This window comes from Daphnia magna, linkage group LG1 (genome assembly GCF_020631705.1).
Source record: "Daphnia magna isolate NIES linkage group LG1, ASM2063170v1.1, whole genome shotgun sequence".
NCBI lineage: Eukaryota > Metazoa > Arthropoda > Branchiopoda > Diplostraca > Daphniidae > Daphnia > Daphnia magna.
Genome location: NC_059182.1, coordinates 7,980,684 through 8,124,862, shown reverse-complemented (window position 1 = coordinate 8,124,862; position 144,179 = coordinate 7,980,684). Strand labels below are relative to the sequence as shown.

The 144,179-nt window shown below is 40.0% G+C and overlaps 6 protein-coding genes, 1 long non-coding RNA gene and 27 pseudogenes across 7 annotated transcripts in view; 3 read left to right on the top strand and 31 right to left on the bottom strand.

Annotated features, from left to right (window-relative positions):
• Positions 1 to 14,455: 14,455 nt before the first annotated feature.
• Positions 14,456 to 16,903, bottom strand: LOC123470790. The gene is made up of 7 exons (XR_006644628.1): positions 16,765 to 16,903; positions 16,615 to 16,704; positions 16,185 to 16,530; positions 15,718 to 16,121; positions 15,544 to 15,654; positions 15,139 to 15,448; positions 14,456 to 15,080 (listed from the first exon to the last, which is right to left on the bottom strand). It is a non-coding gene; the product is annotated as an uncharacterized LOC123470790 (long non-coding RNA).
• A 330-nt stretch (positions 16,904 to 17,233) lies between these two features.
• Positions 17,234 to 20,528, top strand: LOC116918132. The gene is made up of 5 exons (XM_032923750.2): positions 17,234 to 17,648; positions 17,719 to 17,851; positions 17,971 to 18,280; positions 18,346 to 18,535; positions 18,632 to 20,528. Exons 1-5 carry the CDS (start codon positions 17,334 to 17,336, stop codon positions 20,426 to 20,428), a joined length of 2,745 nt encoding a protein of 914 aa, XP_032779641.2. The 5' UTR covers positions 17,234 to 17,333; the 3' UTR covers positions 20,429 to 20,528.
• A 30,043-nt stretch (positions 20,529 to 50,571) lies between these two features.
• On the top strand, positions 50,572 to 51,893 carry LOC116921959 (protein ANTAGONIST OF LIKE HETEROCHROMATIN PROTEIN 1). Its single transcript, XM_045174260.1, has 3 exons — positions 50,572 to 50,870; positions 50,933 to 51,148; positions 51,213 to 51,893. Exons 2-3 carry the CDS (start codon positions 51,127 to 51,129, stop codon positions 51,686 to 51,688), a joined length of 498 nt encoding a protein of 165 aa, XP_045030195.1. The 5' UTR covers positions 50,572 to 50,870; positions 50,933 to 51,126; the 3' UTR covers positions 51,689 to 51,893.
• On the bottom strand, positions 51,755 to 53,756 carry LOC123469458. Its single transcript, XM_045168488.1, has 5 exons — positions 53,453 to 53,756; positions 53,204 to 53,376; positions 53,019 to 53,144; positions 52,581 to 52,959; positions 51,755 to 51,785 (listed from the first exon to the last, which is right to left on the bottom strand). The coding sequence occupies exons 1-5, from the start codon at positions 53,527 to 53,529 to the stop codon at positions 51,755 to 51,757; spliced, it is 786 nt and encodes a 261-aa protein (XP_045024423.1). The 5' UTR covers positions 53,530 to 53,756.
• A 24,837-nt stretch (positions 53,757 to 78,593) lies between these two features.
• On the bottom strand, positions 78,594 to 78,712 carry LOC123469505 (annotated as a pseudogene).
• A 359-nt stretch (positions 78,713 to 79,071) lies between these two features.
• Positions 79,072 to 79,190, bottom strand: LOC123469503 (annotated as a pseudogene).
• Positions 79,191 to 79,549: 359 nt separating this feature from the next.
• Positions 79,550 to 79,668, bottom strand: LOC123469502 (annotated as a pseudogene).
• Positions 79,669 to 80,027: 359 nt separating this feature from the next.
• On the bottom strand, positions 80,028 to 80,146 carry LOC123469529 (annotated as a pseudogene).
• Positions 80,147 to 80,505: 359 nt separating this feature from the next.
• On the bottom strand, positions 80,506 to 80,624 carry LOC123469526 (annotated as a pseudogene).
• A 359-nt stretch (positions 80,625 to 80,983) lies between these two features.
• Positions 80,984 to 81,102, bottom strand: LOC123469523 (annotated as a pseudogene).
• Positions 81,103 to 81,461: 359 nt separating this feature from the next.
• Positions 81,462 to 81,580, bottom strand: LOC123469512 (annotated as a pseudogene).
• A 359-nt stretch (positions 81,581 to 81,939) lies between these two features.
• On the bottom strand, positions 81,940 to 82,058 carry LOC123469501 (annotated as a pseudogene).
• Positions 82,059 to 82,418: 360 nt separating this feature from the next.
• On the bottom strand, positions 82,419 to 82,537 carry LOC123469504 (annotated as a pseudogene).
• A 1,325-nt stretch (positions 82,538 to 83,862) lies between these two features.
• Positions 83,863 to 83,981, bottom strand: LOC123469519 (annotated as a pseudogene).
• Positions 83,982 to 84,342: 361 nt separating this feature from the next.
• LOC123469513 lies at positions 84,343 to 84,461 on the bottom strand (annotated as a pseudogene).
• Positions 84,462 to 84,821: 360 nt separating this feature from the next.
• On the bottom strand, positions 84,822 to 84,940 carry LOC123469506 (annotated as a pseudogene).
• A 361-nt stretch (positions 84,941 to 85,301) lies between these two features.
• On the bottom strand, positions 85,302 to 85,420 carry LOC123469514 (annotated as a pseudogene).
• An 839-nt stretch (positions 85,421 to 86,259) lies between these two features.
• On the bottom strand, positions 86,260 to 86,379 carry LOC123469508 (annotated as a pseudogene).
• A 360-nt stretch (positions 86,380 to 86,739) lies between these two features.
• On the bottom strand, positions 86,740 to 86,860 carry LOC123469515 (annotated as a pseudogene).
• Positions 86,861 to 87,220: 360 nt separating this feature from the next.
• On the bottom strand, positions 87,221 to 87,339 carry LOC123469525 (annotated as a pseudogene).
• Positions 87,340 to 88,180: 841 nt separating this feature from the next.
• On the bottom strand, positions 88,181 to 88,299 carry LOC123469524 (annotated as a pseudogene).
• A 362-nt stretch (positions 88,300 to 88,661) lies between these two features.
• LOC123469522 lies at positions 88,662 to 88,780 on the bottom strand (annotated as a pseudogene).
• Positions 88,781 to 89,140: 360 nt separating this feature from the next.
• Positions 89,141 to 89,259, bottom strand: LOC123469521 (annotated as a pseudogene).
• A 360-nt stretch (positions 89,260 to 89,619) lies between these two features.
• Positions 89,620 to 89,738, bottom strand: LOC123469518 (annotated as a pseudogene).
• Positions 89,739 to 90,098: 360 nt separating this feature from the next.
• LOC123469517 lies at positions 90,099 to 90,217 on the bottom strand (annotated as a pseudogene).
• Positions 90,218 to 90,577: 360 nt separating this feature from the next.
• On the bottom strand, positions 90,578 to 90,696 carry LOC123469516 (annotated as a pseudogene).
• Positions 90,697 to 91,535: 839 nt separating this feature from the next.
• LOC123469507 lies at positions 91,536 to 91,654 on the bottom strand (annotated as a pseudogene).
• A 360-nt stretch (positions 91,655 to 92,014) lies between these two features.
• Positions 92,015 to 92,133, bottom strand: LOC123469509 (annotated as a pseudogene).
• Positions 92,134 to 92,492: 359 nt separating this feature from the next.
• On the bottom strand, positions 92,493 to 92,611 carry LOC123469520 (annotated as a pseudogene).
• An 837-nt stretch (positions 92,612 to 93,448) lies between these two features.
• LOC123469511 lies at positions 93,449 to 93,567 on the bottom strand (annotated as a pseudogene).
• An 837-nt stretch (positions 93,568 to 94,404) lies between these two features.
• LOC123469510 lies at positions 94,405 to 94,523 on the bottom strand (annotated as a pseudogene).
• Positions 94,524 to 101,611: 7,088 nt separating this feature from the next.
• Positions 101,612 to 102,092, bottom strand: LOC116929497 (striated muscle preferentially expressed protein kinase-like). The gene is given in 2 exon segments (XM_045168382.1): positions 101,612 to 102,043; positions 102,045 to 102,092. Coding segments are annotated over 2 exon segments (480 nt in total).
• A 25,136-nt stretch (positions 102,093 to 127,228) lies between these two features.
• On the bottom strand, positions 127,229 to 132,190 carry LOC123469455. The gene is made up of 6 exons (XM_045168465.1): positions 132,120 to 132,190; positions 131,627 to 131,795; positions 130,802 to 131,475; positions 129,207 to 129,278; positions 129,014 to 129,124; positions 127,229 to 127,397 (listed from the first exon to the last, which is right to left on the bottom strand). Exons 1-6 carry the CDS (start codon positions 132,188 to 132,190, stop codon positions 127,310 to 127,312), a joined length of 1,185 nt encoding a protein of 394 aa, XP_045024400.1. The 3' UTR covers positions 127,229 to 127,309.
• An 11,775-nt stretch (positions 132,191 to 143,965) lies between these two features.
• The window catches only part of LOC116926584, a 1,857-nt gene continuing 1,643 nt past the window's right edge, over positions 143,966 to 144,179 (top strand). Inside the window, exon 1 of the mRNA XM_032933542.2 lies at positions 143,966 to 144,179. This exon is cut by the window's right edge and continues 49 nt beyond it. Within this exon, the coding sequence (XP_032789433.2) occupies positions 143,988 to 144,179 (192 nt within the window). The 5' untranslated portion in view covers positions 143,966 to 143,987.

The window sequence follows — 144,179 nt, the reverse complement described above, 5'->3', positions numbered from 1 at the left end:
TAAATCTAAACAATGGTTTTACTCGAACAAAAAGGGGATAACCATAACCAAAAGTTGGAGAAGCGTCTGAAGAACTCTAGGGAAACCAGGGAACTCCTCTAACGGAGCCCAGCTCCGGGAGCTCACCCGATGGAGACTCATCTAACGCAGATTCGGGGCAGCATTTTATACTGTCGCACGAATTACTCCCCTTCCGGACTGCGTTTCCGTGTATCTTTCTTAGAGCGGACTTCTCCCGATAATTTCTTCACCACGATCACAGCATTGTCCAAGGAGCGGATGACTTATCTCTGCGAAGAGATAACCAATCTCCCTTTTCCCCAGCGACAATATCCATCCATGTGCCAATCCTGTTCAAATTTCGTGCCTTCCCATCTAATCATGAATTTTGCAACTAGATTACATTTTTATTACATATTATAGATATGTATAAGTTGTATATTTTGTTATGGGACGACATGCAATGATAAATACCTAACCTTTCTACAATGAAGTAGGAAAAACTCTTTGGTAAGCATTTTGACCATTTATGAAACATTCTATTGGTATGTTTATCTTTAACAGAAATCTTACCTGGGTTTGGCAAAAGAGCATGCGGTGGCAAATTTGTTTGTTCAATGATTATATATACGCAGGTAAAGTATTATCCGAAAACATAGAAATGATGCTCTGCATATAGTCCGTTTTTCTTTTATTGAAAACCATTTTCCATAGGTTCAAACGAGAAGGAAACACAACAGAGAACAGATTACTTAAATCCAATCAAAAACGGTTAATTAGTTTGCTCACAACTTACACCACTAACTTACTCCCCAAAACGAGTGACCCAAGGGAATGATCCTCAACAAAAACGTTCTTATGGTCATTTCCAATAGTCAAGCCTCAAGGGCATTCATCATTTCGTTTTTCAAAATGCGCTGTTGCAATATGCAAGAAATTTTTTTCCAACAATGTTTCGTTGAAACAATATGTTGGATATACAGTCATGCGTGGAAGTTTCTTTAGCAGGCAAATGGGTCTATATCCTTCTATTTCTTTTTGATGGAGGGGATAGTTTGGTGCCTACCGTACCCCTTTATGCTATTCCTATTTCTCTTTCTTTGCAACCCACGAAAAAGGTGCAACATTAAAAGTAGGAAAATTGACTGAAACGTAGAGGAAGAGAAGAATGGAAAGAAAACGAGGGTATGGTAGGCACCATAGTATCCCTTCCTTCAAAACAAAATGAAAGGATATAGACCCATTTGCCTGCTAAAGAAACTTGCACGCATGACTGTATATTTGCTTATTCGGATGGCAATCCTGTCGATTTCACCGTCCTTCCATTGCGGATATCTGTATCCACATATACAGTACCCACACAAAGTTTGGAAACACGACGAGTTTTTCCGCGCTTATAACACGGCGGCTTACGGGCCGAAGTGTCTGCCTTTTTACGCGATAACTCACGTTTGAGTTATCGCAAAGCAAATCCAAAAAAATCCTCTTGTTGAGGAAAGAGTTTCCTTTCACCATGAATTTTTTGAAATTTTTGTGAATAGAAGTTTAGCCCCAAAGTCATAGGTATAAAGTTTGGAAACATCGGCGCGCTCGCCATATGTTTCCATGCTAAAGTGTATGTTACTGAAAAAATTATTAAAAATTTCAATATACGAATTTTTACTTGAAACTTTTACAAACGGTAGACGACATAGTCGTCTACATTTTGACAAAGTTTCAATTTTTTTTTATGAAAGGCTAATTTTGCCGATTTTTAAAATAAACAATGCCGATCAATCTTTCGTGGCGAGGGGACGAAATCCTAGCCCGGGGGAAGAATGGAAGGGAAAAGCAAAAGGGGAAGAAAGGGGGAACAGAAGTTCCGACGTACGTTTTATTTAAAAAATCGGCAAAAATCAGCCTTTCATCAAAAAAAATTATAACCTTGTCAAAATGTAGACGACTATGTCGTCTACCGTTTGTAAAAGTTTCAAGTAAAAATTTATATATTGGAATTTTTAATAATTTTTTCAGTAACATACACTTTAGCATGGAAACATATGGCGAGCGCGCCGATGTTTCCAAACTTTATACCTATGACTTTAAGGCTAAATTTCTATTCACAAAAATTTCAAAAAAATCATGGTGAAAGAAAATTATTTCCTCAACAAGAGAATTTTTTTGGATTTGCTTTGCGATAACTCAAACGTGAGTTATCGCGTAAAAAGGAAGAACACTTCGGCCCGTAAGCCGCCGTTTTAAAAGCGCGGAAACACTCGTCGTGTTTCCAAACTTTGTGTGGGTAGTGTATATTACGTAAATTATGTAAATTATACTACGCAACTGGTAAGCCATCACTGATTTTTTTATTATTAATCAAATAAGACCGGATTTGCTGATTTTTCTATTTATTTTAAACTATCGTATCGTATTTATTTAAAATTTACAACCAAACCGAACCAATACACGTAAACGGAAGGCTCCGTACACGATTTACCCAATTTCCGCCGTCGTCTGCTAGTGATAAACCGTGTACAAGCGGGGCTAAGCCCCTCCCACTAGGGGGCGAAGTTTGGCAAACACACGGTATAATACACGATGTACCCAGTACACGTACATGACGGTGCGTACACGATCTACACTGGCCCACAAAATCCTACATAGCCATTTCCATGGGGAAACCTAAATTTTAAAAACTAAAAAGATCCAAATTCTGTATTAAGTTCACGAATACTACTAAGTATAATCCTTTAACATTTTACTAATACTGATCAGATGATGATACAAAATTTGCAGCCAAATAGTGTTTTTCACGAGTATCAAATGGTAACTCCTATTGTCATCATAAAATAGCGAGAATGTCATTCTGGCTTTTCGACAAACATATACAACTAAATGTATACACATACAACTAAATTGATACAGAAGATCAACATATACTTACTGATTTCAGATTATATTTACTAATTTCAGAAAAAATCGCCAACTAAGATTCTAACTGAACTGCTCCATGCTAGCTGCTAAAGTTGAAATCGAAGTTGCCCCTTTTTATGTAGACGACCATGATCGAAACAATGGAGCTCACACGGCCTGTGAAAAACCTGTCCGTTGCTGGGCAACGCACAAAGCCTCGCCTTGAAAAATAACTTCGCGGCCTGGTTTTTCCCTATCTTTATGACCGACGCGCCATGTCTCTGAAAAATAATCTCCAGAAACGTCGAGTCGCTCTTAGATTGCTCCGCATTTCTTTATTGTTGAACCGATAATTGACAGGACCCCTTTGTTAATCTCCGCGTTATCTCCTCTACAACATGACGTCAAGTTTTGCGACGCAGCATCTAAAATAAGAAAACGTATAAAGGATACGTACGAGACCCTAAAATCGACTCGAGTTGGCCGACTAAACTGCTCCACACTCCTTCGTCGTTCAGCCGATAAAAACGGGAACCCGACCAGGAGCTGCTGCGTTATTTCCTCTACAAAAGGAAATCAATTTCAGCGGCACGGCATCGAATATAAAAAAACGAACGAAAGATTAGTGCTGACACCCCTGAAATCACCGCGCCATCAGCGCCATCTCTGGGATAAAGTCTCAGAAAAACTCAAAAAAAAGTGTCGGTCGGTCGACCGGTCGTTGTAGAAGGGTAGGGGTTCCTGATAAGGGGGTTGGCAATATGCGAGTTTTGATAGAATCCCTATCGGGAAATTTTTAACATACTACTTTTTTCATTTTAACAACTCAACTGACATATTGCTGTCAAACTAGCACACTTTTCATTTCAAACATTTGATTTCCTTTTGTTTTATCTTTATTCATGTGTTTATGTAACTATAGAGCAAGTGACTGACGCGTACCCCCATTGTTTTACGAACGCACCTTTGTGTTTTAAGATTAGCTTTTGTGGCTGGAAGCCATGTTTGTTTCGCAATAAACATGGCCGCCAGCCGCAATTTTTCTCTTAAAATAGTAAGGTGTATTCGTAAAACAGTAGGGGGTACGCGTCAGTCACTTGCTCTATAACAAGTGTTAAAATTTTTGGGGGTATTTTTGAACGAGGCTTTAATTGCGAGCGCCAGATGGTGTCGTCGTTACCCTTGTTTTTCTAGGGAATGCCTACCCGCCATAGGAGGTATTTGAGTTTACAGGCCTTAAGCATTAAGTAGGCCTTGGTATAAAGTAGATCCTCATCCTTGACAGGTCAACGGTCAAGCAGGTTCAAATTGACTTGTGATAGACTGATAGTTGTGAACAAGATGGTTTATGAAGACGCTATATCTTCTGTTTGCGTGGCGTCAGGCATACATTGTTATAGCAGACTGCAGTCACACTCCCAGTATTCAATCTAGGCATCCTCAGAATTCTCTATCTTACTTTTAACTTAAACTTTCATAATAAAACTAGAGCGGTTATTTTAACTTGTTTTGTTTGAACTAACAAGCAAGAATGTCAAAATGGGCATTAAATAATTCAGTGGGGCAAAAAAGAGCAATTTCGGCATTGTCCAATTTGTCTAATACTAGTTCTACTAGTATGATCAGTATAGAATTGAAAGATAGTGATCAAGAATGTGATGAATTACAATCAAAAAGAGGAAAAAGCATCCCGGAATGTAAATTGATATGATATTCATCTACTTAGACTTAATTGACTATGAAACTAAACATTAGGTATACCAAAAGCAACACCTACGAGGCAGTCAAAAGAAGAATCTAATTGCCCATCTTCGTCAAGATTAGGGAAAATAAATCATGAGGTTTGGATGCATTTTTCTGAGATTGGAGGCAAGCAAAACAAATGCAATTACTGTCAAAGTACCTTTGTTGTTAATGGCACTGTTACGATGTCCAAACACATTTATACTAAAAATCCCAACAAGATAGATAACACTAATCAAAGTACGTTGGACATTAAGGACACAGTTGTTAGGCCATTCAAGGTAAGACTTAGCTCGTGTTGTTTAATGCAATAATGAAAACTCATTTGATTTATTTTCAGTTTAATGGAAGTATTGCCCATAAGGCATATGTGGAGTTCATTGTGACCAACAGTCACGCATTTACGTTAGAGGAGGAACCTGTATTTCGAAAATTTTTGTAAAGTTTCTGTAAAATTCATCAAGTTGCAGTGACCTGACTGATGACCGAAGCAAAGGCACAGAAAGCACAAAGAAACGCGCCATGAGTATAACATAAAAAATGAATGAGGATTATCTGGTCAATGTAGTTTTTGCCGCACATCGCCAGCAAACGAACGGCCTTCAAATGGACGAAAAAAGGGAATACGAGGCTGAAGAAACCGAACCAATTGCCGGTGATCCGTCCAAAGTTTATGATTATTAGTCCGTCAAATGTAGTCGTTGGCCACAACTCTGCGCCATTGCTAGAGAATTGCTTTCCATTCCTGCTACCAGTGCTTCTAGCAAGAGGGCTTTCAACGCGGGCAAAGATGTTTTCGGCATCGCCAGAATGAGTCTCAATCCAGAGACAGTTGAAGCGCTTGTTTGTCTAAGATCGTGGTATAGAGCTGGGTTGGTGGGGGAACTAAATTTCGAGGAATATTTTGGTATCTAGCTCCCAAATAACAATTATTAAAACTGTGTTTTGTAGTTGGTAAGCAAATGTTAATCCCGTTACACTTGGTAAGGCTTTCGCCGTATATCTCGTTCAAGAACTACAATTTAAAACCAAAAAAAAAAAAATAAAAGGAAAAATAAAAATCTGGGGCAATCGGGGTAAAAGCCCGATGAGAACCGGGTTTAGAACCGGGTAGCAGACCCGGTTTCACTTTTCGATTACAAACGTAAAACCTGGGTAGGAAGTGGGCACGAACTTTAAAGAACCGTTACCCAACGGATCTCATTTTTTTCCAACCTATTGTCAGTTAGCGACGCTAACCACTGCTGCCGCGGCAACACGTACTAACTAGGTAGTACGTGTATCACGATATTTAGCCTATTTCTCCCTATGCTTATACACTGTGTACGGAATACCACCTTCGTTTTTTTTTCGCGCTCAGAATTGTTTCCTTCCGTCGTCTGCCATATTCAGAATTTTGATGGTATTAATTTCAATTTTTTTTTGTGGATTAAATTGTTTTAATGGAAGAAGAAAGAAGAAAAATCTACAATGCTAGAAGAAGGGGAAAATATCGTAAAAGTGGAAAACGTAAAAGATGCGTTTTCACAGCGACAATTTCCGACGATTCTAATGAAATTTTAAAAAAAGGATTGAAAAAAAATGCCACTGAGAAAAATGAAAAATTATATTAAGGACAAAGGAAGCTTGAATGGTAATATAATTTTTTTATTTGAATTAAACAAGCTTTACTGTACTGTTGCTTGTCACTAGTTACATGGCAAGTGAAGTCCTACTGGAAAATACGGTGACAGGCAATCAAAGCAATTTTTACACTTCAAAAGGAGCAGATCCAATACCAAACAAACATTACATTTATTTAGTTAAATTAGTTTTTTAGTAACTGCCTTCTCCACTGAAGTTTCGAATACTTTCATTCAAGACCTGGTGGCTTAATACAAGAATTCCACGAAGCAGAAATCCTTGGATCTATGGTAGAAGAAAACAGCAGACCAGAGGGGGTTAGTTGCCTATCTGAATGGAGACAAGGAAGGGCATTTGAAAAAACACAACAAAAAACAACAACAAAAGGCACTATAGCTCGCACAAGTACAGAATGTCCTGATTTCGATTGCTGCACTATTTGCTGTAGCTCTGTAAGCAAATATGCTTTTTGTTGTAGCACATGCAAAAGGAAATTGTGTGTTTCATGTGACAAAAAATTTCATTTATCATGTCCTTTCATCAACGCACATTTTACAAAAAGGATACAGTTTCATCTAGTAAGCCGTTGCCTACCAACTTTGTTGACTGTGACACCCGTGAAATTACTGTTTAAAATAATGATTCACATTTTTAAGTTATAAATAATCTTTTCGTTACAAGTTTATTGAATTTTCAGGAATACCAGTGCCATTTCAGGTCCCTTCCTCCTGCCCGTTATGTTGTAAATCCGGGACGTTACTTCTGAATGCGAGTGTCAAAGACAAGTATGAATTTTCAGATATTTGTTTTTTTGCGCCTAGGCATTTCGTCTGCTTCTCCCATCAACAGGTATACACGACAGCACCTTCAATTGTTTGTTGTTTTACGCCGTGTATTCTCGTTTTAAAATCAGATTTGTAATGGAATAGCAAAGAATTCACGGCTTTTGCAAAATAATACAGTATGTGTTATTTAATCTTCTCTCTTACGTTTATTATCGAGCAATAACACATCGGATTACCACAAAATGCTTGCATTTACATTTTGCAATTCATAAATCCCTGTGAGTTTTGCCGAGAGATGCATCTCCCAAGATTGTTTATATTCAAAGAATCGATAATTTGTTGATCTAATGCCCACAACAAGGAATACGGGTCGTATATTTATTTTACCAATACGAGTTATAAGACTGTTCTATTCTAGCTACTAGTTCTCGTTTTCACAAATCACGTGACTCTCGTCGTCAGGTAGCCGTAGGGCAGATTGTGTTGAAACGAGGGGTTTTGTTGAAAAATGTCAACCTTTTCAACATCAAATAAATGAAAAAAACATCTTCAAAAATAATGAAAATAGCACAAGTTGTTCTCCATAAAACTCTCTATTGCAATTTGAAAATATTATTAGGATATCGTAAGGGATTAAATACGAACGACGTAGGGAAAAAATGGGAAACTTAAGGCCTTTGGCACTGATTCACTTAAAATACTTAATATTCAAAATAAAAAAAAAATACTTAGCCTTAACGTATATATATTTTTTTTACACAGAAAAATTTCTCGTAAATTTTTGAACTAAGATAATAAAATAAAAAATAAATAAATACTTATAAACAAGATTTTTTTTTCATTCCGCTTTCTTTTTTACGGCGAATCGCGTCAGGTTGTATATGGTTGCGACTCGACTTTTTTGGTAAATCAAAAATGGTTAAAACCTTTTGCTATCACAATTTCTTAATCGATTTTTTTTCAAAAATGAATCTTTTTTTCAAATTGTTGCACTCTTTTTATTGGAATTTAAATATAAATTTCAGCGCGTTGACGCTCATTGACAAAAACTAAATTTAACGGCTGTTTTTACTTCAGCTTTCAGTCACATTATATTGAATTAAGGTAAAATCTTTTGACACCAAACATACTGACATCATAAAAATTCCGAATAACAATTTTAACTGGTAGCGTTTTAATAAAATAAATAATAATTGCATTTCCGCATTCAGCTTGGGAATAAATTTATTTAGAACCGAAACAGCGCTTTGACTTTGTACAAGGAAATTGTTTACAAAAAATGAAACGCGCCTGTACACCCAGTTCTTTTATAATCTTTAATCCACCTCACTGAAGTTATCTTCCGACTGATATTCAGAAGGAACATCATTATACATTCCGTAATCAGGTAATTCAAAAAGACTTTTTGCTTCAGTCTTCAATTTCTTCATGCGGACGAGCTCTTGGTGAAGTATAAATGCTGTTGCAAGTAGAACAAACAATTATTGATGCTGCTAGGTCAAAACGCCCTAAAAAGATTAAGAAAAGATTTAAAAAATTGCAAAGTTCTTGGCACACAAAAAATAATTACCCTGCAAAGTGACGACATACTTGTCTTTGACACTCGCATTCAGAAGTAACGCCCCGGACTGGGGTGGATCTTTTAATTCGCTTTTCCTGAATCTTGTTTATATCTTTCAGATGCCGAGATCGGGTAAACCGATCTGATCTACCCGAAAAATGATCTTTCTGTTGAGATCAGTTCGGGTTCCAGAAACAGATCGGTTCCGGTGCGGTTCTTCAGTGCTATCGGTTAGATCTGCCGCCATTATTTAAAGATGGCTGCTTAAAAGAAGTCGGGTAAAATGTCCCGGTAAACGGGTAAAGAGTCCAGGTAAGCGGGTAAAAAACTGGTGTAACCGGTTTTTTGAACCGGGTTTGGGAACTTTTCTAAGAACCGGATCGTAGAACCGGGTCCAGGAACTGGTTCTAGGATCTGGGTCCTTTTTTTCATTGGAACCGGTTTGGATCTGTTTAACCATGGGGAAAAAAATGGACGATCTGAGATCTGTCAAATCGGCACAAAAAATCCAAATTTCCTACCCGATCGCCATAAAAGCTATCCGATCGCTGTGGGGCCGAGCCCTACCTGTGGCCTTTTCCGGGTTTCTTGGTTTCGCCAGAGTCATGGAACCATGGTTGGTTCACGCTGAGAGGAATCCCTATACCGCGTTCGTTGGTCTGTATGTCTAAAATTTCGACGGTTTTGGGGCGGGGCACAGTGGTGGAAACTCGAATCAGAGTCATCTATCTAGAGAAACTGAGTTATTCAGTGTTTCTTTTCGAACTTCAATTTTTCAGGTGTAGTCTGCTCCGTTCGTTTCCCTTATCGCTGTTGTGATTGGCTGTTGAAGTTTTCAAACACTTTTCCTGATTGGTGCATTCATCACCCATCCGCTGGAGGCTCTGACTGCTATTTCCTAAATTAGACACAACGACCATGGTGTACAAGGGAGGTGTAGCAACTCTTCAGTTAAAAAGGGTATCTCAGCTGAAGCCTCTTTGTGGTACAGTATCCTGCACAAAAAGGTGAACACCGATTTATTTTGAAAAAGCCATCTGTGTATAAAATATTAATAGTTTACCTTTTTAAGGAGAGGTAGGGTGGTTTTGGCGCAAAATCATCATAAGGGGGATTGGGTAATGTCAGTCCAGACACTTTTTTTTGCCCTAGGTATTAAATGTCTTGAAAAAGTGTAGACTGTATCATTGGTAGACTCCCCTACTCCCCGGCTAAGTAGAACAATTTCTGCAATACAAAATAGAGTCTTTCCGTTACTCGTTATTGTCATTATCGGGTCGGGTAGTCCGGTAGCATATGGAAACACAAAACTATTTTCATCAGTATGCTAGCTGTCTAATAGTATATTGTTGGTGGGTTAATGGATACGGTTCCGTCGGCAACGCGGAAGATCCGCGTTCAAGACTTTGATCAGATAACTATGTATAAAATTATTCCGGTCATGAAAGTAGTGTAATTTTTTACGAAATAAATAATCATTAATCAAATATAAACACTTTCTCCAAAATTTCTAATATAATATATGTCACCAAAGAAATATTTAATTATATTCATTAGCTAGTTCTGCTCTGAAAACCATTGACGCAAACAAGATTTGAAGCTCAGGCAAGTTAACCTACTCACACAAAGAAGCATCAGTTGGTAAGTGGCCTCTCAGTTCTAACATATCTGAGCTAGTGGCATGGAGCAGTACAGGAGCACGAAGAGCATAGAGTCTGTACTTGTATCTCAATTATAATCAATTATGAGTTATATAATGGGATTCAGTTAAAGTAGAAAGTTCTAATTTAACGTACCTTCTTGGCTAATCAAATAGTGATCTTCTCTTTGAGATTCAGGTACTTAACTAGGGTTTATGTCTTGGAACAAAAAAACCTTTTCACAGAATCAAGTGACAACAATAACATGTTGGAATTTAGATATTGGGCTAGTGCATCTATTAGACAATTTGTAAGTAATTTGGTGAAGTCTCATATTAAGGGTTTACCAATGAGTCCGACAGATCGTTCAACCAAATACATTTCCTAGTCCATCACCTCAATAGCACGTTAGCTACATTATGTAGTGTGATTCTTTTAAGAACAGTGAATAATTGTCTGAATGTTGAACCCAAATTGGAACTAATGGTTTTCAACGGTCTTGCTCACTAGCTCCAGAAGTGGCGTTGACTATTGTAAGTTATAAATATTTTAACTAACTTTTTAATTGTCGTTTCTTGGAAAGTATATTTCAGTAGCACAAAAATAGTTGGGGAACAACTTTTTAGGAACTGAATTGTGAAAGGTGTCTCTCTATTTTCCATAGAACAACAAGTTTTTATACGGGGTTCGTGAAGGTCGAACTACAAGAAAATTAAGTTGAAACGTTTGAAGGGTAAATCTCTGTAAGAGATCTAAGGAAGAAATTACATAGAAAAGAGGGGCGTATAAAAAATTAATGTTACGTAAGAATAAAGGGTAGGGAAAAATAAGGAAAATAATAAAGAATAAATTGTTTTGGTTCTTTACACTATAGATAACCTGGCAAACTAGGCCACGCTTACTGGTACCACAAATAGGCTTCACAAGAGATAGACCGTTAAAAAGAGAGTTGCTACACCTCCCCTTTTACACCATGCAACACCAGACGATTTTCCACATGTCGTGAACTAACCAGGTTTCCATGACTCTGAGGCATTTTCCGGGTTCCTTGCTGTCTCTGGGAATTCCCAGAGAGAAAGCCAGATTGCGCGGATAATTCTAAAGAAAATCGCGTTCCTGAGTCCTAGCAGAAGAAAAATATTTTCCGTTTTTGCCATTAGTTGCTACTAAGGATCGGCCCCGACCCTAATCGGGGCGCATTTTGCGAATCGGGTTTCGAAATTCGGGGCTCCGGGCTAGGCGTTCGGGGCTCGAGGTGAAAATTTTTGAACCCCGATCACAATCAGGGTTGTATTGGGGTTCCTAATCGGGGATGCAACCCCGATTGTAATCAATCGATTGACGTAAAAACATAATCGATCGAGTCGAAATCGATTATTATGATGAAAATTGGGGAGTTCGCCCCGGTTGCCCCGATAAAAACCCAACCCAAATTCGTAGCTTGAATTCAGGCGCCATTTTTGCAAATGGTGTCGGGGCAAGCGGGTAAACCTCCATTTTTATCCCCGCACCGCCCCGGCTGACAAAGAAGCACCCAATTCAGCCCCGATTGCCTTTTGCCGGGGCGGGGCGGGAATGGTTAACCCGATTATGGCTAATCGCGGCCGATCGCTAGTTGCTACAGGTTTTTTTGTTTTTTTCATTTTTTGACAGCTAATTTTAACTGCTATTGCCTAAGAAAAACGTGCAATAGTTTTCCGAAACCAAGAAAGGTAATTGTTTAAACAAAAATAAGTAATTGCTACTCCTAACCAAATTAAATATATTGCAGCTTCTTTCTAGTTCAGCTGTACCACATAATTTATTGTCATTTCATCTTACTTTAGGAACGTATTGTGAGAAAAATTCGAAAAAAACAGAGACAAGACAGAGTAAAAATATGTTGACTTATCATATTGTGTTTCATGCCACAGCATTTTCATACCTGTGTTTGTAGGGGAATGGTATCCCAAATGAGTCTGGTTAACTTGGTTGCACATCGCACTAGTTGTCATGGGATGGAAAGCTGCAGTGTAAAGACAGTTCCGTCATTCAGCCAGAAATAGGAAGTAAGTATACAATTCTACTAATTATTATCATTTTATTACCCCCAGGAATGCCTGCATTCTGCTGTTGCTGCTAATGTTGATGTTCTACGTCCCATTTGAAACAATTAGTGGGAACAGGAGTTGTCCGACTAGTTACAAAAGCCTTTTTAGTGGGTATTCATACAGCTTGTATTGAGCATCCATCGGAGAGAAAAATACAGTTATTGTCAGTAAATGGGTGTTATTTGTCTTGGTATGTTTTCACTCATTTGTCTGTAGCGTTCTTTAAAGGTAACAGCTGTATCGTAACATCATTCTAGATGATCCTGAGCTTGAAGGAGACAGAAACTTTTTTTTTAGTTTTTTTCTCTTTTGTTTGCAAACGAGGGAACTTAACACGTCAACTAAAGAAGTTGCTATTTTGATTTTTTGGGCCTCTGTTCCCTTTATGTACAAATCTCTTTTAGCTGTTTGTTCATCCCACTCTCTCTGCCTCCTTTCAAAAATTTTTTCTAATAAAAGCAAAGTCAGTAAAACACATGTCTCGCAAAACCAACATTGTAACTGTACTTACCATCTCTAATGACTTAAAATCTTTCAAATTGGAAACAACTTCTGTCAACCATTTTGCGCTTGATCCTAGCTTTTTCTTTTTTTAGGTAGGAGATCACTTTTTGTTTCCGCGAATGCTGCTTCTTCGGCTGTAATCATGCCGTCGGCAACCAGGTATTCATTTTCCTGCTGGATCATTGCTAACTCTTGTGCTGCTTCTTGCACGCTAAGGTCAGTTTCCCGAATTCCTTTTCCCATAGAAAGGGAGCTACTTGGAGCTTTGGGCCTTACTGTTGCACGGTTCCCTGTAAAAATTTCAAAGAGTAAAAAACCAATTATAAAATATATATTTTACAAATCTTACCGAGTAATTCGTGGAGCTCTTCGTACAGGGCTGGTGGTTTGCATGCCCCCCTCCCTGTATCTGAAACTGAATCCCTGTACGTAATGTAGGATTCTTTTAGCTTGTTCCACCTACCATAAACATTAAGCCAGGATTTCACAGGATTCCGACTGATTTTTACTCCAGCTGATCGAATTTTAGCGGAAATCGTGGTGAATACTGTTTTTCTCGGCATCTTCTTGTTGGACAATTCTTCCCAATGTTCTTTAAAAAACTCCAACAACTTGGTACTTGCCACCAGGTCTATCGATTTTTTGGCTTGAGATCTGCAGCCCGCCCAGAGCTCTTCATCGGTACTCTGGTCACTTACGTGGCCTGTTTCAGGCATAGCGTCGCTTGGGTCCTCTGCTGGCTCTTCCTGAATACTTTCCGTGGGGAATGAACGTCCTGCTGGTTATTTTGGGAGCGGATTCGTTCTTCTACAATTTCTCTAGCATATTCCTCTACACATTGACATGGCACGTCATTGTGGGAATGAGGGACAGCGTCGATGTCTACTTCAACGGTGTACATTGTTCCTGAGAATAAACCGTAAATGTAATAGAAGTAAAGTCAGTGCCGCACAGAGCTTTCACGCCACCCGGGACAGCGCCTGTGGTGGCGCCCATATGACCTTCACATTTTAGCAGCAATCGGTAACATCTCTTATCCCTTCTTGATTGTATTACTGTATTAGTATTTTAAAACATTTCAACATTTGAACGATACGGACATAAACAAACATACGATACAACAAACAGCTACCGTGACTTTAATGAAAAATGCTAAGACTTTTCCGAATTTTGAATTGGAAATTACAGATGCACCCTAGTAAAGTTTTGTTAAAATTTTTTTTTTTTTTTTTTTTTTTTTTTTTTTTTTTTTTTTTTTTTTTTTTTTTTTTTTTTTTTTTTTTCTTTTTTTTTTTTTTTTGGGGGGGTTTTTATATTTTTTTTTTTTTTTTTTTTTTTTTTTTTTTTTTTTTTTTTTTTTTTTTTTTTTTTTTTTTTTTTTTATATTTTTTTTTTTTTTTTTTTTTTTTTTCCCTAGTTTTTTTCCCTTTTTCAAACACTACATTACAGCTTCTTATACCCGTTTGAAACCCTAGTTTTTACTGGTGTAATATACCACTTTGGAATGGTACCTACGTACTGGTCTGTTACACCAGTTAATAACGCTTCAAAATTATGTGTATATTGACGGTAAACAGAAAATAATTGCAAATATATGTTATTTAATTGAATTTTTTTACTGTCATTTTATTTCAGGCGTCAACAGATGAAAATGAAACAATTTAACTAAAGCACAATTGCATTTATCCAATGAAATATAATAAATTAAACGCATAATGGGGCCTGCAATAGATGACTAAGGAAAAAAATCAAAGGGAAAATTTGTTTACGGCTGCATTTAGTTGATCAATGTGTTCTTGTGTAAGGACACCATCAGAATCTTGAATTGCATTAAGGGTTGTATCAGGGACAATGCCATCATCGTCATTATTGAGATCTTCATTAGGGTTGTTTGCCCGATATACTCTTGAGTTCACTTTTCTGGCATCCCGAACCAGTTGTTGAAGTCTTGCTACTTTGACAACTTCACACCCCTTCTTCTTTACGAAATGGCTAACAGAAACTAAACCAAACCAATAGTTGGTTGAAAATACACAGCATACAATTTAAGATCGGAAAAACCTCCAAAAACTGCCAGGAGGTCATACAATCCAGCTAATGCAGGTCGAGCGTCTTTTCCCCTTGGGCACATTTTCCATTGCATTTAATTGCTAGTTGAATCAGCAATTAAATAGGAAAACATTAGCCTTAGAAATGAGTTAACTGTCTTTGCTGTTTGAAATTTTTGTATGAATAAAAAAACCTGAAATTCGTCAATGGATCGTTAGATTTTGACGTATAATTTTTTTAATGCTAGTTACCAGGCTAACGGAGAGCTTCTCATCCCGCAAAGCAACATTTAAGCCTCCACGGCATGTGATGACTTTACTGGCAACTCCTTTACGTGGGACTCTACTACACATTTATGGTGACTGAAATCTTCTTTGGCCATCTTAAAGACGTCTAACTTTCGCCCCTCTTTAATTTTGTTCTCAAGCTCACACATCTTCTCAATAATAGACTGGAACTTTTCAGACAACTTTGTTTTTATGCCATCCATTGTTTTCTGCATTCCTGCAATCCGTTGTAAGCATTCTAGCACACATAGCATAAGTGTACGATCAGTGGTGCCTGTGTGGTAGAAGGAAGACATATTATAGTTTTTTTTTCTCCAAATGTTTCTGTTTGCATAAAACACACAACATTTTCATTTATTCTTAACTCACCTTGTTGAACGGAATCAGATGCGATTAGCTTTAGAGTATCCATATCCAGGAGTGTGTCATTTTGTCGTGGACTAATCGGGCCCACCCAATCAGTTGGGTCAACATGAGTAACTAATAAAGATGCACATTTCAAGAAACCAGAAAAATATGTTAGTAATTGAAATATTTACATACCACTGCGGCCCCGGTAATCACTATTTTCCAAATTTCAGTCATCTTCTAGCAAAGGGAAAACTGCGTCGTGATTGACCATTGCTTCTTTATCAATCGTAATGTCATCGGCATGTACGGCATTGTAACTAGCACAGACAATTCAGCATTCTGATTTTCTGGAACCACCTTCCTCGAAATAGGATCCATCGTCCTATTTATTGACAAACTTGTTTCATTTTCTGTTCCATCAGTCTTTTTCTTCTTTTTTGGTTTATCATTAGCTTCTGGAATGTCGAAATTTTTCTTAATTTTTAGGCGAGCCCCTCTTCCTAAAGAAACTTCGTTGTCGGATTTCAAGATATCTTCAAAATTTTTTGAGCCTTTCATGGCAGCAGCGGCTGATTTATGAACTCGGTCGTGACTTCCTATAAAACATCAATGGGTGTAGAAAATACATATAATTTGCATAAATCTTGATTCTATCTCACCTGGTTTGTGAAGGTTGTGGATGTGTACAATATCGTATTCAAGCTTATTGGGAGTGGGGAAACGGAACCTTTTAAACACATTGCTTCTCCATTTTGGAGGTTCAATGTTTACGCCACTAACAAAATGGAGCCCCACTGGTGGATACAACATCAACTGCTTGCATTTAGATATCCATGTGGTTGGGACACAGGTGTAGAAAGTATTCTCTTTGTAATCTTCATCGGTTTCCACAGTTCTCACCAAGAAATATTTCATCGAACCTTGCATGAGGCCTCCGTCAGCACCATCCATCATGTCAATTTCCATATTGTAGTTGCCTTTCCAATGTATGCGTAATCTCCCTAACTGAAGATCGTGCACACCACGAAACAATGATAAACACAATTAGTTGACTTTACAAATATTTCTAGGTAAGCTGTTTCAAAGTACCTGAAAAGCACACTCCAAATTTTCACAGGACGGCCCTGGTTGTACTATTATCTCCATTACAATTCTTTTAAAATTAAAAACATTGGTTCCCTGCATGTCAATAGATTGAGGTTAAATATACGTTGAAAAAATAAAATATCACTAATATACTTTAGTCACAGAGTTTTCGTAGTCGTTTTAGTCGTTAAGTCGTTAAACTGTGGCATGTGCATTGAAAAACGTGGGTGACGTCTGCTACCGTACGTTAGAGAAGGGAGTAGTCCGAAAACAAAAGAAAGCTAGTGTGCGCCGCGGCCTACGTTATGATATCTACTTGCATCTACAAACTTGGCGCCTAGTGTCCTAGAGTGTGTTTTGTTAAATCACAGATAATGACATTGTAAATTTATACATTTACTGTTGAAATGTCCTTAAATTAATAATATGTTTTCCCGAGTGATAATGTTTTATTTACACCTACTATGGTAATGCTCATTTGGGTGTGACAATAATTTATTTTTATAAAAATTTAAAAAATGCCAACTTACGACACTAGAGTCCTCTGCAGGTATGGACTTCAAAGCCATGAAAGTTAATTACACAGTTTCCACGGCACCAGAATAGAATGAGTAAACTGTCATGGCGGTGTGACAGTCTTACCTTGTTTAGTCGTTTCATTCACACGTCTAAAGAAATTTCAATTAATATTTATACTTTCTCTCTATTTCGTGTCACAAAACATGGATAATCGTTTTGAACTAGTGAGTGATGAACAGGTGGATGAAATCCTCCTGGTCTGTGGTAAACTTAAACGAAAGAGAAAGGTGAAAGTCAATTTTCTGACACCAGAATATAGGCAAAAAATGAAAAGAATTGCTGTTAAAGAACTACAGCAGTGGATGTCTAACGGAGTTTCAGAAAGATTTATGACGCATTTGAAAGAATTGTCCTCAACATTGCCTGAACTGTTTGCATTAAAGCAATCATTTACTCCTGCTATGGAAATCTCGACAGCGAATAAAGAAATTAGTAAACAACCTTCATTCAACCATTTGGTATTTATTTAAATTTCTGTTGCTATTAACTCTATGTTAACAATTTACCTGAATGAATGATTTTATTTAGGAAGTTGATATGCTGAAAGATGTGATAGAGAATAACTCTGACATGAGAACAAATCCCGAACCAGAATATTGCATAGTTAAAACGTCTTTACATGTGCATCAAGCCGAAAAAATTGTGGATTTCTTAACGTCAGGTAATCATGTTTCTTTGCTATTATTTATGAAGTTCAGTTGTCGAAGAAGACGATAGAAGTGGCAATATGCAATCCTATTCCTTATTTCTATAGCCCAAACTCCTATTGTTTTTTTTTAGATGTCATAATGTCAGATGACAACCAACAATTGAATAATGCATATTATGATGGATTTCAAGGGGCGACTGTTTTAGATGTGACAGACAGTTCCTCACTGAGTAGCAACATATTATCTTTCACTCGCATTCTCCAACATTGGGCCGCTAGCACTAATCAAAAGAAAAGCCACCTTACGTACCTGCTTCAGTTGCTAAAAGAACACAAACCCCTCATAGATTTTGACACACTTCAAAATTCTGGTAATCAACTTATGTTTATTGACGGGCGCGATATGCCCCAGCCATTTGCAACAAGTGAAAATAGTACAAGGTATGTTTTGGTTCATGCAAATTTTAATTCAGTTTTGCTACAGAGCGAACTATTGGATTCTTTAGCAAGAAATATCCACTACCTCCAGTTATTGATTTAAACATTAACGGCAATGGAAGATACTGTCATTTCGGTCTAGAAAATGCACTTTCTGGAATCTCACCAGGATCATACTTCCACAATTCCGACTTATTGCAGTACGCGACCATATTCAAAACTAATCCGGAATGCATACCAATTTGTATTAGAAAAAAGGTAGTGTATTTTATCTCGGAAATTATTGTAAAATGTGATTCAATTTTATATTCACATTGAGATAACTTAGGTTATAATTTTTACTTCACATTCAAGGTTGAACAACTTGATGGAGAAGCAGTAATGGAAGAAGCTAGGAGAATTCTGAGAGGCGAAGGAGCAGTACCTGATACTCAGCAGTCTTCCATGAATATTCCTCATTTTGAAGCAGACATAACTGCAGATGGTGTACAACTTTTCAACAACTCCGAGAAAGCAGAATGCATTCCAATTTGCATTGTGGTTCATTCAGTGAGTGAGTCTTCCGATCGGTCATCACACAAACCAATTGTGCTACAAATGAGATCTCCTATAATTGTCGGTGTAGGGCACTCTAAAGGAAAACCAGACATCAACGAGTTCTTATCTCCTGTTTTAGAAGAGTTAATCAGACTGGATCCAAACTATCACGATGAATTCATCACCAGGGGTCGTCAATTCACAGTGTCGCTTCGATGTGTAATTGCTGATTGGCCCATGCGCTATTATTTAAAAAGGATAAAAGGCCATTCAAGATACTGGAGCTGTGAGAGATGTGTGCAAAAGGGTGTTTCGTATGACATTAACTCTAGTAGAAGTAAGAAAAAGAAACAAAAAAAAACTATTCAATTTCTCGAATTAAACGCATCCCCTCGAACAGACGAGGATTTCCTGACATATTGCCAGTCCGACAACTGCCTTGATGAACACATCAACAGTCTTCACGATCTCAGCCCGCTCCATAAGTTGAATTTCCCCATGGTCAGTGGTTTCGTTTTGGAACCCATGCATACGTTTTATGCTGGGTGCGTAGGAGGGAGACTGAAAGGTATCGCCGGAAAAAAAAGTGAAGGAAAATTAAGCTCATCGCAGTTAGCTAAGGTGGATCAGAGATTAGCACTATTGAAACTGTGCAAGCCTTTTGAATTCGATAGGCATGTTCGAAGTCTAAGTCAATGCGTTAAGAAATACAAGCATCATGAGATACGAGATATGTTGATGTATATTTTGATACCCGTCTTAAGTGGCATTTTACAAGCCGACAAATTGGAAAATCTTCTTTTTCTACAATATGCAATGCTTCTTATTGGCGGCTTTGACTCTTCTCCCATATCGTCGGCCAAAATTAAAGAAGCGTCCCGCGTTTTGAAGTTGTACGTTCAACCATTAATTGATTTTGGGTACCCTATCAGGCCAACCACTCACGCATCCTCTCATTTACCTGAAGACGCAGTAAAATTTGATTGTGGGGTAGAAGCACTTAGTGCATTCGTTTTTGAAAATTTTTATAGGTTTTTTAGGAACATCCTTTCATCCGGGAACTTGCCACTAGAACAAATTAGGAATAGGTTAGTTGAAAGGTCTAAGTACCTATTGCCAACTTCAGTGGATGGTATGATAATTAATTCTTCAAAGCAGTTGCACATTGAATTGAAGAAGCTGGAAGCTAATAAAAGCGGAAAAAAGATTGTCGTTACATTTACAGAATGGAAAGGTACCAGAAAAATGGTTTTTCCTGATTTCGTGCTAACTAACAAATATCCAAATAATATAGGTTTACTAAAAAATGGCAATATTGTAGTGTGCAAAGATCTCATCGAGTCCCCACCAAAGAGTAAGGTGTTTCTGATTATTGGTTCCCTTTTTAAAGTGAGAGAATCTGCTTGCGTTCAGCCTTATTTGTCATCGGACTACGACACATTTTTAGTTTCAAAACTTGATGACCTCATCGGTGAATGGAATTTAAATAATGAACAATGTAAAATGTACGCAGTTCCTTACAAGTTGGTTGATTATTCTAAATTGCCAGATATAATGTTAACTAATGTATCCAATATAAAATGGTTCGTAACACCAATCCGCCATACTATTTGATCACTAACCATTAGAGTTTAACTCTATTATCCTGATTCCATTTATAGTTTACCTTGTCTGTATTTCAATATAAAATTCAAATATAATAATTTGTATGTTATTTCATTTATATATAATGGCGCACGTAAGAATCTTGTTTGTTTACTTGTTAATAATAAACAAATGCATTTCTGGTTCAATTTTACGCGCACTTATCAAAAAAGGTGATATACCAATATAACCTCTTAGCACGTTTAACTATAGATGGCATTGTCGACAACTTTTTCGAAAATCGTTTTCATTGAAATACAACAAGTGTCGTACTTAAAACCCGGATCAGCTGCGTATAACGAACCGCTTATTTCCCTTCTATTTTTGTTTCATATATTGTAAGGAATGCATCAGCTCACTTTTTCTTGGAAAAATATCCTCCCTCTCATTCCTGGAAACAAGTCATTTTCCTTTCCATCCTTTTATTACGCTCACCTTGCGTTGGTGATCGCGTTGACTTTGTTTGTCGTATAAAACCCCATCAATTGTGATTCTTCGTTAGTCAACGCTGGGCTGTTCACCCAGTCTAGTGTTGATTCACCCCTTCACGAGTCAAGTTTCATGTCCTTTATTCGACCTGCTACTGGCTTGCTCGTTCCCCGTTTAAACTTGTCTTATTTGTGTCTTTGTTTGACGCTGGCTATACGGCTACGGCCTGTATGTATGCCTCCAATCGTTTGAGACATTCATCGACTTGTTTGAATCATGTTAACATTTTACGGGAATATACCATCGAACGAAGTCCGCAGCTTCCCTTAATCAAGTAAAAGCTAATTACTTAAAGATGAAGTAAGTAGGGGTTTTACAATATAGTGTGAGTACCCAGATTAGAACGCAGAAAAACTTAGTGGGAAACAGCAACACTATTTCCGGATTTAGTCGTTCTGATATGCAGGTTTATTTTCGTGCAATACTAGTTGCGTACACCTAGAATATTTATAAGAAGACTATTCTGTTCTCGGTGTGTATCACCGGAATAAAACGCTGACAACAACGGTTCTGAAAACTTGTGAACTATTTATTTCAATCATTTCAGTTGGGAATTTAGTGGACGGTTTTACCTAGGAAATGTCCAGGTTTAGACCAATATGAAAGGGGTGTATGACACGCAGTTTCTTGGCAAATAACGAAACATGTTTTTTAATGGGAATAATGCGTTAAAGTAACTCGCACCCTTTTTACACTAGAAATAAAGGGATTTAAATGAGTGCATCACACCACACCACTTTGAACCCAAAAAGCTTTACTAGGGCACAACCCAATGCCGGCCTATACCTTACTGCAAACACATTTTTCTCGCTTTCTTAGAAGCGAAATTTGAAATCACCTCATCGTGTGACAAACAATTCGCGAGATCATTCTCAATTGACAAAATCATGAGACTTGAAAGGCGCTCTTGTCCCATTGTGGACCTGAAGTAGTTTTTGATGAGTTTCAGCTTACTGAACGATCGTTCGCCTTCAGCGACAGATACTGGCATCGTGATAAAAATGCGCAATAGAATGGATATAGATGGGAAAATTGGATGTAGATCTTTGGAATATATTTGGTTTAGGAGATTCAAAGAATTGCCAAGACTGAAAACAGACGATTCTTTCAACCGGTCTAAATGGCAAATTTCTTCGATGAGATCGTCTTTTTTCACATCAGCGGAGTAGAATTGTGCCAACTCACGAGCTTTTTCTTCTTGGGAAAAGGAATCTTCAGCCGCACGCCAAATAAATGAAAATCTAGAAGAAACATTCTTCACCACATTGAATCTTGATTGAAATTGCTGAATGAGATGATAAAGTCCTACGTTGAATATTTTGACTTCAAAATCCTTCTTTGGACTGTCGTGGTAGTGAGCCGTATTTGACGGTTCGTCGTGAAAACGCTTCGCTTATCTCTGGCGTTTTGCAACGAATTCAGTTTTAAAACCAAGAGGTCCGGCCACCACTTTTGCTTCTTCCAAAATATCTTTCCATGATGAGCGGTGAGGCCCAGGTCATTCAATAGTTGTTGGATGAGAATGACCTCGTCATCAATGGTAATGGAATCGGACTGTAACAGACGACTAACGTCGTCAACAGCTTGTAGGCTCTTGTATCAAAATGTCAGGAGGACAACCGTTTCAAATGATTAAAAAAATTTCTTTAAGGATTTAGCTTGATTCAGCATGTCCGCTATGAGGTCTAACTCATCGACGGTTCGTTCCAAGGCAGCAATGATTCCTCTAGGTTTTATTACCAGCGGTTTTACTGCTGCGATGCGTGCTGACCATCTTATGTCAGAGAGCTTGTGAAGCGAGATTCCTGCTTCTTCTTGTAGAATTTTCCATCTAGCTGGGCTGCAACTGAAGTACACGTAAAGAGCCTGGATGTTGCCAAAGAAGGTCTTGATCTCAACACAGGATTCAACAGCATTAACTTCAGCTCAATTGAGGCTATGTGCCCCACAGGAAATATAAAAAGCCATAGGGTTCTTCTGCAGAATAATCGCTTCAGCCCCAATGTAAACCCCAGCCATATTTAACCCATTGTCATATCCCTGGCCTCGACATTTTTGCAAGTCGATATTTGCTTTCCTCAAAACGCTGCAAATCAGCTCTGCAATTTCTGCGCCTTTCTTTTTTTCCCCATATTTTCGACGCATAGGAATCGCTCTTTTACCTACCAGATCTTCTTATTCGAATTGAAATGAACAAAGCGAAGAATGAAAGTGATCTGTTCGGTATGCAACACATCTGGCGTCCCGTCGGTTCTAACAGCATAGTAAACGGCTTCCATCACTTCCTTCAAGAGCACACCTTGAACCAATGCGGCACACTCGTTAATAAACTCGTTCTGTGAACGCCAGGAAAGATAGTGCGCCTGCATCCTAGATCCCTCCCTTTGATGACGGGCGACAGTTTCTAGATGATTCTTCATTACTTTATTGTGACGCGAAATCATTTCCAGTGCTCCCAGAAAGTTTCCGTTCCCTTTCTCGTAAATCGTGCCTTTTGAATAGCCGAGTCAATCCCGCTATGTTCGGTGAGATTTAACTGGGCTGTTTTCCAAGTGAGGTAATGACTTTGATGAACTGGGTTGCTGTGGTGTGCTTTGACGCGATCTTTCAACTTTCTCCAGCCACCCTTTATGCTTCCGTTTCAGCGTAGAAGAAGAGATTTATCGCTAGAACCACAATTTCCATTTCCAAATAGAGAACATGGAAAACAAATAGCTGAGCTTGATGATGGGCTCCAGACCAAATAGTCCCTTTGAACTTTTTCCCCGTTGGGTAAAGCCTGGAAAAAAATGTCCTTTGGAAAGGTTGTATTAACCTTGCTATCTCGTGGGAAACTATCGGGTAAAGTTAAAGAAGGGCCTTTCTTGATAATCTTATCCCTTTCATTTTCCCCAACACCTGTGGCCAAAGCGCTGGGTCAATTTATACTCCGTCAACTAAGAAGAGGGGAAATGGTTTAGGTAATACCATTTTGAATTTCGATTTCAATTTATGTTTGGCCTAATTACCATCTTTATTTTCGGATTCATTAACTCATGCTGCATCATCACGTTCACTTCCTTGAGTTTCATCGGATTTTGACAAAATTATAGACTCATCCACATTTTCAGCTTTTTCAAGGTAAGAGGTTTCACTTTCCTGGTTACATGTTTCAGATTCTTCTCCTGACTAGATTTACACGTATAAAAAGAAATAAATTTACTCAAATTCAAAAATTCATACAAGCCTACCTCGATTTCATTTGGTTTAGAAGGGGGAGTAGTAAACCAACCTAAATCTTTCAAGGTTTGTTTGTTTTTCTCGCTTTCTTTCACTTTCTTCGAAGTTTGCGCCCTATTTTGGGCTACGGAAAGCTTTTTACGATACATTTGCTAATGGTGAAACACAACTTTCTAACGCTGTCTAGTTTTTAAAATTTATCCTCCATTTGGACTAATTTAAAAATGAAAACAAACACCACACACGTTGCCTAGCAGACAAAAATTTAACTAACCGTACGTCTGTGGCATCTGATTACAACAATAGATGCCACCTATTGGGTTAAAAATAGACTTGTAAATTCTAGATTTCAAATCTCATGTAAATTAAGTAACTAATTGTCCATTTAAGAAAGAAAAGAAATAAAAAAAAAATTTTCCGTCTGTGTAGAAATTTTTTTTTGTGTATCTCGCCCTTTGGCGCCCCTCGGCTTGTGGCGCCAGGGACAAAATGTCCCTTTCGACCCCCTCTCTGGGCGGGCCTGAGTAAAGCATTAATCAAATTTAATAACATTTACCGTCGGGTAGAGTGCCCGAATAAATGTAGCAAAGTCACTTTTATACTGTAGATAATGTAACCATAGGCAACCGCATTGCCGGTATAGTCGAACGGGGTTTTTCCAAGCGTGTCTTCCATGACTGTAGCTCGAACACTTAACGATGGCCTCACTAAACTAAAAAAAAAAGCTTAACATATTTTTCTTTTTCTCTCTAAAAAGAAAACATATAGAAACCCTTTTTGGTTTTAGTTTTTGTAACGAAAGAAAATATCCCCCCTTTCTCCTTGATCCTGTCGAAAAAACTCATCCAAGGGCACTAAAAAATTTTCTCTTTCTCGCGTTAGTTATTACGATAGGAAGCAATGGATTTATTAGCTCTCACCGTGTGCAAAAGTGTACTAGATTTAGTGGTGTCTGACGTCCCGAAGTTACAGGAAAATGAATACGAAGAAGACATTTCCAGTTTCTACCCCTTAATTTTTGTTTAATGCTCGTAGATTGTGCAAAATAATCATCCCATGTTTTACGGAATATGTATTTCATCAGCATTTTCATATGACACGCGCTACACTTGACAAATTAGTAACATTTTGTTATGCCCATCTACCTGACACGCCAGAAAACCAGCTATTAACGAAAGATATTTTTTACATAACCCTGTGGTACTTGGCCTACCCTTGTCCATACAGAGATTTTTCCCTCTTGGTTAATCGTTCCATTACAGCATTCTGGAGAACGGTCAATACTGTTACGCGAATAATAGAAAATGCATCTCCATCACTTCATTAAATGGCCAGCCGCAAATGAAATCCCTGCATTAAGCGAAGAATTTTAACAGCGGGCTGGATTCCCTGGTGTTATACAGTCATGCTTGGAAGTTTCTTTAGCAGGCAAACTGCTATATGCTATTTTTTTTTACGTTTATGGAAGGTATACCAGGGAGTTTACCGGACCCCCTTATGCTCTCCCCTTTTCATCTTTTCTTTATTTTTTTAATTTTTTTTACCTGTCTTTCATCTTTCCCACGTCTTTTTACCCTCCCCTTTTCACGTGTAGGCCGGGGTTTACGCAACCAGTTAATGTAAGATTGCCCTCGTATTGCTTGCGTTAGTACATCAGTTCGATTGTGTTTATTGAAGATGGCAGAGCTCCAGACGTCTCGTTTAAGTTTAGTGGAAAAATGAAGGTTAATTGGTTTTATGAGGATGGCCGGAAAGTCTCAAAGAAACATTGCTAGAATTCTTAATCGGTCGTGCCAAACTGTGAATCTTTGGATTCAAAGATATCAAAGAGAAGGCGTTCAAGGTTTAGTAACGCGCAGTCGTTCAGGGCGGCCCCGTTTAACTACTTTTGAAGAAGACATGGACATTATCACAGCAAGTATGGACAACTAAGTATTATATTTAGCATCAATTATTGTTTATTCTTTTTAAGGTATTATTAACCCCTATGATAGAGCGGATGAAGTGAGAGAAACCGCAAATGTTCCTCACATTTCGCTGACCACTTTAAGAAGACGTTTGTGTGAAGCTGGAATTTATGGTCGACGTCCAGCAAAGAAAAATTATTTGACCGATGTGCGTAAAGCTGAACGCCTACGATTCGCGCGTGAGCATATTCATTACACCAGCGAATTTTGGCGGAAAGTGATCTGGTCTGACGAAAAAACATGTTCAACAGACGGTTATTCTCCTCAGTGGGTACATCGACTAACAGGCGGTCGATATGAGCCGTGCAATCTTGCTCGCAGTAGCCATAGCACTCGAAAAACCATTAATGTATGGGGCTGCGTTACTTTCCATGGCCCAGGTGTGTTACATCGCATAAATGGTAGGCTCAATATGCACAGTTACATGGACATTTTAGCAAATCAACTAGTGCCATTTGCAAGAGAGATGTTTCCACTTCCCGATAATGAGGACCCAGATTTGCGCGAACTTCCTAAAAACCAGCAACAATATCGATTTTTCATGCATGATGGGTAAGAATATGGTATTTTCGTTAATAATTTAAATAAGGGAAATTTCCAAACTTATTTTATTTAAGTTGTCCCGCCCATAACGCAATCATAATTCGTTATTGGTTTGCTGGGGAAGCCTCCCATCATTATCGAATAAAGAAAATATGGTGGCCAGCGTTCAGTCCTGACTTAAATCCAATTGAAAATTTTTGGGGTTGGATGGTGAACAGGATGGGTGCTGTTGAAGATGACACTCAAGAAGAATTGTGGGACTGGATCATGCAATGTTGGGAAGAAATGGCAGACCAAAGGAATTATTGGGAAAATTTGATAGACTCGATGCCAGAAAGACTGGCACGCGTGATTGAACTTGATGGTGACCTGAGAAAATATTAAAATTTAACCCAATGCCAGCATGCATTTTTTTCTTTTTATTAATTACATATCCATAGCTACGGCAATTTTACATTAACTGGTTGCGTAAACCCCGGTCTACACGTGAAAAGGGAAGGGTAAAAAGAGGTGGGAAAGATGAAAGACAGGTAAAAAAAGAAAAGAAGAGAAAGAAAAGATGAAAAGGGGAGAGCATAAGGGGGTACGGTAAACGCCCTGGTATACCTTCCATAAACGTAAAATAAAATAGCATATAGCAGTTTGCCTGCTAAAGAAACTTCCAAGCATGACTGTAGGTGCCATGGATGGAACGTATATAAATATTCGAGCTCCAGAAAAAAATCGGAAAGACTATAACAATCGTAATTTTCATCACTTCCTTATTCTTCTTGCCGTTTGCCTCCCAAACCGTTCTTTCAGCTACACGTTTGCTGGTTTTCCGGGAAGTGCTCATTACGCTAGAGTATTCCGATGTTCGGATTTAGGAGCTATTACTTATGATAATCCAAATTTACTTTTCCCAAGTCCAGAATTTCATATTTCGGGAGACTCGGAGTTCCCTTGTACCCCACATATTGTTCCCGCGTTTAAATCTAGTATGGCCAACACAGAGAAAAAAGGGAATTTTAACAGGAAATTGTCTAAAACACTCATTGTCATTGAAGACGCATTTGGTGATTTAAAAAACAGTTTGCGCAGGTTGCAATATATTCATGCTCATGTCCCTAAAGCTGTAACAATTATATCACGTTGTTGTACTTTGCATAATATTCTGATTGTTGATGGTGAAAGGTTAGGAAACTACCAATTGCAAGAAGAAATTACCCACGAGGAGCTTGATCCAGTTGTTGGTGACTGGTTCCATATGCAATCAGGTTTCCAAAAACGAAACATTTTGATGGATTTAATGAAACACTAAGGAAACCCCAAGAAAAAAAATACATATTTACTGACAATAACTGTATTTTCCTCTCCGATGGATGCTCAATACAAGCTGTATGAATAAACACTAAAAAGTATTTTGTAGCTAGTCGGACAACTCCTGTTGCCAATAATTGTTTCAAATGGGACGTAGAACATCCATATTAGTAACAACAGCAGAACGTAGGCTTTCCTTTTTAATAATTTACACTTATTTAAGTATTGTTTATTCTTACTTTCACTCTTTTTTGAAAGAAGTTAGTCTAAAAGCTGAACTCAGCCACTTCCATAATATACCCGAGGATTAATTTCCTTTGTCGTGAAGAATTTCAATCTCTCAGTAATCCAAGTAACACCAGATATCTGGACATCCTAAGAGGAATTCCAACTCGTAGTGAGCCTTCACCACAGAAACCCATCTACCCAAATATTCCTTTGCCTGCAGTACTGCAACACCCAACAACACGTGAGCCAGATTACGGCAGCCAATCAATCTCAAGATTCTACAGGTGCCAAGCACCAAGAAGGTATCCTGGGCCGTACAGCTTAAGTGAGAATCGTTTCAACTTTCCAACGCAGTGTGCCCCTGTGCCAACAAAGAATGTAATCGTTCGAAATTTTCTGGAAAACGAGGCAAGAGAAAAGGCAAAAGGAGTAAAAAAAGAGGCTGAGGAAACTAGACAAGAAGACGGTACAGAAGATACAGAAGACATCACTAAAGTGAATACGAATTTTTCAATAAGAAGAAACGGTTCTGAGACTGTAGTTCAAGAAAGATAGTGAAGTAGGAGAGACAGTGAAGGGAGAAAGTGAAGGAAACAGTTCAACTTCATCTGAAGAATTCGTCTTATCAATCAACGAACGAGAGTTTTGAAAACCCTAAGCGAATTCGCTTAAGAAGAGGCTTCATCTTTTTTTGTGTTCCCTTCATGTTATGTTGAGCTTATATCTTAAGCCATCTAGGGGTCAACAAAGAAATTTTTATGTTGTAATTCGACGAAGAGGTCAATAGCCTGTTTTTCAATAAGCATATTTTCTTGTTGCTTTCTCAAAACTTAAAGTAGCGCCAAAACATTTAAAACATTCTTTCCTTTTCTCAAAATCGATTTTTTTTAATTCTTACATTACTGAAATCAGTATAGCTCCACAAAAAAGCGACCGCGACTAAAAAGCAACAGGTGCAGGCCTTAGCCATCTTAACAATAGAGGCTTTGGAAAGGGAATTGCCCAAGAATTTGAAAAGTTATGAAGAGGCATGCTGAGACAGTTTGTTGGAGAATGCTGAAGTAGCCTACGAACTCGCGCGGGATGGAATGAAGAGACTAATAAAGCAGTATAAAGTTATCATACCGCAACTTGACGCTGAGAATCATACAACATATATCGACAAACACGAAGATTTTGTAGATCGTCATCATAAAATGGTTATCGACTGGAGAAAAAGAAGACCAACTGTACCTCAAAAAATAGAAGAGGATCCGGCTGATCAATCGGATAATGAACAAGAGAACAATTTGACGATATCAAGGGATGCTGCACAAGCAACAACAGGAGTTACGCAAGTAACAACGCAAGCAGTCAACACGATAGAATTGTAACCACAGCAAAACATCATGAGCATTGCTCACTTGCTACCGAGAATTGAATTAGCTAAATTTTAAGGGGATCCACACAAATGCAGGAATTGGTGGGCGATTTTTCGAACGCTTATCCACGAGAATCCTTCACTACGACCCATTGAAAATTTCAGCCGGTTAAAAAAGTATATGAGCGAAAACACTGCTGGTGCGATTTCGTACTTGGATCTAACGGAAGATAATTATGACAAGGCAATCACAATTTTAAATGGAAAATACAACAAGCCGGGATCGGCAAAAGCTGACCACTACATCGCAATTACGGAATTGCCTAGGGTAGATCGAGTAGAAGACTACTAGGCGAGGAGGAAGTTACATGACCAAGCGATGGGTCACGCTTTGAATCTTGGCAACTTAGAAAGCGCGTCTGCACAGAATGAAGCCATTTCAGAGGTAGTTACGCGAAAATTGCCTCTTGAATTAGTTTCAAGATGGCATGGGGAAACAAGAAGATACCGTAAAAGGTTAAAAAATCTCTTTACCTTCATCGACAGTGTGGCAGAAGACTGGGAATATGCCTTCTCGACAGAAAAGAACGAGAAGAGAAAAACAACAAAACAAGAGTCAGCTGAAAAGCAACAACGAGTTACATTTGCATCCACACCAGCAGCAGTGGAATTCACAGTCACAGGTACTGCAACAAGACATCCGCAAGATCGCAAAAAAACATCACCTACAAGAAGACCATGTTTGTTCTGCAAAGACAAACACCCCACAAACACATGCGAAGTCGCTATAGAGAAAAAACTAGATCAAGTTCGAAAAAAGAAGAGGCGTTGGAAGTCTCTAGGGCAGAATCACCAAGTGAGAGCCTGTTAGAGGACAAGCAATTGCGACAAATGTGGCACGGGTCACCATACAGCCATCTGTAATCAGACAGCTCGGGCAGAAACACTGACAGCCAAGGTAGCGGCGTCCCCAATGTTAAAGGCAGCAGATGAAGCTCCACTCTCAATAGAAGCACGCCTATTCGGTGGCGTGTTTGTCGAAACGGCATCTGTTATAGTGGAAGGACTAAACGGTTGACACAAAGCAAGCATACATTGATCAAGGATCGAATGCAACACTTATTCGGAGCGAGCTTGCTTAAACTCTAGGACTGCAGGAGGTGGGAAAAATCAAATTGAAACTTCAGGCAGTGGGACACCTACACCCAGAAAAAGTGCGAAGTGTAAGGAAGTTACGATTTTGTGGGATGATTCCGAATGCCGAATCAGTTGATTTAGAAGCGATTGAGCAACCCGAAATCGGAAAAGTTGCTGGATCGACAAAGACAGAATTCATCAGTGAACTATGGAACCAAGGTTACAAGTTGGCTGATGATAGGATTTTGAGCGGAACACCTGCACCTTGCCAAATAGACATTCTTATTAGAGACAATCAAGTCTGGAAGGTACTGAGCTCAAAAAAAAATTGTTTCGAAGACTGAAATTAGAGCCATCGGAATCAAATTGGGTTTGCCTATTTCTTAGCCAGGATGAGACAGTTGTGATTTCGTCCACTACGGCGATCGGCTTCCTTCTAAAAGCAAAAGAAGGAACACCACAATACTTAACACAAGACTCAAATTCGAACAGGAACGATTGATTTCGCAAAATGCTGGAAATTGGAAAGTCTAGATCCACTAGAAAATGTGCCACTTTCGGTTCGTTGGAAATCTTATGCAGACTCCATGAAACAAGACGAAGATGGACATTATGTCGCACCGCTCCCATGGAATGAGAGCAAACAAAACCTAAGCAAGAATGACTATATGGCAGAGGGTCAGGCATGGGCGCTGGTGAGAAGAATGGAAAAGGATACAGAGATGAAGTCTTCATACGAAGCCGAGTTCAGAAAAGTGAAAGACTTGGGTTCACCTCTAAAGCAGACACCAATTTCAAGAGTATCTACACAATTATACCCCATCATCCGGTTGTCCGAAAGGATAAAATCACTGGCAAAGTGAGACCTGTTTTCAATGGTTTTGCGAAGCCGAAAACAGGATTAAGCGCCAACGACTGTCTCGAAGAAGGACCCAATCTGAATCCTGACATTGTTGATGTTATCTTGTCGTTTAGGCTCAACTCAATTGCCTGACAGCTGATATCAGACAAGCATTTTTAATGGTAAAATTGCTAAACGAGGACGCGGAAGCGTTAAGGTTTCTTTTACAAGACGAAAACGTCACCGGAACGGTGCAGACTTACAAATGGAATAGACTACCTTTTTAGCCTGGCAGTGTTCAGGACAAGTCCTCGGCCAAGTCCTCGGCCAAGGCCCACCAGTAGTATCTACCCCTCACTTTATCAAGAGTACGAGTGACACCTAGGTGGCCGGCGGTAATGTCATGATGGCAAGAGCGCATTATCTCGTTCTTAAAGGATCGAGGCACACATAGCCTTAGTAGGAGGCCGTCGTCAACGACCTTGGCCTGGAACAGCTGTCCGTCCTTAAGGCGGCCATAAGGCGGATACTGGCTGTATTTCCTTCCTTTCTCCAGCCCCGCGAAGACCTGGTCCCACTCATCTTGCTGCGCTAGCTGAAACTCACTCTTACTTTCAGTGTCAACACTGAAGGCAGCTAGAGTACAATGCAGCTGTTCGTCGAACTCCTTCGGTGCGTCGACCGGATAGCGGGAAAACGCATCTGCATCCGTATGTAGCCTTCCATTACGGTGTATGATCCATAGCAGAAACTCCTGAAGCTGTAGGCTCTAGCGAGCTAGACGTCCGGCTAGATCCTTCTTGGTTAGAAGCCAACACAGAGTTTGGTGATTGGTCACCACCAAAGTATTTATTGCCCATATGTAACTCCGAAATTTCTTGACGGCCCAAAGTAAAGCGAGACACTCTTTCTCCGTGATCGAGTAATTCGACTCACTTGGAGACAAGAGGCGACTCTCGCAGGCCAGTGGCCTCTCCATGTTGTTTACGCGCTGTAGTAACATCGCTTCCAAACCGTAATCGCAGGCGTCAGAGTGTATCTCGAAAGGCATTTTAAAATCGGGATAGGCCAAAGTGGCCGCACTCACTAGGGCCTGCTTCATCAGCCCAAAGCTGACTTCTTGTGACTCTTCCCACACGAAGGAACCACCCTTTTTAAACATGTTCGTCAGGGGTTTGGCTGTGTGTTCAAACTGAGGAATGAACCGGCGATAATAGGAGCAAAGCCCCACAAAACTACGTACGCACTTCAACTGTTCATTCGGCTTGCATAGGGTCGACGGAGAATGAAAGTTTGCGACCGCATTAATCTTTTCTGGGCCAGGCCTAACCCCATTCCCACTAATGACGTGGCCTAAGGCCTTGACTTCGCTGGCCCCAAACTGACACTTCACCAGCTTAATTTTCAACCCGGTCTTCCGCAGGGCGGTCAACAATTGTCGCACTCGCATCAAGTGTTTCTCCGCATCTGCCGCGTAGATGATTATGTCGTCCAGGTAAACGAGGCAAATCGTCCATCTCAGACCAGTTAAAACCAAATAAATCATGCGTTGGAACGTCCCCAGTGCGGAGGCCAACCCGAAGAGCATAACCAGAAACTGATAAAGGCCGTCGTTGGTGACAAACGCCGTCTTGAACTTATCCTCTTCGTTTAGTGATACTTGCCAGTACCCACTCTCCAGATTCAGCGTCGAGAAGATGCTAGCGTTCCCCATCCGAGACAACGTCTCTTCGATCTTCGGCAACGGGTAAACATCCTTTACTGATATGGTGTTGCGGCAGCGATGGTCAACACAAAAGCGCCAACTTCTATCCTTTTTATTCACTAAGACCACAAGGGATGCCCACGGGCTTGTTGAACGTTCAATTACACTTCGGCTCAGCATTTCGTCCACTTGTTTCTGCACAATAGCCCTCTCTTTCCAAGCACTCTTGTAGGGAGACTGATGTACCGGCGTGGCTGTACCAGTATTTATACGATGCTCTGCAATCTTGCACACCCCCAGCTCTCCCTCCTTCAAAGCAAAACTTGTGTCAAATTCCTCGAGTAGCTCAACCATCTTCTCCACATCAGCAGAGGGAAGCGTCGATGCTACTTGAGCCCGAAAAGCTTGACGAGGAATAGAGGTCACTCTCGGTGTAGCATATGAGTCGCTTAATTCCTCAGCTGAGTCCTCCCCAACATAGTCACCCAGCAAATCTGGCGTTCCCCCTTCATCCACGGCGACAATGGAGGGATCCACCGCCTCCATCTGCCCCAAAACGGTCCCCTCCCTTAGATAGGCGCGCCGATTGGTTAAGTTAACCATCAACACTTGTCCTAACGGTTGATCCGAAGACACCAGCACTTTACCCGCCGTCCCCCCCTTGGCCCGAGCAAGATGTTCCGAGAGTTCAATCATCCACGTTGCCTCATTGAGAGTCGTGGCTTCTATCCCCACCGGAACAATGGCTCTGGGCGGAAGCATTCTACCCGTCTTCGTGACCAATCTAGGTGCTTTCACGGCCTGTAATTCCTCGACTACGTTAACGGGTAACTCTCCGAGCAATAATTCAGCGCCATTCAGGAAGTAATTTATTTAAAGTCGCTTGAACTGGCTCAAAAAATCGTTGCCCAGCAGTAACTCGATCCCTCTCATTTCCAATAGGATTACTTTCCCACTGAACTTCATTCCTATATGCTCGATTTCTAGCACGAGGGCTCCTAGCGGGGGAGATCTCTGGCCATTTACCATGACTAGAGACGGTCCGTCCCATCCTATGCGACGAGCTCCTAGTTTACGCCACCGACACCACCGCTCCGGTGTCAATCACGGCCTTGATCCTTATTCTCCGGCACACTACCTCTTCGGTTATCAGGTGGGAAGAGTCAATAAGCAGTACGGCCGCCTCTCCTGAGTCGTCTTCGTCAGCCGACACCATGCCCACGGTGTTATGGTCATCTTCTTCGGAGTTCCGTCGCCTACCCTGCCAGGCCTTTTCCTCTTCCTTACGCCTATCGTTTCTCCATCTGTTCTCTCCCTCGTCTCGACGATCACTCCGCTGACCGCCCTTCCCATCTTTTTTCGGGGCCACACTTTTCTGGTCTTGGCCCTTCTCCGCCCTACAGAAACGAGCGATGTGCCCCGCTTTGGCACAGTTATGACAGATAGGCTTCCCATCTAAAGTTCGAGATGCGAACGACACATTATCTTGAGGTCGCCCCGAGTTTCCCCGTCCACCCTCTGCCCTGGGAGATTTTGACGCGCGTTTTACTCGGCGATCTCAGCTTTCAATTCCAGCACCAGATATCTCAATTCAGTCCCAACTTCCTCCTTTGGAGGAGGTAACCCGTTCATTGGTCCCAACCCGCTCACGGCCTATTCGGGTCGAGTAGCCAACTACGACGCTTCCGTGTGCAGCTGCACCACAGTCAAGAATTCCGCTGTAGTTCTCGGGTTAGTCACCCAGATCTTCTCGACAAGGGTAGGCTTCATACCACGAAACAGATAGTCCACTTTTGCCTCTTCTAACATCCCTGGGTCTACCCTCCGACACAAATCGATGACGTCGTAGAAGTATTCCACTCCCGATTCGTCTATCCCTTGCTTACGCTGTCGTAACTTTGCCTCTTGATAGCGACCATAATGTTGTGGCTGGAAGGCCCTAAGAAATCTCGTTCATAGTCCGTCCGTCCCAGGCACAGCCACCACCCCCTGCGCTGCTGCCACTGCTGGTGTATCCCGCCACACCAACGGCGCTCCCGAGCAGAGAAACCATTTCCTAGCCGCCCAATCCAGCTGCATCCCAAAATTCTCGGCCATCTCAGCTGGTCCCTAGCGGTTATAGAGAGCCGTACTCTCATAACGCTCTAGCCAATCCGCTGCATCCTCATCCTTCCCCTCGTAGAAGATCGGAGGAGCCCGGTACTTCAGTTGGGGGGCAGGTGGTCGTTGGGCCATGACTACTGGTGACGCGGTCCGAGCAACAGCTGAACTGCCTGACGACTCACTCGTAAGCTCCTATCCGTCTACCGAATCTGCAAGTGATGACTCTCCCGAGGATATGGGTCGGCTTCTCCAACCGTGCCAATCCGAGCTCTCCCGACTGGTGCCCTCTTCCACCTCGTGAGTCGTTCTGAGCCCTACCGCGTCCGCTCATAGGTCGCTGGAATCCCACTGAAGTGACTCCGCGTAGTAGGCCCCTTCTATCCCCGTTTCCACCAAGTTAAGCCTACTCTCGGCCCTACTACCTGGAAGGGGCGGATAGGTAGCGGATTGCTCTTTTGCACCCGCCTCTTCTCCCGAGTCGTCTGGATCCACAACCAGTCCGTTCCCCTAGACCGCTGTCTCTCGGCCTCCACGCTTCAATCCCCGTTAACCGTTTACTTTGCCGCAGTGGACCAGTACTCATCTACACCCGATCATTCAGGATCGACGAACCCCCGGTAGACCTATCTTAACCCGCATAAAACAAGACAAGATCCGCTCTCTTACTTGAGTTGTGGACGTTCAAACGAATAAGAAGCTCGGTCAGGCCTGTGGTCCTATACCCAGGCAATTTAAGGTACCAATACCCGCTGGTCACACCTTCTAAGGACCTCTCAACAGACCTCTCAACATCACCTGCCTCCTAGTTTCTTACTCTATCACTTCATCCCCTAACAACTCAGAATCAAGCCCAATGATCTTACCTTATTTTACCAGGAATGTCTACCCTGCATCTCCACCATGTAACGAGTTATCGCCGATGGGTTCGGTGTATTTCTCAATCTCTTCAACACTCAAGCACTACACAAAGTAAACATAACTGTTATATAAAACTACTGGCCACGAAGGTCTACAATACAGTCCCATTTATAGTGTTTCAGGTGTTGGAAAGAGTAAGTCGGCGAATCCGATGCATCAGCAATCGGATGACGCTCGAATGACACTTCCGTCGGTCGTTTGTCTATCCGTTTCAGCTATAACGGATGGCGAGAGTTCTCTTACAAATGATGCGTGAACGCTACAATATATATCCATAATAAATAGACTATACAGAAGGAAGGCAATGACTAAACGGAATTAAGATGGTTTCACCGATCCACTGCGGGTATTGAGAACAATTCCCTGGATGTTTAGACTTATGAAGAAGAAACCACCCGGTAAAGCAGTAGAAACGATCGGAAGAGTAGAAATTCATTGGCTCTCTGTTTGCGAAATCGCCACCACCGAGAACTTCATCCTATGGAATATTCAGCAGAAGGCGTTCCCAGAAATCTATGGAGCCTTAAAGAGGGAAAACTGAACGGGAAATTGCTATGCGATCTCGAAACAACAACAAGCAATGCATCAACATTCACATGCGCCGCTAAACTGATAACGAAAGACCCTACTTTAGCAAATTGGCTATCGAGCAGGGATATTGATTGTAAGTTCTCTCCAAGCCTAGCCTCGGGTGGGGTAGGTTTTGGGAGAAGATGGTACGTTTGGTGAAAGAACCGTTGCAGAAGGTATTGGGGAAAATGAAGGTAAGCTATGATCAGCTTCACACCATTCTGGTTGAAATCGAAACAATCATCCAGGTGTCAATCAAATTGTAATTAGCCGTCAGGTTTACTATAAAAAACCACATACATCTCAATGTTAGAAGATATTTTATTATTTTGTATCGCGAAATAATACTTTCTGTGGTTTCGTTCCAAGGAAAAGATCTCGCTGAATACATTTCTTTGGTAGTTTGGTATTTTGATTTCTGATTAATCAACGTCGTCAGAGTAGCAGCTTTACCATTGGCAGCTTGCATTTAAAAACAAAACTTTTCCCGTTCTGCGGTAGTATGTGTTATAATAACCAAATGAGTTCTTTAAATCAGGAAAATGTTGACAATTTTCATTTTTTTACCCCCATCTTTGCTCATTATTTTGCGAGCTCATGAAGTTGTCATGGAATATCCTTCAAAGTTGGCTTTAAAAGAATTCGGAATTTTCTTTTCTTTACTTTCTTTGGCGCTGTTATCAACCGATTTCGCCTCAGACACAGACACCACACCAAATTCTGAGTTCTTTATATCTGAGTCTCCTTCATCTATTAAATAGTTATTGATTTATTATTTCAAGTACAAAGGAAACTTGAATTTTACTACCGACTTTTCTTTTTTTGATTTGAAAGTTCTTGTTGCTTTCTGAGTATACCGGGAAGGTCCTCCTCAGTATGCCCTATCTTTGATAACAGCACAGCAATTTTTTGTCGGTCTCAAATTGTTTGACATTAGCCTGCAATCAAATGTTAAAACGAAGAATTATAGAGGTTGTTAAATTGCAGATGCATTTTGACTTGTTTAAACGTTTTTAGCTCTTTTAACTAGAGCATAATCCATGCCGTCATCCTTTTCCTTATTATGGTATGCAACCATTTCAGACAGATGATCATTACGAGCTGAAAATGAAGCAATTTTTCGAAAAATACACTATTTAAATATTTGAAATGATGCTTCTAATAACTTACGCGCAGGACTCAACGGTATGCTTCTTTACCAACCCATACCTAGGAAAACGAGCCAAAACCTGTTCCTGCTCTTCGCCCAGAGAAGCACATGTCCATTCTCGCCATCTACCATTGTTATCTACCTATGGTTTAATTAGTAAATCTCGTTCATAGATAAATGCAAATAAATCTTCAGCAACTAAACTAACCTGACAATCCCATGTATGCGTTCTACCATGAAGAACGGACAAAAAAACAATCATTTCTTGGCTCATCCGCAACCAATCTTCATGCATCTCATATGTTGCTCTGAAACTTTCACGAGATCTTTTAAAAATTTCTCGTAGTTGCATATTACATCGTAGCAAAATTATACATATCCTAGAGTCCAGAGAAAGTGCCGAAAAGAATGAACAACGCGGTAATTTTCTACAGTTTTCAGGTTGACCGTCACAAGTACAACTTCTGGTCGACTACCCGCACTTCCAAAACAAGTTTCATCCTGATTGCGGTGACTTAAAGTATTCTCTTTGCCTGCTTTATATGTGAAGTTTCCTCAATTATCGAATCCTTTCTAAAGAAAAATAAAAGTTTAATCAGTGACACCAGAAAAAAGTTTAATAAAGAAAACTGGTAAAAGAGCGAATTGGAACAGCGTTTGGGAAAACAGTCTTCCTTATGGAGAATGCGTTTAAAGCTGATCTACTTATTTGGTACATGACGCTAATTTGGGACAGCAAACTGTACACTAAATGACTCGTTCTTATTTTAAGATACGTTGTTATGTGTCATCAGCTGTGACGCAGTCGTGAGGCTTTGAATTTCAAACTCGTTGGTTGAAGGTTCAAAACTGTTTATGTTAACTGTTGATTCTAGGTTTTTTTTCACATTTTTTGAAATATTTTTTTATCTTCAAAGACTCCTTTAACTGAAACCATAATAACAAGTCTTTGGGATAAATAGATTCATTTCAGTTTCCTCTACAATATTATTGATTTTCTTACTAAAATCATGCGAGAAAAATTATTTAACTTGTGGTTACAATTCTAATGTTTTTTACAGAAAGCTGCGTCTACACTAGCAGTTTTTACAGACAAGTTACGGTCATACAGGTATACAGGCATACAGTCTTACTGCCACGCTATTTCAGTTTTTCCGTAACGCAATCTACACTGCACATAGGTTTAGAGACATCATACGGAAAATGGGCGTTGCAGAAGGCGGGTGTAATAGACCGCAGCAACTCCTCCCAGCAACAACAACTCCATCCAGCACGAAGGTCGTCACGAATGCAACCTTCCCTGAGGCTAACTGTTTATGATAAAAGTTAAAGTTATTGTAAACCCCTCCCTTCCTAACCTTCAATCTTCGGTATATAAGTGCATGGTTGTAATATCTTAATCAGAGTTGTCAATTGGCAAATACACAGTCTAGAAACCTTTACATTTGGAGGTCCCAACGAGACGATCAAGACTAACAACGAGACTCTGGAAGAAAAGTTTTCTGATTTGTGCTTCATTTGCCAGCTGCAAGTGTTCTATGCTTCTATCAACAAGTCTTCAAGCAACCGACATTGGAACACCATCGAGTTAAGCGAATGCCGTTTGATTCACCTGTAAAAAAGACTGCTCTCAACGAGAAGAAACTACTACCTTTATACTCCGTACTACAAGAATCTGATTTAACCGACCAAGACCCAAACCTAAGCCACCATCGAGAAAATTTTTTGGACCAATGGAAGACCTTAATAGACTTAGAATTTAAGCAAGACTTAGAAAGAAGTAAATCATACCAGACAATCTCAACAACTGAAAATATCCAACAGTTACAAACACAGAAACAAGAAGCAAGTCAGGCGACGAAAAATTCGCTGCATTTTTACACTTATTACCTTCTAGAACAAACTTTAAAAGTAACAGATGGTGTAACGGCAGAAACCATTGCAAATGCTACTAAAACACTCAAAGACGATATAGTCACACAAGGTGGGAACACCAGAACACTTGATAGTTTACTCCAACAGCTACACACATTGCATGGAAAGGAAAAAGAATTTTTTTTGTAACATCAGTGTATTGCAGAAAGAGTCAGTAATTGCACTAATTGAAGATAAAAAGCAGATATCTACCCAAAAATTTGAATTTTCAAATGTGCAAAAAACCACTGGAGAGTAACAAAAAGGAGGCAAAAAGCTCCAAATACACTTTATGCAGTTCATTAGAGCAAGTTCAAGAAAACAACGAGGCTCTGAAGAACTCCCTTGAAAAAACCAATTCCCGAATCGCCGACCTAGAACAAAGCCTTGAAACCACCTTAGCAACCGAGAACCAATTGCAGAACCTTCTCAAAAGAAAAGAGGAAAACAACGCAGCTGTCGAGACCGAAGGACAAGAAATAATCAACAAACTTGAAGGTGAGAAGACCAGACTGATCCAGAAACTCAACACTGCAGAAAACCAAATAAAAAAAGTCTCAGAAACAGCAGAACAGCTCCAGAAAGAGATAAAAGTTTTGGCAGACAGACTCGACAAGGCTACAACAGAAAAAACCAGTTTAAAAAAAAACTTGCTTGATTTTACTTGGAAAAAAAAGCACATTGAAAAAGAACTTCAAGAACTACAAAATCGTGTACGAGGACAAGAAAATCAAATAACATTTCTAGAAAACCAAGTGAAAGAATACAAAAAACTTCAAGTTAAATTCATCGAGACTGAAGACTCCAACGACTCAAGGTTAGACGAGGACGAACCAGGAGAAATAACCAAACTAGTGGGTGATATAAACGAGCTGACCTTGCCGACAGACAGTGGACACAAGTCACTCCACTACGTCCTGAAAATAGAGCAAACCAACGATTTCGAACAAACAATAGAAAACCTTAAAATGCAAATAGAACACTTAAACAAGACAATCATCTATTTGGAGCAAGAAAATCAACAGTTAAAAAAGAAGGTCGACATGGGCGTAACACACGATGACGAGGACACTTAAAAAAACACAACACAGAAGACGTTCGCGAACACCTCCAAGAAAAATCCCAAGGATGACGATATTCCAACAACTGAGCAGGACGACGAAGACGCGAAGAAAGTGAACAGGTACTTCACTCAGCCAATAGTGAAGGCCCTAGGAGAGCTATTCCCCAGAGAAGACAAAAAGGCAATTCCAATCTTCAAAGGAAAAAGCACTGACAAACTAATATCAGAGCGGCTACGCGGTGCCGAGCACGTAGCACGAAACAACGAATGGGATGACAATCAAAAGATACGTTTCTTCTCTGATCGATTGAAAGGCGAAGCCTTTGAATGGCATGAAAACTACGTTGAGGAGGAAGGCGATGATCTAAATTACCAGGATTGGAAAGAAGCTCTAATAACACGATTTCAAGACACATACGACGTAGCTACGCTGGAGAACAAAACAGCTTTCATTTGTGAATTTGGCCAATACGAATTTAATCGGATGCCGTTTGGTTTAACAAATGCTCCCAGCACTTTTCAAAGAGCAATAAATAACATTTTGCAAACGGTATTGTACAAATTCTCCTTGGTTTACCTAGATGATACAGTAATCCAATTACTGATCATGTGACACACTTGGAAGCTGTTTTTAGATTCTTAAACAAGCGGGTCTGAAGTTGAAAAGGAAGAAGAGCGAATTTTTTAAAGAAGAAGATTAAAGAAGAAGATTATTTAGCATACATCGTATCCGGGAAAGGAATAACACCAAGTACAAAGAAGTTAAGACGCGATTATTAAATATCCTGCTCCCAAAAACGTAAAAGAATTGTGCTCATTTTTAGGTCTAGCTAGCTACTACAGAAAATTTATTTGGGCTTTTGCTGATAAAGCCCATCCACTAACTGCGCTCACTAGAAAGTTAGCGGAATGGAAATAGGGGAAGGAACAAAGGGACACCTTTGAATGTATTAAGAACTGTCTCATCACTAGACCTGTTCTAGGTTATCCGGATTTTTCTCGAGAATTTATCATCTACATGGATGCTTCAGGATATGGAATAGGAGCAGTCTTGGCTCAAATACAACCTCCACCTCAATCAGCGGATTTAGCGGAGTCTGACGGACAGGACCTTTGTAAATCAGACGTCGTAGAAGTCGTCATAGCCTATACCTCTAAACATCTGAACGACTGCGAGGCCAAGTGGTCAATCACAGAGAAGGAGGCATACGCAATAATCCACGCCATCGACGTGTTTAGGACGTACCTATACGGGCGTAAGTTTACCGTATTTACAGATCATACACCTTTAGAATGGATAATGAGTAAGACTGAACGAGCAGGAAGATTAGCTCGATGGGCTATTCAGATCCAAGAATTTGATATCATTATTGGGTACCGACCAGGAAAATCACACCAAAATGATGACACTCCTAGACGCACACCAATAGTGCCGTTAGCGAAAGTAGAAACGAGGTCAACAGGTACAAAAGAGAAATCAGAAGTAAAAAACGAAAATGTAGAAGCCAAGGAAACTAGAACAAAACAAGTTAATTTTCGAAACGGAAAGTAATCAGTCCAAGGACACGGAAAAATGGATCGAACTCCAACACAAAGACGAGCATTGCCGAACAATATTACAAGAAATGGCAAAGGCCAATCCAAGTAAGGACGTTAAAAAGAATTTAAAATAAACGAAAAAGGATTATTAGCAGATATCAGAGGAAGAATTGTAACGCCAGTAAGACTGGTGCCACAAATTTTAAAGGAAAATAACGATCACATATTGGCAGGACATTTAGGAGTAGAAAAAACGTTGGCTGGACTTCAAAGACAGTATACATGGCCATGCATGCGTACCGCCGTAATAGAATACGTTAAAAGTTGTTTGATGTGTATTAAAAGAAAAGCAGTAGGTGGAAGTAAAGCCCCATTGCACTCTTTGCCTTTAGTTGAAAGAGTATGGGAAAGGATTGCAATGGATATAGTGGGCCCAATTCAAGAAAGCGCTAAGGAATACAGATATATATTAGTTATTTCAGATTATGCCAGTAGGTTTGTTTTTACAGTTCCAATGAGAAATCAAACTGCCCAAACCATTGCGAAGGTTTCAGTTAATAAGATATTTACTAAATATGGATCTCCAGAAGTAGTTCTAACAGACCAAGGTACTAACTTTCTATCCAGCTTGATACAAGAGGTATGTTAATTATTCAAAGTCAAGCAAATAAGGACTACGGCCTATCATCCCGCAAACCGATGGATTGTTTGAGAGGTTCAATCAAACTCTCAGTGACGTGCTAGCTTGTTATGTCTCAGACCAACCTGCTAACTGGGACAAATACCTTCCGTTTGTTACTTTTGCCTACAACACAGCAAAACAAGCTTCAACTCAAGAAACACCATTCTTTCTATTCTTCGGACGAGAACCAATAATGCCCAATGAAATCAAGATTAACAGAAGATACGAGACCTATGAAGAGACCAGTATGGTGTATTCACAGCAGTGAGAAAAAGCTCAAAAACTGGCAAGAGAACATCTCTTCAAATCCCAGACAAGACAGAAAAAATACTACGACGTAACCACTACTAGATACAACATAGGTGACTACGTATTACTGAAGGCGCCACCAGCAGCAGGAAAATTCATAAATCGATGGAACGAACCATTTCAAATTTCATGAAGCTTCTCGGATATCAATTACGAGATCCAGCACACTGAAAACAAAAAATTCAAATCTGTGGTACATACCAACCGTCTCAAACTCTACATCCCAAGAAAACAAGAAACAACTGAGGAAGAAGAAATACCGCAAAACCTACCAGAAAATATTGAAGCCAAACGACGAACAGCAATTCACCAACGCCTACCAGGCCAACCAAGGAAAGAGAAGCAGGTACATCCAGTAAACATGAACATCAAACCACGCAAGAACGAAAGAGAACCAAAAGAACTAACAAACCAAACAATACCCAACCATTATCGTAATAAACTTCAAAACGATTCAATAACGAACCATCGATTCAACTTACGAAGACTATATCAAGAACCAGATTACTAAACCTTTTCATTTTTCACAGATGCAGACATAACCCTTTCTTCTTTGCCTCCTTCATTCACTTAACCCAACTTACCCTATCTACGCATCCCTCTGCGATTGTAACAATATGAGAATACAAGGAATCCTAGACTTCGAATCGCCTTACTACTGTGACAATGAAAACCCTGAAACACAACACTTACCAAGGATACCAACTGCTTACCCATTGGTAACCAAACAAAAACCAGCAGCCACTTGGAAAGGATGGTCATGTCGACAGTGGACTAAAACAAAGAAAATAACCGGATCGTTCTGGATCGGATCCTTCGATACAGTTTACTCACAAGAAACAATATTGATAACCTCTCTGAAATGCTGGCGGATGGTCAACGATAAAAAATGTGGTGACAATAACATGCAAACCGGACCGACGGGACTCAGTTTCACAGCCGCTTCTACAGGAGAAGGTAAATGGTACGCCATCAAGGAATACCAAACCCTCAACTGTATAGTGGAACAGATCACGCTACGTCAGGAGAAACCAGATCGCCCAATTGAAAGCCCTTTCGGATTACTAAACACCACCCAACAGGAAGGACAATTCATCCAAAATCAAAATACGATCGTGTGGGGAGAAAGGACAACCAACAGTTCATACACCCAAACATTACTAAAAGGAAAAGGATACCTGGAAATTCCTCGAACACCGGAGTCAGATAACACTAGCCGTCTCTACGACACCAGCCGGCAGATCGAAATATTGTGTCTTCAACAAACCAGATAAGGACATCGTACCAATAGGACACAAAGTGGTTGGAATCCCTCTGACGTACAGTATCCTGCACAAAAACCCAAACATCAATTTAACTATTATTGATTTTTTAAAACAAATTAGATACCTAGACTATTACTAAACATTTTTTTCATAACTCTGCAACCTGCCCAGCATAGTTCTTTAAAAAAATTCTTGAAAAAATCATTCGAAAATCAACAAATTGGTGATTAAATTCAATAAGCTGTTCGGATTTTTGTGCAGGATACTGTACTTGACGTTTCCTGCAGAAACAACAAAAATTTGATATGAGATGTTCAAAACGGTTTTGAAAAATTTGATATGAGATGTTCAAAACGGTTTTGAACATCTCATATCAAATTTTTTGCCAATCTGCCAATCTCGGACCAATGCTTGACAGGATTATTCAGAAAATTGATGAATGGTGATTAATTGAGATATTTCAAATGTGAGATTTCAATCAAAACAATTTACATTTCCCAGATTTGAGAAGGTGTTTGATGATGAATGCTACTTGATTGCAGCCGCAACTCATCCCTTCTTTAAATGTAAGTGGATGAGTGGAGAAGCAGCAAAAAGTACGAAATTGAAACTGAAGCAACTTGTATTTGAAGCACTTACACCAGTAGAAGAACGCAATCGGCAATCACTAGCTGACGATTTCTTACAAGATGAAGACAACCAGTCTGGAAAAGAAAAAGATTTCGACGAAGTAGATTTCTTTTTAAGGGATAAAGATACATCAATTGAAATGCTGAACAAGTACCCCCAAGTAAAAGCTTTGTTCATGTGATATAACACCTCTATTCCGACAAGCGCTCCTGTCGAGCGACTCTTTAGTATTGCAGCAATCGTGCTCACGGTACGGAGAAACAGATGGTCTGATAGCTTGCTGCAAATGTTAATTCTTTTGAAAATTTTCCTTAAACGTGAGTAAAGAATAAACAAAATACAGTTCTCTAGCATTCTCTATATTCTGCGTTTAGTCAGTATGTAAAACTTTTCCGTGACGTTGAACGTCAAATTTGACGTTCAGAAAAATTGACGTTACGTTGACGTTGAATTTTTTTACGATTGACTAAACGTCAAACGTCCCCGGCGTCAGACAGAAAATGTCTCACACTAAAAGTAGGACGTCTGAGTTTAGGATATTGCCACGGATCAAGTAGAAAACAACATTTTGGCTTCGAATATGGAAACCCGCACCAAATACGGACGCTTTCAGCAGCAGCATTATAGCGCTTCACACTCAACAATCATTAGACGGAATACAACTCCCACCTATACCACCTCTTCTCAAAAGAGAAAGTAAAGCAAACAACGAAAACTTAACCACAACCACCACACAAAAATCTATTTCGTCTACTTCAAGCACCACGACGACAGCAAAACCGACCACAAAATTAAGCACAACAACAATTAAAACAACAATAGCCACAACGGCCATAACAACGACCGTTAAAAGCACACCACCGACAACTAAGCCTAAAACAACTACAAAGCCAACGACTACGACTACTCAGCCTACAACTACAACTACTAAGCCTGCAACTACCACAACTAAGCCTACAACTACAACAAATAAGCCTACAACTACAACTACTAGGTCTACAACTACAACTACTAAGCCTACAACTACAACTACCAAGCCTACAACCACAACAACTAAGCCTACGACTACAACTACCACGCCTACGACTACAACTACCCCGCCTACAACTACAACTATCAGGCCTACAACTACATTTGCTAAGCCAACAACTACAACCACTAGGACTACAACTACAAATACTGAACCTACATTGCCCTCAACTAAAACTGAAACCACGTCCACTACAATATCATCAACGACAACTAAGGCAACAACAACAACTGAATTAATAAGCCATTTAACAACACATCACACAACAATTGAAACAATAAAAGATCCTCCAGTCACGAAAGATCTCACCCTTACGGAAGATGCAATAATGGAAATTATTGATAACACTGAACAAACAGCTTAGCCAGAAATACCAGAGGCAGCATCTTTAACACTAGAACAAATATCGGAGTTACCAATAAAAGATGAAACAGAAAGTGGTCTACACGAAAATATAGATGAATTCAATGACAAGATCAAACTCGAAATTTCAAAAATGCATGAGCAATATAAAATATGTATAGAAACGGAACACCAAAACAAACTTGCAAAAGAAATCCGCGATGTATATTGTCAACTTTCGACGATCAAGAGAACTCAAGCCGTGATTCTGGCTCAAAGTAACGGCATTTTTGCTGCTTCAGCGCTTGGGTTACCCATCTGTACGAGACTGCAAGGCTTCGGACAAGCGAAGACACTTCAACAATGTGAAACAAAACGGATTTTCATCTCCTCAAAAGAATCCAAATGTGGATTTCAACCATTCTTTACCTATGAAGATAAAAACTGCACAATTAGAGTAGATGGATGGTCTATACATCCATATTCTGATTGCTTTTGTAAAACTCATTTGGTAAACTTAAATGGATTCCATCACACCTGGGAACACAATTCAACAGACGGAGAATGGGTAAAACAAAAAGCAAACATCCACATGCCGAACTTAGACCTTATCACGGAGTTCGAAGAGTTACACTTGAATGATTTCGATTACAGTTTGAAGAGCCATCCAGCGCACGAAACAATGGAAATGGAGCAATTGAATATCCTAAACGATTTAGTAGGCCTAATGCATGATTCGGATTCAAAATCAGTTTCTGACATAGTGATGTCAGAAAAACAGGATAATCAGATAGGTACCATGTTTTCATGGTTCGACACATTGAAAATTCTTACTCTTTCTATTATCGGATTCATTGGATTCATCGTATGCCTACGCATATTCATAATTTGCGACCCTTTCACAAGAATCATGGAAAAAATTCGCCAATCCAAAAGATTAAGAAGATACGGAATCAATATGGAAGAAACACACGAATTAACTTCAATGATCGCAAAATAAAACATTCAACCACCAGAAGAAATAATAGAACAACCATTCACTAGGATGACGGCTCCTTAACCCCTTACCATGGAAAGACCCTCACAATCCCGCCCAGCTCAGACAAGCGCACCGAAACAACGCAGTATTTACCCTATTATGGAAGAAAACTGGGAATCGGATCAAGCTCGGAAATGCACAGGAAAACACAAGACGTGTACTTACGTTGTGGGTTATAGAATGGTATGGGAAGACCTTTGCAGATGCTCAACCTAAGTTGAATCTAAAAACAACAAATAAAAAAAATTAATAATAAAAAAAAAAATTGTATTTTTAAGGAACACGGGTGAAAGGGGGAAAGTAGTAACTGTATTGAAAATTCAAAATATGACACATAAAAAAAATAACTTTAAGTGAATTGCCTCCGCTATAACATTAGTGTTTGAGCAGCCACCGAACAATCAAGTGTTAAGTAAAAATGGAAGTTTTCTATGTAGTGAAGAAAAACAACGAAGAAACATTAGTGATGGAACAGGACAGTGAAGACGCAGTGCAACATAGTGAAGCAGGCGATGATGAAAGGCAACCAGAAGTAAACTACATAGTGATCGAAAGTGACATTGAAACATAAAGTGATACACAACGAGACGGAGTTTTCGGAGATTATAGCTTTTATCCACCAAAGTTGAAATTCGATCCAAATGCTACACAAAAAACAACACTACCTAAATGTAGTAACTGTGCAATGAAAACGCACCCAACTTTATCCGCAGCGAGAGCAGATGCCATTCGCCAACAAACACAAGCCATCACACGACTACGTGATCAAGAAATTTTCTTAGAAATGATAGACGCTCCAAGGGAAGAAATAAGAAGATGTATCATCAAGAAATTGGGTCCCGCTGCATGGAATTACCACCCGAAGGCAGATTTTCTAAACCAGAAATTTAACAACAAAACACTACTTCATACAAGCGTAAAAGCGGGAAAACTGGACATTTTCTGACAGGATTTACTGTTAGACTACGGAGCTGACCCAGACATAGAAGAGGATGGCCAGACCATTGCACATAGAATGGCAGCAGAAAACAACAAGCTCTTAATCAGGATACTGCGACATCACAAATACAAGATTGCAGCGTATAATAGCCTTGGAGAAACACCACTTATGGTCGCCATCGCCTACGGGCATGAAGAAGTGGCTAACTATTTGTGGATAAGCTCCAACGTTGCACAAATGGCAAAGGACGGCAGCACCGTCCTAAATTATGCCGCCAAACATGGAAATGATAGTCTCGCTAGGGCAGCATGTGAAAGAAAAATCCACATCAACATCAATCAGACGACTAGACAAGGGAACTATACGGCCCTACACCTAGCCACAATGTATGGTCAGGATAACATAATAAATATTTTATTGGAACACGGAGCAAATACAAACATAGCTGACGTCAACAGAAACACCTCGCGGGATTACGCGTTTGACGGACAAAGGAGAAACGTGTTCAAAGATTGGGACTATATAAGAAGCCGCAAGAGAAAAGCTTCTAACAGCGAATAAAACTCCAATTAATTAAATTGAAAAAAAAATTAAAGAGCAAACAAAAGTTTATTACGCAACACGACAAAACACTACAATGAAGACATTACAAAAACAAACGGCATTCCCATCATTATCCTAGAGGAACTCTTCAAAATCCTCCAGAAGACCTTCAGGTAGAAACACAGCAGACCGAGAACTCGGATAAAAAATATCGTTGCCTGACTCTAGCCACCATAAGAGCCTAGCGAGATGTTGAGGGATAAAGATCTAGATATCTCGCCTAGTCAGGATATCGGCTAAAAACAAATAAGGACAAAAAATTGATAAAAAATTGCCAACAAAAGGAAGAAAGAACAAAAAGAAAGGAAAACCAACTAACACGTAATAATAGTCGCCGATCCAAACTCGTCGAAAGCCGAAATCATAAGCCGAGGGAAGAGCAAATGGGTTGTTGAGTAGCGAAAACAATAATAACTGCACTATCAACTCCTTATCCTCGGGTTGAAATCGAGCGTAGAAACGGAACGGTCAAGAAAACAACAGCGCTCCCATAAGTTTCAACACGTCATCAAAATTGCCACGTTGGCGTAGCAAGAATTAAAACGAGTCAACTTCCATTTCTACAAACCAAACGAACACCAAACGAACGAAGACATAAAAACAAAGGACCGACGTAAAAGAGCGTCAAGAAAAAACTAAAAGAAGAAAAGAGAAAAAAGCAGACAAAGAAAAAAATTTTTTTGATGGAAATCTGTCGTAGCATTCCAGTAAAAAGAAAAGTATACCATCATTTATTAATTAACACTCTTACTAGCCTAAAGGCAATGAATAACTGTAAAGGGAACATATCTTGTATTTTGTGTCTCAAACTATATACACATAGCCCAACAAACAAGGAAAACGGTAAAGGAAGGAAAATAGATCAAGCTGGTGACAGGTAAAAACAAGTTTTTATCTAACCATTGTCACGCCACATGCCGGAAAGAAGTAAGTAGAAGAAGAAAATCGGATAACAGAGAGGAAAAAATTGGAGGACCAATTTTTCTTGTCGAAGGGGGGAAGGAATGTAATAGACCGCAGCAACTCCTCCCAGCAACAGCAACTCCATCCAGCAAGAAGGTCGTCACGAATGCAACTTTCCCTGAGGCTAACTGTTTATGATAAAAGTAAAAGTTATTGTAAACCCCTCCCTTCTTAACCTTCAATCTTCGGTATATAAGTGCATGGTTGTAACATCTTAATCAGAGTTGTCTATTGGCAAATACACAGTCCAGAAACCTTTACACGGGGCAACCTTTTGGTAGTTCCTGCACATCACGCTAGGGGAACTTTGTTGTCAAAACAAACTAGTGTCAACTCAAATCTGTCTGCTTCTAGTGTTGATGAAATAAATCTCAAAGTATTTCGTTCTTCCTCAAGGATTCGCTTAACTGTGTCTTTTGTTTAATTTTAAGCCATGGATTTTAGTTAAGACCAGCTTATTGAAACCACAGAAATTGTTTTGCTGTTAGCACTTATGTGGAAGATAAGAAAAATGATGAAGAAACGTGAACATCGAAGGAAACATCCTCTTGGTAATCTTTCATGGTAAATAATATTCCAACTTCAAATTGTAGTGATTTCATTATTCATTTACAAAATTCATGAAGGTCGTAGGTGGACTCGTCTACAAAATACGCAACAAAACCGGGATACCCATTTATGGTATCATGCTTTATTAAAACCTGCTGCTCTCCAGGATGTAAAACAGTTTCACAACTGGACTAGAATTAGTCCTACAGCTTTCAACGCTCTTGCTGACAAAATTAGTACTAGTAATCTTGTCAATAAGCAGATCACAAGAATGAGGAAACTGATATCAGTTGGTAATGCTCTATAACTTCAAAACTAACGAATTTATCGTATTATTAACATTATATTTAAACTCAGGGGAACGATTAGCAATTACACTGCGTTACTATGCAACAGGTGATAATCTGAAGACAATAGCTGCCGGTTATTGCGTGGGACACGACACAGCTTGCAAAGTTGTAGTAGACACTGGAATTGCAATTTACAAGGTGTTAGCACCCTACTATTTGAAAGTTCCAGGCACTAGTATGTGGAGAAAGATTACCATACAATTCTCAAAAGTCTGGAATTTTCCCAACTGTATTGGAGCGATTGATGGCAAGCATATTGCTATGCAGGCCCCACAAAATGCAGGGTCAGACTACTTCAACTACAAGCAATTCCATAGCATTATTCTAATGGCCATATGCGGATCGCAGTATAAATTTACGATGATTGACCTGGGAGCCTATGGCAGAGAAGGCGATAAAAATGTGTACAACACATCTACCATCTCCAAGAAACTCGCTGAAGGTACTCTTGGAATCCCTCCGTCATGCATACTTCCGTATTGAAATACGATCCTGCCGCATTGCATTGTGGGTAAAGATGCATTTCCATTGAAGCCGTATTTGCTGAAGCTATTTGCCGGTCGGTGTACAGGAACGATATCTAGGGAGAAACGTATTTTAGATTATAGGTACGTTTAAAGTGAAGTATGGTAATTATTATGATTCTCTCGAAAATGTAGGACTGAATTTTGTTAATAATTAATAGGTTGTCACGCTCACGAAGGGTAATCGAGAATGCTTTTGGCATTCTTGCAGGCTGCTGGAGACTATTTCGCAAGTAGGAATAGCATAAAAAGGAAATAGGTCCTATTTCTGCAGCAATATTTTATTCTTATAAAAAAACTCCTGTATTGTATGATACTACATTGAAAGATTACAAGAACGGACAAATTCAAGCACAAGCCAGGGCAACAATTGCAGCACAATTTAATTGCAGTAAAAGCACCATTATAATAATGCATATAAAATGTTGATTAAAACTACTCGTGGTCCTTTTATTGTTGCATTCCCAGCCCCTGCTGAGGTGAAGGATACATGGCAATCATTCAAAGATACGTACACCAAAGAAAGAAAGGTGTCGAACAAACAGCCACCAAGTGGATCACAGGCAACTCCTCCGACAACTCCTTCTTGGTTCTACAAACAAATAGAGTTTCTGGACAAGCCCATTAAACAACGACAGTATTCTATGATGCTAAACTTTTGTTTGAAGAATTTGATTCGAACGACAAATCAGCTACCAGCATCTGGCGGAAATTTTTTATGGAGGGAAATTCAAATGTATGGCGATACATTTGCAAAAACCCCCCAAAACCGTACGACATTGCGCATATTTTGATGTGGTCTAGCCTTACATTCAAATAAATGAAATTCAAATAAAAAGACATGGAAAAACTTTCTGTATTTCAACGAACAAACGAATTTGTTTCCCCTCCGGCTATAATAAATTAATATAAAACTAATATAAGTCCATGTAATAAATCTCATGAAGGCGGTGGAATGGGAATTCGAGCAACATGTTTCTTCGCAAAATCCCCTAGATGCACTACTTTGTTGACTGCATGGAATAACTTCTGTTACCGGCGATAAAGTTTTGGATAACTCTTTGGCCTTCGAAATCGCATCCAAATCTGGCGGAGGACTAGCAAACGAAATTTGCAGTGCAGTGAAAGCCAGAATTGACGGATAAGTATCATAAGAAAATACTGGTTGTGCTGGGGCAACAGGAACCATAATTGACATTGTAGTGGAAGCCGGAACTGTGTTGTTGAGTGCTAAAAAATAAAACAACAATTTACTAATTTGAACACGGGGAACACTAAATCAATTTTACTTATCAACTCTTCTTCAATACCACTATTAAGAAAATCCATTTCAAAAGCACTGTTTGGATATTGATTATTTTCAGCAACAGCTTGTTTGTTGGTACCGTCAGGGTCTTTAGAAATAAAATCAACTCCTATAAGGACTTGGTTTAACTTGCAATATTTTTAGTGACTTAAAACATTCTGTTATTACCTTGATTTGCAGCATTGCAAGTCTCAAAAAGAAATTTCTCGGAAGTTTTATGAGTATCAAGAAATGCTTGGGCCACGTCTCCAAAAGCTTTCCCGTAGGTTGTTGATTGCTTACTGTTGGGGAAATGAATAGGCACAATGATTGTGCCCCTTGAAGTGATCATTAGATAAAAGCTGGGTTTTTTCAGATAATAATTAATAATATTAGTGAAATTTTGACAAGAATAGAAACAGTAAAATAACAACTTACCCTTTCATAAATTTCAGTTCGTTTTCTATGTTTGGTAGTAACACTAGTGGGATCACTGCGCTTATTCGTCTTAACATAATCGTAGCTTTGGTATGCTCTTAACTTTTCCACTACATCAAATACTCTTCTTCCTTTCTTTCTACTTTTCATTTTTAAATAAAAATAAACATACTCAAAATTCAAAAACTTCCACCATACTGCAGTCCTAGGAATCGACGTTTGTTTTAGTCCCCCCTTCGGCCATTGGCGGCACTACTTGAAGATAGGACTACAGAGAGGGAAAACAGGAACGCAATCTTACCGAACGGTCGGTATATACCGTGGAGACCATGTTGGGACTGTGGGAGACGAACATCAACAGACAATGTTGCAGTCATGTGTGGTTGTACTAATAAAAAGTATTTGAAAATATATGCTTTATCCGCATTGGTTGAACCTTAACCTTGAACCTTTCAAATAGAAGAAATCGTGTAATTTTACAAAAGGAAAAAGAGTGGCATGAAGTACAAACAAAAATATTGTTTTCTCACCATCTCATCTTCCATGTCCCTGTTTTTTCAAAGTTAAACAGATATTAAAAAATAAAGGAAAATGATAGAAACTTAAAAGTTTTTGCTTACTCGACAAAGGTGTTCATGCATGCAGGACAACAAAAGCTTGGTTTGCCCTATTCTTCCAAGATATCCCTACGAAAACGGGCGTTATGGATCCATGAATCGCAAATCCTACATTGGTTACAATCATCCTCTGTACCTGTGCTTTTACACAGCATACAGAGGACGGTTAACAACGTTTCTTGTGATTCTTCGACAGAAACATTCCCGACTTTCTGTCTGGCTTGAATCCTCGAGGATCGCCGTGAACCCTCCACAATGACCTTTTCCGTCGTCTTTCTAGCCTTTTTCCTTTTTGTTTTTGAACTGTAATGCAGATGAAAAGGGTGAACTAGAAAAATGAAGCATTAAACATTTAAAGAGTTATGATCATACCCTGAAACCGCATCATCTGTGGGCAAACTGGCGTGTGGGATATTTGCCTCAGATGGCCCTGGTGTAGGCAACGATTGAAAATGTCCATTCCTATTAAAATTTTCTTAGATCGATGTTTCTTTAAATGAAAATTTTAACTTACATTTCCATGTATTGGAGATATCTTTCATCCACGTCATCGTCGAACTCCTCAGCTAAGTGTGACGCAAATTTTTTTCAAAGCTTTTCTCTTTCCTGGGAAGTATCCTAATATCCATAACTTTTAGATAGAAACTTATAATTAACATAGTGTAACGATCCGCCGACCAAATCAGAATTCAAATGGTAAAATTTAACGCGTTGCTTTTATTGCCCTGTTTTGACCCTAAATTTGTTGCCCCGAATGACCGACTTTCTACGCTTATTACTCTAATGGTAAAGACAGCCTTCTTCCGCCGACCTTATATTTTTGAACACGCCTGACCTCGTTTGACTTTAAATTCGACTCTCTGTTTTGCTGTATAAAAGACGGACAAACTTCACCAGCGGAAGTCGAGTAACCAGTCGACCAGCGAGGCAGTCAGTGAGTCAATCTTCTCCCGATTCCTCCCTCCGTCTGTTACCTTTTCCCTTTTGTTTTTGCCGCTGTGTTTTTGTAATGTAATTGGTTGGGAAAAAGGGGAAAATTGGCGTGGGGTTTGCGGGTATTGCCCCGCCAGACGCGTGGGGAAGTTACGGCAAATGAATATTTTCAAAGTGGATTTTACTACCTCAAGACATCATTTGCACCCTCATAAGCTAGGTATGGTTAAATTCGTCTAATAAAGATGAACCTTTCTATGCTAATTATAAGTTTCTATCTAAAAATTAGGGATATTAGGATACTACCAAATTAAAAATGAATAAAAAAAGTTATGATATGTTTTAAACTAAAACATATCATAACTTTTTGTGTATGCACGATGTGTTTTAATCGATAAACACAATACGAAAGTAAAATGGTGCAGCTAAGTGAGAGTGCAACGGGAACGAAGATACAACAAAAAATTAAATGAAGACCAACTTGAAATATTTTTCAACATGCTTAGCCCATTGCTGAAGGTCATGAGGAGTTATCTGGCTCTTCCCGAGATATTAAATTTCCGCCGTTCTGAGGGACAGGTTGTGCCGCTTCTTAAACTTTGGAAGCCATCTTTCCGTCGGTCGATTGTTGGCGAATGCTGTCACTCCTTTTTCTTTATTCAAGGTATGCTGAATAGAATCCAGCAATTCCTTGTTTGTCACCGGGAACCCTGCACTAGCCATACTACGAACCCAATTTGCTACGATGACTTTGTCATCTTCTAAGAGAACAGTTGGCCTTCCTCTTTATTCTTAACTGGGCCTTCATTGTTGCAATCGCTGGCATATTTTAAGATCTTATTGTGCGAGTATAAGCAAAATAAAAATTGGCATTAGATTTGGTTTTTTATGAAAAGTTTTTACTATCTAGGGGAGAGTAGGGCCAATCTAACCGCGGGGCAATTGAAACAAAAAATCTAGCTCTCGACGTATGAGAAGTATAGATTTGTAAAAAAAATTGGTAATGGCAATAGGGGGTATTGATTTTTAGAAAACAATTTTTAAATTAGTAGCTCTCATAGTTTTTTATTTATCTAAATTAAATTAAATGTTTACTTCCACTTACTATTTTTATCGTTTTATTTTTTCAATTTTACCTCCTAAAAATAAAAACTATTTTTTTAAATAGTAATAAATTAATCTACGTTCATTTCTCTACAAGTTTGTTGCATTTGTTTTTAAAAAATCGCTTATTAAATTACATAAAATAATTAATTCAGCGAAGACACATGCGAGGGACAATTCAAACACCCTTGTTTTTAGCAACACTTCGGGTAGATCGCTTATGGGAAAACCCATCTTGCTATGGTCCCGACAACATGTTTCAATTGCCCCGACATTTTTGCGTCTTTCTAGCAATATCTGTGTAACTCCACCAAAAAATATATCGCTGTGTAGCTAAGATAGTTTGCTACACAACTTTAAAAATTTTGGTTGACTTAAATCAGTATTTTAGTAAGGGGGACTGAAAATACGGAAATCGTTTCAATTGGCCCCACTCTCCTCTACCAACTAAATTTGACCCACAGAAATTTCAGGGAAGTTTCTCTAACAAATTTCCTTTTTACTTTCGCCACTCAGTTCATGAAACTTTAATAACATTGAAATCTTATTAGAAATACCTTGCGACTGAGTGTCGTTTTGGGAATGCCGAACATGCTGGCGATGCTTCGATATGATCCATCACCGGAGACGTACGTTGCTACCGCATTTTCGAGATCCTTGCTTGTATTAACCATCTAGGAAAGCAAAAGAGGATAAATTCAATGCAAGAAATTTCTTACCGTCAGCATATGTTTATTCTTATCTGATATACACCAAATAGTTTACAAGGGTTTTAATTATTTGTTTCCGAGGTCCAGGTTTGAAACACGATTGTTTTGAACAAGAAAGCAAGTGCTTTACCTCTGAGCTACCCATCTCTAAACAAAAAGTTGTGTATATTTAGACCATGGTTCAATGAAACCGCAAAATACAGTCAAAAATATTGTTGTACGGGATTGATTGATTGATTGATTTAGGGATGGGTGCTGTGCTGCTATTGCAGCACTGGTCTTCTGTACAACGAAGACCTTCCGCACCGGCGTACGCAGTCGCACAGATTGGTTTTCAAATTTTTTTTTTTTTAAAGTTGGGGAGGGGGGAGAGGGGGAGAGGGGGAGAGATTGGGATTTTCACTCTGGCCTGGTGTTTGATGCACAAGCCTCTGGCGGGTGTGTGGTGGAATCATAGTTTGTAGGTGGCGGTGGCGTTGGTTCTGCCGCGCTAACTAACGTAGATCAGTCGCGTGGTTTGGCTGGTGACGACTTGACTGTGATGTTCGGATCTTGCTGAAACTCCTTTTTGTGTCTTGGTACTGTAGGCGTTCTCTAGGTAAATATTGATATTTTGCTTTATAGGCAGTTTGTTTGTGTGGTTGTTGCGACCAAGATGTTGTTGTGCTGTTGTTTTCCTGGGGTGTTTTTGCTGTTTAGTGCTGGGCTACCTTACTGCTATATGACTGTGGTGTTTCTCCCAACGATGGCGCACTTCCAATTCTTTTTTGTTTTTGTTTCTAGTTACTGTATTTTTCGTCCCACAGGTTGTTGTCAGCTGTTGCTGTTGCTTCGTTTTTCTCCCCTTAGGATGCTGGTGGTATATAGTTGTAAATATTCCATTGTCGAGAACTGACTACTTTTTTTTTCATGTGACGAAATTCAAACGTTGATGGCTTGGCTCTGCCACTCTGGCGCTATATGGTTCGTTTAGCCACTGTGGATGGCGAGTTAGCCGCTTGGGTAGAACCATATCGGTAGCTGACGTGCTAGACTATGTCGACGATGCCCGTTTGGCTTAGGAACTTCGCTGATGGCTGTTCTCAATGGCTTCACACCCGTTCCGGCAGCTAGGATCGGCCTCCTGGTCGATTCGATGAGTGAAGGAATTCAAGTAGTTGTGGTCGGATCTTAACCTGTGGAGGCATACAGCGACCTTCCGATTGTTGTGTTGGTGCCACTTTATGGTGCCCAGCCTGGTTCTCATTCGTATGCAGCATTTTTGGCACGAACGTAGACTCTGGAGGAAGCTCGCGGTCCAATTGGATTTAATCGTCGATATAATTTCGTTTGGGGATAGTCGGTTGGTGGTTTCGTTACTGTTTTGATTGCCACACTCTCCTGAAGCTAGTTTGTCCACTTTCTCGTTTCCATCTATCCCCGTATGGCTCGGGATCCAAATTAGTGTTGTCCGTGTACCGCTGGATTTGAGGCTTGCGATCAGTTCGCGGGTGCTTATGACTGCTTCGTTGTCTGATAAAGAGGATGATGCTGCTGTTTGCATGGCTGAACTCGAGTCACAGAACACTATTACTTCGGGAGGGTAATCGTCAAGGTTATATATGTGCTTGAGCGCTTGCAGTATGCCATTCAGTTCTGCCGTGAAGATACTAGACTGTTGTACGGGATATAATCAGACTTTAGAAGACGGACTGTTGCACAACAAAGAAAAGAATTAATAAAACATTTTTGTTAATCAACCAATGCTAAGAATTGAACCAGAGATCTTCGTCTCAAGAAACGAACACTCATCCACAGTGCTAACCTGGAAGCCACACAGAATAAAATTTTTTCCATCCCATGCACTCCGAAAAGAGTATCCTAAATTGGGACGTTTGCTTCACACGCGGGCAAAGACGGGAGAAAAAAAAACATTTTTTAATAAATATTTTTACTTAAACATTAAGACTTATAAGTAAATTCGTATTACGCCGAGCTAAGGTGACATGGAAAATGTGAAAAAGGGCAAATTTCAGAAAAATTTCCAAATAAACATGTGTCCCGAAAAGGGACAACAGTTTAAAAAAAAATGTCGTTTACGTAGCTCATAAGATGAAAAAAATTACTAAATTGTCTTTAAAATTATGACAAGTTTATTAGCTTTGAAGTTACGAAACAAAATGGTAAAAGGAGATAGCTTTACATTTTTTGAAGTTTCGAGGATGAAGCCAGTTTGAATCTAAGTTCCTAAAATACTTTTTCAATTTTTTGTTCAAAAGGATGCAAAAAAACAATGAAAACATTAGGTATCAATAGATTTTTATTTATTCTGCGTTGATTGATACAAACATATCGCAATTTCTTTTGGTGTTTTTTGACAAAATCGGTGTCCAAAATTAGCGTGGGCTGTCCCAAATTAGCAGGTATAGGTTTTTTTTTCTTTTTCTACATATTGAAATTAAAATAGTATTTTATGGGACAGACTTACACTTGGTAGAACTTTTAATTCTCTATCTTTTGACATTATTAGTGAAAAGGTTTTTTTACTTTTACTTTAGATATATCTTAGCCGTCTAGGTGTCTGCTAACAGATAGTACACTGTCTAGGTTTTCGCCCGTAAGCAAAACGTACAGATTTCAATTTCCGTTTTCTCGGGTAATGTTATGATTTATAATTTGCCTCTTGGACGAATTGCATAACCCTCATTTTAGTTTAAAATTCACCTATTAGATGTCTCAGTAGACCCTCTAAGGGAATTTTATTCGTGGAATGAAAAAACTGTATCATTTGTCCCAAATTAGCAGGAACCGGGCTGGTCTTCCAATTCGCTCTTTTACCTAACTTGTGGTTTTAGTTTGTTGATTTCTTCCACATAAGTTTTCATTTATGAATCACTGCCGATTACCACATCCTCATATAGTGATTTAAAGTGACCGCTAAACAGATTTACAGGTTAGTGCGTGCTTTACATGCCGGGTTCTTTGTAAACTTTTTTTTACCTTCTTGCTCATTTAAAACGGTACAATTTAAATGTAACATCAAAGTGACCTACATGCAAGGAGAAACGCATGCTTTACAGCGCATTTTGTCCTCTTGTTTTACTTCTACATCAATTTTGTGTTGAATGTAGGAAAATTGACTGTTCGCCGTTCGAGAAAATATGGAAAACGGAAAACTTGAGAAAAAAGTCGGGGTGGGGGAAAGGTAACAATTAAGAGGTTAGCCTTTCCCCGACTTTTTTCTCAATTTCTCGATTTTCCAAATTTTACTCGCAGCAAAAAATACTGAAATCATGGGAACCGTCTCGCTTTTGCAGTTAAAAACTATACCATCTAGCGCTCATAAGGAATTTTTATTTTTTGGGTTACCAGGGGGGTGGGGCCTCTTTTTTGTGGAGGATACTGTACATAATCTTCCACTGAAGCTTCATTAACTTTCCCGCACGATGGATTTTGACACTTGAAGGACGCTGCACTTAAATCAAAACTGCCTTTGGATTTAATAAATTAAAAATGGTTTAATGGTCTAATTATATTGACCCGAAGGAAGGCTCTCTTCCAAGAGTCATTATTAGTTTTTAAAAATTTAATTACCAAAAGGCGTGACAACTATCATGAATTTATTCTTGAAAGGCTCAGTTGTCAACGAGTTTATGCTCAGACAAGATTGGCATTGCGGAGGAACGAAGCATGGAACTGCAAACTCTGAAAAAATTAAATTTGTAAACATCAATCAAAATGTATTGTATTGCGAAATTCTTTTCTCCTAGACCCTAAGGGTGTAGACTTACATTTATTCAGCTTTATTAAAGAAACAAAAAGAGGGGGGTGTGCTGCCCCTTCCTCTGACCTGCACACGCCCTTTACTATTCAGACTTGTTTCAGCTCGCGTACAGTACAGTCAGAATTTCAGAATGTCAGGTTCTAGTGATTTTTATGGTTGGCATTGGCACAGAGGAATGGACCCACGGGCCGAAGATTAAACTGAACAAGATGCTAGAGATTTGGCAAATCGTTCACACGATTGGGATGATAAGCCTCATGACGGTTACGAGGGGGCCTCCCTCACCCTCGTTTAACGCTCCGCCGCCATCGTTTAATATTACGCCGCCTTCGTCAGCCAGTTTTATCAGCAGAATAATTTGGTTGATCGACCGAGGGGGTGTGAGAGTGAACGGGTGAGTGGCGCCGAGTTTTCAGTAGACTACCGGAATGAGGAGGAAGCCGTTTTAGAAAGCTAAGAGACCTGGAGGAAAGATAGAAATGGGAGCGTGGGCAGAAGGAAAACGAAGAGAAAGGCGAGTATTTAGAATTAGAGGACGACATAGATGGGAAAGAGTGGGACGATGAGGGTCCAAAGCTAGTGGACCGTCCATGGCTACCAAAGGAGCGTACTCCGAAGGCCTTCTGCCGTGTCGTGTCTAAGTCGAAAGGGAAAGCACTAAAACCAACGGGCGCGGCAGCGGTGACAAGTTCATCCAAAGAAGCCAGTGAATCAGGGGAAGCGGCGGCGTTTATTCCAACAGCGATATCAGACAAGATTAGGGTCTAGTTAACGACTGGCTTGTCCACGGACGGCTCGACAGCAATCTCAAAGAAATTTGAGCTCGAGTTTAAAAACCCGGCTTTCTCGATTAAGCCGCCTAAACTCGACGGCTTTATGTTGAGGCAAGCAAAGGGCAAGGACCGGGTGAAAACTGTGAATGCTTCAGAGGAAGCACTCATCCAGACCCAGCTTAAAATCATGGGCGTTGCTCCACCTCTGTTTGACTAATACGCTAAAGTGTGTTCTCTCAGAGAGGGAGAAACGGCGACGCAACCCAACAATACGGTGCAGGCTGTTTTACAGCAGTGGGGAAGAGGACGACCACCGTGTGCCAATGCTTCGACTCCAGTAGGTAAATGTTATGTTTCCATTCCTCTTTCTGTTCCCATTCAAATTGTACGCAATACCCTTGTATCTGAAAGTGTGGGTGGTCGTTTGTCGTTTATTACATTTTTCCAGAATTTGGGAGACTGTTACGGACGATCATTGGGTCCTACACAGCGTGTCAGAGGGGATTAAGCTAGATTTTGTAGAGACCCCGAAACAGACTAGACTTCCGTGTCCAGTAGCAATGTCGGAAGAAATGGCGAGCGTTTGCGACAGAGAAGTAAACCAATTACTTGTCAAGAAGACCATTGTAAAAATTTCAAATAGCGGGAAGGATGACTTGTCTGTTCGCTATTTATAATTCCTAAAAAGTCGGGTGGTTTTCGACCGATTGTAAACCTTAAATCACTTAATGTGTTCATAGGATATGAACACTTAAAGACGGAGAATCTTGATTCCGCACGCTTCTTTTTGAGAGTAGGGGACTGGCTAGTAAAGTTGGATTTAAAAGACGCTTATCTGACGGTCCCTATGCACCCTTCCCACTAAAAATATTTGCAGTTCGCCTGGAAGGGGCAAATTTTTCAGTTTACCTGTCTGGCTTATTGCTTAGCTCTGGCCCCACGGTGTTGTAAAGGTAGTGACGGCTTTTCTGAGAAGGCAGGGCATGCATCTCATTGTGTATCTGGATGAAATATTAATAATGAATATATCAAAGGATAGCACCAAAGCCGATGTAGATAAGGTAGTTGAATTGTTGCAAAGTCTTGGTTTCTTGATCAATTGGGAGAAATCGATTGTAGAACCGTCGCATGTATTAGAATATCTGGGCCTGGTTATTAATTCGGTCAAGCTTTTTTTTCATTACTGTCGGACAAGGCTACAACAGTTAAGGCCAAATGCGATGCTGCCCTGGCCAGGAGCAAAGTTTCATTGCGGGAGATGCGTCGATGCGTCGATCATAGGCAACTTGACATGGGCCATACCTACGATACCTTTTGCGCAGTCTCATTTTAGGAGGATGCAGGAATTATATATTAAGCAAGCTAGCAAAGTGGGATTTAATTTGAAGTCGGAATGCCTGCTATCGGCGGAAAACATGGACGACTTAGAATGGGATATACCTTACCTTACCGATAAACCTTCCCATGTGCTCTAATGCTCGAGCCATACCAAATACTAACCACATTTTTTCTTTCCTTAATCCGCATTTCGTTCTTTTTAAAATTTTTTGTTTTCTACCCCAGCCCCCACTCGCGCTAACTAAAACAAAAAATAAAAGTCAAAGATACCCAAAAAAAGAATTTTTACATGCCGCTGCGATGATATGCCGTGTCAAGAATAATTGCAGCGGTATTAAAATATTTCCCGCCGTTTGGGTACGTCGGATATTTATGGATACGGGTGTACCAGTTGTAGGTGTGGGTGTGTATAACACCCAATCAAACAATGAAACTTTTTCCGCGAACCGTTCAACAGTTATGAATTTTGTAATTTCATTTTTTTCCCTATGCCTTTGGTGTGCGTGCTCATTTTCCGCACGCACACCACGAACTCCCTTTCCGCGTGCACACCGCGTGCCCCATGGAATGTGCGCTGGATACGGTAACCCTCTTTGATGACGGCAGACCTAAGAATGGGTTAACAGAGTTGTTAGTGGTTAACGTCTTACGTGTACATACTCAAGGTTGGTGTTGGAAAAAAATCAGTTTCTTTGCTGAAGTCAAAGCAAAAGGTTCATAAATCAGCTTCTCTCATGTGTAATCCATATGCTTTCTATCATCATGGATTCATCATTAGATAACTGTTGTGTGGGTGTGATTGTAAATAGTGAGTGCCAGTTACAACATTTTACGACCAAAAAAATAGGCTGGATCGAAAATTTTTTTTTTTTAAATTCAAAAAATCAGCCGAGCTATTTTATTTATCTATGTTTTAATATGATGTATGCAAAATTTGGGGAAAATTGAACCATTGGTGTGTCCCCGCCGCTTGTTTATGTCTTGAAAAAATGCGGAAAATTTGGTACCTGTCACAGGTTTTTTTGAATAAAATCTGTACCTTACCAGCTATTTTTTTTTAATTAGATGTGTTATTGACAGGATGATAAGCTTAAAGAAAATGTTTTCAGATTTTTAAAATTATTACTAGTTACTGAGAAAATTTAATAAAAGTATAAAAATGGAGTGGTTTTTCTTTTCTTATGAGAAATTCCACTGTGGCGCTGCTAGTCTTAAGCAAGAATTAAATTTTCTCAATGACTGTAAAAGTAAATAGCATCAAGCTATATACAATTTTAAAGCCAAAATGATGAGCTATATGCTAGTTACTTTTGAAATTCAAATATAATTTGTTTAACACACAAATTATTCCTTGAAAAAAAACCGTTTTCGTCGTTTTAAATTTCGTTTATTTTCACTGGCTCAGTGTTACAAATGGCAGGAGTGAGAGATGCTCTTGATTTTAGAGTTTGCAAAATGTGAAAGTGGCGTTTATCATGATCATGTACCGTTTTTGACGCGTCTGTAACCAATTTAATCATCCGTTTAACGCCTTGGCTATTGTTATGAATATCAGGAAATATAAGAATCTCATCAGATTTCACCGATTTCAACAATTGATTTCTGGTAAACGACATTGTCAAAGGGGGTTCAGTAAAGGATTCCACTTTCCAGTCGATAATGTCGATGTAAGATGTTGCGTTAAATTTGATTTTTTGTCGAACAAACTTCCGAACTGAATCAGAAATTTTCTTTTTTCTTATTTTAAGAATTTTCATAACCGCTCTCTTACGAACAGATGGATCATCGTCAGTGAGCATGGCAATCAAAATACTTTCAGGGTTGGCAGAAAAACAACCTTAACCTGCATTATTCTTTGGAAAACCCTCTTCTCGTCTTGTCTTAACACTGCAGAAAGTTTGATGAGCTGGAAGAAATTTTTGACAGCGTCAACAAGACGGGGATGAGACTTGATGAAAAACCAAGACGGAGCGTAAACGTACATAATAATTCTAGCTAGCCTAATAGGAATTAAAAGAAGCCAAAGATAAGGTTTATGACATTTTTTATGTAATATTCGACTGCTCTTTACCTATTCAGGCTGTCACTAGGATTGACAGTGCTGACGTACAATCTCAGTATACGGTTAGCTTTTGTGAGCCACCTTGCCTCGCAAAGCTTACCAGGGTTCCGAGCACTTAAGCTAATTGGGACTGAGCCTTGACGAACTGCTTTGCACATTTCATAGAAATATTTCTGGTCACTGCTGAAATTGTCGATTACTTCTGTAGGAAGTTGGTTCAACCTTTCTTTTATTCTCTGAAACTTGACGATTGGTTTCATTCGGAGCTCTTCGTCCTTTTCCATAATTGCCTCGCCAATTGGGCCTTTGTATGAAAATAGGCCGCTTGTTTTGCCATCAATATGTTCAAATAAATGCCTGAATGGCAGTTCGTTTAGGTGCAACTGGCAAATGGCCCATTGAAGTGGTCGGCCAAGGGTTTCTTCTACCTTTCTAATCACACCGTTGTTACATCCAGTATTTACCGCTGTTCCGTCTGCACCAATGACACAAAGTGATTGTTCCGATTCTATTGTTGTTAAAAACTTGACTATTTCTTTGGCTATGTCCAAAGCTTTTCCACTAGCTGGTTCAAAATGATTTCGATAAACACTCCCTGGTTCTTCTACAATAGCGTAGTGATCTTGAGTAACTACTTCTCTTATTTCGATGCCCCCGCGATTAGATAGAATAGTCTTGGTTAAAGTCTGATCTTTTCTTCCGTCGAACATCAAACAAATCACTTCCTTTCGAGTTTCATCAATTTCAGCAGCCAACTTACTCCCGTATTTCTCGAACATGCGCTGAACCTTAGTGTGACACAACCGATTCCAGTCATTCGAAACACCTAGAATCAACAATAAAATCAATTTAAAAAAAAATGAATTTATAGATATTAATATAGGCCTACCAAGATCTTTTAACATTGCGTTCCCTAAAACACAGACTGCACGATTGGAAATTCCGAATCTCCTCGCAGCTGCAATAAGTTTTGGGTACTCAGTTCTGTTCTGAATGACTTCACTTTTATAGTCTTCGTCTAGTTCGTGCCCATCTTCAACATGTAAACTGAAAGAGTCACATGGAAATTCACCATGACGGTCTTGACGGAGTTGTCTTAATTTAGACAGTTCAATAGGTACATTATCTTGCGCGGATTCTGGACGAGCCACTTCTGAAGAATATTCACGTTTCCTTTTTTCACGATCTTTCTGGTTGTCTATTTTAAGTTTCCTTTTTCGTAATTGCTCTGATGCGGTTTTGTCAACACTGTTTGAAATAAACAATTGGCGATTTAATTGCTGATCGACATAAAAGTTCCATTCTGTCTCAGGAATTTTGCTACCAAGAGAGACACAAAAGCAGTCGGTAGATTTCACATTGTTCCAATCGACTAGTTTCCCAAATTTTGATTTAAAGCAGGGGCAAGAACACACATCAAATAGATAACTCAATTCACTGAGAAACAAGTCAATTTTCCCTTTATTATCACGCTTACTATTTAACGAATGAGAAAACGAGGAGTACTTTTGAACTAAATATTGCACGTTTTTCAAAATAAGATCTTTACTCGTCGGTGGCAATGAAGCCATTTTCCAAATATTTTCAATCTCATCGACAAGATCAGAATAGATTTCGCATTTCACTTCTTAATCATCACAAGCTGACAAGTTAAGTTTGAATAAATACGCTTTTAAAACGTCAAGTTTAGTTGGTAGCTGTCTGTTAGGCAAACCTGCTGGCTGCCCAACTACGACGTCAACAGTTTTACTCCGAGTCTTTCCCATTTCGTTAATGATTAGATCACACAACAAAGAGTCAATAACTTACACGTTAACACTGGCCGCATGGTCTTAATGATGGACTGAATGAGGCTGGGGTGATGAATCACACAATAACCGCAGGGAAAATTATGTTGGAGGGGAGGGATTTCCGTTTGGTGTGATTTCTCAAACGTCCTTGAGCCTTAAGATGAGCAATAAGCAAGGTCAACTGAGAATGTCAAACACATTTTTGTACTGTGTTAAAATGAAACGAAATTAGAAAATGTTACAGCATATCTTTTGTTTCTTGGACAAAATCAAATTTCCCGCGGCTATGTGGTGGCGAAAACAGATTTTTTTTCAAGGAATAATTTGTGTGTTAAACAAATTATATTTGAATTTCAAAAGTAACTAGCATATAGCTCATCATTTTGGCTTTAAAATTGTATATAGCTTGATGCCATTTACTTTTACAGTCATTGAGAAAATTTAATTCTTGCTTAAGACTAGCAGCGCCATAGTGGAATTTCTCATAAGAAAAGAAAAACCACCCCATTTTTAACTTTTATTAAATTTTCTCAGTAACTAGTAATAATTTTAAAAATATGAAAACATTTTCTTAAAGCTCATTATCCTGTCAATAAGACATCTAATTAAAAAAAAAATAGCTAGTAAGGTACAGATTTTATTCAAAAAAACCTGTGACAGGTACCAAATTTTCCACATTTGTTCAAGACATAAACAAGCGGCGGGGACACACCAATGGTTCAATTTTCCCCAAATTTTGAACATAACATATTAAAACATAGATAAATAAAATAGCTCGGCTGATTTTTTGAATTTCAAAAAAAAAATTTTTCGATCCAGCCTACCAAAAGAAGTTTAAATATTTTGCACGAGTTACTATGATTGACGGTACTATGATACGCCTCGGTTCAATTTTTCTAAAAACTGCTTCGATCCATTCAAGAAACATAAAAGTGTTGTTCGTGGTAATGTCAAAATAGATCTCAAATTGAGTGATAGCGTGTTCGAGTAAAAAAAGGATTTGAGATTTATTCCCGGAAAAGTTCTTTGTCCGCATTGCTATATTCAAGTAACGAGCATTCAGAATCTCGAACCGCAATCACCGCGCAATGAAAAAAAGGTCCAACCTGACTGCGTTAACGACGGTGATATAACTTGATTTTCTGTTGAACGAGTTATTACCTGTCGTCGCATTATAAAAGCTCTTTCAAGTGCCTCAATTATTTCTCCCGTTTCTGATCTTAATAAGAGTAATACAGAACGACGCTCTCAAATTTGTTACGAAAGTTCTTGACAATTTGAAACGAAATATTCTTGACGTCGATCATGATCCGTCAATGAGACATTATTTGGAGTTAATGGAGGCTGTTAAGGAGAAAATACATTTATCTGAAGACCGAAGAAAGAAGCTGTCTCTCTTAACCTTGGCCCCAAGTAGTTGGACAAATAGAAAAATATTTCGGTGTGTCGGAATACGTTGTGACCCAAGCGCGTTCGAATAAGGAGAAATCTGGAATTTTATCGGATCCGCCATCGGAAAAAATTCGTAAAGGGCAATTGAACGATGCAGACAAGCAGTGCATAACCGAATTTTATACATCTGATTAATACAGCAGGCAGCTGCCTGGAATAAAGAATGTGATCTGTGTGAAAAAAAAAAAACGGAAAGAGACTAAAAATTCAAAAGAGATGCTGCTCGTCAATATCAACGAGCTTCATGCAGACTTTAAAAAAAAAATTAAAGAAGCTATGGTGTGAAAACTTTTGGCCTTTCCGTTTTCGGGGACTAGCGGCCGAAACATGTGATAACCATCGGAGAAAGTGGCACACATTCAGTGTGCGTATGCATCTACCATCAAAACGTGAAATTAATGTTGTCGGGAATCGGACTTTACGACGACCGTCATTTATTAATGGACAAAATGGTGTGTTTTGTGTACAATAGAGATTGCATGTTGAGCCGTTGCTCAAATTGCCCAGAAACAGAGAACCTTACACTTTATTTAGAAGACTTAATTTCAGAAAAAAGAGAAAATGTAACCTAGAAGCAATAGGACCATACGGATGGAAACAAGTTAGAAACAATATTGGCGCCAAGAGATGATTAAATGGAAAAAGTCGTCGCTCTAGTCAACAAGTTAACAACGCACCACTTCGAAGCTCGCAACCAAAGGGCCTATAATGGTATTAGCCTATGGCAGAGGTAGAAATACCTTATTTTCTCCGTTCTTTTTTCCCCCCTACCCTCCCACCCATATTCACTTAACTTTTCTGCTTAACATCAATTACTACTTTGTCACAATGTGGCATACGGTAAGCAACCCTATTTAACGTTTTAAAAATAAAGACTCAGTATGAAGCTACACTCTGACTTATTTGGTCATGGAAAACAACATTCAGTCACATCCTTAGACTGAATCATAAAACGTATTTTTTATTCATTTCTTTAGAGTGTCAGATAAAAGGGCTTCGTAATCGTATGAAACATCGTTGTAAAATTGTAATTGACGATAAAAGAAGAGTTAAGTAAATATGGTCGGAGGGGTATGGTGTAAGAAAAAAAATAGAACAAATGAGGTATCTCATTCTCTGCCATACGCTAATACCATCCGCCAATACACAGTAAAAGGGCGGGTTTTTGAGCTACACATAAAGAAACTTACAGCCGTGACTGTATATTTTAAGCTATAATAAGAACACAAGAAAGAATGATGAATAAAAATGGGACTATTGGTCTTTAGAATATTGATTGCTTTTTATATTAATATTGTTATTGGAATATTGATTATTTCTTCCTTAGGATAATTTTTATTTTATATTAATTCAAAAAAACTGCTCTAACCTTTTAATATTTAATTAATAGGAATGTCAGTGATTGATGCCTTCGCATGTCAAGAATGCAATTGCCACAAAGTAAAGGAAGTTACACCCCCATATCTTCAGTGGAGTTACACTTAGTGATAAAGTTGTACGTAAAACAAAATGAAATGTTGTTATCATCTATTTGTTCAATTTTTTAGGTAATTTGGGACAGACTTAGGTACTGCTTTTATTGCAAGTATTGTTGGTGAGTAATGCAAGATTTTATGTTGCACTGCGTGTAAATATTTTTTTAGCTTAGGCTATTTTACACCTAACTGATTGATTGCTTTGCCTTTAAAGATCTACATTTATTGCATCTATGTACCAAAATTTTTGAAGTGTACTCAATAAACCATAGAAAACCAAAGATCATAATTAAGCTTGTTATTTATATATTTATATTATATTATATTATTATATTATATTATATATATTATATTATTATTATATTATTATATTATATTATATATTGTTATATTTTTATACTAAAAATATATAGTCAAATAGAATTTTGAAAAAATGTCGATCCAATCTTCAGTAGAAACTAAAATTTAATTAATTATCTTTAAGGGATAATTTCCCGTTTTAGCACTTTCGTCAATTTATGTTCTTTGATTATCACATCAACATTTACAGTCTATGAAGTACAATAATAAAAGTCGTTATAAAATCATAAAATCTTAACTATTTACCTCTCTTATTATCACTGATAAAAGGTTTGATGCACACAGCATCCCGTATTCCAAAGTGGTCACCCTCCTAAGTACCAACGGGACCCGACGAAGCTAAACGACCGCGAGCTGACGGGACCGGGTTTTGTGTACAGGGTATGGCCGTTAACAGCGCAATGCACGACTGGATCGAATACACTCAAATAATAATTTTCCTACAATTATACCTACACTAGGTTGATTCATTTAAAGAATTACTGAAGTAGGACTGGTAACCATCACGTTTGGTCAACAATAAAATTATTAACTAAATTATTTTCACATTCATTGGTAAAGTCACTGCTGATAAGAAAACTAACCATAGTTGTGTTATTCATGTTTCAAATAACAACTTCATAAGGTATTGCCAGATGAAATATCCATACTCACCATTAGGTAGCGCTAACTGAAACATCAACACACACCGCCAGATGACCGTAACTAACACTTGAATACAATCGCCCACCGCTAGGTGATGATAAAAGGTTTGATGCCAACAGCATCCCGTATTCCAAAGTGGTCACTCTTCTATGTATCAACGGGACCCAACGAAGCTTAACGACCGGGAGCTGACGAGACCGGGTTATCTGTACATGGTATGGTCGTTGACATCGTAATGCACGACTGGATCGAATACGCTCCAATAATGAATTTCCTACAATAATACCTACACTAGGTTGATTCATTTAAAGAATTACTGAAGTTGAACTGGTAACCATCGCGTTTTCTTAAGAATTAAATTAACAACTAAATTATTTTCATATTTATTGGTAAAGTCACTGCTGATAAGAAAACAAACCCTAATTGCGTTATTCATGTTTCAAATAACAACTCCATAAGGTATTGCCAGATGAAATATCGATACTCACCACTAGGTAGTGCTAACTGAAACATCAAAACACACCACCAGATGGCCGTAACTAACACTTTGATACAATCGCCCACCGCTAGGTGATGATATGATATATGCCCTGTCTTGGATGTCGTCAACACAGTTAAAATCACCCATCAACACGAAGGGCAGTCGAGTGGTAACTGAGTACGCAGGAAGGGTTTGACGAAGGAAATTGTTTCTCTCGTTCTTAGCCTGCTTACCTGACTGGGCATAGATATTAATAAACGTAAAACATTTTACGTCTATAGAGATAAGCCTTCCGTCAGGTTCAAGAAGCAATCGAGAATATTCCAGACAATGTATAATGAGGATGGCTGTTCCGTTTTTGTTGGGACCGACATTTGCTAGCAAGTGGTAACAGCTTTCAATAATTGAACAAGAATGAAAGGCTACCTCTTGAAGTCCCACGATATCTAGATTACCATCCCTGCAGAAATTTAAAAGAATTTGACGTCGCTCGACTGAACTAATACCTCCAATATTGATAGAAGCGATTTTTAGTCTTGAAGTAGTTTGTTAGGTTTTATGAGTTGGGTAATGCCTGAGGTAGGTTTAGAATTCTGGGCCGTCAAAGTAGGTTTGAAGCGTTTGTTTCTTGGTACCGTGGGAATTCTCAGGGGTCCTTTGTTTTGTCAGGATCCATGGCCTCAATTTCCATGTCGGGTTCCATCGATTCCATGAGAATTGTCATTGGTTCTTGGTCTTGTGTCTCTGTGTCAGGGGCTGTCATTTGGGATTTCTTAATTGGTTTCCAAAGGTTGTCTTCAGAAGGTACAGTCAAGGAACTGGTAAGAGTGTCACATTCCATGGTTTCAGTTTCCAAATTTTGAGTCCCTCCTGAGGGTGAATCTTGCAATTCACCCTCCAAAGGTACCTTGGAAACCATGGAATGTTTAGCTAAGGGAATTACTACGGGATTCTGTTTAATGGTCTCTGTCTTTTTAGTCATTTTGGGAACAGGTTTTTGGACAATGGTGGGTTCCTGGTTTCGTTTTAATGTCGGGCAGTTGTAGCTAAAGTGGGTCTCATCGTCACAAAGTCTGCAAGTAGGCTTTTGTCCGTCATACTTTACCATGGCACGATAACTGCCAATTGTAATGTATGAGGGAATGTTTTTCGTCAACGTAATTCGTACGATCATCCAAGTGGCAAGGACAGGGTATAAAACTTTATCCTCTCCCATCCGATAGCGTTCCCACCGAGATCCAATTACATTCCCAAATTCCTTTAGACGTGTCTGAACTACTCCCAAGTCTAGATTCTGTGGATTCCCTGCAATTCGAACAAATTTCTCTTGGATATTGCTATCCCTTATGACTACGCCAACTTCTTTCCCCTCTTATTCGGTCTTGACGATACCACTGTGTTGGGACAAAAAACTTGAGGTGTATGCTTCTGATGTAAACGTAATTCTAGCGACCTGGTTTCTCGTATCTAGCACAGCAACTAGACCTAAGAGATCCTGTGGCTCAACCTTCAAACTACGCACGAAACCATGAACTGTACGCATACTCAATCTCGGGAATTGAGCCCCAAAATCAATATCTACACTATTGCGCCACTTGGCAGCCATTGTCCCCTAGACAATGTAAACAAACTGCCAAAAGGGGGGAGGGGAAGGTCCCCACACACGTAAACAAACACACAAATAAAACAATTTGGGGCAAAACACAACAAAAACCGCTAAAATATACAAAATAAACACTCAAGAACACGAATATAACAACAGAAAGTAATAAAAAATAACAGAAAACTCACAAAATCATGGAAAACGGGGAGAACACAAAAACACGTCTGCATCCGGGAGCTGACGAGACCGAGTTTTTTCTACGTGGTATGGCCGTTGACAGCGTTATGCATGACTGGATCGAATACACTCCAATAATGATTTTCCTACAATAATACCTACACTTGGTTTATTGATTTAAATAATTACTGAAGTTGGACTGGTAACCATCGCGTTTTGTCAACAATTATATTAATAACTAAATTATTTTCGCATTCGTTGGTAAAGTCATTGCTGATAAGAAAACAAACCCTAGTTGTGTTATTCGTGTTTAAAATAACACCTTTATAAGGTATTGCGAGATGAAATATTGATTCTCACCACTAGGTAGCGCTAACTGAAACATCAATACACACCACCAGATGGCCGTAACTAACACTTTGATACAATTGCCCGCCGGTAGGTGATGATAAAAGGTTTGATGCCAACAGCATCTTGTATTCCCAAGTAGTCACCCTCCCAAGTACTTTTTTCTCGCTAGATGGCACTACTGCATGTTTAACAATTTTAGCTTCTAAACCATTTTTGTTAAAGGGGGTATTTTCTTAATTCATTCTCTAAAATTTTAACTGAGTTTATAAAATAAAATGTAAAATTTGTTTGTCTCCTCTTTTTCCATACAATTAAACTTAGATTAGCTGCTAAAAATATTGCTTTATTTTGGGTTTTCTTCGGATCAGCGGGGAAATCAAATAAATAAATTTGTTGTGCAGTTGGAATGAAAGTGTTTCCGTATATTGATGAAATTTTTCTGATAACAATTTTAACTGCTGGTTTTGTTACTTTGCAATTGAATAAATGGTCAAGGTTTTCCTGTTCGTCGCACTGGTCACATTATGGGTTGATTTCCTGCTCGAATTTGATCAATCTGTCTTGTGTTGGAAGAATGTTGTGTATTTGTAAAAAGATGTGTTCTTTTAATTGAGGAGATATAATTTCTTTTGTCATTGCTTTAAAACCAGATTTATAATTTACATTTGGAATTTTTAAAATGATTTTTGGAGGATTTTGTTCAATCAAGATTAGACTAGAGTAAATTTCTTTGGCTGTAATTTTCTGGGTTAGGTTCTTATTTCCTGTCAAATTTATGATGGATTCGATTGACGACATTTCAAACTTTGGAGTTGCTTCACAGTTTGGTCCTGGTTTCACTGGGAAAATGTTTCTTAACCCAAGACCAATCTACTTAAGACCAACCACCCAAGACCAATCCAATATTTTAAAACTTTAACATTTTCACAATTTTTTGTATCTGTGAAATTATTTATAATTGTTTTTAAGATTAGGGAATTATACTTTACTTTTACATTTACAAGATTTAAACCTCCTTCTGATACGCTTTGGTATAGCTCCTTTTTTGCTATGGTTTCTAGCTGATGCCTCCATATAAAATTGTGTCCTAATTGTTGAATTTTGTCTGAATGTTCTTTGGGTACTGGTAAAATTTTGGCTAAAAGTGTTAACTTAGGAACAATAAAACTTTAAAAAAAAATTATTTTTTCTTGTATTGTAAGCAGTCTGTTAAAAGTGTTTTGAATAGTTTGCTGTATTTTTGTAACTAGTGTGGTGCAGTTTTTGTCAATGGTTGTTAAAATGTTTTGATGCAATGTATTCCTAGTATTTTCATTTCCACCGCTGAGTTTATCCAGGTAGCTGGCCACTGGCTAACTTCTGCCCATCTACCTATTTTTAAAAGATGGGATTTTGTTTTATTGATTCTTGAATTTGTGGCTTTCTCGAACCCATCAATGCATTGTTCAAGTTTTGTAAATTGCTCTGGGTTGTTGATAAATATTGAAATTTCGTCTACGAAAGCGCTAACTTGGTGACATACCTGGGACAATTTAATTGGTTTAATGTGCTTCTTTATTAATCTTTGAAAGGGCTCAATAAAAGGAATATATAAATACATTGCCAATGGGCATCCTTGTCTTACCCCTCTTTGTAGGTAAATTTCTTTTCCAAATGCTTTGATGATAAAAACTTTACTAGTTGAGCTTTCGTATAAAATTTTGATATAATTAATAAATGTGTCCTGGAATACAAATTTTAATAACACTTGATCTAAAAAGGTCCGATCTACCATGTCATAAGCTTTTTCCAAATCAAGACTTACAATTGCTGCACCTATTGTTCTGTTTCTACACAGAAATTCTTTTCCTAGTTTACTGTCATATTGCTCTTGGGTTGAAAAATGTTCAATAAGATTTCTAAATGTTATTAGATTCTGGGTTATATCTCTGTTTTTAATTCCACCGGTTTGTTCTTCACTGATAATATTCGGTAAAATATTTTTAAATCTTAAAGTTAACATTTTTGCTAGAATTTTGTAGTCTGAACATAAAAGGCTAATTGGTCTCCAATTTCCTAGTACGCTTCTGCTACCTCCTTTTCCAGTGGAATGTGTCTTACTAATATTTTGAGAGTTTAAAATAAACCTGTAGATTTCCGTAATTTCATTCATTAAAAGAGGCAAAATTTTTTTATAAAATTCAATGGGTAACCCATCAATGCCTGGCGATTTTCCTTCCTGTAATGTATTAATTGCAATCAACACTTCTTTTTCCGAAATTTCTTTTACAAGTTGTTAATTAATATACTCGGGATGAAATGGATTGTATATTTTCTAAAACATCCCATCTTTGATCTATGCTGTGAGGTTTTAATGTGTATAGTTCTTTGTAAAACTCATGTGTTATTTCGTGTATTTCTTTGTTTTGCGTTCCATTATTTTCCAAGTTTTTTATAGTTCGACCTTCCCCATTAGTTTTTTCTTTGAACAAGTTCGCTACTGTGCTGACCTCATTATTTATTAGATAATTTAATTTTCCCCTAACTTGTTTCCCACCTTCCTCTACCTTATGGATTTCTTTTAATTTATTTTTAAACATGTAATAGTCATCTAGATTTCTTCCCCCGTTATCAATTTCTATCTTGACTTGATCGAGGCATTTTTCATGGAACTTTTTCATTGCATTCTTTTCTTTCGTTTTATTTTTAGACAAAAGGTTCTTTAAAAGGCATTCCCAAGGAATACCTTTCGAGTAACATTGGAAGATACATATCATTCCTATATTCATTGCAGGAAGTCCTTGGAAAAAAATCCAAATTAAATACGTTCCGTACGAAATAGACACAAATCTTTTTAAAAAGGTTCTGGAGCCTTATGGGAAAATCAAGAAAGTATGAGTATGAGAATCCAGCATTAAATCTCATGAAGACAAAAAGAGAAAAAAGCTTGAGATGGTTGTAATGGTTGTAACAAAAAATATTCCTTCCTTCATAACAGTAATGGATAATAGATTTGCTGTGTCCTACCCAGGGCAAATCAAAACCTGTTCCAGATGTGATTCGAAATATCATGAAACTAGACACTGTGATACTGGAAGAAAATCTTACAGTCAACCAGTGGGAGGTAGCCCTGCAATCGCATTGGCAATTGACACCCTGCAAGAAATTGTAAATGAGGCTGAGAGGGGTGTTATAAAAAAATAATTTGAAGAAGAATTAGAAACAGAAAATATAAGTGAAACTTCGGAATCTGTAAAAGAAGAAGAACGACGCAAAAGGAAAGGGAAAGGAAAAATAAGATTTCGAGTAAATTTAAATAAAAGACGGTAAATTAAAAAAGATGTATAAAAAGAAGAGAAAAATAAAACCAAAAAAAAAAAAGGGTATAAAAAGGAAAAAAAAAAAAGAGTATTTTTTTTCAAATTTTTTTTTTTTGGAAGGAGGGGGGTTTTTTCCAACAGAAACCGAAATGTAACATTAATTGGCCTTGTAATTCAACCAAATTTTTTTTAAGGGAAGGAGAACTATCACAGGCAGAAAATGAAATTAAGCTTAAATAGTTCCTAAACAGAAGACCAAAATAATTGGAAAAAATTAGATACAATGAAAGAGAGGTAGCATTGGAAGGAGAAGAGGAAAAAGAATTCTAATTTATATATACCTCAAACATTAAAAAATTTAACTCATGAATAAACCTCCAGATATTGAAAACAAAAACACAATTTTTTACACCAACACTTTGAATCATTTTGAAAAACACCATTTAAATTCAAATGATAAAAATTATAGCACTTAACATAAATGGAATTAAAGAAAGAAGCAAACAAGAATTTTTAAATAAATTTTTACTCCAATATAACCCAGACTTCCTATCCTCTCCTACAAGAAACTAACATTAATAACTTTAAGCAAACTGCATAGTGCTTAATCTAGCAATAATCAAAAAAATATCGAAAACAAAAGCTCTGGAACAATGATTATATACAAAAAGGAAATAGAGTTAATTAAAATAGAAAAAGAGGAATCAGGCAGAATAATCCGAGCACATTTTTTTAAAAACGTAACTAAACAGTAAAATATGTATTCCTCCAACACGAAATGAAGCAGAACAAAATTTTTTTTTTTCTTTTTTTCCTCCCAAAATTTTTAAAAGCTAATCAATGAGAACACAATAATATTAAGAGATTTTAACTGCATAATAGAAAAGAGATAGAGAAGGAATAAAAAAGAAAATTAACCCTCAACTAAAAACTTAATTGTCAGACTAAATTGTAACAAAATATATTGATGCTTTTAGAACAGTCAACCCTAATATAAATGCATACACTTTTGTCAGCCCAAATGGAAAATCGAGAATAGATAGAATTTATATACCGTCAAAGCAAAAACGTTACATAAAAAATTGCATAAATATAATTTATTTTTTTTTTTTGGACTATGTAGCCGTCATGTTAGAACTGGAGGAAAGTGTATGTAAACCAGTGAATAAAAACATTTTGAGGAAACTTAATACCAGTGTACTTGAAGACCCATACTTTCAGGAAGAAATAGAAATATTTATTTTAAATGCCAAAAGTAAAATTTATGAGTATCAATCCATAATTGATTGGTGGGAAAAATGAATTAAAGAAAAATTTAAAAAACTAAGTCAAACATACTGCAAACATTTATTTTAAATCTACAGGTTTATTTTAAACTCTCAAAATATTAGTAAGACACAATCCACTGGAAAAGGAGGTAGCAGAAGCGTACTAGGAAATTGGAGACCAATTAGCCTTTTATGTTCAGACTACAAAATTCTAGCAAAAATGTTAACTTTAAGATTTAAAAATATTTTACCGAATATTATCAGTGAAGAACAAACCGGTGGAATTAAAAACAGAGATATAACCCAGAATCTAATAACATTTAGAAATCTTATTGAACATTTTTCAACCCAAGAGCAATATGACAGTAAACTAGGAAAAGAATTTCTGTGTAGAAACAGAACAATAGGTGCAGCAATTGTAAGTCTTGATTTGGGAAACAGCTTAACGGCCGGGTAGCTGACGAGACCGGGTTTTTAGATCAACGTGGTATTAAAATTTGTATTCCAGTGACAGCATTTATTAATGCACGACTAATCGAATACACTCAAATAATGATTTTCCTACAATAATACCCACACTAGGTTTAATAAGATTTGAAAATAAATACTGAAGTTGGACTGGTAACCATCGCGTTTTGTCAACAATTAAATTAATAACTAAATTATTTTTCGATTGGTTGGTAAAGTCATTGCTAATAAAGAAGCAACATTAAACCAATTAAATTTCCGTATGTAAAGTTATTCATGAAATTTCAAATTTTAACAACCTCACAATTATAAAATTGAACAAGCATTGATGCGAGAAGCAAAATTAAAATCAATAAAACAAATCACCACTTTTAAAAATAGAGCTAACTGAAACATCAAAACACACCACCAGATGGCAGTAACTAACACTTTGATACAATCGCCCACCGCAGGATGATGATAAAAGGTTTGATGCCAACAGCATCCCGTATTCCCAAGTGGTCACGCTCCTAAGTACTAACGGGACCCGACGCAGCTTAACGGCCGGGAGCTGACGAGACCGGGTTTTTTCTACGTGGTATGGCCGTTGACAGCGTAATGCACGACTGGATCGAATACACTCCAATAATGATTTTCCTACAATAATACCTACACTAGGTTTATTAATTTAAATAATTACTGAAGTTGGACTGGTAACCATCGCGTTTTGTCAACAATTAAATTAATAACTAAATTATTTTCGCATTTGTTTGTAAAGTCATTGCTAATAAAAAAACAAACCCTAGTTGTGTTATTCATGTTTCCAATAACACCTCCATAAGGAATTGCGCGATGAAATATCGATACTCACCACTAGGTAGCGCTAACTGAAACATCAAAACACATCACCAAATGGCAGTAACTAACACTTTGATACAATTGCCCACCGCAGGTGATGATAAAAGGTTTGATGCCAACAGCATCCCGTATTCCCAAGTGGTCACCCTCCTAAGTACTAACGGGACCCGACGCAGCTTAACGGCCGGGAGCTGACGAGACCGGGTTTTTTCTACGTGGTATGGCCGTTGACAGCGTAATGCACGACTGGATCGAATACACTCCAATAATGATTTTCCTACAATAATACCTACACTAGGTTTATTAATTTAAATAATTACTGAAGTTGGACTGGTAACCATCGCGTTTTGTCAACAATTAAATTAATAACTAAATTATTTTCGCATTTGTTTGTAAAGTCATTGCTAATAAGAAAACAAATCCTAGTTGTGTTATTCATGTTTCCAATAACACCTCCATAAGGAATTGCGCGATGAAATATCGATACTCACCACTAGGTAGCGCTAACTGAAACATCAAAACACATCACCAAATGGCAGTAACTAACACTTTGATACAATTGCCCACCGCAGGTGATGATAAAAGGTTTGATGCCAACAGCATCCCGTATTCCCAAGTGGTCACCCTCCTAAGTACTAACGGGACCCGACGCAGCTTAACGGCCGGGAGCTGACGAGACCGGGTTTTTTCTACGTGGTATGGCCGTTGACAGCGTAATGCACGACTGGATCGAATACACTCCAATAATGATTTTCCTACAATAATACCTACACTAGGTTTATTAATTTAAATAATTACTGAAGTTGGACTGGTAACCATCGCGTTTTGTCAACAATTAAATTAATAACTAAATTATTTTCGCATTTGTTTGTAAAGTCATTGCTAATAAGAAAACAAATCCTAGTTGTGTTATTCATGTTTCCAATAACACCTCCATAAGGAATTGCGCGATGAAATATCGATACTCACCACTAGGTAGCGCTAACTGAAACATCAAAACACATCACCAAATGGCAGTAACTAACACTTTGATACAATTGCCCACCGCAGGTGATGATAAAAGGTTTGATGCCAACAGCATCCCGTATTCCCAAGTGGTCACCCTCCTAAGTACTAACGGGACCCGACGCAGCTTAACGGCCGGGAGCTGACGAGACCGGGTTTTTTCTACGTGGTATGGCCGTTGACAGCGTAATGCACGACTGGATCGAATACACTCCAATAATGATTTTCCTACAATAATACCTACACTAGGTTTATTAATTTAAATAATTACTGAAGTTGGACTGGTAACCATCGCGTTTTGTCAACAATTAAATTAATAACTAAATTATTTTCGCATTTGTTTGTAAAGTCATTGCTAATAAGAAAACAAACCCTAGTTGTGTTATTCATGTTTCCAATAACACCTCCATAAGGAATTGCGCGATGAAATATCGATACTCACCACTAGGTAGCGCTAACTGAAACATCAAAACACATCACCAAATGGCAGTAACTAACACTTTGATACAATTGCCCACCGCAGGTGATGATAAAAGGTTTGATGCCAACAGCATCCCGTATTCCCAAGTGGTCACCCTCCTAAGTACTAACGGGACCCGACGCAGCTTAACGGCCGGGAGCTGACGAGACCGGGTTTTTTCTACGTGGTATGGCCGTTGACAGCGTAATGCACGACTGGATCGAATACACTCCAATAATGATTTTCCTACAATAATACCTACACTAGGTTTATTAATTTAAATAATTACTGAAGTTGGACTGGTAACCATCGCGTTTTGTCAACAATTAAATTAATAACTAAATTATTTTCGCATTTGTTTGTAAAGTCATTGCTAATAAGAAAACAAATCCTAGTTGTGTTATTCATGTTTCCAATAACACCTCCATAAGGAATTGCGCGATGAAATATCGATACTCACCACTAGGTAGCGCTAACTGAAACATCAAAACACATCACCAAATGGCAGTAACTAACACTTTGATACAATTGCCCACCGCAGGTGATGATAAAAGGTTTGATGCCAACAGCATCCCGTATTCCCAAGTGGTCACCCTCCTAAGTACTAACGGGACCCGACGCAGCTTAACGGCCGGGAGCTGACGAGACCGGGTTTTTTCTACGTGGTATGGCCGTTGACAGCGTAATGCACGACTGGATCGAATACACTCCAATAATGATTTTCCTACAATAATACCTACACTAGGTTTATTAATTTAAATAATTACTGAAGTTGGACTGGTAACCATCGCGTTTTGTCAACAATTAAATTAATAACTAAATTATTTTCGCATTTGTTTGTAAAGTCATTGCTAATAAGAAAACAAACCCTAGTTGTGTTATTCATGTTTCCAATAACACCTCCATAAGGAATTGCGCGATGAAATATCGATACTCACCACTAGGTAGCGCTAACTGAAACATCAAAACACATCACCAAATGGCAGTAACTAACACTTTGATACAATCGCCCACCGCAGGTGATGATAAAAGGTTTGATGCCAACAGCATCCCGTATTCCCAAGTGGTCACCCTCCTAAGTACTAACGGGACCCGACGCAGCTTAACGGCCGGGAGCTGACGAGACCGGGTTTTTTCTACGTGGTATGGCCGTTGACAGCGTAATGCACGACTGGATCGAATACACTCCAATAATGATTTTCCTACAATAATACCTACACTAGGTTTATTAATTTAAATAATTACTGAAGTTGGACTGGTAACCATCGCGTTTTGTCAACAATTAAATTAATAACTAAATTATTTTCGCATTTGTTTGTAAAGTCATTGCTAATAAGAAAACAAACCCTAGTTGTGTTATTCATGTTTCCAATAACACCTCCATAAGGAATTGCGCGATGAAATATCGATACTCACCACTAGGTAGCGCTAACTGAAACATCAAAACACATCACCAAATGGCAGTAACTAACACTTTGATACAATCGCCCACCGCAGGTGATGATAAAAGGTTTGATGCCAACAGCATCCCGTATTCCCAAGTGGTCACCCTCCTAAGTACTAACGGGACCCGACGCAGCTTAACGGCCGGGAGCTGACGAGACCGGGTTTTTTCTACGTGGTATGGCCGTTGACAGCGTAATGCACGACTGGATCGAATACACTCCAATAATGATTTTCCTACAATAATACCTACACTAGGTTTATTAATTTAAATAATTACTGAAGTTGGACTGGTAACCATCGCGTTTTGTCAACAATTAAATTAATAACTAAATTATTTTCGCATTTGTTGGTAAAGTCATTGCTAATAAGAAAACAAACCCTAGTTGTGTTATTCATGTTTCAAATAACACCTCCATAAGGAATTGCGAGATGAAATATCCATACTCACCACTAGGTAGCGCTAACTGAAACATCAAAACACACCACCAAATGGCAGTAACTAACACTTTGATACAATCGCCCACCGCAGGATGATGATAAAAGGTTTGATGCCAACAGCATCCCGTATTCCCAAGTGGTCACCCTCCTTAGTACTAATGGGACCCGACGCAGCTTAACGGCCGGGAGCTGACGAGACCGGGTTTTTTCTACGTGGTATGGCCGTTGACAGCGTAATGCACGACTAGATCGAATACACTCAAATAATGATTTTCCTACAATAATACCTACACTAGGTTTAATGATTTAAATAAATACTGAAGTTGGACTGGTAACCATCGCGTTTTGTCAACAATTAAATTAATAACTAAATTATTTTCGCATTCGTTGTGTAAAGTCATTGCTGATAAGAAAACAAACCCTAGTTGTGTTATTCATGTTTCAAATAACACCTCCATAAGGTATTGCGAGATGAAATATCCGATACTCACCACTAGTTAGCGCTAACTGAAACATCAAAACACACCACCAGATGGCAGTAACTAACACTTTGATACAATCGCCCACCGCTTGATGATGATAAAAGGTTTGATGCCAACAGCATCCCGTATTCCCAAGTGGTTCACCCTCCTTATGTACTAATGGGACCCGACGCAGCTTAACGGCCGGGAGCTGAACGAGACCGGGTTTTTCCTACGTGGTTATGGCCGTTGACAGCGTAATGCACGACTAGATCGAATACACTCAAATAATGATTTTCCTACAATAATACCTACACTAGGTTTAATGATTTAAATAAATACTGAAGTTGGACTGGTAACCATCGCGTTTTGTCAACAATTAAATTAATAACTAAATTATTTTCGCATTCGTTGGTAAAGTCATTGCTGATAAGAAAACAAACCCTAGTTGTGTTATTCATGTTTCAAATAACACCTCCATAAGGTATTGCGAGATGAAATATCCATACTCACCACTAGTTAGCGCTAACTGAAACATCAAAACACACCACCAGATGGCAGTAACTAACACTTTGATACAATCGCCCACCGCTTGATGATGATAAAAGGTTTGATGCCAACAGCATCCCGTATTCCCAAGTGGTTACCCTCCTTATTACTAATTGGACCCGACGCAGCTTAACGGCCGGGAGCTGAAGAGACCGGGTTTTTTCTACGTGGTTATGGCCGTTGACAGCGTAATGCACGACTAGATCAAATACACTCAAATAATGATTTTCCTACAATAATACCTACACTAGGTTTAATGATTTAAATAAATACTGAAGTTGGACTGGTAACCATCGCGTTTTGTCAACAATTAAATTAATAACTAAATTATTTTCGCATTCGTTGGTAAAGTCATTGCTGATAAGAAAACAAACCCTAGTTGTGTTATTCATGTTTGAAATAACACCTCCATAAGGTATTGCGAGATGAAATATCCATACTCACCACTAGTTAGCGCTAACTGAAACATCAAAACACACCACCAGATGGCAGTAACTAACACTTTGATACAATCGCCCACCGCTGGATGATGATAAAAGGTTTGATGCCAACAGCATCCCGTATTCCCAAGTGGTTACCCTCCTTATTACTAATTGGACCCGACGCAGCTTAACGGCCGGGAGCTGAAGAGACCGGGTTTTTCCTACGTGGTTTGGCCGTTGACAGCGTAATGCACGACTAGATCAAATACACTCAAATAATGATTTTCCTACAATAATACCTACACTAGGTTTAATGATTTAAATAAATACTGAAGTTGGACTGGTAACCATCGCGTTTTGTCAACAATTAAATTAATAACTAAATTATTTTCGCATTCGTTGGTAAAGTCATTGCTGATAAGAAAACAAACCCTAGTTGTGTTATTCATGTTTGAAATAACACCTCCATAAGGTATTGCGAGATGAAATATCCATACTCACCACTAGTTAGCGCTAACTGAAACATCAAAACACACCACCAGATGGCAGTAACTAACACTTTGATACAATCGCCCACCGCTTGATGATGATAAAAAGGTTTGATGCCAACAGCATCCCGTATTCCCAAGTGGTTACCCTCCTTATTACTAATTGGACCCGACGCAGCTTAACGGCCGGGAGCTGACGAGACCGGGTTTTTTCTACGTGGTTTGGCCGTTGACAGCGTAATGCACGACTAGATCGAATACACTCAAATAATGATTTTCCTACAATAATACCTACACTAGGTTTAATGATTTAAATAAATACTGAAGTTGGACTGGTAACCATCGCGTTTTGTCAACAATTAAATTAATAACTAAATTATTTTCGCATTCGTTGGTAAAGTCATTGCTGATAAGAAAACAAACCCTAGTTGTGTTATTCATGTTTCAAATAACACCTCCATAAGGTATTGCGAGATGAAATATCCATACTCACCACTAGTTAGCGCTAACTGAAACATCAAAACACACCACCAGATGGCAGTAACTAACACTTTGATACAATCGCCCACCGCTTGATGATGATAAAAGGTTTGATGCCAACAGCATCCCGTATTCCCAAGTGGTTACCCTCCTTATTACTAATGGGACCCGACGCAGCTTAACGGCCGGGAGCTGACGAGACCGGGTTTTTTCTACGTGGTTTGGCCGTTGACAGCGTAATGCACGACTAGATCGAATACACTCAAATAATGATTTTCCTACAATAATACCTACACTAGGTTTAATGATTTAAATAAATACTGAAGTTGGACTGGTAACCATCGCGTTTTGTCAACAATTAAATTAATAACTAAATTATTTTCGCATTCGTTGGTAAAGTCATTGCTGATAAGAAAACAAACCCTAGTTGTGTTATTGATGTTTCAAATAACACCTCCATAAGGTATTGCGAGATGAAATATCCATACTCACCACTAGTTAGCGCTAACTGAAACATCAAAACACACCACCAGATGGCAGTAACTAACACTTTGATACAATCGCCCACCGCTTGATGATGATAAAAAGGTTTGATGCCAACAGCATCCCGTATTCCCAAGTGGTTACCCTCCTTATTACTAATTGGACCCGACGCAGCTTAACGGCCGGGAGCTGACGAGACCGGGTTTTTCCTACGTGGTTTGGCCGTTGACAGCGTAATGCACGACTAGATCGAATACACTCAAATAATGATTTTCCTACAATAATACCTACACTAGGTTTAATGATTTAAATAAATACTGAAGTTGGACTGGTAACCATCGCGTTTTGTCAACAATTAAATTAATAACTAAATTATTTTCGCATTCGTTGGTAAAGTCATTGCTGATAAGAAAACAAACCCTAGTTGTGTTATTCATGTTTCAAATAACACCTCCATAAGGTATTGCGAGATGAAATATCCATACTCACCACTAGTTAGCGCTAACTGAAACATCAAAACACACCACCAGATGGCAGTAACTAATACTTTGATACAATCGCCCACCGCTTGATGATGATAAAAGGTTTCATGCCAACAGCATCCCGTATTCCCAATTGGTTACCCTCCTTATTAATAATTGGACCCGACGCAGCTTAACGGCCGGGAGCTGAAGAGACCGGGTTTTTTCTACGTGGTTTGGCCGTTGACAGCGTAATGCACGACTAGATCGAATACACTCAAATAATGATTTTCCTGCAATAATACCTACACTAGGTTTAATGATTTAAATAATTACTGAAGTTTGACTGGTAACCATCGCGTTTTGTCAACAATTAAATTAATAACTAAATTATTTTCGCATTCGTTGGTAAAGTCATTGCTGATAAGAAAACAAACCCTAGTTGTGTGATTGATGTTTCAAATAACACCTCCATAAGGTATTGCGAGATGAAATATCCATACTCACCACTAGTTAGCGCTAACTGAAACCTCAAAACACACCACCAGATGGCAGTAACTAACACTTTGATACAATCGCCCACCGCTTGATGATGATAAAAGGTTTGATGCCAACAGCATCCCGTATTCCCAAGTGGTTACCCTCCTTATGTACTAATGGGACCCGACGCAGCTTAACGGCCGGGAGCTGACGAGACCGGGTTTTTTCTACGTGGTATGGCCGTTGACAGCGTAATGCACGACTAGATCGAATACACTCAAATAATGATTTTCCTACAATAATACCTACACTAGGTTTAATGATTTAAATAAATACTGAAGTTGGACTGGTAACCATCGCGTTTTGTCAACAATTAAATTAATAACTAAATTATTTTCGCATTCGTTGGTAAAGTCATTGCTGATAAGAAAACAAACCCTAGTTGTGTTATTCATGTTTCAAATAACACCTCCATAAGGTATTGCGAGATGAAATATCCATACTCACCACTAGTTAGCGCTAACTGAAACATCAAAACACACCACCAGATGGCAGTAACTAACACTTTGATACAATCGCCCACCGCTTGATGATGATAAAAGGTTTGATGCCAACAGCATCCCGTATTCCCAAGTGGTTACCCGTTCCTTATTACTAATGGGACCCGACGCAGCTTAACGGCCGGGAGCTGACGAGACCGGGTTTTTTCTACGTGGTATGGCCGTTGACAGCGTAATGCACGACTAGATCGAATACACTCAAATAATGATTTTCCTACAATAATACCTACACTAGGTTTAATGATTTAAATAAATACTGAAGTTGGACTGGTAACCATCGCGTTTTGTCAACAATTAAATTAATAACTAAATTATTTTCGCATTCGTTGGTAAAGTCATTGCTGATAAGAAAACAAACCCTAGTTGTGTTATTGATGTTTCAAATAACACCTCCATAAGGTATTGCGAGATGAAATATCCATACTCACCACTAGTTAGCGCTAACTGAAACATCAAAACACACCACCAGATGGCAGTAACTAACACTTTGATACAATCGCCCACCGCTTGATGATGATAAAAGGTTTGATGCCAACAGCATCCCGTATTCCCAAGTGGTCACGTTCCTAAGTACTAAGGGGACCCGACGCAGCTTAACGGCCGGGAGCTGACGAGACCGGGTTTTTTCTACGTGGTAAGGCCGTTGACAGCGTAATGCACGACTAGATCGAATACACTCAAATAATGATTTTCCTACAATAATACCTACACTAGGTTTAATGATTTAAATAAATACTGAAGTTGGACTGGTAACCATCGCGTTTTGTCAACAATTAAATTAATAACTAAATTATTTTCGCATTCGTTGGTAAAGTCATTGCTGATAAGAAAACAAACCCTAGTTGTGTTATTCATGTTTCAAATAACACCTCCATAAGGTATTGCGAGATGAAATATCCATACTCACCACTAGTTAGCGCTAACTGAAACATCAAAACACACCACCAGATGGCAGTAACTAACACTTTGATACAATCGCCCACCGCTTGATGATGATAAAAGGTTTGATGCCAACAGCATCCCGTATTCCCAAGTGGTCACGTTCCTAAGATTACTAAGGGGACCCGACGCAGCTTAACGGCCGGGAGCTGACGAGACCGGGTTTTTTCTACGTGGTAAGGCCGTTGACAGCGTAATGCACGACTAGATCGAATACACTCAAATAATGATTTTCCTACAATAATACCTACACTAGGTTTAATGATTTAAATAAATACTGAAGTTGGACTGGTAACCATCGCGTTTTGTCAACAATTAAATTAATAACTAAATTATTTTCGCATTCGTTGGTAAAGTCATTGCTGATAAGAAAACAAACCCTAGTTGTGTTATTCATGTTTCAAATAACACCTCCATAAGGTATTGCGAGATGAAATATCCATACTCACCACTAGTTAGCGCTAACTGAAACATCAAAACACACCACCAGATGGCAGTAACTAACACTTTGATACAATCGCCCACCGCTTGATGATGATAAAAGGTTTGATGCCAACAGCATCCCGTATTCCCAAGTGGTCACGTTCCTAAGTACTAAGGGGACCCGACGCAGCTTAACGGCCGGGAGCTGACGAGACCGGGTTTTTTCTACGTGGTAAGGCCGTTGACAGCGTAATGCACGACTAGATCGAATACACTCAAATAATGATTTTCCTACAATAATACCTACACTAGGTTTAATGATTTAAATAAATACTGAAGTTGGACTGGTAACCATCGCGTTTTGTCAACAATTAAATTAATAACTAAATTATTTTCGCATTCGTTGGTAAAGTCATTGCTGATAAGAAAACAAACCCTAGTTGTGTTATTCATGATTTTCAAATAACACCTCCATAAGGTATTGCGAGATGAAATATCCATACTCACCACTAGTTAGCGCTAACTGAAACATCAAAACACACCACCAGATGGCAGTAACTAACACTTTGATACAATCGCCCACCGCTTGATGATGATAAAAGGTTTGATGCCAACAGCATCCCGTATTCCCAAGTGGTCACGTTCCTAAGTACTAAGGGGACCCGACGCAGCTTAACGGCCGGGAGCTGACGAGACCGGGTTTTTTCTACGTGGTAAGGCCGTTGACAGCGTAATGCACGACTAGATCGAATACACTCAAATAATGATTTTCCTACAATAATACCTACACTAGGTTTAATGATTTAAATAAATACTGAAGTTGGACTGGTAACCATCGCGTTTTGTCAACAATTAAATTAATAACTAAATTATTTTCGCATTCGTTGGTAAAGTCATTGCTGATAAGAAAACAAACCCTAGTTGTGTTATTGATGTTTCAAATAACACCTCCATAAGGTATTGCGAGATGAAATATCCATACTCACCACTAGTTAGCGCTAACTGAAACATCAAAACACACCACCAGATGGCAGTAACTAACACTTTGATACAATCGCCCACCGCTTGATGATGATAAAAGGTTTGATGCCAACAGCATCCCGTATTCCCAAGTGGTCACGTTCCTAAGTACTAAGGGGACCCGACGCAGCTTAACGGCCGGGAGCTGACGAGACCGGGTTTTTTCTACGTGGTAAGGCCGTTGACAGCGTAATGCACGACTAGATCGAATACACTCAAATAATGATTTTCCTACAATAATACCTACACTAGGTTTAATGATTTAAATAAATACTGAAGTTGGACTGGTAACCATCGCGTTTTGTCAACAATTAAATTAATAACTAAATTATTTTCGCATTCGTTGGTAAAGTCATTGCTGATAAGAAAACAAACCCTAGTTGTGTTATTCATGTTTGAAATAACACCTCCATAAGGTATTGCGAGATGAAATATCCATACTCACCACTAGTTAGCGCTAACTGAAACATCAAAACACACCACCAGATGGCAGTAACTAACACTTTGATACAATCGCCCACCGCTGGATGATGATAAAAGGTTTGATGCCAACAGCATCCCGTATTCCCAAGTGGTTACCCTCCTTATTACTAATTGGACCCGACGCAGCTTAACGGCCGGGAGCTGAAGAGACCGGGTTTTTCCTACGTGGTTTGGCCGTTGACAGCGTAATGCACGACTAGATCAAATACACTCAAATAATGATTTTCCTACAATAATACCTACACTAGGTTTAATGATTTAAATAAATACTGAAGTTGGACTGGTAACCATCGCGTTTTGTCAACAATTAAATTAATAACTAAATTATTTTCGCATTCGTTGGTAAAGTCATTGCTGATAAGAAAACAAACCCTAGTTGTGTTATTGATGTTTCAAATAGCACCTCCATAAGGTATTGCGAGATGAAATATCCATACTCACCACTAGTTAGCGCTAACTGAAACATCAAAACACACCACCAGATGGCAGTAACTAACACTTTGATACAATCGCCCACCGCTGGATGATGATAAAAGGTTTGATGCCAACAGCATCCCGTATTCCCAAGTGGTTACCCTCCTTATTACTAATTGGACCCGACGCAGCTTAACGGCCGGGAGCTGAAGAGACCGGGTTTTTCCTACGTGGTTTGGCCGTTGACAGCGTAATGCACGACTAGATCAAATACACTCAAATAATGATTTTCCTACAATAATACCTACACTAGGTTTAATGATTTAAATAAATACTGAAGTTGGACTGGTAACCATCGCGTTTTGTCAACAATTAAATTAATAACTAAATTATTTTCGCATTCGTTGGTAAAGTCATTGCTGATAAGAAAACAAACCCTAATTGTGTTATTGATGTTTCAAATAGCACCTCCATAAGGTATTGCGAGATGAAATATCCATACTCACCACTAGTTAGCGCTAACTGAAACATCAAAACACACCACCAGATGGCAGTAACTAACACTTTGATACAATCGCCCACCGCTTGATGATGATAAAAGGTTTGATGCCAACAGCATCCCGTATTCCCAAGTGGTTACCCTCCTTATTACTAATTGGACCCGACGCAGCTTAACGGCCGGGAGCTGAAGAGACCGGGTTTTTCCTACGTGGTTTGGCCGTTGACAGCGTAATGCACGACTAGATCAAATACACTCAAATAATGATTTTCCTACAATAATACCTACACTAGGTTTAATGATTTAAATAAATACTGAAGTTGGACTGGTAACCATCGCGTTTTGTCAACAATTAAATTAATAACTAAATTATTTTCGCATTCGTTGGTAAAGTCATTGCTGATAAGAAAACAAACCCTAGTTGTGTTATTGATGTTTCAAATAGCACCTCCATAAGGTATTGCGAGATGAAATATCCATACTCACCACTAGTTAGCGCTAACTGAAACATCAAAACACACCACCAGATGGCAGTAACTAACACTTTGATACAATCGCCCACCGCTTGATGATGATCAAAGGTTTGATGCCAACAGCATCCCGTATTCCCAAGTGGTCACGTTCTTAAGTACTAAGGGGACCCGACGCAGCTTAACGGCCAGGAGTTGAAGAGACCGGGTTTTTTCTACGTGGTATGGCCGTTGACAGCGTATTGCACGACTAGATCGAATACACTCAAATAATGATTTTCCTACAATAATACCTACACTAGGTTTAATGATTTAAATAATTACTGAAGTTGGACTAGTAACCATCGCGTTTTGTCAACAATTAAATTAATAACTAAATTATTTTCGCATTCGTTGGTAAAGTCATTGCTGATAAGAAAACAAACCCTAGATGTGTTATTCATGTTTCAAATAACACCTCCATAAGGTATTGCGAGATGAAATATCCATACTCACCACTAGTTAGCGCTAACTGAAACATCAAAACACACTACCAAATGGCAGTAACTAACACTTTGATACAATCGCCCACCGCTTGATGATGATAAAAGGTTTGATGCCAACAGCATCCCGTATTCCCAAGTGGTCACCCTCCTAAGTAATAACGGGACCCGACGCAGCTTAACGGCCGTGAGCTAACGAGACCGGGTTTTTTCTACGTGGTATGGCCGTTGACAGCGTAATGCACGACTAGATCACATACACTCAAATTATGATTTTCCTACAATAATACCTACACTAGGTTTAATGATTTAAATAATTACTGAAGTTGGACTGGTAATCATCGCCTTTTGTCAACAATTAAATTAATAACTAAATTATTTTCGCATTCGTTGGTAAAGTCATTGCTGATAAGAAAACCAACCCTAGTTGTGTTATTCATGTTTCAAACAACACCTCCATAAGGTATTGCGAGATGAAATATCCATACTCACCACTAGTTAGCGCTAACTGAAACATGAAAACACACTACCAGATGGCAGTAACTAACACTTTGATACAATTGCCCACCGCTTGATGATGATAAAAGGTTTGATGCCAACAGCATCCCGTATTCCCAAGTGGTCACCCCCCTAAGTACTAGCGGGACCCGACGCAACTTAACGGCCGGGAGCTGAAGAGACCGGGTTTTTTCTACGTTGTATGGCCGTTGACAGCGTAGTGCACGACTAGATCGAATACAATCAAATAATGATTTGCCTACAATAATACCTACACTAGGTTTAATGATTTAAATAATTACTGAAGTTGGACTGGTAACCATCGCGTTTTGTCAACAATTAAATTAATAACTAAAGTATTTTCGCATTCGTTGGTAAAGTCATTGCTGATAAGAAAACAAACCCTAGTTGTGTTATTCATGTTTCAAATAACACCTCCATAAGTATTGCGAGATGAAATATGCATAGTCACCACTAGTTAGCGCTAACTGAAACATCAAAAAACACTACCAGATGGCAGTAACTAACACTTTGATACAATTGCCCACCGCTTGATGATGATAAAAGGTTTGATGCCAACAGCATCCCGTATTCCCAAGTGGTCACCCTCCTAAGTAATAACGGGACCCGACGCAGCTTAACGGCCTTGAGCTAACGAGACCGGGTTTTTTCTACGTGGTATGGCCGTTGACAGCGTAATGCACGACTAGATCACATACACTCAAATTATGATTTTCCTACAATAATACCTACACTAGGTTTAATGATTTAAATAATTACTGAAGTTGGACTGGTAACCATCGCGTTTTGTCAACAATTAAATTAATAACTAAAGTATTTTCGCATTCGTTGGTAAAGTCATTGCTGATAAGAAAACAAACCCTAGTTGTGTTATTCATGTTTCAAATAACACCTCCATAAGTATTGCGAGATGAAATATGCATAGTCACCACTAGTTAGCGCTAACTGAAACATCAAAAAACACTACCAGATGGCAGTAACTAACACTTTGATACAATTGCCCACCGCTTGATGATGATAAAAGGTTTGATGCCAACAGCATCCCGTATTCCCAAGTGGTCACCCTCCTAAGTAATAACGGGACCCGACGCAGCTTAACGGACGTGAGATAACGAGACCGGGTTTTTTCTACGTGGTATGGCCGTTGACAGCGTAATGCACGACTAGATCACATACACTCAAATTATGATTTTCCTACAATAATACCTACACTAGGTTTAATGATTTAAATAATTACTGAAGTTGGACTGGTAACCATCGCGTTTTGTCAACAATTAAATTAATAACTAAAGTATTTTCGCATTCGTTGGTAAAGTCATTGCTGATAAGAAAACAAACCCTAGTTGTGTTATACATGTTTCAAATAACACCTCCATAAGTATTGCGAGATGAAATATCCATACTCAACACTAGTAAGCGCTTACTGAAACATCAAAACACACCACCAGATGGCAGTAACTAACACTTTGATACAATTGCCCACCGCTTGATGATGATAAAAGGTTTGATGACAACAGCATCCCGTATTCCCAAGTGGTCACCCTCCTAAGTACTAACGGGAACCGACGCAAGTTAACGGCCGGGAGCTGAAGAGACCGGGTTTTTTCTACGTGGTATGGCCGTTGACAGCGTATTGCACGACTAGATCGAATACAATCAAATAATGATTTGCCTACAATAATACCTACACTAGGTTTAATGATTTAAATAATTACTGAAGTTGGACTGGTAATCATCGCCTTTTGTCAACAATTAAATTAATAACTAAATTATTTTCGCATTCGTTGGTAAAGTCATTGCTGATAAGAAAACCAACCCTAGTTGTGTTATTCATGTTTCAAATAACACCTCTATAAGGTATTGCGAGATGAAATATCCATACTCACCACTAGTTAGCGCTAACTGAAACATCAAAACACACTACCAGATGGCAGTAACTAATACTTTGATACAATTGCCCACCGCTTGATGATGATAAAAGGTTTGATGCCAACAGCATCCCGTATTCCCAAGTGGTCACCCTCCTAAGTAATAACAGGACCCGACGCAGCTTAACGGCCGTGAGCTAACGAGACCGGGTTTTTCTACGTGGAATGGCCGTTGACAGCGTAATGCACGACTAGATCACATACACTCAAATTATGATTTTCCTACAATAATACCTACACTAGGTTTAATGATTTAAATAATTACTGAAGTTGGACTGGTAACCATCGCGTTTTGTCAACAATTAAATTAATAACTAAAGTATTTTCGCATTCGTTGGTAAAGTCATTGCTGATAAGAAAACAAACCCTAGTTGTGTTATACATGTTTCAAATAACACCTCCATAAGTATTGCGAGATGAAATATCCATACTCAACACTAGTAAGCGCTTACTGAAACATCAAAACACACCACCAGATGGCAGTAACTAACACTTTGATACAATTGCCCACCGCTTGATGATGATAAAAGGTTTGATGACAACAGCATCCCGTATTCCCAAGTGGTCACCCTCCTAAGTACTAACGGGAACCGACGCAAGTTAACGGCCGGGAGCTGAAGAGACCGGGTTTTTTCTACGTGGTATGGCCGTTGACAGCGTATTGCACGACTAGATCGAATACAATCAAATAATGATTTGCCTACAATAATACCTACACTAGGTTTAATGATTTAAATAATTACTGAAGTTGGACTGGTAATCATCGCCTTTTGTCAACAATTAAATTAATAACTAAATTATTTTCGCATTCGTTGGTAAAGTCATTGCTGATAAGAAAACCAACCCTAGTTGTGTTATTCATGTTTCAAATAACACCTCCATAAGGTATTGCGAGATGAAATATCCATACTCACCACTAGTTAGCGCTAACTGAAACATCAAAACACACTACCAGATGGCAGTAACTAACACTTTGATACAATTGCCCACCGCTTGATGATGATAAAAGGTTTGATGCCAACAGCATCCCGTATTCCCAAGTGGTCACCCTCCTAAGTTATAACGGGACCCGACGCAGCTTAACGGCCGTGAGCTAACAAGACCGAGTTTTTTCTACGTGGTATGGCCGTTGACAGCATAATGCACGACTAGATCACATACACTCAAATTATGATTTTCCTACAATAATACCTACACTAGGTTTAATGATTTAAATAATTACTGAAGTTGGACTGGTAGCGCTAACTGAAACATAAAAACACACCACCAGATGGCCGTAACTAACACTTTGACATAATTGCCCACTGCAAGGTGATGATAAAAAGTTTGATGCCAACAGCGTCCCGTATTCCAAAGTGGTCACCCTTCTTTTCTCCTTTTTGTTTTGTTTAATTCTCTTTTATTTTCTGTTAATTTTCAATTTTACATCGTATCGAAACACGCCCCTCCCCTCAAAAAAGCAAACAAAAACAAACAAATAATTTCGCATCTCGGTTGCAGACGTTATAAGGACAGAGAAAAGAAAATTTGGCAATGTTGGTTTTAGTGCAAAACAGAAACAAAAACAAGAAAATGCGTGGGTTCATAGGTTGTGCTAAACAAAAATTAACAAAAATAAACAATAGCAGATTTCATTTGGGTGGGATATTACAATACATACGTTGATGGTTCCTTGCCTTCCAGTTGATGAAGATGTAGGCAGCCAGAAGAGTAAACGCTTGCCGGAGATTCCCTATTGGCCAAAATGACCACGGATTAGATCTTCTTTTCTTGTCCTGCAGCCCTTTTGACGCATGATTCCTTCCAACCAGCTCCAAACGGTGAGGCGTTCAGGACACTTGAACATCAGATGCTCATCGGTTTCGTGGTCTTGATGGCATATTGGGCATTTTGCATCCTTGTTGGGATCCAATCGATGGCATCTGGTCCTGTTAGGGAGAAGTTGCTGGTTGAACAGGAACATGGTCTCTCTGATGTTACTAGGAAGGGCTGCAGTCGCCTTCCAGATTCGTGGCCAATCTAGATTAGGCCTCAGGATCTCCAGCTTTCCCATTGTCGTCACCTCCAGGATCCAATGGTTGTATGTTTTCCGATGGGCCATTGGATTCCCCTGCACCAGGAGTGAAGATGTAAAGAGTTGCTTGATTTGATGCAGGGGTTCCTGAAGGTAATAGGGCCTCTTCATGACTGCTACTGGTACAGTGTTGTCCATCTTGAGTGGCAATAAGGTTCGTAGAGGGAAGGACATCCAATACCGAAGTAGAGAGCTTTCTGGGCTGTTGGGGACTGTCAGGACTTTATACAGGAAAAGGGAACGTTTAAAGAGGTGTGTGTTGACCATTCCCAGTCCCCCTTGTTAGACAGTACGGTGTATTACAGCTTTTTTCGGCCTTTCAACATATCCCATCTATAGGAATTTCATGACAGCCTTTGAAACCTGGTCAGCTATATTTCGTTTACAAGGTAATACCTGTGCAATATACATAGTTCTGGAGAGATCCTTAGACTTGAGGAAAATCACCCTTTGGTAAATATCATGGTATTTATGTATTTGGTAAAATGTCGACAGGCATTCTCTCGCAGAATACCATTTAGAGAGCCGAATGCATCATTCCAAACCCTACCAGCTGTCTCGACTATGGAGTGAGAGAATCTAATTCCTAACATGGACAATGTTGGTGCTGACACAAGCCATTCAAGAGGCCAAATTTATCTAGAGCTCTAAGTCCCGAGTCCCAGGTCTTTTGTTTTTTAAATGTTCTAAACGTAAAACATTTTACGTCTATTGAGATAAGCCTTCCGTAAGGTTCAAGAAGCAATAGAGAATATTCCAGACCATGTCTAATGAGAATGGCTGTTCCGTTTTTGTTGGGACCGACATTTTCTAGCAAGTGGTAACAGCACTCAATAATTGGACAAGAAAAAAAAGGCTACCTCTTGAAGTCCCACGATATCTAGATTACCATCCCTGTAGAAATTTAAAAGAATTTGACGTCGCTCGACTGACCTAATACCTCCAATATTGATAGAAGTGATTTTTAGTCTTGAAGTCATTTGTTAGGTTTTATAAGTTGGAGAATGCCTGAGGTAGGTTTAGATTTCTGGTCCGTCAAAATAGGTTTGAAGCGTTTGTTTCGTGGTACTGTGGGAATTCTCAGGGGGTCCTTTGTTTTTTCTGGTTCCATGGTCTCAGTTTCCCCCATGTCGGGTTCCATCGATTGCAAGATAATTGTCATTGTTTGTTGGTCTTGTGTCTCTGTGTCAGTGACTGTCATTTGGGATTTCTTAATTGGTTTCGAAGGGTTGTCTTTAGAAGGTTCCATGGTTTCAGTTTCCAAAGTTTGAGTCCCTCCTGAGGGTGAATCTTGCAATTCACCCTCCAAAGCTATCTTGTAAACCATGGAATGTTTAGCTAAGGAAATTACTAAGGAATTCTGTTTAATGGTCTCTGTCCTTTTAGTCATTTTGGGAACAGGTTTTTGGACAAAGGTGGGTTCCTGGTTTCGTTTTAATGTCGGGCAGTTGTAGCTAAAGTGGGTCTCATCGTCACAAAGTCTGCAAGTATGTTTTTGTCCGTCATACTTTACCATGACACGATAACTGCCAATTGTAATGTATGAGGGAATGTTTTTCGTCACCGCCATTCGTACGATCATCCAAATGGCAAGGACAGGGTATAAATTTCATCCTCTGCCACCCGATAGCGTTCCCACCGAGCTTCGATTACACTCTTAAATTCCTTTAGACGTGTCTGAACTACTCCCAAGTCTAGATTCCGTGGAATCTCTGCAATTCGAACAAATTTCTCTTGGATATTGCTTTCCCTTATGACTACGCCAACTTATTTCCCCTCAAATTCGGTCCTGTACCACTGTGTTGGGACAAAAAACTTAAGGTGTATGCCTCTGATGTAAACGTAATTCTAGCGACCTGGTTTCTCGTATCTAGCACAGCAACTAGACCTAGGAGATCCTGTGGCTCAAGCTTCAAACTACGCATGAAACCATGAACTTTACGCATACTCAATCTCGAAAATTGAACATTAAAATCAATATCTAAACTATTGAGCCACTTTCCAGCCATTGTCCCCTAAACAATGTAAACAAACTGCCAAAAGGGGGAGGGGAAGGTACCCACACACGTAAACAAACACACAAATAAAAGAATTTGGGGCAAAACATAACAAAAACAGCTTAACTATACAAAATAAACACTCAAGAACACGAATATAACAACAGAAAGTAATAAAAAAATAACAGAAAACTCACAAAATGATGGAAAACGGGAAGAACACAAAAACACGTCTGTTGTAGTCTCAAGCGTGAGGTAAGAACTGCCTTGTATTGTCTCCGTGTTCGTAGGTCTCATCACCGGAGGTGTCCCTCTATTGGTCGACATACGAAGTACATACAACATCTTCCCCTCTCCATACACAAACACAACAAACACAAGATGATTGAGATTACTAAGTTAAGAACGGCACACTTCTGAATTAACCCTTTTACGTCCCCGCCTGGCTCCATTACACATATCAACAAACGGCACCCACGAGTATAATATTGTCGCGGTTATTTGAGGCCCCATGGACTAGCTGTCACGTCCAGCACTTCTGTATCGGCTATTGACCGCAACTCTACCCGAGATGTCCGGCAGTCTTGTCAGCGGATATTTTCCCCGGTAGCTGCTGTCCACATAAGTGCATAAATACTCGTACGTTTCCCTTGCTGTGCCCCCAGTCTACTTATATCTGTTGTAGTATTATGTACGTTTACGGTGAATAAACGTGTCTTAGTCACTACCCGGGTCTTAAAGTAACTCCCCACGCTACATGGTGGAGATGCAGAACTTGTGGTAAGTCTTTGCGCTGTTTCATTCTATTGTGCTCTAGTTGTGCGGAGGCGGAGGCTGTTAGGGGCTTCCGAGAGTCGTCGACTCAACTGGCCTATGCGCCTTAAACTGTTGGGGTACGAAGCCACAGCACCGGCCGTGTGACGGGCGATTAGGGTGCGATAGCGCGGGGACGGCCATAAGAATTTCTGGGGAGGTACAGTACCCTCCCAAAATAATCAACACTTCCCCGTTTTTCGCCCTTTATAACATGGGCTCTTATGGAGAAACGTCTCCTTAGTTTTTATTTTTTTACTCATTTCCCCTTAAAGTTAAATTTTTAAAAAAAATTCAGCTTACTCATTGATGAGTTTGCTTTAGAATGATGTGTGGCGCAATAATATAACGGTAATCCCCTGAACGGTTTTTATGCGTTCAGGTGTTGATAATTTTTCCCTTTTCCCCGGTTTGCGCCGCCATTAATTTAGTACTGGTTACCCCAAAAAAACCCTTTTTTTATTTTATTCATAGCTGCTTAACGGAGAATCACACTAACTTCTAGTTTGATTCGTCGTAATCAGCGTAAGTTAAATTTTTTATTCTTATAATTAAATATTTTTTTTTGTTACATTAACCCCATTCTAAAAATAGTTAAATAGGGGCAAAATTTTTTTTCAGATAAACATGGAGGTTATGTATGGGTAACTTGTGGTACACGGCTGTTGTTTGTATAAAACAAGCTGTTTTAAATTCAAAAAACCAAAACAAAACAGCTATAGCAAATAGCCCAGCAAACGTCACTGCCTTGAATATGGCATTCAAGGAAAATATAATTATGGGAGGGAATAAAAATATAAAGAGCGCTGTAACTTGCGCCTCTAGTGGGAACAAAGGTAATCTCTACCCGAGTTACCCATACATAACCTCCATGTTTATCTGAAAAAAAATTTTGCCCCTATTTAAGTATTTTTAGAATGGGGTTAATGTAACAAAAAAAAATTTAATTATAAGAATAAAAAATTTAACTTACGCTGATTACGACGAATCAAACTAGAAGTTAGTGTGATTCTCCGTTAAGCAGCTATGAATAAAATAAAAAAGGGTTTTTTTGGGGTAACCAGTACTAAATTAATGGCGGCGCAAACCGGGGAAAAGGGAAAAATTATCAACACCTGAACGCATAAAAACCGTTCAGGGGATTACCGTTATATTATTGCGCCACACATCATTCTAAAGCAAACTCATCAATGAGTAAGCTGAATTTTTTTTTTAAATTTAACTCTAAGGGGAAATGAAAAAAAAAATAAAAACTAAGGAGACGTTTCTCCATAAGAGCCCATGTTATAAAGGGCGAAAAACGGGGAAGTGTTGATTATTTTGGGAGGGTACTGTAGGTGGGACCTAGTGGTGATTAAGGGGGCGTAGAGGCGGACAGTGGTGCGCTGCAAGGCGGTAGATCACCGCCGGTAACGATTGAAAAATCGGGATTTAGACGAAGGGTCGTTCGTCGGGAGGCGGTAGGTTACCGTTGTGAGCGATCGGAAGATCGGATTTAGAAGAAGAGTCGTTCGTCGGGAGGCGGTAGGTTACCGTTGTGAGCGATCTGAGGATCGGGTTTTTAGACGAAGAGTCGTTCGTCGGGAGGCGGTAGGTTACCGTTGTGAGCGATCGGAAGATCGGATTTAGACGAAGAGTCGTTCGTCGGGAGGCGGTAGGTTACCGTTGTGAGCGATCGGAAGATCGGATTTAGACGAAGAGTCATTCGTCGGGAGGCGGTAGGTTACCGTTGTGGGCGATCTGAGGATCGGGCTTTAGACAAATAGTCAGAAGGCAGTAGATGAGTGGAGGTGCTGGTAGAGCCAGGGGAAGACAACGCCCTCGCGACGAGTTTGGGCGATTTGCGCCAAGGGTTGATCAAGCAATTGTAGGTGGTATCGTCGAAACCCTCAACCCGAGTAACCTTGTGCGAAGGAACGGGAGTCGAGTGGACGACTGTGTAGGTGAGCCAGGAGGATTATCCGGGTGGGAAGACCGTACACGGGTAATAACGAGAGTAAGTAATTTGGGGCAACATCAAGCTAGTATTAGCGAGGAGGAAACTCTAGCGTGGGCGGACGGCGAGGACAGCTCTGATTCTGAAGACAGTGAAGAGGGAGTAAAGTGGGATTTTGGCGCTTTTCAACGGAGACAGAGAAGGAGAAGCAGAGGGGAGGACTTGGCCAAGCTGAAGACCCAATTGGTAGAGAAGAGCGACACTGCATGGAAATTCTTCGATGGCGGGAGCGGTTGACTTGCTGAAAGTGGAAAAATCCCCCAACTTATGTTATTTTATGAACTCATGTACTTTTTTTTTTTTTTCTCTCTCTCTCTCAGTTGATGTTTGGCAGGGTGTTGTCTTTGTAGAGTGAAGAAGGTTCAAATGTTTTCCATGGTATGTTGAGTTTTTGGGATATAGAGTTTTATAGGAAAGTAATAGCGGTCGGGACGACTCGCTATCTAGAGAGGGAGATGTCGCGGTTATTTGAGGCCCCATGGACTAGTTGTCACGTCCGGCGCTTCTGTATCGGCTATTGACCGCAACTCTACCCGAGATGTCCGGCAGTCTTGTCAGCGGATATTTTCCCCGGTAGCTGCTGTCCACATAAGTGCATAAATACTCGTACGTTTCCCTTGCTGTGCCCCCAGTCTACTTATATCTGTTGTAGTGTTATGTACGTTTACGGTGAATAAACGTGTCTTAGTCACTACCCGGGTCTTCAAGTAACTCCCCACGCTACAATATTCACGAGCGACGAACAAGACCTGAACAACTGGCACAATGAGGAGAAGACACACAAACAGACAAGTAGGAAAAAAAAACAAAAACAAAAACAAAGGCTTTAGACGCAATCAGCCCCACTGACGCTCCGGGATAAACTAACTATGACCAATGCCAAATTTTACACCCGAACGTGTTGTACCAAACGGTTCGGATGTAGACAACGATGTCGGGACGGGACCTGAACTGCCTGGCGGCTCCTCTGTTGTGGCTGGCCGCTCTGACGTAAAGAGACGGACCAGGACTGCTTTCGAAGGGCCTTCCTCCTGCCAACTCGAACTTCGACGATCGCTACTGTACTGTTGGGCTCTCTGTTGGCTGACGTGGCTCGAGACCGGCGTTGGCGGAGCAGGGGTACTGATCCTCGGGACGGCCACGCTGGCCGGAGACGGACAGGCGGGTGGTACTTCCACCGCTTGCGAACTTCGTGGCTGGAACGGGCGTCGCATGATGACCGACGAGGGGGCCATCAGCTGCTGGCCTGACGACGGAACTGGGGTAGTTGCGTTTGTTCCAACTGAAGTCCAAAGATCCGTATCCAATGTGGTTGCGACACCCTTGTCGACATTGACGGCCCATCTTGTCCGACGAAACGAGCGGCCGTCTGCCAGACGAACGAAATATGAATGAGGTTCCTTGCAGACTGACTGAACCGCACCGGAAAGCCACTTCTTGCCGACAAGGGTTCTTACTCGCTGTCCCACATGAAGAACGGATGACCGCGCGTCTGTCCGTCGGGGCGTGTCGAACACGGCTTTAGCTTGTCTGGAATATAATTCGGACGTCACTACTGACGCAGGCACGAGCCGGGGTGTCAATTCCGACGGCAAAAACGGGAGATATCCTCGAAAGTTTCGTCCTTGTAGGAGTACAGACGGCGATGGAAGGACACTAGATATTGGCGTCCAGCGGATTGCTGACAGCGCGTCCCACAACGATTTGCCGTCCGCGAACATCTTCAAGATTGTTTTCTTCACGGTCTGGACGTGGCGTTCCACCAGCCCGTTCGATTGAGCAAATTCGGGACTCGACGTCACTTGTGCGACACCCAAAGTGCGACAGAACTCACGAAACTCGGCGGAGGCAAACTGGGTTCCTTTGTCGGACTCTAGTATTTCTGGGCGTCCAAAATCACAGAAGAAACGTGTCATTTCGTTGATGACGGCTGACGACGAGATTGACCGCAACGGCACCACGCACGGCACTTGCTGTATGAATCGACGACCAAGATGTAGTTCACGTTATTGAACTCAAAAAGGTCCGCCGAGACCAACTGAAACGCGTATTCCGGAATACGGACCGGAAACAGGGACAGTCTGGGATTTTTCGGTCTGTTTTCCTGACAAACGGGAAAACTGGCTACCACATTTCGGACGTGGTCCTCCCAACCCGGCCAATAGACAGAAGACTTGGCCCGCAGCACACTTTTTGTCTCTCCGAAGTTGCCATCGTGGACGCCATCCATCGCTTCGCGTCTTAGGGCTACTGGTACCACCAGTCTGGACCCCAACAGAACCACGCCGTCGACTACCGCCAAGTCGCTTCGAACCGGCCAAAACGGTTTGATCGTTGCAGGACACTGGCTTCTATGTTCTGGCCAACCCGCCAGCATGACTGATTGCAACAGTTGGAGTGTGGGGTCTTCTGAAGTGGCTCTCGCGTATCTCTGACGGGTTGATTCCATTGGCGCTACACTGTTGATGACAGGGTGTACTTGTTCCTCGCATTCGGTGGTGACGTCGTCAATATACACACGGGGGGATGGTGCTCGGCTGAGGGTGTCGGCAATAAAAAGTTCTTTACCCGGTTTGTACACCAACTGAAAATCAAATCGTTGCAGCTGCAACCTCATTCGTTGAACTCTGGGAGAACACGACGCTATGGGCTTGTCTAATAAGCCGACTAGTGGCTTGTGATCGGACTCTACAGTCACACACTGACCGTACACGTACTGACGAAAACGGGTAAGGCCGAATTGGACGGCCAACAATTCCTTTTCGATTTGGCACTATCTCTTCTGGGTGACCGTTAGCGTCGTGGTCGAGAACGCCACCGGCTGTCCTTCTTGCATTAAAACTGCTCCTATCCCTATTGGCGACGCGTCAACGTAGACGACGACGGGGCAGTTGACGTCAAACAGGCGAAGAATTGGCAGGGACGACATTGCATTTCTGAGCTCCGACAGGGCTTTCCATTGTTGATTGTCCCAGAACCAGGCCACATCCTTCTTTAACATGTCGCGAAGAGGCCGTGTTAGTGCTGCAAGATTTTTACAGAATTTGTCAAGGTAAGTCACCATTCCCAACAGACGAGTTAGACTGGTTTTGTCGGTAGGATCAGGCATATTGACAATTGCCTCCACTTTTTCCGGGTCTGGGCTGAGCGTGCCTTGTCTGATTATGTGTCCCAACCACGGCAACGGGTTAAGGAAGAATCGACATTTTTTAAGCTGCAATTTAAGATTGTTTTCCCGGCATCTCACAAATACCTGCCGTAAGTTTGCCTCCAACTCTTCAATCGTTTCTCCAGTCACTAGGAAGTCGTCGAAATAGACGATCACCCCCTGGAGGTCGCCGAACAGGTCGGACATCACTTGTAGGTATACTTCCGGGGCCGACTTAATGCCAAAGGGTAGACGAAGATACCTGTAGCGACCTTTGGGAGTGTTCATGGTGCATAAATACGACGCACTATCCGAGAGCGGAATTTGGTAAAAACCAGAGGCGGCATCCAGGCTGCAAAAAGATTTTGCCTTTCCAATTTTTCCGAACAGCTGTTCGATTGTCGGGACGGAAAAATGTTGACGTAGAATTGCTTTGTTGAGCTCCGACGGGTCTAGGCAGATCCTAACGTCTCCATCCGGTTTGCCCACTACCAGCATCCTGCTCACCCACTCCGTTGGCTCTACTACCGGAACTATTATGTCGTCTTTCACCATTTGGTCTAGTTTTTTAAATACTTTCTCCTCCAACCAGAATGGCAATCGACTGGCGGCACACACTACCGGGTCGACGTAATTCGCACCAGTCGCCAAGCGAATGTCGTGTTCAACGGGGAGTTTGCCGATCCCAGTGAAAATGTCTTTGAACTCTGACACAATTGGCGGTACGTCTTTCAGCGGATCTTGCGTTATGGAGTGAACTCTCTGGATGAGCTGCATGCGCTGGCACGTCGGTAGGCCCAAGATCGGAGGTTGTCCGGGTTCGTCGACGACTACGAAAATTACGGTGTATGCCACTCCACGATGGACGATTGCACTCGTCAGCACACCCAGAACATTAAGATAAACTCCTCTCGCGCCATAATTACGTATTCGTGGTCCAGGGGTCAGCACTGTACTAGACTTGTGTACACGCTTGTACGATTCCAATGGAAGGACGTTGCAGGTGGCACCGGAGTCCAACTTAAAGCGTATGGGAACGCTGCCATCCACCGACAACTCTTCGTGCCACTCCTCTTCACCGCTAGAGCACTTGAGTTCATGCATAACATATTCTTCGTCCATGAATCGTACTTCTTCTTGGCCAACCGCCCCTGCGCCTCAAGGGAATGTAGCTGATGCTGCATAAACGTGCCGCGCTGTGCTGGTCGGTGTTGTGGCGTGGTCGTCTGTTGTCCCGTTGGTGGCGCCATCTGATGGTCGTTTGCCCAACTACGTCGTTGTTGTCCGTTGGACGCCGAGCATCGCCTGGTTTAATGACCCAACTTTCCGCAGGCAAAACACGTGATGCCGGCCGCGGGGCATTGATTTTTTCTGTGTCGTCTGCCACAATTGACGCAACTGTTCAACTCATCACCTCCATGTCGAGGCTTACTTGATTGGGCTGGGACGTGTTCTTTCGCCGCTTTGTCCCTCAGACCATGAACCTGGGCCTCAGCACGTGTAGAAATTTGCCCGAGCTGCATAGACGACGCCTCACATGCCCGAACTATAGCACACGCACTTTGCAACGATAGACCACTCTCGAACAGTAGTTTTTCGCGAACGTTATCGTTCGCGACTCCCAACACAATTTGATCACGCAACACCGATTTAACTACAGCCTCAGTCCCATAGTTACACGTTTTAACCATACTCCGCAAATCCACGAGCCACGCGTCGAACGACTCGCCCGGTTTTTGTATACGCTTGTGGAAGCAGAAACGGTCGAACACCTCACTCTTCAGAGGCTCAAAATAGTCGGTGAACGTGTCGAGTACCTCAGCAATCTTCTTGGCGTCGAGAGGGTCTGCGAACGTAAAAGTTTCGTAAATTTTCAATCCCTCCCGACCGAGTAGCGACAGCAACACACCTACAATAACTTCTTCATCTTTCTCGGCTTTGCGTGTGGCCATGATAAACCACTCGAACTGTCGCTTCCATTGTGACCACTCCAGCGACAAGTTCGACGCCGTAAGATTAAACGGGTCGGGAAATTTCAACGCGGACGCCATGGTGAAACGTCCACGTTAACACTGTGGAAGTTTTAGAGTTATTAGCCCACGGATGGCTACGATAAACTCGGATTCAGTACGAACACCACGTGGAAAGTCAGTTCAGCGTGGTGTAGAACAGGGCACTTCTGACACCATGTTGTAGTCTCAAGCGTGAGGTAAGAACTGCCTTGTATTGTCTCCGTGTTCGTAGGTCTCACCACCGGAGGTGTCCCTCTAGTGGTCGACATACGAAGTACATACAACAACGTCTGCATCCGGGAGCTGACGAGACCAGGTTTTTTCTACGTGGTATGGCCGTTGACAGCGTAATGCACGACTAGATCGAATAAACTCAAATAATGAATTTCCTACAATAATACCTACACTAGGTTGATTGATTTCAATAATTACTGAAGTTGGACTGGTAAACATTGTTTTGTCAACAATTAAATAAATCACTAAATTATTTTCCCATTCGTTGGTAAAGTCACTGCTGATAAGAAAACAAACCCTAGTTGTGTTATTCATGTTTCAAATTACGACTCCATAAGGTATTGCGAGATGAAATATCGATACTCACCGCTAGGTAGCGTTAACTGTGTTGGAGTAAGGTGTTATCAACTATGTTTGAATGCAAATAACTTTCTTTTATTGAGACAACATACCTGTCCGTACAAATCACTATCATCAAGTAGAGCACCAGACAGTCATACACATCAGACATTGACAGCACTTAAAGGGATGAGAACAGAGAAGGTGGTGCTAAACAGTTGGGTAGGGTTACGCAACCACCACGGTTTGACAATATCTCCAACACCTCCTCTCAAACTGTGTGGGTTTGAGGAAGTGATTTTATCCCAATCTGTTCACGCAGGAGAATGAACCGAGGTCCTGGAACTGGTTTTGTCAGAATATCAGCCAACTGGTTTTCCGTTGAGACATATGACACCTCGATGTTGCCGTTGAGCTGTTGGTGTCGAACGAAGTGATACTTGACCGCTATATGCTTGGTGCGTTGGTGGAACTCTGGATTCTTGATTAGTCGGATGGCTCCTTGGTTATCACAGAGTATAGGAACTGGACCGATGTCATCGCCTTTTACTTCTTTCAGAAGTTGCTGCAGCCAAATAGCTTCTTTTGACGTTTCGCTGGCTGCCACGAATTCAGCTTCGGTTGTTGAAAGGGAGACGCATTGTTGAAGTTTGCTGCTCCATGATACTGGGGGTCCATTAAACAGGAAAACGAAGCCACTGGTTGACCGGCGGTTATCCATGTTCCCTGCAAAGTCTGGAGTCAGTGAATCCTATTAGATTGTTACTCTGCTGTCCATCAAAACAAAGGCCAAGGTGGGTAGATCCAGCTAGGTAGGCAAAGATCCTTTTTACACCGTTCCAGTGTCCATCACCAGGATTTTGACAAAACTGGGACGCTTGCCCTACAGCGAAGGCAATGTCAGGTCGTGTCATTGTCATGACGTACATGAGGCAGCCGATTGCTTCCCTGTAACGAGTTGAATGAGGGTTGATTGAATCAGGTGAGGAGTTTGGTGACATTGAGGCTGTTAGGCGAGCGTTAGGATCAGCTGGGATTGACTTTGGAAGACACAGATCAAGATTAAACTTTTTAAGGATTTTGTTGACAAAGTCTACTTGAGAAACTTAGAGTTTTCGGTTTGGTCGATCTCTGAAAATGTCTAGCCCGACAAAGCGATCTGCTGGTAAGGTACGAATATCAAAATGTGTGTTAAGGTAGCTGAGGATAGAGGCGGATTCTGTGTAGGTACATATAAGGCCGTCGTCAACAAAAATACACACAATTGTTATTTCACCCTCCTCTTGACGACGGTAATAGACGCAGCTATCCGAGTCACAGCGAGTGAGACCAAATTTTAGTAAAAACTCATTAAACTTTGTGTTCCAGGCTCGGGGAGCCTGTTTCAATCCATAGAGCGATTTCTTGATGCGACAAACTTCTTTTTCTCGTCCGGCTGTGATAAAACCTTCGGGTTGTTCTAAGTAGAGTTCTTCTTCTAGTTCGCCATAGAGGAAGGCCGTTTTGATGTCTAGTTGTGTGATTTCAAGATCCATGGCTGCGACAAGAGAAAGAATGGTGCGAAGAGAGCTTTGTTTCACTACCGGTGCATAGGTGTCTTGATAGTCTAATCCATGGCTTTGAGTGTAGCCTTTTGCTACTAGCCAAGCTTTGTAGCGAGGTGGATCATATTTGTGGCCCGGTTTTACCTTGAAAATCCATTTTGCCTTAATGGCCGTTCTTCCGGGTGGAAGAGGTGTTAGCAGCCATGTTTCGTTTTTCATTAGCGAGGTGTATTCGTCTTCAATAGCTGGTTTCCAGAGATGAGCTTCATCTGATGTCACTGCTTCATTGTAACTAAGTGGTTCATGTGGCTGGTTGTTACACGACAGCAGCCCTAGAGCACGTCTCCAGTCTTTGAATTTTTCTGTGTAGATTGGTTGTCGACTAGACCTCCTTGGTGTGACAACTGTTAAGTTTTCTTCCGTCTGTTCAATGCCTTGTTCACCTTCGGGAATTTGTTCATCTACTGTATTATTTTCAATGTTGATTTCGGCTGACTGTGGATCTTGGGTCAACAGCTCAGTTCCTGGTTCAGTTGTGGTGTGTGATGTTTCTCTGTCAGGGGTTGAGCTGTCATCTGCCACTTCTTCTGAAAAGTTGGAATCCGGAAAAATCAGGATATGATTTTCTTCATTAGACGGACCTTTAAAGACATTTTTCTCATCAATTAAAACATCTCGACTGATGACTACCTTTTGTTTCTCATGGATCCAAACTCTAAATGCTTTTGACGCATCACAGTAGCCGACAAATATACCTTCTAGGCTCTTTGGGTCCAGCTTTTTACGGTTGGCATCTGGTGTATGAACAAAAGTCCGTGCTCCAAAGATTCGAAAATAAGAGATATCTGGTTTCTTGTGGAACCACATCTCAAACGGTGTTACGCTTGCTGACTTGGACAGGACTCTATTTAGTGTATATACGGAGTAGGCTACCGCTTCTGCCCATAGTTTTAGTGGGATAGACCTTGTGTAGATGAGACTGCGAGCTGCTTCTAAAATGGTTCGATTTGCTCTCTCCGCCACTCCATTTTGGGCAGGAGTGTGTGGTGCACTCGTTTCATGACGAATACCTGAATTCAGAAGCCACTTGGAAAAATCTTTGCTGATGTACTCGCCTCCGTTGTCGCTGCGTAGTGTTTTGACCGATCCTCCTGTTGAGTTCTTGAGAAAGACTGTATAAGCACGGAAGAGGTTTGGAACTTCGTCTTTTGTTTTCAGAAAATGGACGGTGGTCCAGTTGCTGTAGTCGTCTTTGAACGTGACAAAATAGCGTGATCCAGCTGGAGTTGAGGGAGTTATTGGTCCACAGACGTCTGAGTGAACTAATAATCCAATGTGAGTACCTCTTGTTCTTCCTTGAGGAAAAGGAGACCGATGCATTTTTCCTAGAGTGCATCCAATACACGGGACTTTTGAATCTGAATGGTTAGAGGATAAGTTTAAACCTACAACAAGCTTTTGATTTGCCATTTTTAGAATACTGTTGTTTGACACATGAGCAAGTCGCTCGTGCCATGTTGACAAGGGGAGAATCAGGTTGGCTGAAAGAGCAGAGTCTTCATTGACAACTTTGGCTGTGATGTTCAGTTGGTAGAGTGTGTTGTCTTTTCGCCTTCCAATAAGTTCTAGATTACCGTTGCGATAGAACCTGGCTTCGTTGTTTGTAAACACTACTTTTACTCCTTCGTTGGTCGATGCTCCAATAGAAAACAGATTTGTTCCAAGTTTTGGAACGAAAAGTACGTCTTTGATGATCAACGGAACTTCAGCACCATCTATTGTTGTTGTAGCTCTGATATCACCTTGTCCAGCTGTTAAGAGTTGTGTGCCGCCAATACCTGTGACGTATCTTGGTGTCGAGCTATCAGGCTTGAAGTGTTGGAGATTTTGCCAAACCGTGGTGGTTGCAGAACCCCACCCAACTAGTGCCCCACCCAACTAGTGCTGTCTATGTCTGTCAAGTGTCACTGTCAATGGATTCACTCGATAAAAGAGATTTGTGCTGACAGGTATGTCACCCCAATAAAAGTTACTTGCATACAACATTGTTTATTTAACACTTCACTCTAACAGGTTATGGGCCCAGTTTACATTGTCTTAATCTAAGTGTTACACTGATATTGATTCAAACATGTCTATGTCGACGTCAAAAGACATTAGCCACATAGTCAAATTTGACGGAAGTAACTTTCAACAATGGAAGTTCGGTTGCAGATTATTGTTAGAATCATTCAATTTACTTGATATTGTAGATGGAGTAGAAAAGATACCTGCTGCTGTAAGTTACTCTTTTTTGTCTACGAGTAAATTGTTTCATTTACTCATGCACTTTCTCATAGGATTCCAATCAAAAGTTGATTGATGCTTGGAAGTCCAAAGATGTACATGCTCGTCATTACCTATTTTCTACAATAGAGAGACAGCAACAGAATACCCTTTATGGATGCCAGTCAGCAAACGACATGTGGGTCAGGTTGACCACACAACATGCTCAGAATGCGGCTGAGAATAAGCATCTTCTGATGCAACAATTCTTTGAATACAAATACCACCCAGGCAGTCACTACCCCTACGCTTAACAGTAAACACCACTAAACTTATTCTTGTATAGATCACAGTGTCATGTCCCACATTTCTGCCATCGAGTTACTTGCCTCTCAACTCAAAGACCTTAACGAGCCTGTGACTGAAGCTCAGGTTATGACCAAACTACTGGTTACACTTCCACCTAGCTTCCGACATTTCCTGTCTGTCTGGGATAACGTACCGGCCAAGAACAGGTACATCCAGACACTTACCCAGAGGTTACTTAAAGAAGAAAATGTGACCAAAATCTACAACAACGGGCAGTCGGATGCTGCAGATTCAGCTTTCTTTTCGAACAACTTCCCCCCTCAACAAAGCGATCGACACAGCCGTGGAGGATTCAATAACCGTCGCAGTAGAGGAGGAAGACCTGGAAGAGGAGCTGGCACCAGACACCCCTACATCAGAAAATGCAATTACTGCGGCGATACTACCCACCTCTATGCCACATGTCGGGAAAGATTAAGAAACGTACGACACAAAAATGGATCCCCAGGAGAAAAATCTAATCTAGCCAATGACAGCAACAAGAACCATGGAGACCACAGCTATCATTCATCCACCCAACAAACCATCCGTAACGACTCCACCTGGTACGCCGACTCAGGAGCTACTCGCCACATGACAGATCAGAGAAACATCTTGTGGAACTTCAAGCCTGATGACTCTACACCAAGGTATGTTACTGGTATTGGTAACACCCAACTCCTAACTGAAGGCCAAGGAGATGTCAAAGCCACAACAATGATCAATGGTGCAGAAGTCCCAATCACCATCAAAAACGTACTCTTCGTACCAAAACTCGGAACGAACTTATTTTCCATTGGAGCATCAACCAACGAAGGAGTAGAAGCAGTATTCACAAACAACGAGGCCAAATTCTATCGCAATGGCAATTTAGAACTTACTGGTAAAAGAACAGACAACACGCTCTACCAACTGAACATCACGGCAAAAGTGGCTTATGAAGACTCTGCCCTCGCAGCCAACCTGGTTCTTCCTCTATCAACATGGCACGAGCGTCTTGCACATGTGTTAAACAGCAGTATTTTAAAAATGGCAAATCAAAACCTTGTTGCAGGTCTTAACTTATCCTCTCACCATTCAGATTCAAAAGTTCCATGTGTTGGATGCACTCTAGGAAAGATGCACCGGTCGCCATTTCCTCAAGGAAGAACAAGAGGAACTGATATTGGATCCCTTGTCCACTCAGATATCTGTGGCCCAATAACTCCACCAACGCCAGCCGGATCACGTTACTTTGTGACGTTCAAAGACGACTACAGCAACTGGACTACTGTCCATTTCTTAAAAACAAAAGATGAAGTTCCTGATCTCTTCCGTGCCTACACAATGTTTCTCAAGAAATCAACAGGAGGAGTGGTCAAAACACTACGCAGTGACAACGGAGGAGAATACACCAGCAAGAATTTCTCCACATGGCTCCGGAACTCAGGCATTCGTCACGAAACCACCGCACCACACACTCCAGCCCAAAACGGAGTAGCAGAGAGAGCGAATCGGACTATTTTAGAAGCAGCCCGCAGTCTCATCTACACAAGAAACATCCCATTGAAGCTATGGGCGGAAGCGGTAGCCTACGCAGTATACACTCTAAATAGAGTCGTATCAAAATCAGCAAGTGTAACACCATTTGAAATGTGGTTCCACAAGAAACCAGATGTCTCCTACTTCTGAATTTTTGGAGCAAGGACATTCGTCCATACACCAGATGCAACCAGAAAAAAGCTGGATCCAAAAAGCCAAGATGGTATATTTGTTGAATACTGTGATGCGTCAAAAGCATTCAGAATTTGGGTACACGAGAAACAGAGAGTAGTTATAAGTCGAGACGTGCTAATTGACGAGAATAATGTCTTCAAAGGTCCTTCTAACGAAGAAAAACACATTCTGATTTTTCCTGAATCAGATTTCGTAGAAGAAAGAACAGATGGTAATCCAACTCCCGACGAAGAATCATCAGGCAGCACATCTGGACCAGAATTCGAACAGTTGAGAAAAGATCCAGAGCTAACCAACGCCGAACGTGAACAGAGTCCTGAAGGTGAACAGCGTCCGGAAGATGAACAGCGTCCGGAAGGTGAACAGCATTCGGAAGGTGAACAGCGTCCTGAAGGTGAACAGAATCTGAATGAAATGGAAGAGAACTCAACACTAGTCCAACCGAGGCGTTCCAGTCGACAACCAGTCTATTCGGAGAAATTCAAAAACTGGAGACGTGATCTAGGACTACTCTCGTGTGCCAACCAACCGCATGAGCCACTCAACTACACCGAAGCCATAACATCAGATGAGGCGAACCTCTGGAAACCAGCTATCGATGATGAATACGCCTCACTGATGAAAAACGAAACGTGGGAACTAACTCCTCTTCCACCAGGACGAAAACCCATCAGGACGAAATGGGTCTTCACGGTGAAACCTGGCCATAAAGATGTTCCAGTTCGATACAAAGCCTGACTAGTAGCAAAAGGCTACACCCAAAGCCAAGGAATAGACTACCAGGACACCTACGCACCGATGGTGAAACAATGCTCTCTTCGCACCGTCCTCTCCCTTGTTGCAGCCCTCGATCTGGAAATCACTCAACTGGATATAAAAACAGCGTTCCTCTACGGTGAGCTAGAGGAGGAGCTCTACTTGGAACAACCCGAAGGTTTCGTCACAGCAGGGCGAGAAAATGAAGTTTGCCGCCTAAAAAAATCCCTATACGGACTGAAACAGTCCCCTAGAGCCTGGAACACAAAATTCAATGAATTTCTGGTAAAGTTTGGACTCACTCGCTGTGATTCGGACAGCTGCGTCTACTACCGTCGCCAAGAGGAGGGTGAAATCACAATCGTGTGTATATTTGTTGACGACGGTCTTATATGTACAAACAAAAAATCTGTATCCACCTCCATCCTCAATTACCTTAACATGCACTTTGAAATCCGCTCTTTACCAGCAGACCGCTTTATTGGTTTAGATATTCTTAGAGAAAGGCCAAACAAAAAGCTCTTCATCTCTCAAATCGATTTTGTCAACAAAATTCTTAAGAAGTTTAATCTTGATTTGTGTCACCCAAAGTCAATCCCAGCTGACCCCAATGCCCGTCTAACAGCTGCAATGTCACCAATTACCCAACCTGATCCAACTAGCCCTCATTTAACTCGCTACAGGGAAGCAATCGGATGCCTCATGTATATCATGACAACGACAAGACCGGACATAGCCTTTGCTGTAGGACAAGCGTCCCAATTCTGTCAAATTCCAGGAGACGGACATTGGAATGGTGTAAAGAGAATATTTGCCTACCTAGCTGGATCTGCCCACCTTGAACTCTGCTTTGACGGGCAACAGACGAACAACCTAATTGGATTCACTGACTCCGATTTTGCTGGGAACACGGACAACCGCCGGTCAACCAGTGGCTTCGTTTTTCTGTACAATGGAGCCTCAGTGTCATGGAGCAGCAAGCTCCAACAATGTGTCTCCCTCTCAACAACTGAAGCTGAGTTCGTGGCAGCTAGTGAAACTTCAAAAGAAGCCATCTGGTTGCAGCAATTTCTGAGAGAAGTGAAAGGCGATGAAATCGGACCAATTCATATACTCTGTGATAATCAAGGAGCAATCCGTCTCATCAAGAATCCAGAATTCCATCAGCGCACCAAACACATGGCAGTCAATTACCACTTTGTGCGACATCAACAACACAACGGTAACATCGAGGTGTCGTATGTCCCAACAGAAAACCAACTAGCCGACATCCTGACAAAACCACTCCCAGTACCTCGATTCACTTTCTTACGCGACCAGATCGGTGTAAAGCCACTTCCGCAAACTCCCACAGTTTGAGAGGAGGTGTTGGAGATGTTGCCAAACCGTGGTGGTTGCAGAACCCCACCCAACTGTTTAGTACTACCTTCTTTATGTTCCCAGCCCTTTTAGTGCTGTCTATGTCTGTCAAGTGTCACTGTAAATGGATTCACTCGATAAAAGAGATTTGTGCTGACAGGTATGTCACCCCAATAAAAGTTACTTGCATGCAACATTGTTTATTTAACACTTCACTCTAACATGAAGTCCCACAGGATGCTTCTCTGGTCTGTCATGTGGCGTGTGGCGCCTGAGTCGGCGTACCAGATGGAGTCGTTACGGATAATCTGTTGGGTGGAAGAATGAAAGCTGTGGTCATCGTGGTTCTTGTTGTCATCATTGGCTAAGTTTGATGTTTCTCCTACAGCTCCAGTATCTCCTTTTCGCTCGTTTCTCAGTCTGTTCCGACAAGTGGCATAGAGATGAGTAGTGTCACCGCAGTAATTACACTTTCTGATGTACGGATGTCTGGATGTTAAACCTGTTGATCTACCAGATCTTCCTCGGTTGCGACGGTTGTTGTGCCCTCCACGAGTGAATCGATTGCCTTGTTGAGAAGGAAAATTGTTCGTAAAGAACGCTGAATCTGCAGCGTCTGCCTGGCCGTTATTGTAGATCTTTGTCACGTTCTCTTCTTTGAGTAGCCTCTGAGTGAGTGTCTGGATATTTCTGTTTTTGATCGGCACGTTGTCCCAAACAGAAAGGAAATGTCGATAGCTAGGTGGTAACGTAACTAGTATCTTGGTAATTACTTGAGCTTCAGTTACAGGTTCGTTGAGGTCTTTAAGTTGAGAAGCAAGTAACTCAATGGCAGATATATGAGACATGACACTGTGCTCTAGATAAAAAACAAAATTTTGATAAACATGATCTATCGAACATAAAGGTAATGACTACCTGGGTGGTATTTGTACTCAAAGAACTGTTGCATCAAAAGATGCTTGTTCTCAGCAGCGTTCTGTGCATGTTGTGTGGTCAACCTGACCCACATATCGTTAGCTGACTGGCATCCATAAAGGGTATTCTGATGCTGTCTCTCTATTGTAGCAAATAGGTAATGACGAGCATTCACATTTTTGGCTTTCCAAGCATCAATCAACTTTTGATTGGTATCCTGTTTGAGAGTGCATGAGTAAGAAGAATATTTACTCGTAAACTTTGGACTGTAGCTTACTGCAGCAGGTAACTTCTCTACTCCATCTACAACGTCAAGTAAATTGAGTGACTCTAGTAATAATCTGCAGCCAAACTTCCATTGTTGAAAGTTGCTTCCATCAAATTTGACAATATGGCTGATATCTTTTGACATTGGCACAGACATAGTTGAAACAAGATCAGTATAACATTTAATGAAACAAAATAACGTGTTCTGGGCCCATAACCTGTTGGAGTAAGGTGTTATCAACTATTTTTGAATGCAAATAACTTTCTTTTATTGAGACAACATACCTGTCAGTACAAATCACTATCATCAAGTAGAGCACCAGACAGTCATACACATCAGACATTGACAGCACTTAAAGGGATGAGAACAGAGAAGGTGGTGCTAAACAGTTCGGTAGGGTTACGCAACCACCACGGTTTGACAATATCTCCAACAAACTGAACATCAAAACACACCACCAGATGGCAGTAACTAACACTTTGATACAATCGCCCACCGCTAGGTGATGATAAAAGGTTTGATGCCAACAGCATCCCGTATTCCCAAGTGGTCACCCTTCTAAGTTCTAACGGCACCCGACGCAGCTTAACGGCAGGGAGCTGACGAGACCGGTTGTTTTCTACGAGGTATGGCCATTGAGAACGTAATGCACGACTGGATCGAAAACACTCCAATAATGATTTGCTTTTCAGCATGTTTTTGTGTCGTCTGTTCTGTTTTTACTACAGAAGGCTTTTAATTCATTTATTTGAGTAATTGAAGTAAATTATAGGTATTTACTATTGAATAAATTTTGTGATCATCTAATCTAAAGTGTTTTGTTATTTCTACGCAGGACCAGGATTCAGGAAATATTTGAATCTGTTATGGAAGAAAACCAATATTGTCACGCACATCTAGATGATGCTTGTACGAAAGCTGCACCGGTATATTTTGCTTTGGGGCAGCGTATACTATCGTGTAGCTGACAGTTATCGTATAGATGACGCTTACTCATTAAGAGCCCAATATTATGGTCTCCCAGCAACAGTATCAGACGAAAGTTAGCATATTGTCACACGGGTTGTATTTAAGCGAGCACAAATGAATACAACAAGTGATGACTTAAATCTAAACAATAGTTTTACTTAAACAAAAAGGGTATAACCATTAAGTTGGAGATGCGGCTGAAGACCTTTACGGAAACCAGGGAACTAACGGAGCCCAGCTCCAGGAGCTCACCCGATGAAGACTCATCTAACGCAGATTCGGGGCAGCATTTTATACCGTCGCGCAAATTACTCACCTTCCGGACTGCGTATCTGCGTATCTTTCTTAGCGCGGACTTCTCCCGATAATTTCTTCTCGACGATCGCAGCGTTGTCCAAGGAGCGGATGACTCATCTCTGCGAAGAGATAACCAATTTCCCTTTTCACCCGAGACAGGTCCCCCTTCTTTAAAACAGGCGACCCAACTATACTAATATTCTGCGATCCACGAAGGTTTATGAGACTAAAAGAAATCAGCTTGCGTCCTCTTGGCAAATAAGGAACTTTTACTCTGTCATTTTTATTCCTTCCGGTTGCGCTTACTTATTCAAATGTTTCCTGTATTTCCCGGATAGTCTCAAGGATTTTCTTTCTCAAAACCGCCTGCCTTTGGCCACGGAAGAAGCGCTGCAATCGCATTTCTTCCGGCAGTTTAAGAGTGGACTTCTCCCGATAATTTCTTCACCACGATCGCAGCGTTGTCCAAGGAGCGGATGACTCATTTCTGCGTGCTAAGAGATAACCTATCTCTTTTCACCCGCGACAATATTATAAAAAATGGCATTCATTAATATTAGTAATTATGGTAATATATATTTATTGACCTGTCTGAGGCACCAAATAATGCTAAAGAAAATGGAAATAAAAAAAATCGTTTAAAAAGGATTTATAAACTTTGAAATCAAGAAATATATACACAAGAATTCATCCCACTGGTGGTTATGAACTAGATGATGCCTACTAGCTACATCGTACTTTTTAACTTGATGATGCTTATCGGTTACTTGTTTCTTTTCAACTAGATGATGCTATTGACCATATTGACGGACGCCCGGATCAAGTAGCCGAAACTGAATAATGGCCGAATTGATGGATGCCGGCATGCCAGGGCCATTTTTAAAAACCGAAGGTTGTAGATCTAATTGTACTAAATAAATTACGACCGATATGCCAAAACCTGGCTACATGGTTTAACCAGGAAGGAGGAAAGGAGGAGGAGCGACTCTCATAAGGCCCTGCAGACAAAAGTGTGGAGATGCTGTTACTGCCATTGTCAATAGATTTATTCTTTTTTTCATCATTGGTACGTAAGAGTAAAGTATGTTCCAAAAAAATCCGACCACCCTTTTCAAATAAAAATGCCCCCTATTGTCAAATAGCACAATTGCATCGAATTTTAGGCCAAATAAAAGCACGTGGTAAAATGTGGATAAACCATGTAAGAAATTGCCATGGAAACGAGACAACTATAAGTTAGCTCGCATCATTACATCAGTATGTGCTGGGAATACTTGCCGTTAGGCATAGCCAAGAATTTTACAAAGTTTTATGATTTTTTACTCTACTGGTCTACGCGAGATAGACTAAAGAAATGGAAGTTTCGTTTCTATGGCAACAAAACATTTGTTGTAGGTGGATTGGCTTAACCAACAAACACAAAAGAATACTTTAATTATATCATTATTCAATTATAATAATATAATATAAATCACAATTTATTCAAAAATAACAATTGGAATTCATAATATATATTAAATATATTAATTATAGTAGTGACTTATTAAGTATTCTTTTAATTAAAACATTTCAAAACAAAAGAATGCCTAATAATTTACTATTATAATAAATAAATCTAATATTCATAAAAAGAAATTAATATATTATTTTATTTCGGTTAAATTTTTTTATAAATAGTAATGTAAATTATATTATTATAATTTAATAATGATATAATAAATGTATTCTTTTGTTTTGGGAGTTGAACAAATCCGCCTAAAATAAAGGTCGCGCCTATTACCCCTCAACTACAGATGGTACTAGTTATGGGCAAGGGTGGTCCTTCTGCCCATGCTGTGTGCCTGTGCTGTGTCGTTTTACCCATTCCACATTCGTTCTTCGTTTTTTGTTTCCATTCAGTATCCATTAGATCTTTTGTTCTTTATCATTCTCTTCGGAAAAGATACAGTGGTATAAGCTTTCTCTTATTATACATTCAAATTTTATTTGCATTGATTAACAATTTGTTTTGCTTTCTAGAAAATTCTCCTTGGCTAATCAAAATGTTTTTTGTTAACATTTCGTCGTCCCAAAAACGTTAAGTACCAGTGTTTTGGTTGCTTGCTTACCTGTAAGAGATGCCTTTTGTAATTTGTAAGTGTGCAATTAGCTATTGTAAATTTTTACTTTATTAATGTTTCACTTTATTAATGTGTCTTCAGAACCCTTGTTATGACCACAACTAATAGAGATGAAATAAGGACATACTTAGATTGATACCAAATCAAACTGGGAAAAATGCTATAATGCTATGTTCCTCTCAACTCCAACATAGGTGAAGCGTAAGGAACATAGGTGAAGGTATTTGACTATTTACATTCTAATTAAGTCATTCTGTATCTTACAATTTAATTTCATCTGAGTACAGGTGTTTGACTTTGACTAACATAGAACAAGTGTGACGAGAAGTTTAAACAGTAAGAGAGGTATTGGCAAATACTTTTTGTACAATGTGCAAGCATTGCTCTGAGTATGCAGCTACATCTTCTCATTCCAACAAAAGTTTACAAAGATATTGCATTTATCATTTACAAGCCTTACATAACCATGTTTCATTCTCATTTTCAGGGAAATTGTCAACACACATCGAATGAAACCATTCCTTGCAAATTTCACATTCTACCATGGTCCATCCTTTCGCTGGTAACATGTACGATGTTCTACGACATTGGCAAAAGACCGACTCGGATCTTCATTCTTCTTCCACTTTAGTCCAAGCATACGGTGATATGGATTTGGCATAGTTTTGAAGCAAGGGATGCTTTGATTTTGTGGAAAACCTGAGCTCCCGCATGTTTTGTTTTACTTGCCTGTCACTGAGACAGAGCAAAATTATGTTCACCAACGTCCTTAAAACCTCTGGAAATCGTTTCGTTTTCTGCAGGACGTCTTTAATGGTATAGTGGAAGCTAAATATTATGCGTTACATTTAGTTATACAATTGCAAATTTTTGTAAAATTTGTTACCGTTCCAGGCGATTATTAGTTCCAGGCGGTGTTATTGCCAAACGTCTGAAGATTTCGACGCGCCAGAGATGCCCACTTATCGACGATATTGAACCAATTGTCACGAAAATAAGCGGCAACACACCCATCTGCCAAGTAAATATCATGCTTATAAAGTTCATAAAATTAAATTAATTTTATTGTGCGATTACCTTGACGCATTAAATGCTCATGAGATGCATCAAATTCCTCTTGCGTTGCCGCAAAGAGAGCTGAACGAAAATATTCTTGAATTTCGTTATTTTTTTGTTTTCCAATATTCTTTATTTTGTTTAGCTTCGCGTCGATAGCCTTCAAAACGTGAAAATGGCATAGGATGTGTGTTGCTGTTGGGAAATACTTTGCAAGAGCGGCAATCTCCGCACAGTCTTTATCAGTCACGGTAACTTTGGTGACGGAGATGTCGTTGTTCTGTTAAGAGAAGTAAGGTATATATATTTTATTAAAATTTGGCTGTTCATCCCAAAAACTTCTACCTCTGAAAAAACTTCCAGGCACGTGGAAATGGAATCTGTCGTTTCTTCCTTTACCAAAAACATCGCGACGGGCTGTCCATCACCGTTATTGTCCTCTATTAAAAGGTGGTAAAGGGAAAAGCCAGCCTTCGTGGTTTTGTAAGTACCATCTAATTCTATTACGTTACCGTAGGTTTTATATAGTTGTCGCTGCTTCTCCAACTGAACGAAAATCGCGCAACCTCCCCATCTGAGTTGTGCAATACTTTGATGACGTTGTTGTGGTCTTTCTGTTGTTCCATCATGTAATCGACTGTGTCTATCCATTCATTATCTGGCTTTCCTAAAAATATTCGTGAAGTAAGTAAAATTTTTGTTATGATAACTTTTTTCATTTTGAACTTCACCTGTCAATGTTTGTTTGATGTTAACTAGGTCTTTGCTAATGAGATTAGCGCCGTATTTGTCTTGCAGTAGCTTACGCACTTTGGTTGGTTGGGTTCCAGCGGAAAGCGTAGCTTCAGCAAAGGCAAGTGCCTCAGGACCCAAATGTCTATTTTAAAAAATATTAATATTTGTATCCAGAAGCATAACAGCATTGCTAAATTAAATAATAGTACTTTTTCCTGGCATACGTTGTCACGTGTTGTGCGGACACGGGGGGATTCTGATGTACAACGCTCATGGACGCGATGAAAAATTTTTCCTGCCGAGAACAAAACTGAAACTGCACATGCACTGGGCAGTTTTGTGCCATCACATTTTGGTTTGCTTGCTGGTTAGTCGTAGAGAGAACTTAGGATGGACATTCTTCGCTGGCTAACTGACATGGACTGACTGTTGTTTCTCCCACCTCCCTTTTCCTTCCTTCCGTCCCTGTCTTTGCTTGCAATCCATTGAGATTGTATAACAAGCGGAAGGTAAACAAGGTGTGTTAGGACCTCATCACCCCTTCCGCCTCATTAAAGGCCACCGCCGTGCGGATGTGAGGGTTCGTGTTGACTCACTTCATCGTTGATGACCATTTTCAAGTCCATTGAAATTAAAAAAGGGCGTCTTTTCTTTCTGTTATTTTATTTCAAATCTCATTGTACAGAAGTCAAGGGTAATGTTAAAAGCAATAAACAGAGATACTGAAGGTGATGGCGGTGAAAAAACAAATAATAAGTTTACATTTTTTGAAATTCAAAAATGGCACCAGATATCTTTAAATGTGTGATATGCAATTTGAGTGATGGTGAAGAAAATTGTGAAAATTAGTGTGAAAATTAGTGAAGAAAAAAGAAAAAGAAAAAACAAAACAGAACGCCACAGCGCTCACTGCGGGTGTGACGGAAACTAGAACGTGGAGTAAGAAAATTTGGGGAAAATTGGGTTTATATTTCATGAAATAACTTCAAAAGTAAAACTAGCTCCCGGGAATCATTTATTGGGGTGGTAAAAGATAAAACGCCGATTAAAATGAGACCTTAACGGATGAGCAGCGAACTCTAGTTCACTATCGGCAACGATTTTCGTTGTCATGCTTTTTACATAAGAGCCGTGTAAAACACGGACGCTTTTTTAAGGGGGAAAAAAAGGAGGTGACCAGCTAAAAGTGGCTGTCAATTTCACACTTTTAAAGTTATGTAAACAAAATTTTGCCAGAATATAAATGAGGGAATAACTAACAAAGTTCATTTTTTCAAATTTCTATTTTCTTGTATTTTAATAGTTTTAATCGATTCACAAAAACACGCATATTTTAAAAATTAAAATAAGTACACTAAATATTAATATTTTTCGGGAGCTTTTTAACAGGGCATAGATCAAAGGGATATAAACACAGCTCATGTAAAAAAAAACTTATTACAATTTGTTTGGGGTTCAACATACACTTTTTGCTAGCCCGACCGGACTATAGGACATCCAAATCGGATATCGGGCTGTCCGGAGGATATCAAAAAGATGTACTCAAAATCTTACCCCGACATCTGTCGGACATCCGACGGACTGCCTTGTGTTATGTGGGAAAGGCGTTTTCAGGCCGTAATTGAAGTCAAAGGAGGCCACACCTACAATTGATGGAGGCTTTGCCAAAATAATCCATGTAATTAATTCAACTTCATTTTGTATTACCTTCTTGTGTATTGCCTAGTCCACGGATCTTAATTTTCATAATAAAAAATCCCCTGGAGTAAAATTTCAATGGTGTTCAGCCAACATCAACAAATATTTATACCTCGATAGCACAACCATTGAAAACGAGATTGTAGTTTAATTTATGCAGATTAGATTGTTAACATTGACACCCTAGCCTATGGTGGAATTATTGCAAACCATATTCAAACAAAAAGAAACAATCAAATGCTTTAGCTCCGAGAATTAGTCCCGCAGTTTCGACCCCACGTTTGCAGCATTCTGCCTGAGGGGTTGGCGTAAGTGGCCGTATTGCGCCAATTGACATATTACGGGGTCTAGATGGTGCTGCTGGATTTTGTCTAATCCCGGCGCCCATTATTACTTTTCCTCTATACAGACGAAAATTGAGAGGACACCCGACAACAGGGAGGTCACCAGGGTTTCCCGCGAAATCGATCGCTTGGAGCGGAGAAGGTCAGCACTGCTGGCAACGTGTCAATTTCGCTACCCGTCCCACCATCTCCCGGGCTACTTGGATCACGGTGCAACCCGTCAGAGGACATTGCATTTGGAGTTGGCTTTGGCGGCTATCAACGGGCCACAACAGCCATTACACCCACCATCGGCGATCAGCAACCACCCCGTGATAGGCCGACAACGGCTACCATACGTCCAACAAGTTCTGCAGAACAGACTTATACTGCTGCGTCTTCTGCTACACCTCCATTACCACCCTCGCCGCCACCACCACTACCACCACCACCTCCACCTTCCGGCTTAAACCGCCTCGTGATCTCTGTTCTGCTGCCTGAAACTCCCTTACCTCGCCTTGAGGAGTTGGTTATTTAGGTCATGCTGTAAATAAACAGGCTATGAACAAATATTTGTTTAGTGTCAGCGTTTGATACCGTTCTTTGGGAATTTCTCTGGTTAGGGGTTTTCTACATTGCAATGGATTCTTTAATATGACAAACTCAATCAGGTCTTACCTAACCTGTCGTGGGACTTTTGTGGTTGCATCTTGGGGCGGATTGAAAACAACCGCTTTTTCTACAGCAAACTACCAGGGTATCGTTGTTTAACATACCCAATCTGGTATAACCTAACCCGTGTGTGGCGCGCTCAATAATCCCCCCCCCCCTTTTATTAGGGGCTTCGGATTCCGTTATATCATGTTTAATCTGGTCTACCCTTACCTAACGTGGGGTCTTGGGCTTCCTCGTTGAGGGTGCAATTAATCACCCTTCCCTTGTTCTCGGTAAGAGCTTCCGTTTCCTGGAAAACACACTTAATCGGGTCTACCCTAACCTGATGTGGGGCCACCCTTTGTTTTGGTGGGGGTTTAAAACTTATTATAACATACCCAATGTGGTGTACCCTAACCTGAAGTGGGGTTTTGGGTCTTTCTAGAGCGATTAATTTAGACCTTACCTGACAACACCTAATCAGTGTTTTGTATTTGGACAATAAAATAAAATACTTATAAAATAAAATACCTAAAAATACGTATTTTAATACGTATTTGTATTTGACCTTTGAACGTATTCTTATAGCTTTATTTTATTTTGCATTTCATACAAAATATGATTAAAATACCAAATAAATTCAAAAATAATTTTTGAATTTTAATTTTTAAAAGAATGGTCTAGTTTGATAGGAATATAGGGCTGTTCAACACGGTATATTACAGTGCGGCAACCCTGTAAATCTTTCAATGCTCATTGGCTGTTTTCGGCTGGTTCAATTTTTGTTTGTTGAAGCAGACGAAACTAGCCAATCAGCATTGAAACTTTGAAAGTTGGTTCACAGATTTTACCTTGTCAAACAGCCCTATAGCAGTGTATCGTATTTGAAAAAAAACGAGTATTTTAAAAATACAAATACTATATTTTAAAACACTCGTCCTTCAAAATACATTTTTTCTCCCAAAACCTCAAATACCAAATAAAATAAAATACAAATACAAATACAAATACAAAATACTTTTTTCCTTTATGGAGCAGTTGGACATCCTACGTTGCGCATTCTCCGCAAATACGAAAATCAAATTTGTGTCAAATTAATAAAAAAAAATTTCTTAGATGATTTTCACGGAGATGAAAACGTAACCTCAATCTCCTGATTCAGTTCAGGGCTTTCCTTTTGATAACGCTTGATAAGAGTTTCTGATGGTTGGTTTCTTTTGCCAATGTTTTCTTTGGCAACATGTTGGACGTGAATTTCAAAAACATGGTGGCGGCAAGTAAACCAGAGCACGGCACAACCTCGACTCTTTTCCAAACAAGTCGCGCATCCTTTAAAACGGTCAGTGTTGCTCGACGTGGTATCAAAAACTAAACCAATCACGAGAGGCAGTACATCCTAGGCTTGCAATACTTTGACAACAGCACCATGTTGGGAAGAACCAGTGGAGTCGGATATGACAGGAACATCGAGAAGTTTAGGGCTTTCCAATTGTGGAAAGCCACTCATCAGTATAGCGATTCGGTCATTGACCTCACCATTATCCTTCCTAAAACTCGCGACTCATTAATTTAGATACCTACAGTGAACTAACATCATTACGAGTGTAGTTACTTACTTTATTAGCTTAGTGTCCCAGTGGACAACTACATGATCTGGTTTGATGAATTTTTCTCGCATATTATTAATCAAATCCCTCCTATTCTATCACCACTGTCTTGAACCGCTAGCCACCGAAAGAATTACATCGTTAGTCTCCACCAGCAGCACTAATTGTTGAAGCAATCATTGCTATATGGTCCTTTACGCTGAGATATCTTCCATCAGCCGCTTGCGCGGTTGGGTTGATAAGAGTTTTGGCAGGTAGTTCGAGAGTAATCCAACTAAGATGAGGAGTTCCTCTAGATGATAATACAGAGTAATCATTATCAGACGACGTATTTAATCCTAGTTCACTTTCGCTTGAATCAGTTGGATAACTTGTAAATGTGTTGCAGAAAGACTGGATGCTGATCTCTTCTGCTTCTTCGCTTCACATCCGAAAGTTTTTTTATCTAATCTGTCAATGTCTCCACGTTGTGGAATTTCTCGTTGAGCTAGTAAGAACTGATAGTCAATGATCGCGTTTAGATTCTTTGATCTTTTCAATGAATCTTCTACGTCTAGAGGAGATAAGTCTAGAACTTCATTTAAGCTAGATTTGAACTTGAAAATTTTCGCAATAGCGAAATCGTCTGTTCATTTCTCAGCTGGAATTTGTTTTATTGATGACATTATTTCGTGCATTTCCATCATTTCGTTCACACAACTACAATTGCTTTTAGTTGGGATTCCAGCCTTTCCCTAAACAATCTGAATTTCTTTTAAAACTTCACGAAATATCTCTCGAGTTTCCTTAAATGTGCTGGCTTTCAGAAGAGCGTGAAAACGATTATTAATACGCCTTTAGTTGGCAATTTAATACTTTCTGATAAGTTAGAAAAGTTACATTCACAAATTAACCAGTCACTCATCACGGTACAACGCCCAGAAGCCATGGCTTGTTTGATATCTATACTGTAACACTTACTATACAAACTAACAGCTAGAAATCCGTCTGTCATACTACTAAACGCTACGTTGCGATGTAACGATTTCACTTTATCGGCTTGGCACGAATATTAAATCTTAATTTTTGAAAATAAAACTTGTTGTGACTATTGTTGACATGTTGCTAAACAAATATCCAAACATCTGAGTCGATCCGTCGAGTGAGAGAAAAATTATTATTGGTTTAAGCTGAAGATTACCTTTTTTGGGGGAAAATTGCATGGTGCGAGTATTTAAATTTTTTTAAAAAATAAGTTTTAGAGGATTGTTTATTCATAAATAAAGGATTCATAATCCTAGTGTCACCTTAAGAAAAAAAAACTGCAAATTGAACAGCCTAGGGCACCGCCATATTGGATAGCTCGCGTGTTCGACGTAGGCGCCGCTATATTGGCTTCGTGTTCCTGTACCTTACTTACGCACCAAGTGTCACGCCGTGGAATCAAATTTTTTTTTTGTCTTTTTATGTGTGTAGCGCAGACTTGCCGTTGCGATCAATTTTTTGATCGCGATCGCGATCTCGATCACTAAAAGGTGATCGCGCTCTAAATGATCGCGATCGCGATCAAATACAATGATCGTAATCAGCGATCGCGATCACCTGACGATCAATTTTGCGATCATTTATGAATTGACAACAATAATAAATTATGATACATGAATACAATATGATTTGCAGTAATTATAAAGAATAAAATTAATTGATTTGGTAATTTGTATTATTTCCTTGTTTGTTTTTTTTCCTTTCTGGGATAAGTTGTTGGTAGAAATAATTTTTAAAATTGATCAAATGGCTACAAGGAGCAATGAGAATTGAAGACACGAGACAGTAAAATATAAAAAAATACACTCACTGCATCAATCATAAATGAAAATTTACCACTGGTTCAACACGTGGTTGTTAACTTTTAGAAAAAGAAGCATCTCGAAGTTTTTGTCACTTAAATTTTGCCATTTTGGTGTGAATATCAGTCCTCCTTGGCTAAATAAGCGCTCGACCGCCGCTGAAGATGGTAAGGTTACATTGTATCGCCTAAAAGAATTAAAAGTGAGACTGATTGATCTATGTATATGCTACTAGATATTACTACCGACATACCTGTAGATATTCTGCATTATGGGGTAATCACGTAGTTGTTCCAAGGTATTACATAATTTGAGATATGAATCCACTTCGTCGTTTGGTTTAGTTTTTTCGTTTCGTTTTGTGATTGACTAAAAGAAATTTTTCGCGCTCATATATTTTTTCTCTGGGCTTGGGCCAGAGCGAGATGAAGACGTCCCGTCGCTAGAATCCTCAGACCTGCAAAAAAGTATAAATTTTTTTAAAACTTATTAAATAATCACGATTTAGAAAAAGCTAGGCAACTTCCCATATAGCACATTTCTGCCGTGGGATGTCCGAATCATGGCCGAACATCCGTTAGATATCCATGTACTCATTGGGTAGTTCCAGGGATGTCCGTCGGCTAGTCACCTTGGAAGTGCAATGGATGTGCGAAAATCATATTCTACGGACCTCCTTCCAAAAACCAAGAAGATTTTCAATTGTTTCATTTAAGGATCGGCCTCGAGACAATCGGTGCGCTGTTTTGCCAATTGGTTTTCTCATTTCGGGCCATCGAAGCGTGGCTTAGGGTGGAAAATTCTTCTCCCCGAATTCAATTGGGACTTAATCGAGGTACTTAATCAGGGAAGCTACCCCGATTGCAATCAATTGATTCATCGATGCAAAAAACATAATCGATTGACTGTTTCACCCGATCGATCCGATAACAACCCCGATAATAGCTCGTTCTACCCGCCTGCCCCGATTTTTACTCTGAAACCGAAAGAAAGGCATTTTTAAAAAATTGCGTCGGGGCAACGAGTGGACCTCAAATTTTTCCCTTCACCGCCCCGGTTGAAAAGTGGCACCTCAATTCAGCCCCGAATGCACTTTATCGGTGCGGGGAGAATAACTCGATTAGAGCTAATTGGGGCCGATCGCTAGGTTTCATTATAAACTGTCAAAATTTATTTGTTTCCAAAAGGAGAGAGCTTAACCGTGTTCAAATTTTTCCCTTGAAAGTATTTTTATTTTAAGTCCAGCATTCAATACGAAAAATTCAAAAAAATAAAAGAGTAGTTATCTATTTGCCGGGTGGTTTATTTTTTAATTTATTACAAAAAAATGAATAAAATATATGTAAGTCGTGAGTTTGTTTGCACAGGTTTGCCGTTTAGCTTACGGGAACCAAGCCATTGGAAATTAACTTACAGAAAATATATATTATTCGGCATTTAATAATATTCGAAGCAAGTATACTTATGATAGGATTTTAATTCCAAATAATAAAAAACTACTTTAAACTTAATAAATCATGCTGAAGTTTAAAATTTAAAAAATATTTAGCATAAATCGTTTAATTGCAATTTATACACTTCTGGTTTAACCTAAGTTCGACATCATCTTGACTTCTTAAAAATCCTGTTGGTGATTTGTTATCGAAAAAAAAAATCAAGTGTTTTACAACAATTCGATTGGATTGTTCGAAAATGATAATCAGTTAATCTGACGATTGGCACAGTGGAAAAATATTCGACTGTGGTGCGGGAGATCAGAGTTCGAATCCAGATATAGCCTAATGTTTTTTAAAGATTAGAGGTCCATACATGTCATATTTATAGCCAACTGAAAGCCCGTTCGGATATCCTTAGAATGTCCGATGGCGCTGTTGAGGGCGGTCAAAACCATAAAATATTACATCCATAGAACATCCAAATCGGATGTCGGGCTTTCCGGCGGATATAAAAAAGATGCACTCAACATCCGACCTCGACATCTGTCGGATATCCGACGGACTGCATTGTGTTATGTGGGATTACGTATCACTTTCGTCGATGATACCCTGAAAACGTTCAAATTCTCTTTTGAACAGAGTTTTTCCGCGCCTAATTTCTTCTTCTGTTTCTAACCATGATAGTTTTAACATCGGGTTTGATATTGTGGCTAAATGAAGCTCATTATCGCAAAACATATGTTCAAATCTAGTTAATGAAATTAAATGTTAGTGTTCCATCAAGAAACTTCTAAAAAAATAATAGAAAAATCAAACTTGAACTAGTATACCTAAAGTTGATGGTGTCAAGAAGACCATTTAACAATGGCTGACAATACATAATTGATGCATCATCCTGAAGGTGCTTCAGTTAAGCTTTCTAGATAGAAAAAGTGGGAAGTAGGTAGCCCACCCAGGTAAAAAAGTACTACATTGCACTACAATAAAATTATAATGTAGCCAAGTAAACTATCATTTTACTATAGTGAACGCTGTAAAATAAAAGTAACACTAAGTGGGCGTATTTTTTTCTTTGTTTCAATATCAGTATTACTAACACACACTACTGTTTCACTATCCCAGGTAAAAAAATACTATATTGTACTACAATAAAATTATAATGTAGCCAAGTAAACTATCATTTTACTGTAGTGAACGCAGTAAAATAAAAGTAACACTAAGGGGGCGTATTTTTTTTTTTGTTTCAAAATCAGTATTACTAACACACACTACTGTTTTACTAGTGACCACTGCAAGTTTACTTGGACACACTTTGTTTTCAGTAGTGTTCACTGTATATTTACTGACACAAACTGCTGTTTTACTATAGTAATTGTTGTTTCACTACATTGGGCATTAATGCCACTATATCCTAACTTTCTTCTGATGACTTACAGGTAAATTTTACTTCCCCCTTTAAATTTGTCATATTTTATTTGCTTTTATACAACTATTTCCACTTTGGCTTTTTAAATTTGTTATTGAACATTAACATTTTCTTTGTTATTTTGAAATATTTGGGTTATATTAGCGATTAAAAATGAAAAAGATAGAAATTATAGTTTAAAATTAATATATAATTATTAAAAGTAGGATTTAATTATTAACACATACTCAAATGTCTTAAATGTAAACATACTTTAGTTTTCAGTCAGAATTTTTTCTAAGTTCTTAACTGAATCCTCGATATACAAAGGAAAATGTAGAAATAATATTATATCAAAATAGCTGAGTGGTTAAGGCGCTCTGCTGCGAAAGTTAGTAATGTGCGGTTTCGTGTTCAATCCCCACCGAAGACTTTTCTATGTTTTCATTTTAGTCAATGGTAGACTAGTCTACTATTATATTATATTCTAAATTCACTGAATTTCATTGTACATTTACGAGGGTTTCACTAGAAAATGACTGCTTTGGTACTGCTTGCTTTATTTTCTAAAAGTTTTTTTGCTTCAAGTAATTCTATAGTATTTCTATGTTATTACTGTAAAAATACTTGTTCCAAAATCCTTTACTATTACTCGAGTTTTTTTATTGTTTTACTTAAGTAATTACCAAGTAAATTTTCACCTGGGCAGCCCTACATTTTTTTCTCCTTGAAGGATGTCCAGTGCTTCAGCAATGTTCTTCATTATCCGGACATATTCTTTTAAAAACTGTTCGTCGTTTGGAGTAACATTTGGGATGTGTAATTCGTCTAATAGTTTTCGCATAGCCCGAGTTTTAATTTTCAACAGGCGAACGACGCTATTCACTGCGTAAAACTCGGAGTTCCAGCGCGTTTCATTTTTTAATAATTAGCAGTTGTCCCAGATGACGCCGAATAATGTCTGAATCTAAGGAACTTGAGGTTTGTTTGCTCCAAAGAAGGTATAGTTTTTCTTGAGTAGAAATCCGGAGTTGCTTATAAGAATATTCATGAATCTTCTTTTCGGATTTGGCAACCAGATTCAGAAGGTGGCAAGCACATCTTCGATGTTGCGGAAGAGTGAAATTCTTGTTGTGATGTGTTTCAACCATTTGTCCGTCTAAGATATCACCAAGATAGAAATAAACCATATCTTCTTCCTCTTCGCCAGAATCAATATCAAAGTAATCCTCTCCATCGTTGACTGTGGAAATTGCACCTCTTTCACGAAAAGCCTTTAAAAAATTCGACCCGTTGTCAGTGGTGGTACCGCGTAATTTAGACGTGACACCAAATTCGTTATGAAGATTTTCTATGACGTCTGCTAATACGTCAAACGTATGCCTTCCAGTGATTCTTTGGATAACAAGACAGGCACTCTTCCGTTGTAGGTTGCCAACATCGAACCAATGTATGGTTTCACCGAGGTAAGATTTTCTGCAACACGTCCCAGCGTCAGCTGTTGTAGCCGCGTCGGTACATGTCAACAAGGCATCAATCAACTGTTGTTTCCGTTCCTGATAGGTCGTCTCAAGTAACGCTGTAAAAAATGTTCGTCCGTGCAGAACCAAATGAGGTGCCAAGCTAGAAACTAAGTTCAAAAATCCAGGTTTCTCAACAGTATTCAATGGAAGCATATCAACTATGATAAAATTCTATAAAAAAAATTCATTATTAACTTGAATTACTTGTAACCTTGATATGGATCACAGTTGGTTTTCGTAATTTAATAAAGGCGACCAATGCAAAAGCCCTACGTATATTGCTTTACAAAGTGGGAGCATCTGACTGATATTGGTACATTACCATAACCCAGGAATTCAAATTGTCTTGTGTCACAATTTTCCTTCTGGACATCGGAACAGTGTTTGGTGATCCAGCTGTTGGTGATTCCTCATTGGAAAGCTGCTTTATTGACTGGTTCCACTTCTCAACGTAGCCTTGCTCATTGTTGACATCATGTTTCTGTGGAATTCTAAATGACAGATTATTCAAGTTTGTAGGTTTAGTATTTAATCATTACCAGAAAGTGCCTCTTGGCATTGTGTCTAGTTCCATGGTATACTACCAGTGGTTTGTCAGACCCATCTTTTTTTTTGTGGAACACATCCAGGTATGAGGCACTTGTAGTAGCTAGCTCTCTTCCAAGGAACATCACCAATATGTTCGTAATATTCTTCAGGAATAGACAATTTATTTCGAGGAGTTACTGGTGTACTAAATCGGTTAGACAAACAGGTTATTATTAAGTGACTTTGACAAATCACAAAAAGGGATATTTTAAAAATAAAAATCTTACCTGGAGTTTCCAACATTGGTATTCGGAGATGGATCGAAATTCTCGTCGGTAAAAGAATCGTCTTCTGACATTTAGATGAGATCAGTTTTTTACTAGACTTAGACTAGAATGACAGAACTATTTAGTTGGAAAATAAAAAGGTATTTGTATTGATAATTGTTACTGTTTTTATTGCTAGATGTCTTCTGAATAGCACCATTGATCGGAAAAATGATCGCGATCGCGATTACGATCCCGATCATCTTCAATGATGGGGATCGCCCATCAAAAAATTGATCGGGATCGCAATCACGGTAAGTCTGGTGTAGGGGCATTATGCCAAGAGCGATTTGTTTCTTGTCACTTCTTTTTCATATTTTCCCGAGGGGTTCTTTTCTTTTCCTCTGCGCGCTAACCTTTTTTGCTATTCTTTGCACCCAAATTTAGTTTTGTTAGTAATATTTTTTTTGGTTTCATCTTAGCTTTCATCTTTGCATTTTTGTTTCTATTCGTTTTGCTTTTATTGACTAATGTGTACTATACGTGTTCTTTATATTCCTTATTTATTTATTTTTATTCCCCCTTTTATTTGACTGGCTGAGAATCGCATTAGTTTTTGTTGTTGTGTGTTTGGGCAGGTGGTTGGGCCTGCATGGCGGATTCAGACTCAGAATCAGAAATTAGAGAACCTTTTATTGGTTTCGAGCCGCAGTATCGTTTAAGAAGCCGTAACCAACAAACAGATCCACCAGTTAGACCTTGAATAGTTCGTCCAGTTCCACGTTGTCAACCTAACGAAGCTAGAAAACGCAAGCCTGAATTTTTCACCACCCTTTCCAAAGCGTCTACCAAGGCATAGATGCCAGAAAACGAGGAATTAGTCGTAGCGTTGGGCAGGGTCGCGAATGCAACAGTAGCTGATGGTTCAGCCTACCAAAACCAAATCGCGCAATTGGTAGACGTCATTAATAACCAACAGCAGCAAAGCCATCAGGCAATTCAAGCCCTCGTGGCAGCGTTATCTAGGGCATGCTAATGCTGCATTAGCATGCCAGGAATACGCACTGGATAAGCGACGGCTGTGCCTTCGTTGCCCAGTTGCGTTGCTAGAGGCCGACGTTATTAAATTACTTTGAAGAGGTATTGACAACCCAGTCAACGTCGCGGCGCATACGTCCCTGCTGTCTGCTTATTTCTCGGCATTTTTAATACGTTTGCGAGAGCTGGAGAAAATGGAACTAACACCCCCGGCGCCAAGTGCACTGGTCCCGTCAGCCCCATCAGTCGGTCAGGTGACACCCGTCGTTATTACGATGCTAGTTCGTGATTCTACACCTGTTGTTGCTTCGATTTTTTTTTTTTTTTTTTTTTTTTTTTTTTTTTTTTTTTTTTTTTTTTTTTTTTTTTTTTTTTTTTTTTTTTTTTTTTTTTTTTTTTTTTTTTTTTTTTTTTTTTTTTTTTTTTTTTTTTTTTTTTTTTTTTTTTTTTTTTTTTTTTTTTTTTTTTTTTTTTTTTTTTTTTTTTTTTTTTTTTTTTTTTTTTTTTTTTTTTTTTTTTTTTTTTTTTTTTTTTTTTTTTTTTTTTTTTTTTTTTTTTTTTTTTTTTTTTTTTTTTTTTTTTTTTTTTTTTTTTTTTTTTTTTTTTTTTTTTTTTTTTTTTTTTTTTTTTTTTTTTTTTTTTTTTTTTTTTTTTTTTTTTTTTTTTTTTTTTTTTTTTTTTTTTTTTTTTTTTTTTTTTTTTTTTTTTTTTTTTTTTCCCTTTTTTCTTTTTGAGGACACCCGACAACAGGGAGGTCACCAGGGTTTCCCGCGAAATCGATCGCTTGGAGTGGAGAAAGTCAGCACTGGTGGCAACGCGGCAATTTCGCTACCCGTCCCACCCTCTCCCGGGCTACGTGGATCACGGTGCAACCCGTGAGAGGACATTGCATTTGGAGTTGGCTTTGGCGACTATCAACGGGCCACAACAGCCATTACACCCACCATCGGCGATCAGCAACCACCCCTTGATAGGCCACCAACGGCTACCATACGTCCAACAAGTTCTGCAGGACGGACTTATACTGCTGCGTGTTCTGCTACACCTCCATTACCACCCTCACCGCCACCACCACCACAACCACCTCCACCTTCCGGTTTGAACCGCCTCGTGATCTCTGTTCTGCTGCCTGAAACTCCCTTACCTCGCCTTGAGGAGTTGGTTATTTAGGTCATGCTGTAAATAAACAGGCTATGAACAAATATTTGTTTAGTGTCAGCGTTTGATACCGTTCTTTGGGAATTTCTCTGGTTAGGGGTTTTCTACATTGCAATGGATTCTTTAATATGACAAACTCAATCCGGTCTTACCTAACCTGTCGGGGGACTTTTGTGGTTTCATCTTGGGGCGGGTTGAAAACAACCGCTTTTTTACAGCAAACTACCAGGGTATCGTTGTTTAACATACCCAATCTGGTACAGTGCCGGTCCACTTATACGACCGCCTACTCATACGACCAACCCGGTTATACGACCACCCTTCTGCTGGCACCACTTTTTGGCGCGAATAGCCCCTGTTCAAACTTTTATGCCGCTAAATGTACCGACAGTTGCATTATTTTAATCCCTTTCAAGGTCTATTTTTTAAAATGACTATTGACTTTCATTAATGTGAGAGGGCTGGACTTTTTTTAACAAAAGTGCATTACGTCAGCCAGTGTTCTGTTGTAAGTGGATCAGAACGCATCGCTATTGTACTTGTGAAGAATGGAAAAAGTAAAAGAAAATGTATATCCGCGTAAAAAGAATCTTAATGCTAGGCGTATTTTTTCTAGTCTTGTTTCTATTTGATTTGAGCCTACATTTTTAATATTTCATACGCTTTTGTACTGAGACAAGCCAAACGATATCGCATCATATCAAATTAAAATCAGTCGTCACCTGCTAATCACTACTATAGCGTCCGACCAGTCATGCGACCATCCGGTTATACGACCACTGCACCAAGTAGTCGTATAAGTGGACCGGCACTGTATAACCTAACCCGTGAGTGGCGCGCTCAATAACTTTCCCCCCCTTTTGGGGGCTTCGGATTCCGTTATAACATATTTAATCTGATCTACCCTTACCTAACGTGGGGTCTTGGGCTTCCTCGTTGAGGGCGCAATTAATCACCCTTCCCTTGTTCTCGGTAAGAGCTTCCGTTTCCTGGAAAACACACTTAATCGGGTCTACCCTAACCTGACGTGGGGCCACCCTTTGTTTTGGTGGGGGTTTAAAACTTATTATAACATACCCAATCTGGTATACCCTAACCTGACGTGGTTTTTTGGGTCTTTCTAGAGCGATTAATTTAGACCTTACCTGACAACACCTAATCAATCGGGGGGATTTACAGCTAGCAGACCAGGTTTTCCTTACATAACATACCCAATCTGGTATTACCTAACCCATTTGGGGTCTTTTCTTTTCGTCTTGGGTCGTTTAAAGTTAACGTACCCAACTAGGTAATACCCTAACCGTCGTGGTCTATTTCCACCACCACAGAGTGGCGCGGTCTTCATTTAAACTAATATATACAATTAGTTGGTGCCACCCGAATTGTGGAAACGACTTCCCTTATTCATGATTGGTCGTATGTTTTAGGCGTTTGCACCAGCGACGACTTTGTTCTGACAGTGAAAAAACCACACCCAGTAAGGAAAAGTGAGTATACTTTCTTCTACCGGGTTGAGGAACCCACTTATAGGGTCCTGGCCGCTGCGAGCAGGGATCCGTTAAGATTCCCGGGTAACTCTACCTTGTTTTGCCGTTGCTTCGATAGGGGATCTTCAAAAGACCTTTACAATTACCTAACACAGGCTACTTTCACCGAAGTGCGAAGATCGAGCCCTGACATGCTCTACTATAAAGTCATATCATCGGATCAGTTTTCAGTTTTAAGGAACCGCCAAACACCTTTGAGGACAGGTTAAATTACCGAAATCCCGTTGGATTCTAACTAACTAACCCTGGCTTAGGAGCAATCACTCGTACCACCCAGTATGACCAAGGAATCAAAACAGAGATCAGCTTGCCGATCAACAAATCTTAACGATGAAAAAATAAAAAAATTAATGTTTTAGAAAGCCTGCTATTTTATAAATGACGGCAAAAAATGTTTTTATCGTATCTTATATTTCCTTCATTTACCTGTCTGCATAATTCAACCGCTTCTGTGTGGTGCAGATGGATAAAATGCCTCTGCTTTGACACAGTTCCATCGTATACCTGTTTATCAGTTAATTCTAAATGAAAACAATAATTTTTGTGGCAAGAAGGTTGTCTTTCATATTATCTTATGATTAAAAATTGTTCCATGTTCAAATTATTTTTTTGATTTTATCGTTGTCTGTTTTCAGGTAACAGTAATATAGTGATGTGGTACATAAGGTTGCGTTTTATTGTCAACCTGTAGTTGAGCTGCTCAACTTTTTGGCTGACCATAAAATGGTTTTACGTTGGTTGAGTTGAACCTTTTGGTTAAACTACGCAGTTAACCATAAAACGAAAATTGATCTCAACATGTGAAAAGCTTCTCCTCCTCTCCCAACCCTTTCAGAAATGCATAATTGTAAATTTGATAGAAATAAAAAAAAAATAGTTGTTTTAGGAAATAACGGTGTATGTAAATTTTTCAAAAATATTTATAATAGTATTACGTAGTTTATTGAAATTTGCTAAAATTTTTTAATATTGTAACGTTCACGCATCATTCGTAATAGAACTCTCACCATCCGTTATAGCTGTAACGGATAGACAAACGACCGACGGAAGTGTCACTCGAGCGTCATCCCATTGCTGATGCATCGGAATCGCCGACTGACTCTTTCCCTCGCCTGAAAGACTATAGTGTAGACCTTCGTGGCCAGTAGTTTAATAGAACAGTTATGTTTACTTTCTGTCGTGCTTGAGTGTTGAAGAGAATAAATACACCGAGATTGATTCACCAGATCCATCGGCGATAACTCATTACATGGTGGAAATGCAGGGTAGACCTTCCTGGTAAAAAAAGGTAAGATCATTGGGCTTGATTCTGAGTTGTTAGGGGACGAAGCAATAGAGTAAGAAACTAGGATGCAGGTGCTGTTGAGAGGTCCTTGGAAGGTGTGACCAGCGGGTATTGGTACCTTAAATTGCTTGGGTATAGGACCACAGGCCTGACCGAGCTTCTTATTCGTTTGAACGTCCACAACTCAGGTAAGAGAGCGGATCTAGTCTTGTTTTATGCGGGTTAAAATAGGTCTACCGGGGGGCTCGTCGATCCTGAATGATCGGGTGTAGATTAGTACTGGTCCACTGCGGCAAAGTAAACGGTTAAGGGGGATTGAAGCGTCACCCGAGGGCGAAGTAAGGGAACGTAGGGGGGCCAACGTAACGGAAGCACAACCGGAAGTTACGACCAAAGTTTGTGTTAGTGCTGGGACGCAAACCTCTCTAGCGATTAGTCACCCCACCCGAGCCTCGGAGCTGAATCAGGGAATCTGGTCGGGAGTTCTGGAGAGAGGGCGAATCGGAAGTGAAATTATCGGAAGTTCTTGCTACAGCGGAGGCCGAGAGACAGCGGTCTAGGGGAATGGACGGTTGTGGATCCAGACAACTCGGGAGAAGAGGCGGGCGCAAGAGAGCTATCCGCTACCTATCCGCCCCTTCTAGGTAGTAGGGCCGAGAGTAGGCTTAACTTGGTGGAAGCGGGGATAGAGGGGGCCTAGCACACGGAGTCACTTCAGTGGGATTACGGTGACCTACGAGAGGACGCGGTAGGGCTCAGGGCGACTTCCGAGGCGGAAGAGGGCACCAGTCGGGAGGGCTTGGATTGGCACGGTTGGAGAAGCCGACCCCTATCCTAGGGAGAGTCATCCCTTGCAGATTCGGTAGACGAAGAGGAGCCTGCAAGTGAGTCGTCAAGCAGTTCAGCGGTTTCTCGAGCCGCGTCACCAGTAGTCATGGCCCCACGACCACCTGCCCCCCAACTGAAGTACCGGGCTCCTCCGATCTTCTACGGGAGGAAGGATGAGGATGCAGCCGATTGGCTAGAGCGTTATGAGAGTACGGCTCTCTAAAACCACTGGGGACCAGCTGATATGGCCGAGAATTTTGGGATGTAGCTGGATGGGGCGGCTAGGAAATGGTTTCTCTGCTCGGGAGCGCTGGTGGTGTGGCGGGATACACCGGCAGTGGCAGCAGCACCGGGGGTGGTGGCTGTGCCTGGGTCGGACGGACTACGAACGAGATTTCTTAGCGCCTTCCAGTCGCAACATTATGGCCGCTATCAAGAGGCAAAATTACGACAGCGGAAGCAAGGAAAGACGAATCAGGGGGGGGGAATACTTCTACGACGTCATTGATTTGTGTCGGAGGGTAGACCCTGGGATGTTGGAAGAGGCAAAAGTGGACTATCTGTTTCGTGGTTTGAAGCCTACCCTTGTCGAGAAGATCTGGGTGACTAGCCCGAGAACTACAGCGGAATTCTTGACTGCCGTGCACCTGCACACGGAAGCGTCAGAGTTGGCTATTCGACCCCAATGGGCCGTGAGCGTGTTGGGACCAATGAAGGGGTTACCTCCTCCAAAGGAGGAAGTTGGGACTGAATTGAGAGATCTGGGGCTGGAATTGAAAGCTGAGATCGCCGAGCTAAAACGCGCGTCAAAATCTCCCAGGGCGGAGGGTGGACGGGGAAACTCGGGGCGACCTCAAAATAATTGTGTCGTTCGCATCTCGGACTTCGGATGGGAAGCCTATCTGTCATAATTGTGCCAATGCGGGGCACATCGCTCGTTTTTGTAGGGCGGAGAAGGGCCAAGACAAGAAAAGTGTGGCCCCGAAATAAGATGGGAAGGGCGGTCAGCGGATTGATCGTCGAGACGAGGGAGAGAACAGATGGAGAAACGATATGCGTAAGGAAGATGGAAAGGCCTGGCAGGCTAGGGGACGGGACCCCGAAGAAGATGACCGGAACACCGTGAGCATGGTGTTGGCCGACGAAGACGACTCAGGAGAGGCGGTCGTACTGCTTATTGACTCTTTCTGCCTGATAATCGAAGAGGTAGTGTGCCGGGGAATAAGGATCAAGGCCGTGATTGACACCGGAGCGGTTGTGTCGGTGGCATCTACGAGCTTGCAAGAGAAACTAGGAGCTCGTCGTATGGGATGGGACGGACCGTCTGTAGTCATGTTAAATGGCCAGAGAGCTCCCCCGCTAGGAGCCCTCGAGCTAGAAATCGAGCATAGAGGAATGAAGGCCAGTAGAAAAGTAATTCTATTGGAAATGAGAGGGATCGACTTACTGCTGGGCAACGATTTTTTGAGCCAGTTCAATCGGCTCCAAATAAATTACGTCCCGAATGGCGCTGAATTATTGCTCGGAGAGTTACCCGTTAACGTAATCGAAGAACTAGAGGCCGTGAAAGCACCTACCCAGATAACACAGTGCGGTCCCAGAGACGTCCCAAATACGTCATTTTGAGACGTATGAGATGTACTTGGAACATACCAGATTTCCAAGTTTGCATTCCTTGGACGTCTTTTACGTATGGGTAATGTCCGCTTCGCCGAGATTCCATAGTCGTACCTATTTCGTCACATTGGATAGACCTTGGACGTCATTCGGACGGAATTGCGATGTCAATGGAACAAGTGAGATGCGTAATAAACGTCTTGTATATGAATAGTATCCTAATTTGTTCTCAATTTTTCCGCTGCATATATTGATAAATTTGCGGCAATTCCGCTATTTTCCCTGAAATAAAGAGACTCAGTAATTTATCTAAAAAAAGCCAAATTTATTTTATTTCTTCAGGTATAATATGAAACTCAATGTGGTCAAATTAATCAATTAAAATATGAAACTCAAAATAGTTTAAATTTTCAGGTACATTATGAAACTCAAAAAAGGTAATTTAATCAGTGCATCAACAATCGCACTTTACGTAGAAAATGATAAATAAGTAAGCAATTAGTAGTCGCTATCATCTTGTCGGAGCTCGTCTTCCCCATTTATTTTTTCATCTTCATTGTTCTGTAAGGCATACCTTGGGCAGTGACGTAACCAATTGTTTATCGTCGATTGCACTGCATCTCTTGTCATTGATTTGTGCACTTCACAAACTCCGTCTGAAATTGTAAAAAATATAAAAAACTGTTTAAATTTGGCCGAATGAAAGCTAAAAGAAAAATGCATTTAAAGCCTGCAATTTACTCACCAAATAAAATATCACAAATAGTAGTTTTTAGGCAACTTTATCCTTATTAAGGCCTACATAGCAGAAACAACTCCCACACTCGTAGCTAATGATTGATTTCATAACCCTTCCAACGATGGTATTCGTATTTCGTTATAAGCTCAATCAACAAAAAGAGCCCTAGAATCATGGGAAAAAAGTAAAAATAATACCTTGTTGGGTAAAAATATCCATTAACTGAAGCAAGAAACAGAGATACTCTTTTCCAGATTTGTCACACGAGGCAGAACACAGACGCTACAATCCAAGTCCAGAATGAGCGTAAACGTGGCCAAGCACTGTTTGATGAACAGTCAAGTAAAAAATTTTTTTCCATAAATTGCCAATAACCAATAAGAAATCTACAGCAAGAAGGATAATAAAAATAGCAAATAAAAAATTATTCTGAAAAATAATAGAAACTTCTTACAAAATTTTTGTAAGCATGTAACTAACCATCTAGTGAGCGAACCGTTAACTCTGTCGTAAAAGGGAGTAAGCAAATTTCCCCGCGCTGAACAAAGACATGATAATAACGAATTTTTCTAAGTGTTGATAGAGACCCCAAAGAAAAGAAATGGGACGGGCTAGAACATCGACGGGGGACAAACGAAATATAGCGGAAAAACGGAAGTACTTAATTTTTCAAGGGATTGGATCGGTTCATCTACTGCATGAACTCGTGGCAGTGGTGCCGTTGGTACGGCTTTGGAGCCACTATTGGACAACAATTCCTATCTGGGTAGATTTGTCACGAAGACGGGTAGAATGCTTCCGCCCATAGCCATTGTTCCAGTGAAGATAGAAGCCACGACTCTCAATGAGGCAACGTGGATGATTGAAACTTCGAAACAACTACCTCGAGCCAAGGAGGTGACGGCGGGTAAAGTGCTGGTGTCGTCGGATCAACCGTTAGGACAAGTGTTGATGGTTAACTTAACCAATCGGCACGCCTATCTAAGGGAGGGGACCGTTTGGGGCAGATGGAGGCGGTGGAACCCTCCATTGTCGCCGTGGATGAAGGGGGAACGCCAGATTTTCTGGGCGACTATGTTGGGGAGGACTCAGCTGAGTCAATAAGCGACTCATATGCTACGCCGAGAGTGACCTCTATTCTTCATCAAGCTTTTCGGGCTCAAGTACCACCGACGCTTCCCCCTGCTGATGTGGAGAAGATGGTTGAGCTACTCCAGGAATTTGACACTAGTTTTGCTTTGAAGGAGGGAGAACTGGGAGTGTGCAAGATTGTAGAGCATCGTATTAATACTGGTACAGCCACGCCGGTACATCAGTCTCCCTACAAGAGTGCTTGGAAAGAGAGGGCTATTGTGCAGAAACAAGTGGACGAAATGCTGAGCCGAAGTGTAATTGAACGTTCAACAAGCCCGTGGGCATCACCTGTGGTCTTAGTGAAGAAAAAGGATGGAAGTTGGCGTTTTTGTGTCAACTATAGCCGCCTCAACGCCATATCAGTAAAGGATGTTTACCCGTGGCCGATGATCGAAGAGACGTTGTCTCGGATGGTGAACGCTAGCATTTTCTCGACGTTGGATCTGGAGAGTGGGTATTGGCAAGTACCACTAAACGAAGAGGATAAGGTCAAGACGGCGTTTGTCACCCCCGACGGGCTTTTTCAGTTTCTGGTTATGCCCTTCGGGTTGGCCTCCGCACCGGGGACGTTCCAACGCATGATGGATTTGGATTTAACCGGTCTGAGATGGACGATTTGCCTCGTTTACCTGGACGACATCATCATCTACGCGGCTGGTGCGGAGGAACACTTGGTGCGAGTGCGACATGTGTTGACCGCCCTGCGGAAGGTCGGGTTGCAAATTAACTTTCCTTCTCCGTCGACCCTATGTAAGCCGAGTGAACAGTTGATGTGCGTACGTAGTTTTGTGGGGTTTTGCTCGTATTATTGCCGGTTCATTCCTCAGTTTGCACACACAGCCAAACCCCTGACGGACATGTTAAAAAAGGGTGGTTGCTTCATGTGGGAAGAGTCGCAAGAAGTCAGCTTTGGGCTGATGAAGCAGGCTCTAGTGAGTGCGGCCACTTTTCCTATCCCGATTTTACAAGGCTTTTCGAGATACACCCTGACACCTAAGATTACGGTTTAGTAGCGGTGTTACTACAACGCGTAAATAATATTGAGATGCCACTGCCCTAAGCGAGTCGCCTCTTGTCCCCAAGTGAGTCGAATTACTCGATCACGGAGAAAGAGTGTCTCGCTTTAGTTTGGGCCGTCAAGAAATTTCGGAGTTACATATTGGGAATGGATACTTTGGTGTTGACAGATCACCACGCTCTGTGTTGGCTACTAACCAAGAAGGATCTAGCCGGACGTCTAGCTCGCTGGAGCCTACACAGCAGCGGTAGCATACTTCATTTCAAGTATGTTAGTAGGTTAAAAGTACTGAATTTGTCAAGTAGGGGAACTATCATACTTAATTTGGACGACTTCCTACTTGAAATATTTTTTAACGTTCTTACAACTCATTTTCATACTTGTAAGCACTATCTTTTTTAAATATCAAGTAGTTTAGGGAGTTTTAAGTATGTTCAACTATTTTCAAGTATTGTAAATTTGTAAGTATTTTGGACGAACATACTTATACCTATTTTTCGTACTTATTTTCGCAAACTAGTTCTGCTGTTAAGCATTATAATCATTACTAAGTAGCCTACACTTACTTAGTAGCTTTGGTCAACACTACTTGCGTCTAATACATACTTAAACACCTAATAACATACTTATACTCCTACTTATAATGTCTTACAGAACAGCATTACTTCTCTTTTACTACTACTTCTCTGATGTTATACTTATTTAATTGAAGCTGCCGCGTGGGCGGCTGGCCCCTCTTGGTACGTTTTTGCCGTTGTTCTTGCTGCGGTGATATACTTCAGGTATATCAGACTTCAGTGATATATCTTCAGGCATAGTTCAGAATCAAGCCGCATGATGCGTGATGCCTTCGACATTTTTGGGAAAAACGTTATCTCTATTATGTTTGGTCTTTAAAAATTTCTGCTATAATTGAGTTTTTAGATGTTTTGTTTACTAATAAATGAAAGAATATGCCATTTGTGGCTTCATGAGAATTTTTGAAATTTTTCTTGGTCATTTTGGGGAAATTCACGAAAAATTCCCGCCGACTCCCGAAAAATTTCAACTTTCAACTTTTAAAAATAGTCTTATTTCACGTTCGAGCGTCTTCGGGAAATGGCTCCTTCCCTGTTTTCCACTATAAAAGTGCAAGTAACATTTGCACGCGTGAATTCACGAACGAATTCGAGTGCTAGGGATAATCGTTGAAAGTTCATTTATTGTTTATTTGTCTTTTGAAACTTATTTTTAAAAAATTCATTTGGCTGATGAACGAAAGTGAACGCTTAGTCACGTAAAATTTTGAGATTTGCGTGTAATTTGAGATTGTTGGAAATGGGTAAAAATTCCCGAAATTGAACGAACACCCTCTTTTTACCAACAGGGAATTATGGTGTATTTATTGTAAGTTTGAAAAAACTTTTGCTCACTTTTGAAATTTGATTGAGCCCCATATCGATTAGCCTATATATATCGATTACTGGATTCAACTTGTTAGTCGACTTTCGAGTGGTGTACAGACGACATAACTGTCACGATTACAATGTCGGAGAAAGTTTCATGTTCCATGTGCTCAGTCTCAATTTCAATAAGGCGCCCTAAAACGTTTTATGAACACGTTAAGTTCAGACATGGTAAATCGGCAGGTTTTCATGTTGTTTGTAAACATCAAGGTTGCGACGGTGTGTACCATTTATTCGCGTCATTTAAAAGGCACTGGAACAAATGCCATCCA

Excerpts from the sequence above, each read along its gene's own strand:
- LOC116918132 (XM_032923750.2), top strand. The coding sequence starts at position 17,334 with ATGGATAATCGTTTTGAACTAGTGAGTGATGAACAGGTGGATGAAATC. Across the intron at positions 17,852-17,970 it reads TGTGGATTTCTTAACGTCAG|ATGTCATAATGTCAGATGAC; the intron begins GTAATCATGTTT and ends GTTTTTTTTTAG. Across the intron at positions 18,536-18,631 it reads CAATTTGTATTAGAAAAAAG|GTTGAACAACTTGATGGAGA; the intron begins GTAGTGTATTTT and ends TTCACATTCAAG.
- LOC116921959 (XM_045174260.1), top strand. The coding sequence starts at position 51,127 with ATGAGGAAACTGATATCAGTTG. Across the intron at positions 51,149-51,212 it reads GAGGAAACTGATATCAGTTG|GGGAACGATTAGCAATTACA; the intron begins GTAATGCTCTAT and ends ATTTAAACTCAG.
- LOC123469458 (XM_045168488.1), bottom strand. The coding sequence starts at position 53,529 with ATGTTAAGACGAATAAGCGCAGTGATCCCACTAGTGTTACTACCAAAC. Across the intron at positions 53,377-53,452 it reads GAACTGAAATTTATGAAAGG|CTTTTATCTAATGATCACTT; the intron begins GTAAGTTGTTAT and ends GAAAAAACCCAG. Across the intron at positions 53,145-53,203 it reads TTGCAATGCTGCAAATCAAG|GAGTTGATTTTATTTCTAAA; the intron begins GTAATAACAGAA and ends AAGTCCTTATAG.
- LOC123469455 (XM_045168465.1), bottom strand. The coding sequence starts at position 132,190 with ATGTCAGAAGACGATTCTTTTACCGACGAGAATTTCGATCCATCTCCG. Across the intron at positions 131,476-131,626 it reads ATTTGAATTCCTGGGTTATG|AATTTTATCATAGTTGATAT; the intron begins GTAATGTACCAA and ends TTTTTTTTATAG. Across the intron at positions 127,398-129,013 it reads ATTAGGCGCGGAAAAACTCT|GTCTGAGGATTCTAGCGACG; the intron begins GTTCAAAAGAGA and ends ACTTTTTTGCAG.